At 39.9% G+C, this 144179-nt stretch overlaps 1 protein-coding gene across 2 annotated transcripts; it reads right to left on the reverse strand.

The window, feature by feature from the left end:
* Positions 1 to 9467: 9467 nt before the first annotated feature.
* Positions 9468 to 86620, reverse strand: LOC127661460 (semaphorin-3D). Of its 2 annotated transcripts, none has more exons than XM_052152196.1 (18): positions 86399 to 86620; positions 68654 to 68874; positions 52397 to 52557; positions 49937 to 49999; positions 49604 to 49723; positions 49322 to 49415; positions 43016 to 43144; positions 38162 to 38304; positions 35406 to 35520; positions 35220 to 35289; positions 34828 to 34972; positions 34266 to 34488; positions 33841 to 33929; positions 33699 to 33740; positions 30966 to 31120; positions 25863 to 25927; positions 25489 to 25619; positions 9468 to 15344 (listed from the first exon to the last, which is right to left on the reverse strand). In XM_052152196.1, exons 2-18 carry the CDS (start codon positions 68841 to 68843, stop codon positions 14952 to 14954), a joined length of 2328 nt encoding a protein of 775 aa, XP_052008156.1. In that variant the 5' UTR covers positions 68844 to 68874; positions 86399 to 86620; the 3' UTR covers positions 9468 to 14951. The 2 variants fall into 2 exon arrangements, with proteins under 2 accessions (XP_052008156.1, XP_052008155.1); XM_052152195.1 differs by having other exon boundaries at positions 30966 to 31123.
* Positions 86621 to 144179: the final 57559 nt, after the last annotated feature.

The raw sequence follows: 144179 nt of genomic DNA on the forward strand, positions 1-144179 counted from the left end.
AAATCTTCAGTTTTGTGGCAATTTCAAGCATTGTATCGCCTTCATTCCTCAAAACAATGATTGACTGATGAGTTTCTAGAGAAAGTTTCTTTTTTTGCCATTTGTGACCTAATATTGACCTTAAGACATGCCTGTCTATTGCACAATGCACTCAAAAAAATATTTTAGCCTATTTTCAAGAGGTATCCATTTCAATTAAATAACACAATTTCCATCTAATTGAATTGCCTAATCTTTAACTAAATAAAATGTACAAATCTTAAAAAATGCAAGTTTTATTTATTCAATTTTCTTCGACTATTCAATTCAATTTGATGGAAATTTGTTTTGGATACATCTTGAAAATAGGCTAAAATATTTTTTGGAGTGTGTGGCCAATTAAAAACAAACTCAAAGACAATGTTAAGCTTCATTTAACAAACCAAATAGCTTTCAGCAGTGTTTGATATAATGGCAAGTGATTTTCTAGTACCAAATTAGCAATTTAGCATGATTACTCAAGGATAAGGTGTTGGAGTGATGCTGCTGTCTACTTTTTTCAAATAGTGATGGTGCTGTTTTACATCAGTGATGTCCTGACTATATATTGTGATCAGTTGAATGCCACTTTGGTGAATAAAAATACCAATTTCTTTCCATTAGAGCAAAATCTGTACATTATTCAAAACTTTTGGCCGCCAGTGTGTATATATATATATATATGTATTCTGAGACTCTAATCTTAAGAAACTGCTTTTCCCCATTAGTTTTCTCATTGGGTGTAAATAAGGTGTATCAAAAAACTGCTTTTGTTTTGTTCCCAATCATGTCGACTGTATCAGAGAAAAGCTTGTGTTGATACGACAAAGCAATCAAATGTTATAACATTACAAATATAATTTATCATAGTGTCCAAAAGACTCTCCAAACAAATAAAAGATAATAATTGTACATAAGAACTAATTACACATGCAAACACAACAATGACTAAAGGTTTGCACAGCATGCAGACATGATTTTAGTCATGAGATTTCACAGAATGAGTTTCATTCTGTGTCATTTGAGTCATCATTGAGTCTGTATCATGTATTTGGCGCCATCTCCTGGTGGCCAAATGTAACATTGTGCTTCATGTGGATTATCTAATGATCTATACATCTGATTATCTTGTGTGTGGACTCGATTGAAAGATAATCACAGACTCTAAATAGTGATATATGATAGTTTATTTTCTATTTATATTTTAAAGTTATAAGCAAAAATGCAGCATATAAGCAACATCAATATAATAGTCAAACACATATACTTACCTGTTACTCGCAATAATTTTGTCTGTTAGTAAAACTAATATTCTGCACTTTAAGAGCTTTCCAACGAAAAATGACACATGACTATTTGATGAGTTTCATGTTTTTACTGATTGTGAAATTTTTGTTTGATAAATTATGAAAACTTAACATTTCTGATTTTGTCTGCAGATTTCAAAGCACTTGTTGTTAACTGGAGTGGTGGTGGCGTAGTGGCTAAAGCACAGGGCTGTTAATCAGAAGGTCACAGGTTCTAACCCCATGGCCACCACCATTGTGTCCTTGAGCAAGGCACTTAACTCCAGGTTGCTCCAGGGGGATTGTCCCTGTAATAAGTGCACTGTAAGTCGCTTTGGATAAAAGCGTCTGCCAAATGCATAAATGTAAATGTTGTTCAGTTTTGGTCATAATGTCCACATGCATTATAAAGTAGAGCTTCTAAACTTTCAGACGAAACCTATTTTGTGTTGGTCAAGACTGTAGTTGTTAATATATTGACGGTAATTATTTTCCCTCATGTGTCTGTCTGAGCTTAAAGGGTTAATATTGAAAGTCTGGGTCTGGGATGACAGTCAGATATGCAAATAAAAATGCATTTTAAAAGTACCAAAAATAAAAATGCATTTTTTAATGAGACCTTCATATAATAAAAAGAACAAAAGTAGAAATCTGTTTATTTATCTAAAAATCAACCGCTTGGACATGAAAGCGCCCCAAGCTGGAGAAAGACCCTTAAATGCTTGAAAGTATCTTTTAAAACAAATGTACATTTTCAATACATGGATTTCCTACAAAGCACCATTTAACAGTAAATACATGTCCACATACATGTGAACTCCTTCAATACTGTTTAAGAAGCATCTCAAAATGCACCTCGTGAAGCTGCTTTAGAGAGTGCAGAGATGAAATCTACACAAAGTGTGGCGACTGATGAATGACAATCGTAATACTCAAGTAATGCTAAAGAGCGTGCATGTGTATGTTTCGACTGGTAGTGTGCAGGTCTGTAACGTCCTTATCGCAAGCCAGTCACAACCTGCAGTGTCTCTAAAGGTGAGATGTTGGTATGACGAAAATGAGGATGCTGCCTAAACACAGACGCACAAATGTTTCCTGTGAATGAAGCCATCACTCTACATGTGTGTGTGTTATCAGCGTGTTGTGGCAGCGCTCGGGTGAAGAGATACCGGGCATAAATCAGGTGTGAGCCGCACAGGTAGTTATTAACCCCTCAGAGGTAACAACTGTTTCTCCCTCTGTCATACATTCCTCCGGCCCTCTTTCCCCTCGGGACACAATCAATACTCTCACCCTGTCACTGATTTAAAGAAAGCTGCTCCATTCTCTCTCTTTCAGTCTGTCTTCTCTGTCTGTCAACACTGCGGTCCACATCTGGAGAAGCGTAATTGCCCTGTAATATTCTGCCAAACACACCTTGTACCTCCTTGATATCTCAATCCTGTGTTTTTTTTCAGTGACGTGTTTTGATAAGCCAATTCTGCTGCTCTTGAGTTCAAACACATGAACATGCCTGTATGTAGTCTTCAGCTATCTCATTTAAAACACCAACACGTTGACAACAAACAACTATTATAAAGGTTCTCTGTGGAAATTCCCAGCAAACACATTCGGAAAACTCAAAAATGCACATGGAATTCCTAAAAAGTAACTAGAGTACTTATTTATGGAATTACTTTTCCCCTGACAGAAGTGATTTGACAATAAAGGTCACTTTCTTGACGTTATGAATGGCTATATTTAGGTTTGATTTATTTTTTAACCATAAACGAATGTTCCCGGAACATTCAGGGAACTAAAAATTGTCCGGTGGGATCAAGCTTTTCTAATCTGAAAGCTAAGCATAGGCCTACTCTATGCATGCATGGACGTAAATGCTTGTAAGCTTGATTTTAAGTGTCACTGCGTTCAGAAAACGGTGACAGAACGTTGCTGCATGGGACGCTTTTTCACTGTCAGCATTGCAAGAAGATGAGTAAAGAGTTTAATTGTGTTTATGGTATGACAGGAGGCTTAATTTAATTTTGAAGGGGCCTAAATGTACTATAACAACTGGCCTCGTTTTCTGTTGATTTCCTGCATTCCTGTTTAAGATACGGTCATGCTGGTGATTTGTTCTGTGTAATAAATAAACTATAAGGATTTAAAAGCTCTCAAACACATGGTCTGAAATATTCATCAGCTTTGTTAACAAAGAGAGGGAGAGAAAAGCTCTTAGAAACTCACCAAAAAACAGCAATAAAGAGAAGACACTGACAGAATATTTCATTGCTCATTTCTCCTTTTTCAACATCAAGTAAGCAAAAGCTTGCACACGATGTCCATATAAAGATCTTCAGTGAATAATACAAAGAACAACCTGATGAATCAAAACAAGGTCAAACCGTTCGGGTAACTCTACCATTCCTTTTTAATAATTATACAGCTATTATTCAGGCATTTATGTGGCATTTTTGAGAAACTTTTGGTTGCTTTTAAATGTGTTTTTACATATTTTATGTGTGATGTATTTTCTGCATTAATTCAAGTGTTGCTACGCAGAAAATAAAATAAAAATCAACTTCAGACTTGTTTAATGGTTTTGAATCATGCATGTTTTTTCTTGCGGGAACGCGTGCCACCAAAATGACTTCAATTCTGTGTCGTTTTTTCGGCAAACCCATCATATGCCTTCATAAGTCTTGGAATATGATGCATAAGTCACATGGACTACTTTTATAATGCTTTTGGTTCTTTTTTTTAAGCTTTCAAATGAGTCGCTTTCAACTGCCATTGCATTGAAAAGAAGGAAAACTAAAGCGAAACTAAACCGAATTATATTTTGAAGACTAACTAAAACAAAACTAGCTTCTGATACACCGTTGTGGAAGTGTAGGTGTGCGTTTGGCGTTTATACGGTTTATAACGGGAGCTGACTGAACATACGGCCAGTGTAAATGGTTCTGTGCTACATCACTAGCTGTGGAGAGGTTCATTTAGGACATTCTGCAAAATAATGTGTTGACGTCATAATGTCTGAAACGGGCAGTAACAGCTGCTGATCAAAAATGAAAGATTAATAGGTGTGTAATGCAAACATCTGGCTTTATCGCAGAGAGTGAGTTAGCGGTTTGTTCTTAAATATCGATTTTCTAGGCCAAACCTGATACACCTGGTGGGTGGGCGAAAACATACAGACTCTCATAACTTACAAGCTTGCAAGGTCAAATATGCCAAAACCACAGCTCAGTTCACGTCCAATTGACCAAAAGTGATATCAATGACTGAGACAACCATGTGACTAACAGTCTGACCAATAAGACCCAGACCTTGCCATTAGGTCAGCTGACTCGCACTGTTGCTGCATTTTAATCATTTTGGAATTATCGCATTTGGGTGTTTCTTCAACTTTGGGAAATTTCATGTCTCGAGGGTTGATTTTTATTAAAACACAGACTGTCAATAATAAACTACTGCATAAAGTCTGCATATATACGTATATATATATATATATATGTAACGGGAGCCAGCTGGTAGATAGCTGTGCAGACGCTAGAGGCTGTAGCATTTAGCCTCCTTGTTAGCGCACCCGCCTCCCACGCCAGAGACACCGGTTCGAGTCCCGTTCGGAGCAGGGCGAGCAGGGCTGGTTACAATGGTGCCGTGACCCAGATGGGAGTGAGGTTTTGGGGGGTGAGTGTAACGGTGGGCAGCTGATAGATAGTTAGTTGTGCAATGTGTATAAATCTCACTCTCCTGACCTCAAGAGGTGCACTAGCGACTGATGCTAGGGGCTGTATCCTTTAGCCTCCTTGTTAGCGCACCCGCCTCCCACGCCAGAGACGCCGATTCGAGTCCCGTTCGGAGCAGGGCTGGTTACATATATATATATTCCTTTTTCTCCCCAATTTGTAACACCCCATTCCCAATGCGCTCTAAGTCCTCGTGGTGGCGTAGTGACTCAACTCAATCCAGGTGGCGGAGGATGAATCTCAGTTGCCTCCGTGTCCAAGACCGTCAATAAGCACATCTTATCACGTAGCGCGTGTGGAGGCTTCACGCTATTCTCCGCGGCATATACGCACAACTCACCACACGCCCCACCGAGAGCGAGAACCACATTATAGCGACCACAAGGAGGTTACCCCATGTGACTCTACTCTCCCTAGCAACCGGGCCAATTTGGTTGCTAGGGAGACCTGGCTGGATTCACTCAGAACGCCCTGGATTCAAACTCACGACTCCAGGTGTGATAGTCAGCGTCAAAACTCGCTGAGATACCCAGACCCCTGAAATTATTATTTAATATTTTGTAATTAGGATACATAAAATGCAAGCTATAAAATTAGCCTTAGCAAGACAAAGGAGTCGATCATTTTATTTCAGAAACATGACAAAAATGTAATTTCCATCAGCGTCATTTCCAGCACAGAATTCTATTAAACACAACACAGAATTTGAGATGTGCTTGAAATGACACAAGATGAAATAAGTCTGCTGTGATGCACGTACACACACTGTTGCACATTGTTAGTAGACTAACTAAATCAACTCACGGGGTGAAAACTCTTTTAACAAGAGAAATCGAGAAATCCACAGAGCAAAAAAACAACCTGAAGTTGAACAAACACCAATTAACAAGATAAACACAATGTTGTTTTTACCAGTGGGGAAACTCATGATTGTATTTGTCAATTAATTTACTTTTTTTCAATTAAGGAATCATGGCACATGCAAATTGGTACAGGTTATAGTTAGGTTTTAATTGTGAATTTTGGCTCACACATTTTGTGTACCGTTGATGAAGAATAGCTGTAAAACTGTAAAACAGAAAATCTCATTTAGGCAGTTTATGAGGCGACAGGCTCTCATCGTGCTCCATGACAGCATGAAAACGATCACATATGCATGCTTTGCTCTTAATTGTGTTGCACTGGCACTGAAAGAGCTTGTCTTTGCTGGAAAGTGAAAATGATGTTGACCAATGTGTCAATTCCCTTCAATGCACATTGAAATTATGATTTCCAAACTCATGAGCAGGAACTCACTAAGGAGTGCTTGATGACACGTTTTAAAAGAATATAGTTCACCCATCATTAAGATTCTGTTATTTACTCACCCTCATGTTGTTCCAAACCCACATGTTTCTTTCTTCCATGGAACACAAAATGAAATGTTTGATTGCATCTCTTCTGCATTCAATGAAAGTGAATGGGGACTGAAGCAGACATGCTGCCCAACATTTATATTTGTGTTCTATATTAGACAGAAAGTCATAAAGGTTTGGTGCAGTTTCACTGCAGATTGTAAAAACGTCTTAAAGGGACAGTTCCCCCAAAACATTCTCTCATCATTTACTCACTCTCATACCATCCCAGATGTGTTTGACTATCTTTCATCAGCAGAATTGTAACATCTGTAAAGCAATAAAATGATCTCTAATAGTTAAGGAATATGGGTAAAAACAAAACAAAACAATGGCTGAAACTGAACTGCATCACACACACAGTTTTGGAGGGGATCAAAGCAAAATATGCACAAAAATCATAATATTTATAACCAGTGGCATCCTAAAACACTTTCAAGGAGTGGCTCTCATCAATATCAATGCACAAGTCTCTTCAAAGACATTCATTGGCATGGACAACACCCAGCTGATCCCAATCAATCCAATTTAAATCTCTCTCTAGTGCTTCTTCTGTCTGTCTCTCTCTCTCTCTGTCCGTCTTCTGCCCGCACCACCTTTGACCCGTGTCAGCTCAAAGTTGAACATGTCTTTAAATAGAAGCTCTTATAGCTTCAGCGATCACCACTACAGGAGGCATTCTGAAGAGAAAAGATCACTTTCTGCTTGTCTTGGCCATAGTGGGAGGTACATGAAGAGAAAGCGTTATTACTCAAGATTTTAGCACTGATAAATGAGTTTTCCCATCAGCCCAGAAAGACTCATTTCCCCTTCATTGCACTCCACATGTGGTTGTCACTGTCATTCCCGGACGTGCCCCGAATCAGACAGAAAAGCCTTGTTGTCGAACTTTGAGCTTAGACGGATCCAGTGTTATATTTGCAGCACCGATGCTAAAAGTGATTATTAATTAGGGTTTATAAAAGATTACATTTTGCAACATTTGTTTGCATTTGTGTGTGTGTGCATGTCTGACCTATTGACCTCGACGTCCTCAGCAGGGCACTGCTTGCATTATTTACCAAATGTGATGAGATGAGAACTCCTGATGGGAGAGGCGACCTGACCTTGCACACACACACACACACACACACACACACACACACACACACACACACACACACACACACACACTGCTTCAGGCTGTGAGGTTATCTGAGGTCGTGCTCTATTATAACGTATGCGTGAGGAGTTCACACCCTTTCTAATCTGATCTGAGGCCGGTTGACCTCTGAGAAATGGCTGCCTTGCAATAATATCCTTTCTCAGATCAGTCATAACAGCGGCACTCCATGACTCTTGTTTAGGAGTGGAGTCATGGGATATTTGATACGACTGTGCCTGCTTATACGATTTGGGGGCCAGATTGTTTGTCGTTTATTCTTTATTAAATTAAAAAAAAACTATTGTATATTAAATGCAATAACTGACTCGTATTATTACATTACAACATTTTTAGTCATAAACTGCAATTATTGGGGTCCAAGCAGTTTGGAAAAGGGCAGAAAATTATCAAAATTGAAAAAGCCAACTTACTGTTCTACTAAAAGTACCAACATTTTGGACACTAACTCATCCAAGAGCTTTCAACTACAGCCACCAAACTTTGCACAAACCTTTGCAATGCCTAGCTACATGCTAAAACATGCTAACAATGCCTAGTAACACCTAGCTTCATGCTTAACATGCTAGCAAAGACTAGATCCATGCTACAACATGTCTGTCTGTCTATCTGTCTGTCTGTCTATCTATCTATCTGTCTGTCTATCTATCATCTGCCTGTCTGTCTATCTATCTGTCTGTGTCTGTCTGTCTATCATCTGCCTGTCTATCTATCATCTGCCTGTCTGTCTGTCTATCATCTGCCTGTCTGTCTATCTATCTGTCTGTGTCTGTCTGTCTATCATCTGCCTGTCTATATATCATCTGCCTGTCTGTCTGTCTATCATCTGCCTGTCTATCTATCATCTGCCTGCCTGTCTGTCTGTCATCTATCTGTCTGTCTGTCAATCATCTGTCTGTCCGTCTATCTGTCACCTGTCTGTCTGTCTATCTATCATCTGTCTATCTGTCACCTGTCTGCCTATCTATCTATCATCTGCCTGTCTGTCTATCTATCTATCTGTCTGTCAATCATCTGTCTGTCTATCTATCATCTGCCTGTCTATCTATCATCTGCCTGCCTGCCTGTCTATCTATCTATCTGTCTGTCTGTCTGTCAATTAGCTGTCTGTATGTCTATCTATCTATCAGTCACCTGTCTGTCTGTCTGTCTATCTATCTATCATCTGTCTGTCTATCTATCATCTGCCTGCCTGCCTGCCTATCTATCTATCTGTCTCTGTCAATTAGCTGTCTGTATGTCTATCTATCTATCAGTCACCTGTCTGTCTGTCTGTCTATCTATCTATCATCTGTCTGTCTATCTATCTATCCATCTATCATCTGTCTGTCTATCTATCTATCTATCATCTGTCTGTCTGTCTATCCATCTATCATCTATCTATCTATCATCTGTCTGTCTGTCTATTTATCTATCATCTGTCTATCTATCTATCATCTATCTGTCTATCTATCTATCTATCCATCCATCCACTATCATCTGTCTGTCTGTCTATCTATCTATTATCTGTCTGTCTGTCTGTCTATCTATCCACTAACATCTGTCTGTCTGTCTATCTATCTATCTATCTATCTATCTATCTATCTATCTATCTATCTATCTATCTATCTATCTATCTATCTATCCACTATCATCTGTCTGTCTGTCTGTCTGTCTATCTATCTATTATCTGTCTGTCTGTCTGTCTGTCTGTCTGTCTACCTATCTATCTATCTATCTATCTATCTATCTATCTATCTATCTATCTATCTATCTATCTATCTATCATCTGTCTGTCTGTCTAACATCATGTACTTCACTGGAACCCTGCTCTAAATGTCATGTTTATGCTTAGATCAAATGCAAGCTTTCTTTTTGATATTTTATTTTGTGCGCTTTATTATCATGTAGTAATACACTGACGTAATGATTAATGTATGCCGTCCTTAAATCAGAGACCTTCCCAAGTGGTCAAAAGAGACACACATTACGACCAGGTGTAAACAGTGGCTTGCCCGTTCACGGGTGATCGATCGCCCAAAACGCATCTTAATACCAGATAACGGGGCTTTTGATTCAATTGAATTCTTCAATTTGAGCTACAGAACATTTACTAAAATATTAAAGTTAATCTGTTGCACATCTCTTCACTGCACTGTTAAGTAGAAATAAAAAAGTTTATTTTGACACCATTACCATTTTAAATAATGTCATATACCATGAAGAATCTACCTACAGTATGACACATTGCAAGCATAAACAATAATGCACTTTACTCTGAACTGGAATGCTTGGCTATAATCATAGTCTCAAACAAACAAGAGCAAAACAGCCTCTATGTATCATATCTAATGTACAAACAATGTAAATATTTACATATATTCAACATGAATGCATTTTCATTCTTGGCAATGAAGTGGTGCAATATTGCTTTTGTTTCCAGAGTGAAAATAAACACATCGTTTTTCTGAACTTGTGTATTAGATTATATTTTAGGGCTAAACAATTTGGACAAAAAATTGACAGTTTTGGAAAAAAAAATTATTTACAATTGTTATTTGAACTGCAATTTGATTATTAAAACAAACAAACAAACAACAAGTAAGTGTTTCCCAAAATTAAGTCGTGGGCAAACACACTCTACTGCCAATACAAATACTGTTCAAAGCAGGATTCACACTTTCATCCTCTTAAAAACAACCAGACTAAATGAAAAACAAAAATATACAGTGAAACATAGAAACACACATTCACATCTCCTTTATGTGTTCACTCTGTACCTGTTTCTGTTGACTTTGTGAAAGGGTCTCAGCCCACTTCATCATTATTTTTCAGAACCCATTAAAGTTATTGGTAACACTTTCTATGAACCCCATATATTTAATGCATTATAAAGGCATTATAAATACATTATACTGCATTCATAATGTCTCATAATATGCATTATAATAAGTTATAACTTCTCATAAATAATTATAACTACAGTTATAAGTACATTATAAGACTTCCTCTATTCATAGTTATACTTTAGAGTATAATGTGTTATAACACAAGCAACATCCAGTTATAACACATCAGAAGTTAATAAAGTTAATGTTATAAATGCTTTATAGTGTAAACAGTTAAAAGACTTTATGACGTGATATTATAAATGTTCTTTATCTGCTTTAAATAAAGTTACAAAATCAATATCGTCTTATAAACAGTTATAACAAACTTATAACATATAAAACATTACAAGTCAAACTTATATAATGGAAGTTATTAATAAAATAAGATGCACAAACATTAAAGTTTATTGAATAGAGTTCAGTATAGAGTCAGTTTGATTATATATATATATATATATATATATATATATATACTTGGGTGTGTTTAAATCCAAGAAGTTCGGCAACATGTGATCAACATAAATATTTCGAATTTCTGATATATTTTAAATTTGTAGCTTTACACGTGTTTTTCGTAATATCTAAAAATTAAAAACTTAATGTGTTTTATTTTGTATTTTGTGCATGTGTAATGTTTATAACTTCCTGCATGACTTATAATGTCTTATTACCACTTAAACATATCTTATTGATGTTTTAAATAATGTACTTTTATTTTATTGACAAGATTACAAATATATACATGTAGAGCGGAGGGGGGCGCGGCCGGGCTGGAACGATGCACGACCGGTCCCCAATCAGCCTGATGGAGTGCTCGAGGGATAACGGCGGCCGGTGACGACAGTTCGAGAGAGAGAGAGAGAATTACAGGCAGCTGCTCTTTATGTGTGTCTTATTTAATTAAATTTTATTTATATTGTTAAGCCGGTTCTCGCCTCCTCCTTGCCCATCATTATCCCCCCTTACAATACATTATAATACATTATAACATCTGCAGATCAAATTAAATGCTGTTGTGTTATGATGCATTATACTCTAAAGTATAACTATGAATAGATAAGTATTATAATGTATTATAATTGTAGTTACAATAATTTATGAGAAGTTATAACATATTATAAGGTGTTTTATGAGACATTAATAATGCATAATAGAATAGAAATTGAATAGAAATGCAAAATAGAAAATTAACAACAACAACAACTATTATTATTATTATTATTGTTGTCAAACAGTACGATATGTATGTTATATTCTCTTAACCTGCATGCAGGCCTTTATTTTGGCGGAAGCTTTTATTTTGGCGAACACTGAAGGAAGACATTTCTGTTTGTCTTTGAGTTTTGACAATTACCTTTTAATGCATCCACTCTTCTGTCCGTGTGTTTAGAGGTTACTTTAGAATTGGATTGTAACTTTTAGCGGTCAAACATATTTGGGAATAATCTAGAGTGCTGTAAATAACTGCTTTGAGTATGTGTAACATTACAGAGGACCGTGCTGCACAAGCGCAGAGAGCAGAGTGTGCACACTATTTATGTAATGAATTAAATCGCAGCCTTTGCGGCTATCACAAATTCTATTTAATTTTGATGAATCGTTCAGCCCCATTATGTGTTATAGAGTTTGAAGAGGTATGTGCTTTTAATAGGGGAGACCGGGGCAAGTTGTCACATAAGGACGTTGCCATAAGGGCTACATCTCTGTAAGGATACATTTTGGAGTTAACCGTACAATTACACAAATGTGTGTTTTCTCTAGAAGAGGTTTGGTATGTTGACTTCAAACACCTCATTCCAAACCCTCTTAAATTTGAACACTTTTTGTAAATGCGCACACACACTAAACCACACTTGCATACATTCAGTAAGAGGCAGACCTTTAATGAAAGTCTAAAATGTGTTATTTGGAGAAAGGTATATTTTATGACAGTCAGGGTGTTTTAAATGTCCCAAATGCATTATTTAAAATATTTTTGGGCTAAAACAATTGTTTGATATTTTTGTGTGTTACCTTTTTTTGGTGTTGTTGTTGTGTCATAAATTGTTTGGTGCTTCATAATTGTTTAACTATTTAAATTTAGCTGAAAAAGTTGAATGCATGTGTAGATTTAAAGAAAGCCGGTGGTGGTGACGAGTGGATGTGTACCCCCCGTAATGTTCACATGAAACCTACACCACTGTACACCAATGTGTGTGTCACATTGGGGCAAGTTTTCACAAAAGGTCCATTTGTGTTCAACTATATCTTGGGTAATAACGATGAAAATGTTCAGTGGCTTTTTTGTAGCCAAGACTTCGAGTTACGTGTCTATACAGAAACTGACTCTCAATTATAAACATACATTGAGAAATATTCACAGAAATAAAAAGTGTGTCAACTAGCCCCGATCTTCCCTATTCCATACGCTTATATTAAAGAGCAGTCAAGATGACTGGTGGTCACAAGGGTTATTTTAGGCTACAATAGTGGCATAATGTTGATTACCACAAAACAATATTTAGACTAGTCTCTCACAAATCTGTGTTACAGTGAGACACTTACAATGGAAGTCAATGGGACAATCCGTACACTGTTTCAAAGGTATAGCCACAAGACGTAAACAATATGCATGTAAACATGACTTTAGTGTGATAAATTCACTTACTAACCTTTCCAGTGTTCCAATTTAGAACTACATTTGTAAACCCTAAAATGACTTTAAAAATGACAGTTTAAACAATTTAAATACCACCTCAGGTGTGCATTATTTTTAAACAATTCCACGGGCCGGAGTCAATCATTCCGCGGTTACCACGGTTACCACACCTTAAAACATCATTTAGAGTTTTATCTCAAAACATTTTCTGATTTTCATCCCTAAAACGCTCTAGTGAGTGTAACTACTTTCTTCCGCCACATATTCAGCGTCTTGTTTTAATACAGTCGGAGCCTTCGTTGCTACGTCACGTAAGAACTAGCAACGGATGCTTGCGTTGCTTTACTTGAGGACTCACTGGAGGAACAAGTTAGTGTGTTTGTGCGTGTGTGTGAGAGTTCACACTTGATGGATCGAAGAGAGAAACGCAGAAAATGAGAGAGATTACTTCTGGGATTTCTGGGAGCATTTTGTGTCAGAAGTAACATCGCTTCAAAATCGGCAAGATGCGTGCCACCATATTGCGCTTTTAGAAATCTTAACAAATCCCCACTGATATGCAAAACATTACGACATGTTTTTCACTCACGAGTCTGGGCCTTAAATGTGTGCGTTACACGTTTAATGTGTGTGTGTGAGAGGGAGACAGAGAGAGAGAGAGAGAGGGGGGGGGGCGTGAGGGTTTTACACACAGATATTTCAGGTAATATAGAAACTGTTGTATTGATCAAGTGTATCTTGATTTAATACAGCTCAAGTGGTGGTGGTGTAGTGGGCTAAAGCACATAACTGGTAATCAGGAGGTTGCTGGTTCGATCCCCACGGCCACCACCATTGTGTCCTTGAGTAAGGCACTTAACTCCAGGTTGCTCCGGGGGGATTGTCCCTGTAATAAGTGCACTGTAAGTCACTTTGGATAAAAGCTTAAATGTAAGTCTTCATTGCTATTTCAAAAACGTCATGTTAGAACCAGCAACAGAGGCTTGTGCTGCTTTTCTCTCTCTCTCTCTGTGTGTGTGTGTGTGTGAGAGCGAAACGGGGGGGGGGCGGGAGGGGTAGCATGGTGTTTAACTGTACAGCTATGCGAGGCTGATTAGGGCGAAATATATTGAAACATTATAAGTTATTTTGGATAATAGAAATTATTTATTGATCAAGTCGCGGTTGTGTAGCTCTATTTTTCGGTTGCGACTTGAGTCTCAGTATGCTGTGTGTGTGTGTGTGTGTGTGTGTGTGTAAGTGCAGGGGAGACAAGGGAGCATCAGGGCATCTTTTTAAACGAAATTGAAATATATGTTGGATATTTTAGACATTGTTTTGACGTTCTTAACCAATGTCTTATTTTGTTATTTTGTTGTGGTCGGCTGTCGGGCTCTTTGAAATAACTGAAATAATTTGGTGAAGTGATGTGGAACTGTTATGCGGTCACACTGGAACTACTTTATAGCCGTGCGTTTACTTGAAAAATGATTGCACACCTTAAAACGTCCATCAGCCAATCAGAATCAAGCATTCAACAGACTCATGTTATAAAGCTCAAATAATGCACAAGTTTTAACTGAACAATTAATGTACATGCTTTCAGAAAATGATAAAGGAGCAACAAGTCTAAATATGTTTTGTGTTAATCAACATTATGCCACAAATGCTGTTGATTGAGCTTAACTTGAACCTGAAATATTCCTTTTAACATTGGTAAAGAATCAGTGGATCGCTTTAGGTGCACTGAAGGAGAAGATGAATGTCTCTTCTTGCATTTGGTTTACAATTGAGCTAATCCTCTGCCAGTGCTAACGAGGGCATTGGTACTTTTTAACTTCACGACCAAATCCAACAGTCATCATTGGCACCCCTAATGGTGACGTCGATTCCTACTTTTGCGGAACTCTTGGACGTGTTTCCATTTGCCCTTCTGTTTTTGCTTCTTCTCTCTGTGCCAGAGCGTTTCACAGTACTCGTCCAGAGAGCGCGCAGGACCGCTCAGCAAGCGCAAGTAATCCTTGTAGCGTTGGCGAGGTTCCGCCGCCGTAATCTCCGTCGCGATGGGGTTTTCTGACAATGCTTGTGAAACAGTTGGGTGTCCGTGGATTTGTCCTCTTTCCAAGACATGAAGAGAGAGGTGTAGGAGGGTACGGGTGAAGCTGTGTTCCTGAGAGGTGCAGAAATACGAACCGGCGTCACTACGCTGGAGCCAACGAATCAGCAAACCCCGCTCTGTTACGACCACACGGTCATCTGGTTTGATCTGTAACAACCAGCCACACATACAATTACGATTTAATCTCCATAACAACTATTTCTACAAATGTTTTATGTGAAACACACCAAATTAACTTAATCACCAAAAGGAGAATTCATATGTCACTTGTTGGGTTTATCCTCATGAATCATTATGTGCAATAGCGCTGCAGAGCCCAGGAGGCCACAGCGAGACTCCCACAAGGTCAAGAGATCAGTCTTTAACCTCTGCGCTCCGCTTCCTGCTGACCTCACATTACACCATTTGATTGGTCATTAGAGTCTTATTAGAGCAATTAGACAAGCTGACCACATGTTAATGCTAAAGAGAGAGGCAGAAGAAGGTGGAGGTGACAAGCGCTTGGTCTTGAGTGATTACATGGCCTAATTTCAACAAGGTGTGTAATGATCAAGCCTGATCTATATCCAGGGCTCGAGTTGATGGGGGATGCGATGTGATGTCATCCCTCTTGTTGAAAGAAACTGCAAAAAGCATCCTTGTAAAACCACCATCCCCCTTAGATCAATTCTGCAATCATGCAAGTACAATATTTTAATTACCTATGTTTGATAACATTAAATATTGGCGATCGGCCGATCAGAATTAGATTTCGACATGTTTGGGGTTGCCAGAAATCAAGCGGTGAAATCCCCCAATCAGATATATACACTTGCACATTTTGGAAATCAATACCAATAGCGTGCAAGCTCTCTTTCCACTGCGAAAAAGGTGACGGTGCACTTTAAAAAATGGCCAAAAGAGCAGTTCAAATAAATCTTTTGACTTTCTTAAAAAAGGTAGAGAACAGAAGGTAACATGTTGCTATAGTTCACGGTTACAACGTGTACATGTTTTTTACTTTTCAGGTATTTTTTTTTTATTATAAAAACAATTTTCAGGTTTTCATCTCTAATAAGCTTTTTTGAAACAGCCCAAACTTCCATTGGTTATTGGAGTAAAAAAGATGTGCGACTGTGAGCGAGCGATCAAGAGAAATCCGTTTTCATAATCTTCATTTACAACATTCATCATAAAATATCATAACAGAGGGTAAAAAATCATGGACAGAAATAAATGGGGTATTTGGAGCAAAACTGCTACTGAAAATGACAAAAATGCCCTCAAAATTCAAAATGCACCCATTATGAATTCACTCTTATTTTTATTTTATGACTTCATATAGTTAGAAAACGCCAATAAAAATCAATGTCCCACTATCAAAAATGATACAACAGTCAAGGTTATTACGGAGTGGTGGTGGTGTAGTGGTCTAAAGCACATAACTTGTAATCTGGTAATCAGAAGGTCGCTGGTTCGGTCCCCACAGCCACCACCATTGTGTCCTTGAGTAAGTCACTTAACTCCAGGTTGCTCCAGGGGATTGTCCCTGTAATAAGGGCTCTGTAAGTCACTTTGGATAAAAGTGTCTGCCAAATGCATAAATGTAAACTGTAAATGTATTACAATATTACTATAGAAAAACCATGTTTCTGCCAAAAAAAACAAAAAATGCAACTGTCATGGTTACATATAGTTGATAGGCCGATAACGATTTTGTCATGTTTAGATGTGTCTTTTATTTTGAAATGTGTTCACTTCCTTGTCTGGTCATGTGATTATCCTGTTCCCGCCATGTTTCATGTGTTCTGTTCTCATTGGTTCCTTTGTTTATTAGTCTTGTCTTGTTATTGGTTCATGTTTCATTGTCTTATCAGTTCTAGTTTGTCATTGGTTTAGTTTAATAGTCTTGTTATCTTGTTTATAGTTCTGTCTGGATGTCTTGTTATCCATGTCATGTATTTAAGCCCTCATGTTTACCATTGTCCTTTGTCTAGTGTTGATGTAATGTTGTTGTTTCACATTTGGATTTATGGTTATTAGATTTCACTCATCTTGTAAATAATCTGCACTTGGGTTTGTACATCATCGTCTTCTCCTGTGTCATTGCCTGCCAACTTCATTACCAATATTTTACTTAGGAATGCTTAAAATATTTATAAAGAGGTACAAAAAGGGTACAAAAGCTTTTAACTGTTCAAACAATAAATAATTTCCAATATAAATAAGTTACAGTACCTCAGAAGTAAAACAGAGTACTTTTTACTTAAGTGGTATATTGGTGCAGTATCTGTACTTTTACTCGAGTACTTTTTCCAACACTTCTCAATAGTGGTTACATTTACATTTATGCATTTGGCAGATGCTTTCATCCAAAGCGACTTACAGAGCACTTATTACAGGGACAATCCCCCCGGACCAACCTGGAGTTAAGTGCCTTACTCAAGGACACAATGGTGGTGACTGTGGGGATCGAACCAGTGACCTTCTGATTACCAGTTTACCAGTTATGTGGTTTAGACCACTACACCACCACCACTCCTTAGTGCTATTTTCTCTCAGTTTTCTCTGTCTTGCATCCAATTATTCCCAAATATCAGCTTCTCTATCTCTTTGTCTTCCCTCCTTCCGTCCTTCTCTTGTTTCTCTCTTTATATATATTTTTTCTGCTTTGTGTTTTTGTGCCTGCTGATTTCTCCTGCTAGTCATGCTGTTGTCGTGGACTAAATCAATACAGCTGTTCAGAGTCGATAGAAGAAGATGCTTCAAAGCATACCTAACCCCTGTAAAACACACACATCCATGGAGAATTACCGCTGCATTGACTTACAGTCATCCATCTGCCATCTAAAGAGTGCATAAAGGAAATGCAAAAGTCATGATAGCAGAAAACAGCTATTTAAATTTTAACTTCTAAGGGGGCCCTGGGTAACTCAGTGGTAAAGACGATGACTACCACCTCTGGAGTCACGAGTTCGAATCCAGGGCATGCTGAGTGACTCCAGCCAGGTCTCCAAAGCAACCAAATTGGCCCAGTTGCTAGGGAGGGTAGAGTCACATGGGGTAACCTCCTTGTGGTCACTATAATGTGGTTTGCTCTCAGTGGGGCACGTGGTGAGTTGTGCGTGGATGTCGTGGAGAATAGCGTGAAGCCTCCACACATGCTATGTCTCTGCAGTAATGCGCTAAACGAGCCACGTGATAAGTCATTACGCACCCACGAGGACTTAGAGCGCATTGGGAATTCCAAATTGGGGAGAAAAAAAAAACTTAAATTCTAAATAAGAATGCAAGATTTTTGCCATAGTAGTGTGTCAGGAAAAGAAGTGTGTGAGGAAATGGGTCCGTTTAACACTGTCTAAAGCACCTGTGACAGCTGGAACTAAAACATAAAGGCCAAGGGCACATTAGGGTCAAGATGAAACGTGTGTGTATGTCATGGAGATGTTATGGTGTGTGGGTGTGTTTGAGTCTGTGCTTTGTATTTCAGCAGTATATCGCGGCGTGTGACTCCTGCTGAAGGTTTTACTGGAGGGTGAGAGGAAACTGGCCTCTGATCATAGACCCAGGTTTAAGCAAAACATCTGTCTGTTAAAGCAGTGCTGGGTCAAAGGCATTAAAAGCGTGATACGAGACCTCTGTCTGTCTGCGGCCCCTCTGCATGGTGCGGGGTCTCTCTTTAGGTTCTGAGAGAGAAATGGAAGCGCAGCGGAATTACGGCATTGATTCAATTTAGGCGTTTCATCCAATCATAATTCAGCATCTGCTTTATAAGTTCTGCAAGTGTTGTTCATCATTTGTCATGCGCACTGGTTTCACTCACACGCATATGAGCAAAACACAATCTTTTTTTCATGCTGCTTCGCTTTTCAAGCAAACAATCGCTTCATATTTGTATAATACATCGCTGGTTTACTCGCCTATACATTCACATTCATCTATGCAGCTGGTCTCAACTCTTCTCTTCGGGGAACAATTTGTCAACTCGTCTAACTCGTGGTCATTGGGGTTTAGGTTTTGCTATCAATGATATCAATTCCCTCTTCATCATATATTCATATGGTCTGGTAAATGGTCTGCACTTATATACCTTAGCAGGTTATATAACTTAGAGGTTACCAAAGCACTTTACACTGTGTCTCATTCACCCATTCACACTCACATTCACACACCAATGATGGCAGAAGGCATGCAAGGTGCTAGCCTGCCATTGGGAGCAACTTGAGGTTCGGTGTCTTGCCCAAGGACACTTCAGCATGTGGAGTCATGTGGGCCGGGAATCAAACCACCAACCCAGCGATTAGCAGCCGACCCGCTCTACCACCTGAACCACAGCCGCCCCATATGAGTATGGCTTTTCACGCGGCAAGTACAGCTGTTCTCTTAAAGAGCAACATGCAGGTTGAATTTATAACTGAATTAATACTTTATATTGTCTGCAGAGGTCTTTTAAAAACACATATGTAGAAATTACTAATGAAATCTCATTTGATGTAGAGATTTTGATGAAAATGTGCTAGGCTCTGGAATACGCCTTTCCCGCTATCAACGCGTCATATGATGTAGGGCTGAGGCAAACAAAAGAGCTCATGGTCAGCTCTCATTGTGGGTGTTGATGTAGTTAGAGCAGTAGTGAGAGACAGAAAGTTTTAGAGAAGCCATAATGGTAAATTATTGTGTTTGTGCTGGTTGCACGAATTCCAGCCTGTCAGGACATCGTGTCCATCATTTTCCTTCTAGAAAAACAAGGCTTTTCGGTCTTGAGTGCGTTTTGTGCAGGTGAAGAGAGCAGACTTCACTGCCGCGTCTGTTACCACACACTCGGTCGCTTGTGGCGCACATTTCACTCGAGAATTATCGACCTGGAGATTTGTTGGAGTCTCGGATGGGATTTCGGAGTAAGGACCACGTGAGGCTGATTACTGATGCTGTTCCCTCGGTGCACTCGATGGAATCAAGTCCACCGTCAAAGTGTACACCGGATTTTGGCGCTGGCTGGACTGGAGGACAAATTGCTAACGTTAGCAGACATTCTGTGCAACTAAAACGAGGACTTAGCAGAGTAAGTCTTACTTTTAATAATTTTAACTCTTAATTTGCTCATAATTATAGGCCTGTGGGCCATCATAGGCATGTTCGGCCCACACCGAGAACTCGGTTTCTTCATTCAGCATCCATTGTAACCTGAGCTTGAACTTGACCAGACTCCTCGCCCATCGTCACTTCGGTTAGTGCTTTATAGACGCTGAAGTTATTTTATCACAATTTATCTCAAAATATCGTTAATGGCTAAATATATATTACTCCAGTTCAGAAAATCTAGTTGTTTTATCATCAACATACACTATGCTATATAGGGGTGTCCAACCTGCATGTTGCTCTTTAAAGGGAAATGCTCATATGCCTTATGTGCCTTCTGCCACCTAGTGGTAGGATTTACTGAATTACACTAAAGTAACAGAGCAGTATGTCCCGGTCATTCCAAATATGGTGACAAATATGTCCCTTGACTTTAAGCCATAATAAATATTCAAATAGTTTGAAGTAGTCAAAGTTTTACCCTCAGCTTCTATGGGTGTACACTGAATTGTAATTGTAAAAGTTGGTCAGTCATATATTTTGAGTGTACCAGGCTAATTTGGCTTAGTTCATCTAGTAACATTTGTCAGGGGTGTATTTCATGTATTTATTGATACTGGAATTGTTCTCTAAGCTTCTCTACTTGGTTCTATTCTGACAGCATGATAAACGTTTCTATTAAATGGTTCTCAACGCATACTTTGTCAACATCTTACAATTAGGTAAGTGATGGTATTTTCGCTCAGGGTAAGATTTCACTGTTCTGGGACAGTGCTCTTTTGAAGCAGATACCTAATTCGATTAAGCTTCTCATGTCATTAATCAATGTGTGTTGGCTTTTGACACAGACTTCGACAAAGCTTAGGTATCTACATCTCATCATTACTGGCATTTACATATTTGCCCTCTTGATCTGCTTCTTGTGGCATTCATCATTTCTTTGACCTTTCAGTCCTATACATATTCAAGTTATCTATAAAGCATATTAAAAACTACAGTATAGACCAAAGTGCTGTACATTTAAGATCGAACAGAACAAAACAGTGTTATTAAAACACAATAAAAATAAACAGGTAAGTGAAAAGCATTTGTGTTATTTGTGTTCATGTATACATAAATAAATGGTAAAGCATAGTTGTCTTGCAGGGTATTGCAAAAGCAATGCTAACCCGTCCGCAGGTTAAGAAGTTTAGCAATCCTTCGCAATCCAAGTTTAGAAATCCAAATTCCAATGGTATTTTCAAGAGTATTACACAACCAATGTCTGCCCTATTCAGGGCTCAGACGCATTATTGGCTTTGCTATCCTATTCAAGGGTATTTCACTAACAATGCTCACCCTATCAGGGCTTGAACACATAGCTAAGAATTGGTTATCCTTTCCAAGGGTATTGCACAACCAATGCTTGCCCAATTCAGGGCTCAGTCAAGTCAAATGCTTTGGTTATCCAAAGGGAATGGCCCTGTAATAAGTGCACTGTAAGTCTGCCAAATGCATAAATGTAAATGTATGCAGGACTCAGGGATATCCTAAGCATTGTTTATCCTTTTCAAGGGTATTACACGATCAAAGCTTGCCCTACGCAGGACTCAGTTACATCCAAAGCATTGTTTATCCTTTTCAAGGGTATTGTACGATTAAAGCTTGCCCTACGCAGGACTCAGTTACATCCTAAGCATTGTTTATCCTTTTCAAGGGTATTACACGATCAAAGCTTGCCCTACGCAGGACTCAGTTACATCCTAAGCATTGTTTATCCTTTTCAAGGGTATTACACGATCAAAGCTTGCCCTACGCAGGACTCAGTTACATCCTAAGCATTGTTTATCCTTTTCAAGGGTATTACATGATCAAAGCTTGCCCTACGCAGGACTCAGAGACATCCTAAGCATTATTTATCCTTTTCAAGTGTCCCCCTTGCCCCACCGCCTTTGCTCTATGCTTCTGTAGAATGTTACACTACACACACTTCTTAGTTTAATGTGTATTTAATCATATCCTGTGTTTTTTTTCATACAATTATTTTGTATTTTTTATTTCCACCTTCTGAAGACACGGTTTGTCGTTTATATTTGTATTAATTTTGGGGTTTAATTTTATTAGGCCTAAATTCTTTTTGGGGTAAGTTCCTCTCCCCTGCAATCATTGTCTTCCGGCAGGATCTGATGGTTCGAGCAAAAATTCGGAACTCTGAACATTAGGATCGGGTTTACGTCAAAGGAAAACATTCTAACCCATATCATGGTTATTCTCGTTTATTCCGTGTCTTTCTGGTAGAAATGGAAGCTCAGCGGTAATTCTATAAGGAAGACTCTGTAGGATTACACCATTCATTCAATTAAGGCATCTCATAAAATCATAATTCAGCATCTGCTTCATAAGTTAAGCAGGTGTCCTTCATTGTTTGTCATGCACACTGGTTTTACCCCACCCACCCCTTCACCACCAGATTAGGTCCCGTCCTGTTGTAGGGGTATGTAAAAATTCTGAACTCTGAACCGTAGGATGTTGCTTACACCAAAGGTAAATTTTCTACCCCATATCATGATTATTCTCATTTATTTCTATTCTTTCTGGTAGAAAGGCTGGAACCGTACACCCAGGAACTCTCACCATCTCAAATATGAGCTGGCCTGCCAGTGGCCCAGAAGCCTCTGGGAAATTATATTTGGTTGTAAAATGAAGGGAGTGTAGAGGGTGTAAAATAAATGGAACGGGATGAGGGAACGAGAGAGACAGAAGGCATGAGAGTGAGTGAGGTTAGTCGTATTTAGGGTTAGAAATTTAGACGTTAAGTTCTGTTAATGGTTTAGCCCAACCTCAATTTTCCAACATTACGACTGTCGTACAGTTGTGACGTCATTTCCACAACACCAAACACTTTTAATTTTAATTATTATAAATATTATTAAAAATACTTGTTAACAAATTGGACAATGAAGAGCATGTTTGAGATGAAATATGGAGACAAAAAAAAGAAAGATCTAATAATCTTTTTTTATTGGGCGTCATTTCCAATCAAGCTATAATTTTAGCAAATTATGCAAAAGGTTTGACTGTAATATTTAATTGTGTGCATTTAGAAATCAGCAGTTATTAGCTCTGAAATTAGCATTAGCAAATTAAAGGACTTCGAAAACCGTTACAAATGTAATTTCCATCAGCGTCATTTCCAGCACAGAAAAAACCTTCAAGGAACCAAAGCGAACCTAAAACTGCTAAGAGGAGACTTAATTTAAACCAAAATCATTCAATTCCTTACAATTCTCACCCCTGGTCCAACTGCTGTGTTTTTAGTACTGTAAGACACACAGTGTCTGTTTCTGTCTTCGCAAACAGATATCAGTGCACACCTTGTTTTGATAAACATTCCCACAAACAGGCACAAAGAAAGCATTGTTTTCTCTTCTATCATGTATTGTTGTTTTTTTAAGAGGTGAAGTATGGGGTGATATTGTCAGATTGCACCACAGGTGTGAGATTGTGTGTTTGTGTGTATTGCAGGTGCTTTAAGCAGCTGTGCTGTTGGGAGTCTTTCATTTGTGTCTGATTTTGTGGGAAGGACAGATAGAAGAAAAGCAGGAAGGGAAGCTAAAATAAAACAAATGCATAGCAGGACTGATGTTTACATGAGATGTGGGACTGCAGGATATTTCTGCAAGCAGGAAACTGCACATTTCTTCGTAATTGCACCACTAATGACGTTTGTGCTCTGATTTGACCTTCTGCAGAATTTTTCTGTCATGCCTACACAAAACTCTAACACACGCACATACAGTACAGACTCCTGTTGGGATTAATTGTTGGGAAGATGGATCAATACAAGGATATGCTGATCTACCACTCCAGAGTCAGGTCTTGGCCTCTGTCTATTCATCACAGCCAACAAGGCAGGACACACACACACACACACACACACACACACACACACACACACACACACACACACACACCTATGGCAGAAGGTTAGAATGACCTCTGAATCTGCACTGTGAACTCCATCATTACACACACACACACACACACACACACACACACAAGTTGGGTTTCCATGTTTTATGGGGACTTTCCTTAGACATAATGATTTTTATACTGTACAAACTTTATATTCTATCCCCTAAACCTAACCCTACCCCTAAACCTAACCCTCACAGAAAACTTTCTGCATTTTTACATTTTCAAAAAACATAATTTAGCATGATTTATAAGATGTTTTCCTCATGGGACAAACAAATAGTCACCACAACGTCAAACATTTCGATTTTACTATCCTTATGGGGACATTTGGTCCCCACAAAGTGATAAATACATGCTCACACACACACAAGCACACACACACACACACACACACACACACACACACTCTTATACACACACATACACAAACACTCGCACATACACACTCTTATACACACAGGCATACACACACACTTACACACTCTTACACACACTCTTATACACACACACACACATATAAACACACATACACACTCTTACACACACTCTTATACACACACACACATATAAACACACATACACACTCTTACACACACTCTTATGCACACACACACACACACACACACACACACACACATCCACACTCTTGCACAAACTCTTATACACACTCTTATACACACACACACATATAAACACACATACACACTCTTACACACACTCTTATACACACACACACACACACACACACACACACACACACACACACATCCACACTCTTGCACAAACTCTTATACACACTCTTATACACACACACACATATAAACACACATACACACTCTTACACACACACACACACACTCTTATACACACAAACACACACACACACACACACACACACACACACACGTACATACATGTTTTGAACATATTCTTTATTGATATAAGGATTCCTTGAACGGAGCTCATACCGGGCTAATGGGGGGGCACCAAAAATCTATAATAATAACATAATAAATTATGAACCTCTTCTGAAAGCAAATCATAAACATATGTGATGGCATGAAAGTAAATAATGAGAGAAATTTCATTTTTGGGTAAACTATTCCTTTAACCTGTTATTGTACATAATACTGAATGATGGTTAATGTATAAAACACTGGACATAAATGAGTGCAAAGTATCAGGAGGCCACCATTGTTTTTTTCGACATGTCATTGGAAGTGTAAGTTTAATATCATGGTATATGAATATGGGGGCAGATATGTGTGAGTGGTACCTCTTGCCGGTGGTCAGCTCCTGGCTTAAGGATGAACCATCGGATCTGGGCCTGCTGGGATTTAGAGACACACTCAAGAAAAGACGAGTTACTCTCCACTCCGTACAACACCTTCTCTTCGATATTCCTCACTGAGAGAGAGAGAGAGAGAGAGGCATCAATCAGTGTTTTTAAAAGAGAGTAAAGGTATTTTTTGGGTTTGTGTTTTGTCCATTAGGTGAACCCCACAGGACAATGTAACATCTTAGAACCAAACAGAGCTTTAAGTGCTTTTACTGTATGCTTCATACACTCATTCATGCACACACACACACACACACACACACACACACACACACACACACACACACACACACACACACACACTTCCTCACCATCATCTGTATCCCAACAATGGCTGGACGGGTCTCCATGTTTGATGTCCTGCCTTCTGGCCCTCCTGTAAGACAGACGGACACATATTAACAGCATCCGCTGTATCTTCACAATTGGTAGAAACCCTCTGATGTTAGAATAATGAATTTGGACCTTAAAGGGACAGTTCACCCAACAATGAAAACTCCTTCATCATTTACTCACCCTCATGCATCCCAGATGTGTTTGACTTGCTTTCTTCTGCAGAAAACAAATGAAGATATTTAGAAGAACATCTCAGCTCTGTAGGTCCATACAATGCAAGTGAATGGTGACCAGCACTTTAAAGCTCCAATAAGCATATATAGTCAACATAAAAGTAATCCATACGACTCTGATGGTTAAAATAATATCTTCTTAAGCTAAACGATCACTTTGGCTAAATGCAAATCAATATTTAAGTCATTTTCACAATAACTGTTTACTTCCGGTCGCTCTCCAAAGTGTAACATTTCTGGTCACCATTCACTTGCATTATATGGACCTACAGAACTGAAATATACTTCTAAAAAACCTTATTTATGATCTGCTGAAGAAAGAAAGTCACACACATCTGGGATGGCATGAGGGTGAGTAAATGATGAGAGAGTTTTCTTTGTTGTGTGAACTGTCCCTTTAACTAAGCCAAACTGCCTCGTTCTTCCAGGTGCAATTTCACTATGGATTTAGACATTTTTGCTAACTTTTGGACAACATAACAGTCGGTGGTTCCAGTACTGCCTGCATGTTAAGAACACGGGCAACCCATCCAATTTAAAAACAAAGATAAAGGTGCTGTAAGCGATTTTATTCATGGAAAATATGCAAAATATTTTCCAACTCCCTTAAAGATATTAATAAAATAAGTGTCCTGAGATATCTCACCGGTCTGCGACAGCTGTAGACTTTGAAAACAGCAAACAAAAATGTTGACGCTTTTCACCTGTCAATCATTTTGCTTGTTCTCAAAGTGTCGTATTTGAAGCGGATCATTGAGACTATGATTCATAATGTTTGTCAGATGAGGGCGCTATTGTGCCATTGTTGGATTTGACAGCAACAGGAACAAACGATGCTGCTCTTGTACTCTCAAAATTATCTTTGGAGGGCGGGGTTTTGGAATGAGGGGGCGTGGCTAACTCAACAGCTCAGTCACGTGAAAGCTTCAGAACGTTAAAATCACTTACAGCACCTTTTAATCAATAAAGAAAGCTCAGCAACAGCTAAGAATGGCCACTCTAGCAGCAGTTCATTGCTTTAATTATATGCATGTTATAATATTACTAGTGCTGTCAGTCATTAAATGTTTTAGTCGCGATTAATCGCAGAATTTGAAAGTACTGAAATTTGTCGCTATATATACAGTAATTCTTTTCTTATCAAAATGCATTTATTTCTATCATAGAAAAGAAAACAATATGTAACAATATGATGTTTTATTACAACTTTTCAAACAAAGCCTTCCACAGTATAAAGATAGAAATGCTCTAAAATAGCACCAATTCAAGTAACATTAAACGTAAATGTCTAAGTGGGAGTTTGACTCATTGAAAGAACTAGTTTCCCCACATAGGTTGCATATTCATAGCAATGGGCATTAAACCTCTTAAACTCTCATCCTCCACAATCTGCAGGTAGACTGTGACCGTCAATGCCAGCATCAATCGGCGCTTTTAACTCCTCATGAAAAGCTCTTGCAGACAAAAACATCTCATTCTGTGTTTTCGTGATAGTAAAGACTTGAGGTGATTCTGTGGTAATTAAAATGTGCCTGAAAAAACTTGTTTTGTACATCCAATAGCATTAAGACGTCCTTTCGCAATCGTTTTATCACAGAAGCGGTGTTGGCAGAGATTATGTTATTTACTGAGATAACAACCTCCTCTGTCATAGGAGAGAGAGTAACGGTCAACTGACACGAACGTACCGCCCATAGACTGTCTATGGGACCGCTGTGCTATGCTATTTTATGCTAATCGTGTAGGCTCCCCTTGGTAGAAGGGCTCTGTTAATTCTGACAGCACTAAATATAACAGTAATAACTAAATATAAGACATTTTTGTTTCATTGGGTTTCGTGATGCAGGAATCCAGAGCGTAAGACCTTCCGTACCAGTATCTAGACAAAATCCACTCCCAATCCCAATCAGAGATCCCAGTCACTTCAAAATCAGTACATGAAATCAAAGATGTCCCATTAAAAATATACGTTCTTGTCTTGTTTTAGATTTGAAATAATCTAAAAATCCTTAAAACAAGACACATTTACTTGAGAGGCAACATATAAGATATTTAGACTTGCTTTCAAGGAATGTATCTTGAATATAAGTGTATATCTTATACATGATCAGGCTAATCAAGCCTCAGAGCGGGATAAAGGCCGACTGGAAGTTGCAGTGGGACAGAGAGAGAGATTTACGGGCAGCTGTCCCGACACCGACAAGTTCCTTATTAAAATATTATTTATATTGGCACTGCTGCCAGGGGGGCAGGGGAGACCCCTTCTGTTTCCCGAGAACGTGGCGGGGCATTCCGTCCGCCAGGGGCCGGAAGACTGCTTCCGATCCGGCCGAGGACCAATCTACGGCGTATCGGAGAACCGGCGAGTAAGTGTTTTTTTTTCTCTCTATCCCACTGCCGATCCGTGTTGGCCTTTCCCTCTCTTTTTAAAATGTTTTGTTAATTTGGCACGATCACCGTTACGGCGTGTAGGTGCCACTTTTTTTTTTGTTTCCCTCCCCTTGTCCCCTCCCTCATCCAGGTAGACGGGGATGACCTGCCGGCAGATGGGGTGGGTGGGGCGTAAGTCATGCCAGAGGCTCCTCGGCCTGAGAGAACGAGGGAGGAATGTGACAGGGCGGATGGCCGGGTCGTGATGCTACACACCGGGCACCTAATCAGGCTAATCAAGCCTCTGAGAGGGATAAAGGCAGACTGGAAGCTGCAGTGGGACAGAGAGAGAGATTTACGGGCAGCTGTCTGACACCTTTGTGTGTTTGTCTTTTTGATTAAGTTCCTTATAAAAATATTATTTATACTGTCAAGCCCGTTCTCGCCTCCTCCTTTCCATTAATCCCTTTACAGTGACTTATAGAATCGCCGCTGACCGCACAGAGAAATGACAGTTTCTGAGTTTATTTACATGATCCGCTTATTATTTGAACTTTAATGAAGTATGCATTAAAGATATAACGCTGGGGTTTCCTTTTAAGATGCTCTGACATGTAAGTTTTGCTTAAGCAGAATGTCAGATCCAGCTCTGCTTTATTTCATGAGGACACTGCTTCTGTATTTATTGCATTATAATTCCCTCTTTGAGATCTACATCACCTTATAGGCCGTTTGGAAGTTTGGAGTGCGTCTGGACCGTAAGCTGTGTTTTCTTCCTCTCCTCAATCAGACACGAGCTGCAGTGCTGCTCTCATGCGCCATCATTAGAGTTTCATATTACGTTAAATGAGATCAAAGGATATTTTTAGCGATAATGTCGACAAATCGTTTCACCCCTATTCCATTTAAATAGTATTATTGACGTGACCTGATGCATTGTGTTGTGAAGATTTTCAGTGAATAACTATTTAAGTTTCATATGCCTTCGGGAAACTTGGAATATAGTGCATGAGTCAAATAAACTATTTTTGGTGTTTATTTGTGAACTTTTTGGAGCATGAAGATTCTTCAGATTTTCTCACATAAGAAAGATAAACATTTGGGGTTGGAACAACATGAGAGTGAGTAAAATATTGACAGAATTGTCATTTTCCAGGTGAACTTTCACTTTAATGAAGTTTTGAAGTGCATTTCAAACAGAGCACTCTGGGCCATCTGACAGTCAAAGACATTCTCCAACTATTCTCTCTCTCTCTCCCTCTTTCTCTGTGTCTCTCTATCTCTCTCTCTCCACTGGACTGACCTGGCCTCTTTGCGTCAGTGGCGGACCAGAGAGCCACGGAGAGAAAGGGCAAGAAAACTTCTCTGGCAGCTCACATACATCATCTCAACAACAAAGCAACTTTAATCAATTTGCCTGTCCAGTCCATTCCCACAACGCCCTATGGCACAGCAAAATCAAATATTTATTATTTTCTTCAGTGTGCTGAACTCCAGGAAACAACTCACCCTGGAAAAGTAGGTCAGAAAGAGGGCACCACAAAGCCCCCTCTCTCTCTTTCTCTTTTAACTTTCTCCCACCTCAAACACCTCGGAGCATCAAACTGCATGCTGTGCACATCCCAGACACATCACAGGGCATGCGTGGGTTTGTGTTTGTGTTCGAAAGGAAATAATCGAGAAAAACACTGCTGAACAGAAGTGCTGACTCTGTGAACTGATGTCATGGCTTTGTATTGATTCGTCTTTGGGACAATGGCTTTATCAGTTCATGTGTGTGTGTGTGTGTGCATATGTGTGCATGTGTGAGTGCAAGTGTGTGTGTGTTCATGTGTGTGTGTGTGTGCATGTGTGTTTGTGCATGTGTGTGTGAGTGAGTGCATGTGTGTGTGTGTGTGTGAGTGAGTGCATGTGTGTGTAAGTGTGTGAGTGCCTGTGTAGATGTGTGGTGTGTGTGTGTGTGTGTGTGTGTGTGTGTGTATGTGTGCATGTGTGTGAGTGAGTTGTTGTGTGTTTGTGTGTGTATGTGTGTGTGTGTTTTAGAGTGTGTGTGTGAGTGCATATGTGTGTTTGTGTGTGAGTGCATGTGTGTTTGTGTGTGTGTGTGTGTGAGTGCGTGTGTGTGAGTGCATGTGTGTTTGTGTGCGTGTGTGCATGTGTGTGTGTGTGTGTGTGTGCATGTGTGCATATGTGTGAGTGCATGTGTGTTTGTGTGTGATAGTGCATGTGTGTGTATGTGTGTGTGTGTGTGTGAATGCATGTGTGTTTGTGTGTGTGTGTTTGTGTATGTGTGTTAGTGCATGTGTGTTTGTGTGTGTGTGCGTGTGTGCTCATGTGTGTATGCATGTGTGTTTGTGTGTGTGTGTGTGTGTGTGTGTATGCATGTGAGTGTGTGTGTGTGTGTGTATGCATGTGTGTTTGTGTGTGTGCATGTATGTTTGTGTGTGTGTGTGTGTGAGTGTGTGTGTTTCTTACCTCTTAGAGGCTGGTATGTATCTGGAACACTGGGTGCCGTCCCAGGCGCAATACGGGTCCCTCGCCAGACAGCATTCTGCACAGCCCTGCCCATAAATATGGCACCTGTGCAGGGCCACCTGCACCAACCCGTCGCTTCCTCCAACAAACAGCTGCTGCTGCACAAACACACACACAAAATACTAAACCAGTGACAAACAAAGTGCTTACTAGAGCAATCTCTCATATAGAGTTATCAGTAAATGTCATTGGTTTGCAGATTCATTATAAGTTATATTTGTATAATAAAAAAAAACATACATATAGAGGAGAGGGCGGGGCTAGCTGTCACATGGGAAAGTTGTCACAAGGGTTATATCTTAGTAACAATACGTCAAAAGCCAAAAGTCCAATAAAACAAATGTGTGGATTCTCTGGCAGAGCTTTTGTATGCTGGCTTCAAACACTTCATTAAAAACCCTCTTAAATTAAAATTATTTGTTTGGCTATGCAGAAATTGACGTTCAAAAATAAATCTACCTTGGCCCCAGTCTCCTCTATTTAAAAAAGCAAGAGTTTGTGAGACTATACAATTCACAGATAAATAAACAATACAAAAACAAAATAACAATAAACACCATAAAAGTTGGGGAACACCTGCCTTTCTCTCAGTGTGAGTCTGAGATAATAAACAGGACGTCACAGCAAAACTTTGCGTAAACAAACTCGTAAATGCAACAAATGCTGATTTAAACCCATTTAATTGGCAACAGAAAGCGGCAGAAAAAGGGTAGAAATGAATAACTTTGGTTTGTTATCTGATTGGATGGGCTTTTTCATAGTTGTTTTGCAACAGCTGATATACGGACGCCTGTGACGACATTTAAGTTTAAATTAATTCATCATAAACAGACACTTTACAGAGGTAAAAATCAGCATTCAGATATGAAAATCAAGATATTTTCATATCGTTTGCTTTGTCTACTCTACTATTCTATAGGGATGCAAACTCATGAGGGGCGAAACATATTTCGTTTTATTTTAATTTACTGATTACTTCAGTGACCACTTATAGAGATGCCACTAAGTGGTGACAAATGAGCGTCTTATGTGCGATGAGTGAGTCATTGAATCATTCTGAAATCTACCAAGGGACTTAAAAGTGCAAAACAGATCAATTATTTTCTTTAAGTCTGGCTGATCATGAATTTTCATCCAAAAACACAACAATAATAGTCTAATAATAACAACGAGTTTCAATAACGTCCTTCTCCTTTATTAAAATTTGTATGTTGGACTTTAGATGAATGTTTAATCTTTATAAGAACAAAGCAAATCTATCATTTTCCCACAGTATTTAAATGGCTGAGCATGACTTGTATCAGAAATGACAATGATAATAGCCTAATAATAATTATTATGAGTTTCAATAATTTCCTTTTGTCATTGTAAAGCGCATTTCAGTCCCGTCAACGGCAGCGTCAAGTGCCGCTTTGCTCTCTAAAAGTAATATAAAAATAAATTATGACACATTCAATATCCCTTCATACCTTTTGACAGCTTTTAAATATTTCTTGTTGATTTGAACTCACAATGACATCAATTGTGAGGCAAAAACATGTGTGAAAAACACATGTACAGTTGGAGCAGGGATTGCACTGACGCGCCACTCCATCGACAATGTATTTGACATCTTGCCCCTTCAGTTTGTTTTTAAAATGAGAGGTTTCACGAGTAACGCTTCCGAACCCTTCACGCTCCATTCCTGTCAGACCAGAATCACTGTACAAGCCCTGGTGTAGCTAAGCACACAGTTGGCTGTAGTTGTAATCATTGACGCGATCTGCCTCGGTAGGACTGAGCTTGCCAAGCACGCGATTGGCCGCTGCTGTAATCAATAACATGGGAGACACGGGAGCCCCCAATTTTGGTTTCAAAACAAAAGCAAACTTTTCATCCCTGATTCGATTCCATAAAATGTAAACACCACTGTGCACAGGTCTGTTAATCAGCAAGGTCGCTGGTTCGAACCCCACGGCCACCACCATTGTGTCCTTAAGCAAGGCACTTACATTTACATTTATGCATTTGGAAGACGCTTTTATCCAAAGTGACTTACAGAGCCCTTATTACAGAGACAATCCCCCCAGAGCAACCTGGAGTTAAGTGCCTTGCTCAAGGACACAATGGTGGTGGCGGTGGGGCTCGAACCAGCGTCCTTCTGATTACCAGATTACCAGTTATGTGCTTAGACCACTACTCCACCACCACTCCAGGTTGCTCCAGGGGGATAAAAGCGTCTGCCAAATGCATAAATGTAAATGTAACTAGCTAGCAAACTAATTTAATATATATAAATAAACACTTGTCCATACAAGACAGAGTGAGAAAAGCATCCAAACAAAATGATCCATTGAATTGACCAGGAACTGCTCGAAATGGCCCACGGGCGCAAAGAGTGAAGCTTTCGGGTTAGTTGCAAACCTAGCCAGAACTCTAAGAGATAATCAGACAAATGGGAGTATAAAGGAAAATGAAAGAAATGGCACAAGAACTGAAGAAACAGACTTATCAGAAAGACTCTAATATAAAACAAAACAATGGAACCACTAACACGTCAATTATGAGACAGACCTTTGAGAACTCCCATATTTGCACTTGCTAAAACATGACAAATGGCCTTTTGAAAACCTCTTAAGTGTTACTTTGTGTTTCCATGCTGATGACTTAAAGTCAAGCTTCTTCTGCTCTTACCTGCTTTGAGGAGATTTTCATGTTAAGAATGGGAGAGGGGTTCTGAAAAGGAGAAATGAATGCATGATTAACAGATTTTGTTTATTGCTGTTTTTTCACTCATCTGAGAATACATTGTAAAGTGCATATTTGTGACATTTACCTTGAACACCTGAAGCTCCTCTAAGATGATCTCTTCTGTGGACCAGTTTTCCTGAGTAATGCTGACAACCTTCAAAACGTAACCCGTATCTGTACAGACACATGCATACATTTGAGCTCTACTGCCATCTGCTGGCTGATTAAAACTACTTGTTAGCTTATTATGTACATGACACTTTGCAGATAGACTCCGTATGCTTTCTTGGACGTCACAGTATTTTTAAGGATGTGTCTCAAACTTAGTGAGCTGCCAACCTTGACTGCATTTTTGGGCATCATAGGCAAGTGGAACCAAAATGATGAATATGCTTTGAGACACATCCAAAGTTCACCTGATCAACATAGATACTCCAGCATACTCCCCTTGCTTGGCAGAACATTTAGTTTCTTTCTGAGCACACCCTCAAGTGTGGTGAGTTGTCTTACCTGTGCCCAAAAACATAACAGCATACTGTCCGTCCTCAGCTGCCACACGGTCCACCACAATCTGAGTGAGCCGGTACTCTGTGTTGATACGAGTAAAAATGGGTCGTCCCGTCATTGGGTACACGGAGCGGTACATGAGCGGATGCACTCGTATAAAACTGATGACTTCGTCTGGAAAGTCTTTAGTCGTTTTAATATGAGGATCATACGTCCGACTTGGGCACTGCAAAAGATTAACAGTTATGTATTTAGAATATATATATAGCATATGTGATTGTTATTGCATACTGAAGTGATGTAACTGCCTTTGACAGTATTATGAATGTTATTTTGGCATGAACTTTATATATTAAGTGTATTTACATTGTGTTAAGTCTCCCTCTAGTGGCTGTTTTTGAAACTATTCATAGAGTCAATGGGGCCTTTAGGTGACGCTACATGCTTTTATTAATCTCAATGGGACTAGGAGGTCCCATTGAGATTCAGAATCTCTTTTTCATGGGACAGAGGCATAATAGCAAGCAAAAGAGAGAAAGAATGAGCATGAATGAGAGTTACTAACAGTGCCCGGTCGTGGGTAGGGGATTCTGTCTTCATACTCCACCCAGCGATGATCTGGTCCTTCTTTGTGAGCATATGGCCCATTAAACGCTGCACGGATGTCGTCCATGTCGTAGACACACACGGCCGATCCTTTAAAAATAGAGCTGAGTCCAAACACACACACACACACACACACACACACACACACACACACACACACACACACACACACAGTGAGACAACAAAACTGGCATGATTAATTGGCAAATTCTATCAAATCACATGCTTTATCAAATGACATATTGTCAGCAGTTGGCAAAAGGCTCATAATGGATTTAAAGCAACAGTACCCAGACACAAAACACTTAAATATTAAATATTCATAACCAATCCTCCGGAGCCTGGATTTACCTTGTGGTGGTGAACACGCCGTACACTACTGGATTTCTCTCATCTCTACTAGGAAGCAGAAAGATGTCCTCTGTAACACACACATACACAAATACACAATATAAACATCTTTTTAGAACGTGCTTGTGAGAAGGAACAGGAGGGCTTGATGAGTTACGACGTGAGACCGCATCACATATCACTCACGTAGCTCATCAAAGTGCGTGTCTACTCCGTCCGGTCCAGGAATGGAACACACAAGTCTTGCTTTGAGGAACGTCGTCCACTTGTTGGTGAGACTTCTCAAACCCCCTACATCATTCTGCACACAAATGCACACGTGGTCTTCTAATGAATCCAGAAGCAAGTGTATCATATTTAATATATCATTTATTTTATAGATTTTATATTAAACAAAAAACACATTGAAGTGAGGTGGGCACATCTGCCCTTGATTAGCACGACTTATTTAATTAAGAAAAAACATATCAGTTCCAAACTGACCTAAGAGGAACACAAACAGAGATAAAAGCAGAAGAACAGAGAAAGACAGAAACAGAGAGGAAAGAGGGCGGTTGTTTGGGTTGCTGGGATTATAATGAGAATACAACGAGCGACCCTCTCTGTTTATTCTCCAAGACCAGGTTAACATATGTTTCGATGAACAGCAGGAGCAATGTCTTAAAACATGGAGACATTCTGAGAACACTTTAATTATTCTCCAGAAGGGTTTAATGAAAGGACTCCCCTGTTTTTACCTACACCCACTTAAAGCAGCAAACATATTCAGTCTCTGCCATTATCCCTGTTGAATAACACACACACACTTGAGAAGAAGAAGAAAAAAAGACTGAAAAGAGGTTTAGGAGTGATGTTTTCTAAATGCTTTAATCTTCAAAGATGCCCTCTCCTGTGTTTGGCCAGTCATCCAGTGAGGAATCTGGCCTCGGCTAGCTTTACAGCTTACTCCTAAAGCTATAAAATATGCCTTCTTCAGACCAAGAATTTTGCAATAGAGCTTGGAATTTTTATAGCATTCAGTGTGGTGGGATGAGTCTACAACATCAATTAAACTGCTCTGAATGACTTACAGGTTTTAATAATTGCAGGTAGACAGGTTAAATGATTGAATTAAAAGTTAAAGACAGACAGATAGACAGACAGATAGATAGTACAGACAGACAGATAGATAGTACAGACAGCCAGACAGATAGTACAGGACAGACAGACAGACAGATATATATAGTACAGGCAGACAGACAGGGAGACAGACAGACAGATAGATAGTACAGACAGACAGACAGACAGATAGATAGTACAGGCAGGCAGACAGACAGGCAGACAGTACAGGCAGGCAGGCAGACAGATAGTACAGACAGACAGACAGTACATGCAGACAGACAGACAGATAGTACAGGCAGACAGACAGACAGGCAGACTGACTGACTGAGACAGACATACAGACAGATAGATAGTACAGGCAGACAGACAGATAGCACAGGCAGAGAGACAGACAGATAGTCCAGACAGACAGACAGGCAGAGAGATAGATAGTACAGACAGACAGATAGATAGACAGACAGACAGTACAGGCAGACAGACAGACAGACAGACAGATAGTACAGGCAGACAGACAGACAGGCAGACTGACTGAGAGACAGACATACAGACAGATAGATAGTACAGGCAGGCAGGTAGGCACAGGCAGACGGACAGACAGATAGTACAGACAGACAGATAGATAGTACAGGCAGACAGACAGATAGTACAGGCAGAGAGACAGACAGATAGATTTACTGAACAGACAGAGAGATAGATAGTACAGGCAGACAGACAGACAGATAGTACAGACAGACAGACAGACAGTACAGGCAGACAGACAGACAGACAGATAGTACAGGCAGACAGACAGACAGGCAGACTGACTGAGAGACAGACATACAGACAGATAGATATTACAGGCAGGCAGGCAGGTAGGCACAGGCAGACAGACAGATAGATAGTACAGACAGACAGATAGATAGTACAGGCAGGCAGACAGATAGATAGATAGATAGTACAGGCAGATCAGACAGATAGTACAGGCAGAGAGACAGACAGATATTACAGACAGACAGACAGACAGAGATAGATAGTACAGACAGACAGATAGATAGACAGACAGACAGTACAGGCAGACAGATAGTACAGGCAGACAGACAGACAGGCAGACTGACTGAGAGACAGACATACAGACAGATAGATAGTACAGGCAGGCAGGCAGGTAGGCACAGGCAGACAGACAGATAGATAGTACAGACAGACAGATAGATAGATAGTACAGGCAGGCAGACAGATAGTACAGGCAGAGAGACAGACAGAGAGATAGATAGTACAGACAGACAGATAGATAGACAGATAGATTTACTGAACAGACAGACAGACAGACAGACAGACAGAAGGAAGATGGATGGCTAGAAAACTATGAAAAAATGAAAGATAAACGGACACACAAAGACAGACAGGCAGACTTAAGTGAATTGAATAATTAAAGATAGATAGATAGATATGTAGATAAACAGACAGACAGACAGACAGACAGTCAGATCCATCCATCCTTATTTATGGAGAGCATTATTGTAATACCTCCAGCCTTTCTAGTGATGTCCTGTTATGGAATAGGAGGAACACAATGTGTTAACACAATGGAATCACTTAGCGCAGTTATATTCCCACACAAGGGGTTTCCACTGTCAACATGAACAATGACTTGGGCAGCAACTACATAGCCAGATCTCTGCTATGATTTACCCTGCCTGACAAGAGTCATTTCATCTGCTTTCAGCACATCACATCAAGAGGAATGTACCAGGAAGCCTCCCCTCCCAGAGGGAGCACATTTACTCTTATTCACCGGGGAAGATACAGATCATAGAGATGAGTTGAGTTCCTCTCTGATGTAGTGGTGTGAGGACAGGCCTTACCTTGCAGATCCGGGCGACACGAGACAGCACGCTCTTATCCGTAGTGGTCCCATCACGGGATGCCTCGTGGAAGAAGAAGTAAATCTTGTCATCATCAGGGTTGTAGGTGTCCGCGATGGGATGGGCGGAAATAAACTTGGCCTCTGTGGGGACAAAAGAGAGAAAAGCTGGTCAGCTTTAATGTATAACATCTACTAATACACTTATCCCTTTATACGAATTACAAATAATTTTAGAAGCCTATTAAAGGCAGCTAAAACTCTTATTTCTAACCACTGTGTGAGACTGTATTTACCTTACCTACAGAACTGTATTGAACTGTTTAGGGGAAATCGTAGGCATTTTCTTTTGGCTCAGAGCACACATTTAATGGATGTTTAATGTAGGGAAACTTACTTTATGGGTTTAAACTCCATTAAATTGCATCAGCCACTGGAAGAGGTCTAGAACTCAAGAGGAAGCCAATCATGGACCAAACACATTCAATGACTCAATGAGAAGATACAGAGTGCATTATATTGGGCTCTCTGTACACGATGGAGGAGAGGATAAAAGACGAGTGCCAGCAGCTGTGTTGTAACTCAAGTGATTTAAAGTATGTCTATAAAGCATGTTGGAATATGGAGAATATGGAGTATTTTTTTTGTTTAACCCTCCTGTACTCTTTGGTCATTTTTGACCAATTTCAGTTTAGTTTATTTTTTCTTATAAATATGGTTTCCTCAATCTGAATGGTACAAGATTTTGTGACTTTTTTGGTTGAGTAAAATCAATAAATCAGCCATAATGCCAAGCATAAACAGGCATACACCTAATTTATCCATCAACTCACAATTAGGCTGCTTTAGTTAGGTCTGCCGGAACCAGAAACATCTATCATGATCTTTAACTCTGCATAAAACTGAATGGCATCTACACTAATATTATTTCATTTGATTCATATCCCGAGGTCACCAGAACAGCCAGATCCAGCTCCGTTCCTGCTTGGTATCGGACTCCACTGCTACATGTCACTGAGTGATGATGACTAAATACAACCGGTGCCAGCCAGACATCACTTCAGTCTATTGCGATGGACTTCAGAGGATGAACTGATGCCAACTCCAACCATAAGATATGGGATACTTCATATAACATTGCCTGAACCTTGGGCTAGACTTCACCAAAATGACCTGCCGGTTGAACTGCGATGCACCTCACTGATATCTGCATCACCTTAGTCTAGTGATAGACTACATTCTTAAAATTGAATACATTGACTATCAATTCATTGCAAACAAAAGCCTTCATCAGCCAATTATCATTGCATTCACACACACACACACAAACACACATACACACATGCACTCTCACACACACACACAAACACACATGCACTCACACACATGCACACACACACACTCACGCACACAAACACACATACACACACACATACACACACACACACACACACACACACACAAACACACATGCACTCACACACACACACACAAACATGCACACTCACACAATAAAGGGCATTGCATCTATGTGAACTTCTGCAGTTAATCCAGGATGGACTTCAAAGACATTAGTCATTAATCTTACATATAAAATAAAAATAAAAATCTTTGTTTAAACACTGACAGGGGTGGGGTTCTGTCACGAGCTCACCGTCAGTCACCCGCACTCACTCGCCTGAGTGTTTATCATGCACACCTGCAGCTCATAATCTCGTTTGGACCTGCACACATTCACACTCACTCAGTGCCTGACCTTGGACTTCCCTTTTGCTCTGCCACAGTGTAATACTGCTTATCTGTTTATTTACCTGATTGTCAACAATCTGTTGTGATATACAGTACAAGGTAAGTGACTTTGTGAAACCTGAGTTAACTCTCCTGTTCGAAACTTGCCGAACATCTCTGAATGTGCTGGAAACGTGTCTTTGAGAACTCTGAATGTACTTTATGTCTTGTTATACAAACCTGCTCCTCCGTTTATGTAAGTGACTCACTTGTCTGAAGTTTAAATTACCAGTTTGAGCACATGTTGGTTTGGAATTAACCATTGGTGGATCTGAGCCTATTGCCTTAGTTCACTGTATGACCAAAGACTGTGTTCAAAGACGTTGTACCTAACCTGAATACTCACCTCACATTGCTTATCTCTTTCCCTGTGTTCAGTACATTAAACTCCCACATCTGGGTTCATCTCAGCTCCCGAGTTGTGTCATTACACACACAGACATAGAATACGTTATTGGTAAAAAAAAAAAAAGTCTCCTACTTGTAACACCATGGTCAGGTTTGAGAGTAAACGTAGTAATATCACATTATTGCAAAAACTGACACTTCAAATGCTAAAATTTGACAAATGTTGTATAAATATATATACCTCCATGTATAACTAATCTATATCTAAATTTAATTTTACAGGCAATCGGGCCACACAGTCTCTGCAGCCACCTACTTGTTATTTTCAAGTTATGTAAATGCATGACACATTCTTATATTTTCTTCACGTTTCATCTTATAGAAGTGTAGGTTTAAACTGAACTTAAGCTAAACATTTGCATTTTGCAAATTAATTGTATAATTTAGAAATGTGCAGGTAAATATCTAAACAAAATTACCAAAGTACATAATTGTATTATTATAGGATTATTAACAATAGGACTGTTATCAATCCTTAAAACATAATTACAATTGCTCTGCTTCTGGTCAAATTATAGCAAACAGCCAAGGAGTCGACCTTTATTGAACAGCCTAGGGGGGTTATGAGGTGAAAGTCCAAAAATAATATATACTTTATTCTGACTAGTTGACACTTTTTATGGCTATATCTCAAAGCTTTGAGTTGAGTTAATGACAGTAAATGCACTTCTGTACACATTGGCAGCTTATTTGACCAACTAAGTGATTTGTCTCTCAGTAGAGAGAAATAAAAACGAGTCATCAGAAATATGTCTCTGGGATCATTTCTGTTAATATAAGGGTTTATATATCAGACACATGGGTAACATACCTCAAAGGTGGCACCCTTTAGTGCTGTAATAAATTTACAACACTCATGTGTGGCATCACTATATTAATGACCGTGTCTTTACCAAGGAAACATTTTGCTGTGGTTTTCCCTATTCTGTGGCAACAGCTCATGCTTCTGTTTGCATGTGTCAGTATGAGTTGTGTGTGGCCAAAAAGCTTTGTTTCAATTGGCACTGAAAGTTGAAACTATGGCAAATGAGGGAGTAGGGAGGCGAGGACTCAAATGCAGAATTTCAGTGATGGGAATATATATATATATATAACCCGTAGGAGAGAAACAATGTACCACAAACAAAAAGGAAATAGGATGGCCTGGCTTAAGGGAAGCCTCACAGACTGGTCTCAGCACAGACAGACAGACCGAACACCTACACAGGGCTAACATGGCCTCCATGTGGTCAGCTGTAGGAATGAGGCAGGACCGTTCTTCCTCCGTTTCTGTGTATGGGACATTGGAGAGCTGGGGATCTGACTAACCGAGGTTGGGATAGTCCACGTGGGGGAAATCTTCTTGGAACGGAAGTTCGGGCTCCCCATGGTGGAAAATGGGGTACACGAAATCCCTCTGCTGACTGAGAGGTAGATTGAGGCTGGTGTTAAAGATCTTTTTCAAGTCTACCTCATTATAGTCCAGCTGGTCCACTGCAATGAGAAACTCACAGGGAAAGTCCCTCACGTCAGCCTCCCTATGATGGACATTGCAGAGGTGGATGAGCTGGACCATAAGCTGACGGATAGAATAAGTGGTGGTGGAAGATGGAAAAAGGAAGATACCCATTTTTTACTGACTCCTCTGTTGGCCAGTTTGTTCTGTCAGGTGAGGTAGTCGAGAGGCAAGGATTTAAGTGTAGAATTTCAGTGATGGGCATAAAAAATTTAATAAAAACTACCCAGAAGGAGAGAAACAATGTTCCAAAAACAGAAGGGAAGGGTGGCCATGCTGAAGAAGGGGAGGCTCACAGACTGGTCTCAGTAGAGGATTCTCCAGATACCAGCAGCACAGACAGACCAAACACCTATGCAGAGATAACATCCAGGGCTGGAATGGTAATCTGGGATACCAGGCATTTTCTCAGTGGGCCGATGCACTTTGGGGGTGATCAGGGGCGGACTGGCCATCAGGAGAATCGAGTGGGCCGGTGGGTTGTCCGCGAAATGGGCCTAATGGGCCGCAATAAGCTAAAATGAGCCCTCGCATTATGCAGAACGAACCCCAAAATGGCACCGCAATATGCGAATATAAAGACAGCGAACACCCCCCACTCAACTTTTGGGCCAGTTGCTATGTAAAATCCCGGGCTGATTTCTCATCCACAACGAACTGGCACAGGACAGACAACAAAGGGAGGTTAAATAGGGAAGGAAATGAGGAGGGTAATGAGGGAAGGCAGGGGGCGGGGTATCACTCAAGACTGAACTGTCAGGAGAGCACATGGCAATGAGAAAACATAAAACATTTCGTAACTTCACTGCATTTTTTCTGAATATCCTGGTAGGTGGAGAATTTTTCATGCAAAACAATCAAAAACAAAAAGATATTTACATGCAAATATTTTACTATATCATAGAACTTTTATCTGTAAATAAATTACAATAAATAACCAAATATTCTGGCTCGGCCCCCATGTCCCAAATAATTTTTCCATTTGGCCCAGTTGTTAAGCTTGAAAAGCCCTGGTGTAAAATATGCCCTGTTCAACTCGCTAAGAGAGATAATCAAACTACTTTAAACAGTGTAGTACAGGTAGGATGCCCATCATTGTTGTGCAACAGTCGTTAGCATGTGTTTGCATGAGTCTACTGGACTGAAATGGTAGAAAACACTGACTGTTGATCCAGTAGTCCTCAGAGATGTCCGTTCGGATGTACTGCTGGTCAGGGGGCGGGCCGAGAGAGCGGCTAAACATGCTGTCCTTCCCCAGGAAATCAGACGCCGTGCCAGCGTACAGATACTGATCTGAAAACAGAGAAAGGGAGCGTCTCAACGTAAACACAGAGATGCGGCAAATCAGAATGCAATAAACACGCTGGGCTGCACACAGGCACGTTTACAACAGATGATCACAACAGTGGTAACAGACACAAATAAACTCTCTTCTCTCTTGTTCACTATCCACCACACATTGGATACACAAGCCCTACTGGGATCTGATGCTCCATAAACAGATAAGACCCTGTCTTTGAAGTATCCATGACAAACAAGAGGGGCTAATTGATCATGTTTTTGGAATAACGCAGTCATTTCAGTCTTACAGTAGTTATCATTTTCAGTTTGGACCTCCAACCCACACACCTCTGTTTGAAATAGCAAACCTTTGGTTCTTCTTGAATGATTAAATGCTCCTTTCTGCCGTCATTATTGCTTAGTGATTTTTGCATAGCATACCATCCGTAGATGTTGCATAAAGTCCCTATTATTTTGTTTCTATTCCACATCTGTTAACTCCTTTAAGGACTACTCCCATCCACTGTCTTTACTTCGTACTCGCATCCAGAGACGCCAGCGGTTATATAGGAGGAGGAATGGGCATGAGGAGAATACATGGTAAAGTCAGACAGGGTATTAGATGCTGCTTCTAATTCTTCATTTGCAGAGTAGAGTGGGTTACATAAGAGGACATTTGTTTCTGGCATATTTATTTAGATATCTCAACAAATCCGAAATGACAATTACAGACTTTGATGCCATTCTCACTTTCTCAGCCTTTCACCACTTCTTCAGAACGCAACGACTGACGCTCGTTGCATGCGCATTAGTTCTGAATACATGTAATGCACATGTAAATGAATATTTGTATGGGATTGCAGAGTTTAGGGGGCATATGAACAGTACATTCGGAATCAGCAATAGCAATTAATTTATTCGGATTGACGAAAATGAGTGCATGTAAACATAGCCATTACGGTATGGAAGGGAATTTGCATTCTCTGCCAATTACAGTATGTCTGTACACAAACAGTGACATATCAGTGCACAAAACAATATGTTTCACCCAAGTGTTAAAGGAATAGTTTAGAGATAAATTAAAATTATATCACTCTACTTTAGATTTGAGTGCTACAGCAGAAGGCAAGATTTTAAGTGAATAATGACTTAAATATCAGTCAGCTTCTCAAACAATGCAATCATATGGCATTAGATGACTTGGAGTATAGTGCATTAAGTTTGTGTACGGATTATTTGTGTGCTACATTTATGTTGCTATACGCTCCATTTTGTTATCTTGTGCCCCTGGACACAATACACTTTTGTTGTATGGATAAAAGTGGTGTGAAACTTAAGTCTTGTTTTCTGTTAAAAATATCTTAGATTATTTAAAAAGCAGAATGAACTAATGTATCAAATCTTGTTTCCTGAAAAATAGAATACAATGTAGTAGGGTTTGCTTAAAAAAACCCAATAATAATAATAATTTGTCCGTCAAGTAAGAAAAATAAAAAAAAATTTGCAATTAGTATTTTTTTTTTCTTGTTAAACGCATAAAAATGACTACATTTTGTTAGATGCAAAATAGGCTAGGACCAATATGGATATTTTTGGCCGATACGATACTGATTTTAACCAGAACAACTATTGGCTGATACTGATATTATGCTGCTTACCTTATTTTGTCATCAGATAAGTTTAGATATTATGTTTAAAAATGTGCAAAAAGGTACACAAGCTTTTTATTGTTCTAAAAATACATCATTTCCATTGAACATGGATCTGTTGAACACATGACAGGCCAACATGCTGAAGAGAGCCACAATGAAAGAAAAATATAACATAAAATGATAAAAAAAATATAAAAAATATTTTTACTAAATATCAAAACACATTGTTGTGAAAAAAAGGTTATTTTTTGTAATTCTAAAACAGTTTTGCACTACTGTTTTTGCAGTTCAAAACAAAAGAACTCACATTTTACACATTTGTGCTCTATATAATACTGTATATAATAGAACATCACAAATTCATATCATGCATATGTTGGGCAATTCCACGGAAATATCTACCACATCATGGAAAAATATAAAAGTTACTAAAGGAACAAAACAGCCTCTAATGTGGATAATGTATAATACCATACAGACCACTAGAGGGCACCGCTTGCTTACACAGCACTGACTGAATCGCTAAATAAACCTTATTCATGGTAGCGCCATCTTTGATCCTCAACGAGGCTGTGAGGGATAGACTTACCATCTCTTCAATGGAACGAATGGTATAAAGCTGTAAAAAGCTCCTAGATCACATCTGAAATTCCACAAATCTTGATGTCTGGAGTTTTTTGTCTGCTGAATGTTCTTGGAATTATGTTTTATATTTTAATGTTTTGATCGTAGAACATTCCAAAAACACTTTAAACTGCCGTAACAGCCATTCAAGAGACTGTCCGTCTATCCCTCACAGCCTCGTTGTCATTCCCGTCAAAAATCAAAGATGGCGTTGCTGTGAATTAGGTCTATGCAGTCTATTTTTAAGCTTTAAAGGTTTAGCACTTGCTCAAATCAAACGTGTAGCATTAATGGATACCATACCAATGTCTAAGAAGTAAAAGTTTGATGGTTTCAAAGCGTTTTGGATGGGTAGTGCTGCTTTCACAACTGTCTTGTCTTTTAACAACGATTTTCCTCATGAGATCGAGAATGATACAAATTGAAATGTTATTAGGATCGCCAACCCTTCTACATACTGTGGCATCATTATTTTTGGATTTGAATTCATAGAGTTTTTACAAAGTGTGGTGATAATTACACATTTGGTCAATAACTGGCCCATAAATATTGCCGGTCGATTCATCCCTACTAATAACAAATACTAAATATATCCACAAGCGGCAATCATTGGAGTCCAAGCACGTATGGCCAGGACATGGCAAAAGTAATTTTAAATTGGACATAATTGATCATATGGATGCTGTGGACACACCTGTTTTTGTTTAAAATAACAAAACAAATTTAATTCAAGATTTTTATCACAGTTGCAAAATTTTAATTTCATTGGAATTACAAATGAATGACAATAGAAGATGAAGAGGAAAAAGAAGCAGGACATGTGACCAAATTGAATTCCACATGACCAAATTATTTGGGCACACTGATGGATTCAGAAGAAACAGAATTTTTTATTCTAGCCCTAGACTAGAGGTTTGGAATTATGATGCAGATTACAAAAATCACTACAAAAATGCAAATTAGCTCATTAAAGCGACATACTACGGCTGATTCTCACCAAGTTTGGTATACAGCCTTATTTTTGGGACCAGTAGGTGCATTGTAAATTTCATAACGATCGGCCATTCACAAAGCAAGTTATTCGCTGCTGAAATATTAAGGGCTGCTTGCGGCCATTTTTTGTTGATTTGTCGAATATTTTTTGTTAGGATATGTTAGCACGTTACCCAAAGATGATGCATGCCAAATTTCAACGTACTCACTAAAACGGTTGCAGAGTTATAATGCATTTGTAGCTGTAGCGCCCCCTATTGGAAAAATCTGATGGAAAATTGCATCCTCAAAATATTGTGATATCAAGTACTCCAAGTTTCGTAAAGTTTGAACTTTGCGTTCAGAAGATATAGGCCATTGAGTAAATTAGGGCCAGGCCCCAAAAATGAAATAGCTAATATCTTCAAAACAATTTAACAAAAAGGACAGTCCCTAGATGATACGTCCAAAATTTCGAGCAAATGGTTAAAACTGCCTAGGAGGAGTTTGAAAAGTAGGTTTTTCAGAAAATTCAAGATGGCGAAAAATTGTTCTAAACAGAAATAAAATCAGAGATGTGTTTTGTTCATTTTGACCCAAGGAATCAGAGGAAAAAAGCAATAAATCCTAGAGTCGGATGGGGGTGTTTTGCACCTGAGTAGTGGCGTGGGGATTTGAGACCATGCCATGTTTGTGTGTCTAGGACTTACGGTTTTTGCTGCCCATACACTTTTAGGGCAGAATAATAATAATAATAATAATAAAAACCCCAAGAAAATCAGTACAAACTATGGCGCTTGGACCCCTAAATGTCTTATGCCATGTTGTTTCTCAAGAAAATTTAGCTTGTTTTATGAATGTTAAGATATTTTTACTGGAAAACAAGACAAAAGTACTCTTGTGTGTACTTTTGTGTTTCATCTAAAAAATAAAAAGTAATATGGAATGACATGCGGGCGAGTTAAAGTCTAGGGAGGAAGTCTAATGACTAATAGCTATAATTAATCAAACTGCTTAGCTGGAGAAATGTGGGCCAAATGCCTTAATACAAGCCACAAAATAATGGAACAAAATGAAAAATGGAAAACTTTGGAAAGTTTACAGCTGGTACTCTAGACAGGGTGTGACATTTCTGTAAAGGCATCACTGGAAACATCAGGGTCAGTTTAACTTGAAGCTAAAACAATTGTCTCAGACAGAAGAGAGCAACCTGATTTTTACATAGGAGAGCGGCCATCACGTATGAAGGGTATATAAGGCTTTACAGAGGTTCTGTTTAACCCTTAAACGCATACTTTGGGTCTTTAGAGACCCGGTACCTCATTCCACCCCCTGTACCTCATCCATTTTTTGAAGTTGTAGCCCACACCTCTTTAGTATTCCTCAATCTATCTCTTATAAATAATGTAACAACAAAAAAATCTAAAGAAATACCAAAAGTGCATGGGTCTTTAGAGACCCGAGGTATGTAAGAGTCTCATTTTTTGGTTGTTTTTTCACACTTCCATACAATATATTTTTATTATTATTTAATATCTATTTAAGATTACAGGATATCTATTTATTTGTTTAGCTCAATATGTGTTGGACAGTGTGGAGCGGAGGGGGGTGGGGCCGGGCTGGAATGTCGCACGCCCGGTCCACAATCGGCCTGATGGGGCGCACGAGGGATAAAGGCGGCCGGTGACGACGGTTCAAGGGAGAGAGAATTTTGGGCATGTCCGTCATGTGTGTGTTTATGTTTTTGGTTTAAGTTTTCATAAAATTATTATTTATATTGACAAGCCGGTTCTCGCCTCCTTGCCCATCTCAACCCCCTTACATTGGTGCCGAAACCCGGGAAAGAGGAGGGATGCCCGTCGCAGAGTCCTCTACACTGCCGTCCACCCGGCGGAGCGTCGCTGCCATCTGCCGGGTGACGGAGTAGCCAGACCACTCTGACGCGGGGAACGGCCGGGACAAGTGGGGACTGGATTCCACGACCGCCCGGAGCGAGGGAGCCGCTGCCGGGCGGAGGAGTGCCCTGCCATCCCCAGAGACGTGGAGGGGTCGAGAGAAGACCGACTGCCTGGAGTGGTAGGGCCGCTGCCAGGGGCGGAGGAGTGTCCCCACGTGCCGCCAGAAAAGCGGAGGGGCGTTCTGTCCGCTGGGGGTCGGAGGTTTGACTCCGGTTCGCCCGGAGAGGACCTGCTGTCATCCGCCGGAGAGTGTGGCGTAGTGTCCGAGGACCACGCGACGGTACATCAGAGAACTGGTGAGTGAGCTTTTTCTCTCTCTCCTCTCTCTCTCTCTCTTTCGCACTGTGTTGGCCTTTTCCCTCGCCTAGTTTGCTTTTTTTGTTGCCGTTTTCCCCTCCTGTCTCCTCCCAGGTCGAGGAAGGCGGGGATGACCTGACTGGGCGCAAAGCACGCCCCTCCCCAGGGAAAGAGGGTGTATGGCACCCCGGCCTGAGGTAACCCCGGGAGGAGTGTGGAACGGAGGGGGCGGGCCGGGCTGGAATGTCGCACGCCCGGTCCCCAATCGGCCTGATGGGGCGCGCAAGGGATAAAGGCGGCCGTTGACGACGGTTCGAGGGAGAGAGAATTACGGGCATGTCCGTCATGTGTGTGTTTATGTTTGTGTGTTTTGGTTTAAGTTTTCATTAAATTATTATTTATATTGACAAGCCGGTTCTAGCCTCCTCCTTGCCCATCTCAACCCCCTTACAGACAGCCAGTTGCATCTCGTGAAATTTCAGCGTGAAAATAATACATCTCGTTCTAGAGTTGTCCAGATTTGTTGCATCATCTCTTTGATTTATGAAAAATAAAACATCAAAATGTATTTTATTTTATTATTTTCTAATTGTTTTGAAAATATTTGGAAAAGTTTGGGGACTGTTTGGGCAAATGATCATGTATTTAAGGGTTAAAGAAGCAAGATATATTTGATTCAGTCTCACCTGTCAGAACCGAGGCGAAAGGTTGCCGTGGATCAAAAGGACATTTCAGTCTGCCAGATTCAACACTGTTACTGTGGAGGTGCAGCCAGCTGTCCTGCAATCATATCGTACACAAAACACTCATCATTAATATGTTTAACATACACAAGGAACTATAAAAAAAACCCACTACGGCCTCTTAAACAAGGATACAAGTCAACTAAACTCTTAAAAATCCAACTGAATACCTTCCAACGCTCAATATGTATTGTACAAACACATAGTTGATAACATAACCCTTGCCTCTTTGTGACCTTTGACCTCCAAAAAAGCACAGATGGGATGGAAGGCTCCAGTGCCACAGGCGTAGACATGGGTCCGATTATAGTTGTGTAAAACTCGAATGAAATTGGCACACTCGGTCTGAGGTAGAGAGAAAAAGAGAATGAATGCGGGTGTGTAGAGGAGGATAGAGCGTTCCAATACATTATACAAGCCTGACGGAAAATAGTTTACAACTTTGTAACTTCACGTATATAAATATCACTCTTTTAAACAAGACAGGGTTGAGTTAGTGCGGACAGTCAAGATGTTGAAATGTTCGGTTAACAGACATATATTTTGATGGATCCTTACATGAGGGTTTTTGCCAGCCAGTATACACATATCCACCCTGTCTCTCGAAGCTGGCCAGTTTAGCTGAAAGAGAGAAACACACACACACACACACACACGTACATTATAAGAAAGCACACAGAGAGAAGCCGACTGTCAGTCAGTCAAACAGAGTGCAGGAATACCCAAATTAAGACTCTTTAAAGAGCTCAGCCAGTGGTTATCTTGCGATCCGTATAGTGTAAATCTTACAAAAACCTTTTTGATTTAGATTGAGATCATCCCGAGACTCAAAGTAACACTTTAAACAAAGTGTAATCCATTGTGTGTTTAACAGAAGAAAAGCTGTACACATAAAATACTGTACAAACATGGGTTCTGCGTTAAGCTCAGGAGGGGGAGGATGACGTTGAGATAAAGAGTGATGAAGGGGGTGCTGGCCCTGTCTGTGCACACATGTTATAAAAAGCTTAAACGCTTAGAATGCACAGGGCTGACCCTTGACCTTGACCACCACGAGCCGTCTCTACATGTAACACACAATCCAACAATTCCCCCTGATTATATACGATTACACATGCTCGTGAGACGACTTTACACAACGGCACTTTGAAGATTGACGTACCTGCCACATTTTGAAAAGGGGGGTACCATACAGACCCCTACAACATACAGATGAAAACATCTTAACATTGTGAGTACTACTGGTGAAACTAGCAATTATTAGTGTGATCATGTAAGCAATCATATTACTATTTTATGGTGTTTCTTCAACTTCGGGCACTGTGGACTTCAGTAAAGTCTCGTTAAAACAGTATTTACACTCTCACTAGTAGATTTAATTAGTCTACTCACAATGTCCATCAGTGTGAGTACATGCATCATAGGAGATTTATGTCATTCGAGTCATTTCCAGCACATCTCAAATCTGTTTTTTGTTTAATAGAATTCGTGCTGGAAATGAAAGCGAAGTAGTTCTAGCGGGAAGACTAGCAGCTGTACATCATCACACCATTAGCTGGGTAACTCCTAGCCAATCACATGTAAGCCATTCCAAGTCTGCTCACAATCACATTGCTGTTTCTGTGTGCTAACGCGGCAACCTCCACCACCCCATCACCACCAGTTGAGTCCCGTCCTGCACAGGGTTAGGCTCCTCGCCCCTGCCTCCTATCTCGGGCAAGATATGACGGTTCTGAGTACAAGTACGGAGGGTGGGGCCGGGTCATGATTCCACACATCCGGCCCCTAATTAGGCTGTTTTATCCCCCCTGAGAGGGATAAGGCCGAACGGAGATGGTGGTGCAACAGAGAGTGAGTTATGGACAGCTGTCCGCCTCCTCCTTTCCATTGAACTATGTTACACTGGTGTCGAAACCCGGGAAGGAGGAGGGATGCGCCATAGAAAAGTCTTCGCAACTACCATCCACCCCAGCATTGCTGCCGCGGCCGTCCACCGGGGGACGGAGAAGCCCGGCCACCTGAGAGTAGAGGAACAGCAGGCGACTGCGAGGGGAGGAGGGGCTCCTAACCACTCTGAGCGGAGGAGACCCCTACCAGCTGCTGAAACATGGTGGGGTCTGAGACCACCGACCGCGAGCGGGGAGGGGCTCCAGGCTGATCACCTGGAGTGGGACAACCACTGCCAGGGGAGGGGGAGACCCCTTCCATCCACCGAAAAAGCGGCGGGCATTTTGTCCGCCAGGGGCCGGAGAACTGTCTCCGATCCGCCCGGGTTGGCACGGCTGTCATCCGCTAGAGGGTGGGGGAGTGGCCGAGGACTAGGCTACGGCATATCGGAGAGCCGACAAGTTTTTTTTTTCTCTCTCTCTCTCCCGCTGCCGGGGATAGTTCCAGGAAAGGTAGGGATGACCTGCCGGCAGACAGGTCCGGAAGGGTACGGCTCCACCCAGGGAAAGGGCGGGGGGATGTACGCCATGCCAGGGGATTTTTGGCCTATATGTGAACAATCCAAACGATCTCAGACCTCTTTAAAATGAACCGACCGAACCGTGACCTATTTTTTTTGCAGTTCACTTTTTGGTCCACTTAAAGGGGTCTGAGTGTTAAAGAGGACCCAAGTGTGAAAACACCCTTAGCTATAGTAGAACACACACAAAGACACCATAAAACTTACCACCATAAAATGTATTAATAGGCTAAACAGATCCAGAGACGCATACCATGCTTTTGGACATTTTTTTTGTGAGATTAGAGAGGTATAAACAGTTTTGATTTGTACTATTTGTACTTTGTTAACCCAGATTATGCTGTCCAAGAACAAACTACAGGAGTGATACCAGTGATACCAGTTTCCACAGAACAAACACATGAGTCTGGGAGCGAACGAATGCCCATTTTTGCCCTGGACCACACATGCCACATATCAGTTTCTTACGTGTCTTTCATGCAGACCTGATTCTGCACTTCTGCAGGTGTGTGTTTAAGGTCTGTTTAAGGTGTGTGAGTGAGTGTGTTTACCTTTTTGGGGTGTTTATTGATGTTGTCAGGGTCCAGTAAGTAGATGTGGTCTTTGGCTCCAAGTAGTAATCTGCTTCTTTCCTGATCCAACAGAACTGTGAGAAACTGCTGTCCTTCACTGGAACCCACAAACGGCACCACGCTTCGAGACTGGATCAGCTCTGGAGAAGTTAAATGGCAGTCAGCATTCAACGGTCAACAACAAGTAAATGCACACTTCAATTATGCATATCTCTTTCACTCAACATGACGGGTTTAAAATGAAGATTGAAAACTGTAATGCATGTAACCGTAGGAAAAAACAGTATCTCTCTTTAATATTTATATTGTTTCATCTATACAATCATTACTGTAAATTAATTGGAGAGCAAATGGAGACCTTTGCCTAAAGCCCAAATGTACTTCGTTCAGACGTGAATGAATACAGGACTTGTACTTTGAATGCACAGAATGTGCATGGCCCTGGATTTATTTGCACTAATAAGTGGGTCCACAGGGTCAAAACCGAAGTATACTTTGGGCATAAAGGAATAGTTCACCCAAAAACATCTCAGATGTGTATGACTGTCTTTCTTCTGCAGAACACACATTTTTAGAAAAATATCTGAGCTCAATAGGTCCATTAAATGGAATGGGTGCCAATTTGTTTTAAGATCCAAAAAGCACACACAGCCATCATAATAAGGATTAATGAATGTCTTCTGGAGCGAAATGCTAGGTGTGTGTAAGGAATAGATTCATATTTAAAACCTCTTACTAAAAATGTTCGCTTCCGGCCAGCTCGTTGTGGAGGGTGGATTTCAAACTGCCTCTTGTGTGACATAAGCGCATAAGCCTCCTCTGCATATATATTTATATCCTCCATTCACTTGCATTCAAACCAATTCAAACAGCTTTAATTGTTGACCACTCCAAGATGGCGCTGCAGTTTATGAATACAAACCAGCTAAATGAGGCATCTATTTATGAATATCTATGCTTCTCTGCTGCATGACCTCAACCGTGCATTTTTAGTAAAAAAAAAGTTTTAAATATTGACCTTGTGAGGCGCTTCAGAAGACACTAATCCACTGGAGTCATCTGGATTAATTTTATGATGACTATATGAGCATTTTGGAACATTCACTTGCATTTTATGGCTCTACAGAGCTGAAATGTTCTTCCAAAAATCTTTGTTTGTGTTCTGCTGAAGAATGACAGTCATACAAGGTGAGCAAATGATGATAGAATTGTAATTTTTGGGTGAACTACTCCTTTAAGTCTCCAGATTCTCAGATGTTTCTCCTCAGAAAAGGAGGCCAGTAATCTGAAATGTGTTTCTTCTAGTTTTAGAAAATTTCACAACATTGTCTCACACTGTACTCAGATCTGCAAACTTCCCTAAATCTGCAATCAAAAGTCAGAAATGTCGATGTAAGCTTAAACATTTCTCATGCGTTTAAAGACGCTGACTACCACCCCAAGTTTGCGAGTTTGAATCCAGGTCGTGCTGAGTGACTCCAGTCAGGTCTCCTAAGCAACCAAATTGGCCCGGTTTCTAGGGAGGGTAGAGTCACATGGGGTAACCTCCTCGTGGTTGCTATAATCTGGTTCGCTCTCGGTGGGGGTGCGTGGGGAGTTGTGCGGGGATGGTGTGAGGCCTCCACATGCGCTAGGTCTCCGTGGTAAAGCGCTCAACAAGCCATGTGATAAGATGCGCGGGTTGATTGTCTCAGACTCGGAGGCAACTCCACATAACTGATATTCGTCCTTCACCACCCAGATTGAGGCGAGTCACTACGCCACCACGAGAGTGCATTGGGAATTGGGCATTCCAAATTGGGGACAAAATTTTACAAAATAAATAAATAATTCTCATGATATTATTTTAAGACAAAATTATCTGACCCATGCTATCCATGTTACTGTATAGCGCAACAGTCTGGTTCTGGAAGTAAAAGTCCCATCATTTTTCCCCATAGTGTAATTGGTTATTAACGATAGCTTATAAACACAGGCTTTCTGAGCCATAAAAAGAGCATCTTCTGACACATTCTTAATCAATGGTATTTGCTTCTATTGATGCCATAGGTCAATGTTAATTCAAGTTAATTCAAAGAAAAAACTGTGTTCAATAGTAGAAGTTTTGGTGAAGAACTACACTACCCATGATCCTATTATCCACCAATCAGAGAATCGCAGTGAACAAAGTGCGACAAAAGAGCTCTGCAGTGACTGCCCAATCCCATGAAGTACTGAGCATGATGCAATTGAGTCACCCTAGACTCTCACACTGCATATATATTTGTATATATGTACATTTTTTACAATACAATTAAAATATAGTGTTTATACACTTATAATGGTAAATGGTCTGCACTTATATAGCGCCTTTTTAACCTTAGTGGTATTCAAAGCGCTTTACACTGCGTCTCATTCAACCATTCACACACACACTCATACACCAATGACGGCGAGCTGCATGCAAGGTGCTAGCCTGCCATTGGGAGCAACTTGGGGTTCAGTGTCTTGCCCAAGGACACTTCGGCACGTGGAGTTGTGTGGGCCGGGAATCAAACCAACAAGCAAGCGATTAGTGGATAACCCGCTCTACCACCTGAGCCACAGCCGCCCCTAATAATCAACAGCTTTAAATCAATTGTTTTACCTTTTGCCATCATTTTTAATTCGATTGGGTCATTCGCACTGCTTCATGGTATTGTAGTTCATTCCCTCATTAAAGAAGTTAAGTACAAGTTCTTGTAACTTTGTCTTTTTGTCAGATATTGTGCTTCAAATCAAAGTTTGCAATGTTCTGATTCACCTGGAAACTCTTTTATGGAGACTTCCCAATGGAAATGAAATATGGGAAAAACAATTCCAGAACCAAGACAGCTGAAAAAGTGGGAGGGCACTGTTGTGCTCTATTTTGCTAGTTGAATCTATTTTTATTTCCCTTAAGGAATGTTGAAGGAAACATATGAAACGAAGTTAATACTTAAATGGAACATAACTGAGAACTCAAGTAAGCTTTTTGAGCCATAAAAAAAGCATCTTCTGACATTTTCGTCTTGGTAACAAATGCATCAGAATTCATATTAACTTTAAATTAACTTAAGAGCATGCACATGTGTACAGTATGAGTATGTGTATTTGTGTATTGCACTGTGGCAATTACCTACAATTTTATCATGTCACCCCTATTGCCATCTCTGTCCAATCTCTCACTGCTCTCTTTCTCTCACTCCTCTAATGTACTGAGAGCCACCATTATCTCTTTATTCTATATGGTTTACCGTAACATCTGGGCTATTTATCATCTGTGTGTTCAGATTCCAGCCTGATAAAATTTCATCCCCTCTTTAACGTCAACAAAACCCAAGAATCCTCCTTCCTCTGGCCCTCACATCTCCTTATGGACATAAACCAAGAGGCTCTGAGAATTCAACTGGACCTAATCTGTTCACCCATCGATTCTCACACTTCAGCACAGTCACAGATTAGTCGGACGGTTCATTTACAGTACGCGTTTCATGTTTCAACTCTTCTGCCCTCTAAGGGAGTAATGACACATTCTGTTATTCTTTCTGGAGAACGCTGGTTAGCAGCTCAGACAGCGGAGATGCAGTTCAGATTTGCATTTGTGCATTCAATGAATTAAAGCCATAAAGTTGTCATGATAACTTGAATAAGCTTATAAGTTGCAAGCTATCAACAACGAGTTGGTGGAAAATGGGTGGACAATCTAAAAGGCCTTCTTAGGCCTTGTTCCTGTGTTCTTCGGTCCATTCAAACTGAACTCTCTGGATCCATAATTCTCATCATATTTTCGAAAACCCGTCATGACGTTTGACTCAAGCATGCAGACTTTGTAGACTTGGACCAAGTCCAGACAGTTTTCCACCCCATGCTTTCCATGCACATAACCATCTGCCAGCAGCCTTGGAGCAAAGAAAATCTGTCAGTGTGCACCCAAAACACCCTTGAAAGAAGGTTGGCAGACTCATTTATGCTTTGATTCGTTCTGTTCATTCTTCTTTCTTGTATTAGTCATTATTTCCCTCTTTCGATGTTCAGCTACCTCTCTTCATCTGTTCTCTGGCGTAGGCACACATCTTCAACATCTGTTTCATGGTCAGGTCATGGGGCGTCAGGGTTAAGGCCCAGATATACGGCCAACAAAATCGATGAATGAATGGGTATGACGTCATTTAGAACTAAATCTGGTCAAAACGAAGGTGTTTTGGCATTTGTTTGGGTGTTTCGTAACAGCTCGCTAGGGCAAACTTTCAGGATATATTATTACAGGCTTCTAAACACCTTCTTACTTGAGCTCCACCTACTTGGAGAACGACGGCTGATTTGTTTGTTTTTTTATTCAGTCAAAATCAGTCAATGTAAACACACCGGGATGTAGAGATATTAGTAACTTTACCTATATCTATACGATCGTTCGCATAGAGACATTTTCTTGCGAATTTTGTTTGGTATTATAATTTTTCAAAAGGAATCAAATCTACTTAAATACTCTTAAGTGCGCAGTTACTCTTTATATACACTCACCTAAAGGATTATTAGGAACACCATACTAATACTGTGTTTGACCCCCTTTCGCCTTCAGAACTGCCTTAATTGTACGTGGCATTGATTCAACAAGGTGCTGAAAGCATTCTTTAGAAATGTTGGCCCATATTGATAGGATAGCATCTTGCAGTTGATGGAGATTTGTGGGATGCACATCCAGGGCACGAAGCTCCCGTTCCACCACATCCCAAAGATGCTCTATTGGGTTGAGATCTGGTGACTGTGGGGGCCATTTTAGTACAGTGAACTCATTGTCATGTTCAAGAAACCAATTTGAAATGATTCGAGCTTTGTGACATGGTGCATTATCCTGCTGGAAGTAGCCATCAGAGGATGGGTACATGGTGGCCATAAAAGGATGGACATGGTCAGAAACAATGCTCAGGTAGGCCGTGGCATTTAAACGATGCCCAATTGGCACTAAGGGGCCTAAAGTGTGCCAAGAAATCATCCCCCACACCATTCCACCACCACCACCAGCCTGCACAGTGGTAACAAGGCATGATGGATCCATGTTCTCATTCTGTTTACGCCAAATTCTGACTCTACCATCTGAATGTCTCAACAGAAATCGAGACTCATCAGACCAGGCAACATTTTTCCAGTCTTCAACTGTCCAATTTTGGTGAGCTCTTGCAAATTGTAGCCTCTTTTTCCTATTTGTAGTGGAGATGAGTGGTACCCGGTGGGGTCTTCTGCTGTTGTAGCCCATCCGCCTCAAGGTTGTGCGTGTTGTGGCTTCACAAATGCTTTGCTGCATACCTCGGTTGTAACGAGTGGTTATTTCAGGCAAAGTTGCTCTTCTGTCAGCTTGAATCAGTCGGCCCATTCTCCTCTGACCTCTAGCATCAACAAGGCATTTTCAGCCCACAGGACTGCCGCATACTGGATGTTTTTCCCTTTTCACACCATTCTTTGTAAACCCTAGAAATGGTTGTGCGTGAAAATCCCAGTAACTGAGCAGATTGTGAAATACTCAGACCGGCCCGTCTGGCACCAACAACCATGCCACGCTCAAAATTGCTTAAATCACCTTTCTTTCCCATTCTGACATTCAGTTTGGAGTTCAGGAGATTGTCTTGACCAGGACCACACCCCTAAATGCATTGAAGCAACTGCCATGTGATTGGTTGATTAGATAATTGCATTAATGAGAAATTGAACAGGTGTTCCTAATAATCCTTTAGGTGAGTGTGTGTATGTGTGTATATATACCGTAATTTCCGGACTATTGAGCGCACCTGAATATAAGCCGCACCCACTGATTTTTAAATAAAATATTATTTTGAACATAAATAAGCCGCACCTGTCTATAAGCCGCAGGTGCCTACCGGTACATTGAAACAAATGAACTTTACTCAGGCTTTAACGAAACACGGTGTGGCATGGGGTCGTGGTCAAGCGCCCGTCCAGGAGAGAAAAGCGGTAAGGGCGCTTACACCTGAGCTAAATTATGTCTAACACCGGTGTCTAATTTCAGTAGGCTAAGCATGGGGAGAGCGGCATAAAAAGGCAGCAGCCACAGAGCTGAGAGAGTGACACACGTCAGTCTAGTGTTGGTGCATAGAAGAATTGAGAAACTTTATAAAATTGATTGTAAACATTGCTGTGGCCATTAAAAGCCTTACCTGGAACGTCAAGTGCCCTGCTGAAAACTGTCACACTGGTGCCCGTGTGACAGTTTTCCCAAGAAGGACACGTGAAGCAGGGCACTTGAAATTAGACACTTAATTAGAAATTAGTGTTAGACATAATTTAGCGCAGGTGTAAGCGCCCTTACAGCTTTTCTCTCCCGGGCACTTGACCACGCCCCCGCTGCCACACACGGCTTGTAATAAAACATTTGAAGTAAACAGTAGCCTACCAAGAAAGTAATTGGTCACTATCTTCCTCGTCCTGTGCACTGAAACCACTGAAGTCATCCCCTTCGGTGTCGGAGTTGAATAGCCTCAGATTTAGTTGTCTATTTGCACTGATTCAATTCCTCAAGCTGCTGTTTCCAACGTCTTATCATCGACTCATTAAGACCAAGCTCCCGTGCAGCAGATCTATTTCCTTTTCAACAGCCAGATCAATCGCCTTCAACTTGAAAGCAGCATCATATGCGTTTCTCCATGTCTTTGCCATGGTGAGGGTGCCAAAATTACTACCGTAATCAGAATGATGGGAAGTTTGAGCGCGCTCGATTTAATCTAAACAGTAAACAAAAAAAGTTGTTTTGACCTTAACCCGTTCGGCAATTTCATTGGTCTAATGAAAGCTTCACGCCGGCAAAAAACTGAGCACGTCACAGAATGTTTTTTTTTTTTTTTAATAAAATTTGAAAGCGGGAAAAATCCATATATTAGCCGCGTCATTGTATAAGCCGCGAGGTTCAAAGCGTGGGAAAAAAGTTGCGGCTTATAGTCCGGAAATTACGGTATATATATATGCTGCTTCATGCATGTGCCATCTGCAGCAAAAGCCATTCATTCATACATCACTTCACACTTGCACATTAACACTTTTATACGCTCATTTTGCAGTAGTATCACGAACTACGTTTCCATTTAAGGATTTTTTGCATCAAATGTTTTTTAGTGCATCAAAATAAAGCTGATGGAAACGCACATTATCACTAAAATATCACAAGTGTCAACATAATATTTTGACGTTTATCTCAAGCGCATGTCGATGCATCAAATTTGATGAAAAACTGGTTTGGAAATACTTTTTGACAATAAAATTGGCATTAACGCAAAATTTTGTGTCACATGACAGAGTTTGCGCCGATCGTTAACCTGTTACCATGACGACAGTATTGAAAGCAAATTTATTTTACGTGATTATGGATTGATCTTTACAGCATATAGAGCCGATCTGCAAACGTGAAACTTCAACACACGTGCCAACACAAATATCTCGTATCATGCACCGGTTATCAACAAGTGCAAGGAGAACAAATGAATGGCCGCTGTTTGTATCCATCCGTTTGTTTATTAAAGTTTATTTTCCACACCATTCAAAATAATAGACGGTTTTCACGGAATTAGCCCACAAAACATAAAACAACATTTCTGTGCACAAAGATGTTTTAAATTAAAAATAAATACACAATACTAGAAGGAAAGCTTGTGATTTTTTTTGTGCTTTTTGGGGGACACTTACAGCCCAATTCTATTAAATTATTGTTTAGTTTTACTTTTGAAAAAATGCCGGCAAATTTCTTTGTATTACATAAAATACATTTTTAGACCTATATGTGCCTTTTCCTTTCTCAAACTTAAATTAGCTTTACCCTGTTCTGTAGATGAATAAAGTCGGCCGAATAACGTTCTCAGAATGTTCTAGATTTTTTTCAAATCTAAAGAACTATTTGTCCAATGCTGACTTTCAGAAAATGAGCTTTTGAACATTTAAAAATGTTTAAATACTTTAAATCTAACCGGATCACATACAGAAATTTTAAGTCACTACTTTTGCCGGCAGGTTGCCAGCTTGAACAGTGCCATGACGATCTGCTTTTGGGTCGGGACCGGTGCCAACCTGCAATATGTGCAACATCAGGACCAATATTACACTCCTATCAGAAGGTCAACTGCAATGGAAACGGGCAGAAGGCGGCAAATGACGCAATTTTATTTTTCGCATTTTCACTTTGTCGATAACAAAATAGCGTGAAAGGTGGATGGAAACTAGGCTACTGTCATCATAATCAGCGCATATTATGGCCGTGTATAGCATGTTAGTGCATGAATTACCAAACGTGCATGAACGGCAAAAGTATACCGTTGCTCGGCTGCTTCGAACTTATTTTTAAAGTTCACACTTCTGTATTTTGATTTTAAACGAGCAATTAATCACCTTCCCAGGAAAAGGCATTTAGAAAAATATATGTAGGCTACAATACTTGTTAAACCATCATAACTAAACCATACACTAAACGAGTCGCCACATACTAAAGCCGTTCCACCAGCACGTTGAGAGCGATCAATCGCATCCATATTCGAGCACGGTTAGCTAACCATGCCAAAAACTGTTTATAATCATACCGTGCCGAACCGTACTCAAGTGGAAATGCTACTTTAACCGTTCCTTACTGTGCTCAGAACCGTTTGGCCCAATGGTGGAAAGGCGGCTAAAGAAGAACTTCTCCGGAAGTACTATAATGGGGCCTTTATGAGCCTAGAGCATCAAAAGGCTGAATAAATCTTAACACAGAAGTGTTGCATGGTGTAGGGTCACGGATGATGCATAAAATAAATCCTATCCAAAATAAAACCCTATTCGTTCTAAATTCTGATTAGTTGACGCAAATCTACTGTGCAAACAGTACTGAGTCAGAGCCCTGTTGAAATAGCCCTACAGAGGACCACAGAGCTTTATCTGGATCCCTCAGGGGAATTGACCCCCTCTTCCACTCAACAGATGCTTATGAGCACTAGTGCAGGAGCTAATCTCTGAAAGGAGATAGCACTGCATTCTGCTGTCAATGTTAAATACCTAAGCAATGTTTTAATTTATTTTTAAACTTCTTTAAAACTACAATGGACCAGCGTTCTTTATGGAGCGCAACAGTACGAGCTCACCTTTTCAAGTATTTTCCCTTATTGATTTCTTCCATAGACTTTTAATAAAATCCTTCATAAAAGAGTTGTGAGCCACGAGCAGCTCTGAGGAGAATCACGGTGTCACAAACTTTCTTTTGAGGCAAAAAAAGTATTTGAAAATTGGACATAAAGACAAAGGTGCAACACAGTGTACTTACCGTGTTTCATGAGGGCACAAACTACAATCCCATGAAGCATTGCCAATGATATAGAAGCAATGCAATATTCTGATATGTAGAAATATATAACTAGTTTAAGGGTGCAGGGAGACCAACTCGATTACGTCATTCGCAATGCATCATGAGTAATGGGTGGTCGCTCCAAGGCACATTTCGGAGGCTTAGTTGGCTGCGGTTCTCTGATTGGTGGATCTTTCTCTGATGTACCATGGGTAATGTAGTTGTTTACCATGAATCCTGCTATCAAACACGATACATAAACAATAAAGTTGAGATAAAACAGACGGATGTCTTCAATGGAAGCATGTACCATCGATGAACAACCTCTTAGCTCACGCTAGGTCTGTCTTTAAAGGTTTATAATTTATCATTGAAAATCAATTCACCTATGGGATAAATAAATTGGATTTTTACTTCCGACACAAGACTGTTGCCCATATTAAGTCAGTTCACAGTCATACAGTGAGGCCAAAAAAATGAGGCCACTATGTTTGATTGCTCATATCTTAAAAAATGCATAAAGGCGTTTGCACAATTTTTGGCATACTTCTATGACTTCTTGTAAACAACAAATCATTTTCTCAGGGCCACCCTGTATGACTCTGTATACACTACATGAGGAGGAGATGGGCCGCTTGTAGAAAAATAAACAGGAGAAACTGCAACCCTTCATATAGCAGATGTAGTAAAAGAAGGCCTGCCTTTAAATAAATCTTGTCAGTTTCTGGAAGCAAAAATCCCATTTATGTTCATTTCCTTCAGCTGATATTAATGATAAATTATAAATCTAGTGTGTTTAATAATAGTTTTCACTTCCATTCGCACTGTGAATGACAAACTCGAGCAGGTCTCCGTACTCCAACTATTAATACAGTATGTTTGCATATATATATATATATATATATATATATATATATATATATATATATATATATATATATATACACACACATTGCAATTCAAGTAACATATTCTTTACTTCTAATTGTCATCTTTAAATCAACAGATTTATATTTTCCATAATGTTTTATTTTTTGCCTAAATTACAATACGTCGATGATTCTTGGGATTGAAGTATATTCCCCCATTACAGACGTTAATGTCTTTTTTTAGGATTTTCAAATACTTTTTTGCTTCAGATCAAAGTTTGTAAATGTTGTGATTCACTTCGGAACTGGTTGGTTTGGTTCATGGCTTCGAACACTTTTACATTTACATTTATGCATTTGGCAGAGGCTTTTATCCAAAGTGACTTACAGTGCACTTATTACAGGGACAATCCCCCCGGAACAACCTGGAGTTAAGTGCCTTGCTCAAGGACACAATGGTGGTGGCTGTGGGGATAGAGGCAAGGCAAGGCAAGGCAAGTTTATTTATATAGCACATTTCATACACAATGGTAATTCAAAGTGCTTTACATAGAAGAGATTAAAATAAGAACCAGCGACCCTCTGATTACCAGTTCTGCGCTTTAGCCCACTACACCACCACCACTCCTTTTATACAATCCCTATGGGAAAATGAATGGGGAAAATAAATTTGGGAAACCAAGTCGGCTGGAAAAGTGGACGGGCACTGTTGCACTCTATTGGCATAAATACTGTCTGGTCAGCCAGTTTTGCTTTTATTTGAGATAATGGTGCAAAATGTATAATATCATTGTTGTCAGATTTTATTGGTGATTTGAAGTTATTGAAACATAAAACTGCCGGATAGATTTAGAGATTTTGGTTAATCTCAATTCAAGTAGAAAGGAGCTGTGCTTGTATGATGAGAAAATAGTTGCCCAAGTGAACTGACTTTGATATGACTTTGATCATATCCAGGTGTGGAGTGTGTGTGTGTGTGTGTGTGTGTGTGTGTGTGTGTGTGTGTGTGTGTGTGTGTGTGTGTGTGTGTGTGTGTGTGTGTGTGTGTGTGTGTGTGTGTGTGTGTGTGTGTGTGTGTGAGATTGCTGTCATCAGCTGGGAAAACAACAGATGACTTGTGATGTCAACAATGACCAAACAATGGCTGTAGAGCTCCACTTATTGATGCCCTGGTTCTGTGTGTGCGCGCGCACGTGTGTGTGTGTGTGTGTGTGTGTGTTCTGCATTGTGAGTGTGTTATCGTCTCACTCCTTCATTTCTGAGGGTGTGTTTAGCATTGTGACTGATTTACTGGCTTTATTTTGACAAAGGTTGTGTTAAAGTCTCACCAATTTATTTTTGTGTGTGATTGGGTGTGTATGTTTTGCACTGAGGATGTTTTAGAGTCTCATCCTATAATTTCTGCATTGTGGCTGATTTATTGATTGTATTTGACACCTCAAAACAAACAAATTGCTCTGTTTTTTGGTCTTTCACATTCATTTTCAATGGTTGGTCAGTTTTGACCGTGAATACCTAATGTGTCGCTTTTTTTTACAACCACTTTGACTTATCGAATCAACCCTAATCAAACCCTTTTTTTTGGTTTGTTCAGATGGCAAATGGAGGAAAAGTCACCAAGTCTACTGCTCAGATAAAGGAAGCCATTTTTATTAAACTTTAAATATGTATTTCTGAATACCATAGGAGCAGTGTTTCCCCTATATGCATTTTTGCATATATTGGGCGCTACGCTCATTTCTGAAACCTAGGATGGCAGGGGATTGTAAATTTTCACTTTAGTGCTTTTTTCCTGAATAATAATGAGCCTTCCCCTGTCATCTGTATGTTTTGAGTGCATTTTGCTTGATTCAAAAGCAGAATGAAACAGCACAAAACGGATCAATTATCAACACGAGAGCAGAATAGGTGCGTTAGGACTCACGGGCCACGCAAATCACTATCAAACAGCGCTACACAGGTCAATTATCAACACATGGACAGAACAGTGCAAGCTCAGTGCAGGTGCGGTATTTCGCGGACCGGTCTTAACCGAACAGACTATTTTAAATGCGAGATGCGCATTTGCGTATTCATGCGTATTGCGTAACCCGTTAAAACGCAGTACAGAACCGTCTGTTGCAAAAGGTCTCGGCGATGAAACTAGTTAAAAACAATTGCTCCTGATTGCAGGAAAATGTCCAAAAAGATCCCATATGGACTTTGTAATATCTAACCTTATAAGCCTGTGTAACGTGACACTTTGGAGTTTGCTGACTGTAATGGCTTAATAGTTATAAGAATAAGAACTACAGACTCCCTGTAGGCAAAGAAAGAAGCTATTGTCCATTCAGTTCAATATTTACGTTGTGCTGTACAGTTCAACCTTAACAATGAAACCACTTTCAGCCCTGTAGGTACATCATTTATCTTACAGTAAAGCTTAGAAGTTGGTGACTCTGAAATACAAACCTATGAAGTAATGCATAACTTGAGGGGTTGACAAATTAAAGTTCCTCCCAGCAATTCACCAGAAACAGAGCCACGCATCGCAGCTAATATCACAACGTGAGACTTCTTTTAACATTTCTCAAACAGTAAGAGATCATGCACTTAGGTGTAATCAATATACTTGCTAAGGTTTTGGGAGAGTGCCAAACTAGTGGAACAATTTTGTAACTCTGTGAGCAGTACATTAGGAAGACACATGACCATATTTATGACCATATCCTGCTTGTTTTATATCTGTTTAGAGAACTGAAGCCAACTGGGAGCCTGTTTACTGTTTTGTGAGCTCTTTAAATGGCTGCTTTCTTATTGCAAAATTAGTCTTTGTGTTTGTGTGTGTGTGTGTTTGCACAACACTTTTTATTCTTGACTGACATGTATGTCTATAACCAGCTAGGAGACAGCATGTGATGTTGTGACAGAAAGGAAATACTCTCTATTGCAAATCACATGGTCCACTTTTAGCTTTCTTTTGGGAGGAAAAATATGGCAATTTTATTGCATGGATGAGAGCAACCTTGGCGAATTAGCCTTGAGGTGTACACATCAGTGATTCAGATGTTCACAGTGAGTCCTGCATTCTTCAGGCTGTTTTTAAGTAATGCACTGAAACAGAAAAGGTGTCTTTTTATATGAAAGCATCTGCTAATATGATGGATTGTCCATGACTTCTCCAAGCACTCTGCATCCTCTCCAACAGGACCAAACATGGAGTGGAACGGCAAGGATAAAGATGTACGTGAAACTGACCCGCTCACTGTGGCTAAATGGATTAAGGCCTATTCACACCCACCAAGACTGAATATTTGACAATGTTACGCAAAGCATAGCCTAGAAACGAAGTCAGTAGAGAATGAAAGTGAGAGAGAGAGAGAAAGAGAGATAGAGAGAGATAGAAAGAGAGAGAGAGAGAGAGACAGACAGACAGATGATGATAGATAGATAGATAGATAGACAGAAACAGATAGATAGATAGATAGATAGATAGATAGATAGATAGATAGATAGATAGATAGATAGAGAGCTAGAGAGATAGACAGACAGACAGACAGACAGACAGATGATGATAGATAGATAGATAGACAGACAGACAGACAGACAGACAGACAGACAGACAGATGATGATAGATAGATAAACAGACACATAGATAGATAGATAGATAGATAGATAGATAGATAGATAGACAGACACATAGATAGATAGAGAGATAGATAGACAGACAGACAGATGATGATAGATAGATGACAGACAGACAGACAGACAGATGATAGATAGATAGATAGATAGATAGATAGATAGATAGATAGATAGATAGATAGATGACAGACAGACAGACAGACAGACAGATGATGATAGATAGATAGATAGATAGATAGATAGATAGATAGATAGATAGATAGATAGATAGATAGATAGATAGATAGATAGAGAGCTAGAGAGCTAGAGAGATAGATAGACAGACAGACAGATGATGATAGATAGATGACAGACAGACAGACAGATGATAGATAGATAGATAGATAGATAGATAGATAGATAGATAGATAGATAGATAGATAGATAGATAGATAGAGAGCTAGAGAGATAGATAGACAGACAGACAGATGATGATAGATAGATGACAGACAGACAGACAGATGATGATAGATAGATAGATAGATAGATAGATAGATAGATAGATAGATAGATAGATAGATAGATAGATAGACAGACACATAGATAGATAGAGAGCTAGAGAGATAGATAGACAGACAGACAGATGATGATGATAGATAGATAGATAGACAGACAGACAGATGATGATAGATAGATGACACAGACAGACAGATGATAGATAGATAGATAGATAGATAGATAGATAGATAGATAGATAGATAGATAGATAGATAGATAGATAGATAGATGACAGACAGATGATGATAGATAGATAAACAGACACATAGATAGATAGATAGATAAGCAACAAATCGAGAAAATATAAGTTGCTTCTTGTTGGTTAGAAAAACAATATTAAAGGTTATAGAGATACATAGTATCTATTTAATGGTGCTACCGGTTTTTAGTGCGGATTTAAAATGTGTCTATGATTTTGGGAAACGTACACATGACATTTAACGACCCGTAGCCAACATGTGTCAGTGCACTTAAATGATTAAGGACACATTGTTAATTTTCACAGTTATTTCTTTTACGCCTCACTAGTTTTATAGCATCACACATGTTTATCTGCCCCTTAACTCTCACCCATAATACACTGTGCTAGTATGTGTTTGAGTGTGTGGCACTGGTCTGGTTTTGTCAGCGAAACTTAAGTTATAAGCTGAAACGCCCAGTGCTTGTTGGATCACTGTCGAGATCAGAGCGTTAACGCTGCAGTTGAGCTATCAAACACAACAACAAGTACAAGGCGACACATCGTCACAGCATTTAACAGAGGTTAGCAAATACCACAGGATATGTAACCAGATATGTAACCAGTTAAAAACCTGGTTCACGTGAAGTCTCCATTCTCCGTAGAGTAAATCAGCTCCTGTGATTATAAGGCCCGGGACATGCGTCGCGTGTAATGAAACGTGCATTGCTCCACACAATTTGTTTCTGTGCTAGGATGTAAAGTCGTGTCGAGCGTGTACCTCCTGAAAATGTATATATGCCAATTAGCCAAAGACATTAGTGAAGTTCAGCCTATTGTACAAAGATGCCTGGGTTCCTGGCAGGCAGCAGATACCCTAAGGCTAAAAAGCCTGCCAGGAACTATTTGAGACAGCTTTATCCCATCTTGCGAAGTCTCAGGTTATAAAAAAAAAATAAAAATAAACGGATACTACACTAATTGCATTTATGTTTATAATCAAGTTAAACAAAAAATATTAATTGCAGAAATCAACGCGTTCAATTTCCCAGCCATAATTTTAATGGATGCGCTAAATCCCGGAAAAGTGCACAAACGCCGTGACCTATAAGGGGACAGTTTGCTCACATGTGACTTTTATTGGTTTGTTTTCAAATGTGGCCGAACCGAGAAGGAAATGCAACAATGTAACAATTTTAGCCCGTTTCGGAACAAATCAAATGAGCTAAAGGTCTGAAAACGCCCTTAGTATGAGCAATTATAATACTGATGTTTGCCTTAGCACAACTAATTAGAAACAAACTGGATTTCATTAAAGCTAGAGATTACGTGTGCGTGAATGTTTGTGTGTGTGTGTGCTCCCAGTAAATAAAGCATACACAGCTTGTCTGCCATTGTGATAAGTAGCACATCCCTTATGTACACTCAATCAGTGCATGTGCAGTCTAAATATTGACCTTACACAAATACAAGTGAGTTATAATCCTCCCATCGCACTGCTAAATGTACTTTAAAATGTACCTTGATGACAAACGTTCAAGCAGATGTTTGAAATAAATGTAAGTTTAGCACTAATAACGCTAAATCATTCACATCTTAAACTAAAGTTTTAATGCAGAGATTGAATATAGCAAATGTTTACATTGAGCAAATAAATCTTTTAAACTCTTTATGGAATAAACAGAAGGTTAAATAAAGTATAAAAGTCAGACTTCACCTTTGTAGTTGAGTTTAACTCTTGGCACACTCTCCTTCCTGCAGTTCACCTTCGGCAAAGAGACGAAGAGCACCACCAGCACACAGACGAACCGCTTCATCGTGACCCTCTTGGCCCAGCACGGCATCCCGTCCTGGGGAAGATTCTGGCGCCTGCTCCTTTGGTTGTCTGGCTCTCCTGCAGTCTTCATGATGGGAGACGAAAGCTCTGCTGCTGTGGATCTGTGATGAATGAACAGTTAGGAGTCATCTAAGGGAGTGTCTGGGCATCTTTGTGGGAGATGTGTGTGTGTGTGTGTGTGTGTGTGTGTGTGTGTGTGTGTGTGCATTTGAGAACTTGTTAAATCCCAAGCGAATGCTCAGCTGCTTTTCTTCGGTCTCTTTCAGGCATCTCGCTGCGTTTGAGCAGCCCTGCATCAGCTGCTGCCCTATTCAAATCCTTCCTTTTGTCCACCAACGCGCATACTTTCCCATCTCTCTCTCTTTCTCCCTATATAAATCTGTTTGTCTCTAAACAAAAGGTCAGCTTGATGAGGACAGCCACTTTCAGCCTTCTTTCAAATGCCTTTCTTTTATTTGCTCACACCCTTCTCTCATCTGCTCCGTCCCCGTCTCCCTGTCTCTCATGTACAACAAACACACGGAGCGGTCGAGGCGGTGATCGTGTCTGAACCTCTGCTTCGTTTGTCCTCAGAGTGGCATGAAATTGTGGGAGAATGGTAGGAGTTGGTCGTCATTAGTAGATTTCCTTCAGCGGAGAATCATTAAGGAGGATTCACACACTTAAATACCTCCCCACCCTCCAGAGCACAGGCTCTCAAAACAATCCATTATTTTGGATGAAGGAACAAACCAACGAATGAATGAATGAATACATGAATGAATGAAAGGGGGATTGAGGGAAAGCATGAAAGTTTTATACACTCAAAGACCAATCAGAGCCTGTTTTTAACTGATAGTTGATAGTTGACCATTTGAAGAACAACTGACAAGTTGGTTAGTGAGGCCAACTAGTGAGTTGATCACGGTTATTTGATCTAACCGCGTATTTTTGAGATAACCGTGATTATTGTGCACTTCAATTTCTGTTAAACATGTTAAAGCCTAAATAAGGGAATTTTAAGCAGATATATAAATGGTATGAACGGCGCGTTTCTGTGTCATTCAGTTGAACTCCAAGCATCACTGAGCCGCAACATGAATGTCGACCAGATACGCTCCTGTCCGGAAGAACGTGTGACGCGGCATCAGCAGAGGCTTGTGTCAAACTCCTGAGAAAAAATATACAAACAAATATAAACTTTGATAGTGAACGCAAAGCGCTCTCAAAGATCTCAAAAATGTTGCTTCATGAGAAATAAGGTCTTATGGGTTTTTATCAAATAACATGTGAAAGTGAAAAAAATCAGGACAGAAATATTGTATTATAGATTAACATAATATTATATAACATCAATGTAATAAAAATATGAATATATATATATATATATATATATATATATATATATATATATATATATATATATATATATATAATTTTTTATTACATTTATTTTTATATATATATATATTTAATTAAATGTATTCTAATTTTTATATATTTAATTTATATATATATATATATATATATATATATAAATAAAATATGAGTTCCAAAACAACCGTTTAAATGACCAAAAATAAAGCTGACCAAAGAGACAGACATATTTTATTATTTAGAAATATTTTAATATTTAAAACATAATTTTTTTAAAGCCTTAAAAGAAAATTATATTTCCCTGTTTTATTATTTGATTTATATATTTAAAGTTAAATATGTAAAAACAACTTCTTAAGGTATATGAAGCACACATGCACCTTTAGAAATATGACAATATATATGAAAATCTGTTGTAAAAGCCCTAAAAGATACAATTAATCGTCATAATCGCAATTATTTGTTTTACAATTAATCGTCAGGCAAATTACATAATTGTGACAGCCGTAATTGTTTACCCTTAAAAAATAAATTTGCTAAATTTAGGGGAATGAGTTTATAATCGAAAGTATTGGTAGATTACTTCTGAAATGTAATCGAGTAATGGTTACAAATTACAACTAAAATTGTAATACGTTACTTTTTTTAGTTTACACATTTTAGGTAATTTTAGGTAATCTGATATTATTACTTTTTGATTACTTTTGATGGATGGGGGATAGTTTGGATGTTTGACCAGTCGTGTAATTGATTAGTGAGGTCAACTAGTGTAGTTTATTAACTTTAACATCTTTAGTTGCTGAGTTTATGAGAATTAGTTTAGAATCAGTGTTGGGTAGATCACTTCTGAAATGTAATCTGGTACTGATTACAAATTACATAACTACAATTTTAATCTTTAGACTAAATTTACAATTTTTAAGTCGTTTAATCTGGCTACTTTTGGATTACTTATGAACAGTGTTGGGTGGTAACGCATTACAAAGTAACATGTTACTGTAATCAGATTACATTTTGTGGTAACACATTACTTAACAAAATTAAGTAATCTGATTACAGTAACAGACATGAATAAAATTAAGTTACTTGGACTACACATTCACTGCTATAAAAATAATATGAATTAAGTAGAATCCATTTTTAATGTTTTATGATCCTATGTTGATACTTTTATGTGTGTTGCTGTGTCAGCATGTGCTCTAACAAACCACCATGGCATAGAGGACATGTATTGAGGCGACAGCAGATGAGAGAGTGGCGTTAGTATGGATGCAGCGGGTGTAGTTGTTTATTCAAATTGAAGACGTAAGTGAAGCGTTTCAAGATGTCATGCGCTCACAATCAATCTCAGCGAGCTCTGTGTCAGCGTGCTCCCAGCCCTGGCTGAGGCATGCAAGGCTGGGCCGCCGACAAATCCTCCTTAAATATCCACACTCTACCTCATCCTCGCATGCCTCCCTTGGGTGTCCCAAACAACAAGCATTCAAATACACAATGGTTTTACTACCAAAGATGTCTGCAAATGGGGGCACTGTGGGGGCAATGCCATCTGTTGCAGGGCTCCCTGTTCTTCTCTTCTAATCTTTTCTATTTGCAAAAGGAATGTTTGGGAGTCTAACATTTATATTTCCTATTGACACACTAAAGCTGAAGATATAAATAACCATCTTAAGACAAATGCTTTTGTAAAGCATCTTAAGTGCCCAGTACTGTACATGCCACACACAGCTTAGAAGGTTGTAGATAGTGGACACACACACACACACATACCTGAAGATACTACTACAGCATATTTGAGATAAGAAAGTTAACTTGCATTTTTAGAAATGCATTGGATCTCTTTAGCCATGTTGCTGTCTTTGTCATATTTGGTTCATTTTTTAGACAATATTAAAGTATTAAAAGTTCTATTAGTGTCACATTTGGGTTTATTTTCACAGGTTTGATTGGTTTTAGAGAGTTAACTTCAAAGTAAAGTCATTAGTAACCTAATTACTTTCCATTTTAAGGAATTAGTAAAGTAATCTAGTTATAATTTCCAAAGGTAATCAGTAGTGGATTACTTTTTGCAAGTCACTTGCCCAACACTGCTTATGAAGGATGGTTCAGAATGGCATAGTTGACCAATCTTCAAACAACAGACTAGTTGGTTAGTGAATTCAACTAGTGAGAATGAATTTAGAGACTACCAGTCTAAAAGTAACTGCCAGCACAGTAAAAACCCTCTCGCAAAAGTAACTAAGTAACCGATGTAGTCTCTAAATCAGTGTTTCCCAAACTGGGGAATGGATACCCCCGGGGGTACGTGAGTTGTCAATGGGGGTACGCGAATACAATTCTGGGATTTACCGTTCTTTCAATTTCATCACAGTCTAAAATAACATTCAAACCCAGTTCATGTATTTCTCAATGGCAAAAATAATTAAACCAAATGTTTTTCATAAAGGATAGATAAATATGCAATGAAATAACATTTTGCGTTTAAAAAAAATTCATCTACTCTTGCGTCACACAAGTATCTTTTTCACTAGCCCAGCCCAGTGCTAGGTGACGTAGGTAATTGATAGCAAGTAAAATACTTCACTGTTTTACCAGACACTAACATGTTAATCGTCCACGATTTTAGTTTAGTTTAGTTTTTTTAATTTATTTTTGCAGTTTAAACGTAATTTGTATTTAAGGTTAGATGCATAGGGAGTTTTGATTCTGATGGTATAAGTTCAAAAGCTTTGATGACAGGTGTCAGACAATCAGCGCCACCAAATTATTTTCCACATTCACACGCAGTAATTTTCACATGCTAGAGACCTGTTTTTACATTGTTGCATGATGTTTTGTTTCAGCAAATGAGCTCAACCTTGCTAACAGTGTCAAATGTGACATAAAAAAGCACCTTGAGCTGACCGAGCAATTGCAGATACTTGCACAAATATTGCACAGATACTTGCACAGATATTGCACAGATACATGCACAGATACTGCACAGATACTGCACAGATACTTGCACAGATACTTGCACAGATATTGCACAGATACTTGCACAGATATTGCACAGATACATGCACAGATACTGCACAGATACTTGCACAGATATTGCACAGATACTTGCACAGATATTGCACAGATACATGCACAGATACTGCACAGATACTTGCACAGATATTGCACAGATACTTGCACAGATACTGCACAGATACTTGCACAGATACTGCACAGATACTTGCACAGATACTTGCACAGATATTGCACAGATACATGCACAGATACTGCACAGATACTTGCACAGATACTGCACAGATACTTGCACAGATATTGCACAGATACTTGCACAGATACTGCACAGATACTTGCACAGATACTGCACAGATACTGCTCAGATATTGCACAGATATTGCACAGATACTGCACAGATACTGCACAGATACTGCACAGATACTGCACAGATATTGCACAGATACTGCTCAGATACTGCTCAGATACTGCACAGATATTGCACAGATACTGCTCAGATACTGCACAGATACTGCTCAGATACTGCACAGATACTTGCACAGATACTTGCACAGATACTGCACAGATACTTGCACAGATACTGCTCAGATACTGCACAGATACATGCACAGATACTGCACAGATACTTGCACAGATACTGCACAGATACTTGCACAGATATTGCACAGATACTTGCACAGATACTGCACAGATACTTGCACAGATACTGCACAGATACTGCTCAGATACTGCACAGATATTGCACAGATACTGCACAGATACTGCACAGATACTGCACAGATACTGCACAGATACTGCACAGATACTGCACAGATACTGCACAGATACTGCTCAGATACTGCTCAGATACTGCACAGATACTGCTCAGATACTGCACAGATACTGCTCAGATACTGCACAGGCACGGATACTGCTCGGATACTGCTCGGATACTGCACGGATACTGCACGGATACTGCACGGATACTGCTCGGATACTGCTCGGATACTGCACGGATACTGCACGGATACTGCTCGGATACTGCACGGATACTGCACGGATACTGCACGGATACTGCTCGGATATTGCACAGATACTGCTCAGATACTGCACAGATACTTCACAGATACTGCACGGATACTTGCACGGATACTTGCACGGATACTTGCCCGCAATGCTCGAATTTGGCCAGCAATGCTGTATGTGCAATAATGCGCAATTCCTGGCACAGAACCGAACGCTATTCTTGCATACCATGACGGGATGAGGGGGGAAGTTTTCAAGTTATGCAGTTATATAACATGTTTAATATAAAGGACTTGTTTTACAAAGATAATTGTGTTAAACAGACATATTTTCAAATGACCTTGTGTGAATGTTATCTATGCGCTAGAGAGGGGGTACGCCACTATAAAAAGTTTGGGAACCACGGCTCTAAATCAATTACCTTTGAAGAACCGCCTCTACAGCCTTAAAAATATCAAAGGCTTTTGTAACCGATTCAATGCCATGGTCGGATTTCGCCTGCTGTGAGCAATATTCCAGTTATTATGTGTAGCCTAATATTCCGTATAATACTTACGTCTCCATGATATTTAGCTATTTATTCAACATGGTCTCATGACAAATGGTAATGATTTGTACTAGATGGCGAAATCGTAAGATATCGTAGGACTTGGCTCAATGTTTGGCTTGAATACGACTTTTATTCTCATAGCGATCAACCAATCAACAAATCGAATTTCAAATCGATACTCTAGTCATTTACATAACCCACCATCCATTTGATCTCCTTTTCTAACCTCCAACATGAAAAGACGTACTGCTACCAAAACAAAACCAAGGTAACTGCTTGACATTAAAGAGACACATTAATCTATTGTAGAGACATGGCTGATAAATGTGTTGTCATTGGTTATCGTTTGAGGAATTCTGCAGCAAGGAATGTTTCTATTGCTGCACATTTACACACAGACATCAGACAGACGTATCTCTAACTCTAACATATAGATAAGTCAGATTTGTTTGTTTATTTAAGGTGGTATCATTGATAGCTTTAATTATGATGGATCATACTGCATTCAAGATATGTATACTGGATTTAAAGGGGCTGAGGGAAATCTCAAAGAGCAAGTTCCACAAGAATATCATCAATAGGGGCTTTTGGGATAAGCTTGAGTCTTGAAGTTTAAACATCAAACAAAAGCAGCTTCTTTCTACTCCATATCCTCCTCTTAAAATGTTTTACCCTCTTCTGACATCAGGGCTATTGTGTCATGCAAACATCTCCCCACCAGCTTCCTACACCTACCACAAACATAGTCCAAACCTTATTTTTCTGTTCAGCTTCACAAAAGGTCAGCCCAAGTTCATTATTAGGAGTTCAGGTTACATATTTGTGTTATTCTTGGGCAGGGGTCAATCATATTGCTGTGGTTGCAGTCGGGTGTAAGGGTAACCCCCTGTGCTGAGAAAATAATATTCATATCAACATAAGCACACACAAGCACCAAGGCCATGTTATGTTTTCATAACATGCTTATGACAACATATATGAAAATTTGTCTTTGTTACATCATCAGAAATATATATATATATCATGCTCAAGGTGGTGGTTGGACTCTGTAGATGTGGCATATCTTATTACTTTGATATATTGCTGTATATGGATATATGTATTTTTCTGGCATTACTTTAACCAAGAGCAGGCAAGCGTTACTCATTTTGGAAGCTGAAAATCCCACCCAAGTGACAATTTCAATTTTGGCAATTACGAGAGTTAATCATGCCTCTGTAACCGATCCTATGCAACCCACTCTGAGCGGGATTCGAACGGGCATCACTGGCATGGGAGACGAGTGTGCTAATGAGGAGGCTAAAGGCTACAGACCTTAGCATCAGTCGCTAGTGTGCCTCATGAGGCTAGGGGAGTGAGGTTAACACATACAGTACAGCAACCTACCAGTTGGCTACACCTCCACAGACAAATCGCCACCGAAGCGAGATCCAGTTCACGGCCCAAAAACAAAAAAAAAACTGAGATTGGGCCATACAACCAATAATTTATTTTTCCTGTAATGTATGGAAGAAAGTTTACAAAATAATGGTATGCTGGTTACGACTGGCTTGAATATAGTCCCACCATTGATCAGGCTTTTTGTTTCACCTGTCACACATTTTGTGGTCACAAGTCCAAAACGAACACATTCCAGGTGACAGGATTGACAGATGAACTGGATAAAATCCACTGAAAAATTCTTTGAACATCAAAAAAGCTGTGTACTGAACGATTCCAGCCAGGTCTCCTAAGCAACCAAATTGGCCCGGTTGCTAGGTGGAGTAGAGTAACATGGGGTAACTTCCTCGTGGTCGCTATAATGCGGTTCGCTCTCAGTGGGGTGCGTGGATGCCGCGAACAATAGCATGAAGACTCCACACACGCTCCGTGGTAATGCGCTCAACAAGCCACATGATAAGCTGCACGGATTGACTGTCTCAGACACGGAGGCAAATTAGACTCATCCTCCGCCACCCGGATTTAGGCGAGTCACTACGCCACCATGAGGATTTAGAGCGCATTGGGAATTGGGCATTCCAAATTGGGGAGAAACAAAATAAATCAGCTCTCCGTAGTCACGATGACACTGAAATCAGGGAACTTTCCAACAACTGATGGAGTTAAGGACCACTGATGAGTTGATCAATATAATGGCCGTAAGGTTAAAAGTGACATCATTCAGGGAGCGCGTAAACCAGGCATTTTTTCCTTTATTGCAGATGAAATGCAAGACATAAGTAGACACGAGCAAGTTGCAGTTGTTTTAAGATATGTTGGCGGAGACCTTGCAGTGCATGAATCATTCATTCGATTTTATCGGACTGACAAAATGGATGGTGAACACTTGGCCCTTCTCAAAGAATTTCCTGACGAGCCTTGATCTTTATAATGGCAACATGAGGGCACAATGTTACAATGGTGTGGCGAACATGCGAAGAACCTTCAGTGGTGTAGCTACATGCATTTTAAGCAAAAATCCACTGCCCACTGTCACTTGCATATCCTCAATCTCTGCATTGTGGATGTCTGTTGTAGCACTATAGCTGTGAGACACGTGCTGGCCAATGTTCAAACCCTCTAATGGGACGGCTGTGGCTCAGTTGGTAGAACAGGTCGGCCACTAATCGCAGGGTTGGTGATTCGAATCCCGGCCCACACGACTCCACATGCTGGAGTGTCCTTGGGCAAGACACTGAACCCCAAGTTGCTCCAATGGCAGGCTAGCACCTTGCATGGCAGTATGAATGGGTGTGTGAATGAGTCACAGAGTAAAGCGCTTTGAATACCGTTAAGGTTAAAAAGGTGCTATATAAGTGCAGTCTAATTTCATTGAGGGGTCAGCAAATTTACATGCTGTTTTTGAGTCTTTGCGAGAACACAGCAGCAACTTTGCCGGTAAAGCTACCACATTGAAATCTTTTAGCGACACAAGATGTAGCTTCCGCGCACCTAGACTGGAAACACCCTTGGCCCAGGACTACTACAAGGAATTGTATTTTGGTCTTGACTGGGCTTTTCGGAAAGGAGGGCTTTAAAGAGACAGGAGCTACAACAGAGTGTTTTAGACAGAGGGTGAAAAGAGGTGATATGAGGTAAATATGAGAAAAATTATGTTTTATTTATCCCCTTTTCTCCCAAATTGGAATGCCCAATTCCCACTACTTAGTAGGTCCTCGTGGTGGCACGGTTACTCACCTCAATCCGGTTGGCGAAGGATAAGTCTCAGTTGCCTCCACTTCTGAGACGGTCAATCCGCGCATCTTAACACGTGACTCGTTGTGCATGACACCGCGGAGACTCACAGCATGTGGAGGCTCATGCTACTCTCCACGATCCACACACAACTCACCACACACCCCATTGAGAGCGAGAACCACTAATCAGGACCACAAGGAGGTTACCCCATGTGACTCTACCCTCCCTAGAAACCGGGCCAATTTGGTTGCTTAGGAGACCTGGCTGTTTATACTTGTTCCTTTATATTTTCACGGGAGTTTGGCGCAGATCTTAGCGCATGCATCAGATCGCTTCACACACTCTTTCAGGACAGGAGCTGGTTGATGACCGCGGTGTGGCCCAGTGACCCTCGGACTCGGAGTTTAAAATGTGATTGGAATTAGAATGCCCAATTATCGCGGTTGTCTCAAATAACCGCAGTTAGATTAAATAATCGCAACAGGCCTAATAATCGTGTTTATTTGTCGTTACTGTGGATTTCCAGAAGAGGAGACGAATTAAGAACTATCTTTTTTCAACACTATGGCATCAGGAGTATCAAGTTATGATCAACGATTGGCACTGTTCAAAGAGTCCAAGCTAGACCACTGTCTAGTAAACGTTGGCAACGTCTTTAAGATATTCTTGAGAGTTCAAATGAACAGCGCATCATCAGAAAGGATTTTTTTCTTGATTGCGTCGATAAAAAACCTATATGATAAACACTATAAAGCAGGAAAGACTCTCAGACATTGTTGTGCTGATCTTTGAACGGGCCATGCAAGTGGATCTGGATAAAAGTGTTGATTGCTTTGATGCCGTACCCGGTGGATGCTGTTTAGCTCTTCACCAAGGTGGAACATTGTTCTTAGACATGGCTTGAAACTTAAGTGAGTTATTTACTGATGCAGGTTCAAAGAAGCTTCAGGTTAGCTGCTCGTGACCGTTGAGGGAAGGTTGTGCTGCCCCCCTGGATTAAGAATGATAAGTGGCCCATGATAAGAGTCATTTACTCTACAATTGAACTACACTGGTCACGCTGTAGATTTAAAAGAACCGACTCGTAACAGTCATTTGTTCGGGAACCGTACTACACTGGTCACTCTATATGTTTTGCACATTAGATTTAAAACAACTCTGGAAAAAAAATGGTTTGTTTCCTACAACACAACATATTCCAGTCTCCAATTGTGCTAGCAAAATATGTGTAAATGATCTTCTGTGACCCAGTAATGTGTATACAACCTAACCTAATATCAATAATGCAAACATGTAAAATCATATTTCCCTTATTTGTTTTGAGTACAAATTACATTAGGCCTATATTTGCCTCAGGACATGCTGAATGACAGCGAAAGGAGACCTTTACTTGAACTGATTGAATAGTATTAATATGAGATTTTGGAAAGTCCTTTCCACCCAATCACACGCCATGGAAGTGCACGCATAGACAATGTCATACAGTAATACTTCTCGAATTTCATTTCTAAACCTCAACAACAGTTTCCTTCCATCTGTAAACCTGACTTTAGGCAATTCTTCTATTTCCACAGTTGTTCATGAGGGTCATCATCATCCATGGATCATTACATTCTGCTTGTTATGAAAAGGGCAACTAAAAAATATCAAGTAAAGCCAACATATTTGAGAAAAGCTTTCCAATGTATTCTGCAAACATTAACAAGGGGGAAACTTTGGTTGTGTTTGTTTGAGCCAAGTCTGTGTTTAATCATACATTTTTAATCCCCCCTCTCATGTTTAAAGGAGGAACAGTTTCAGCTCTCATACCTGCACTTAGCTCGGAGAGAGCCAGGTGCATATCTAATGACACAGAGCAGAGGTAGAGAAGAAATTCCTCCCAGCCAACATTCCAAAACCTCATTACGTGCCCGGATTACCTGACACTCAGTCTGTCTGTCTGTGAGTGACAGGTTTAGGGAATTATAGGTAATTTAATACATGCTGAGAGGAACCTCCATAGCCATAATGGAGAGCGGACAAATAGCTCTTCTCGATTAGCTGTGTTTGGAGTGAGCGGATTGAAAACTGTACTGTTACCCTCACACAGGTGAAAAAGGGGCATAAAGTGCAAGGTTTAGGGCAGGCCTATTCAACTGGCGGCCCGCAGGCCAAATCCGGTCCGTTTCAAATTTTCAGTGGCCCAGCGGGAGGTTGTCAGTTGTCTAAGGCAACTGTTTCCCAACCACTCTGAAAGATTGTCTGGTGTGCCATTGAAAATGATCAAATTCCACAAAATAAATAAATGCATGAAAAATAAATGAAACCATAATCGGTCAATTTTGTGATTGTGAAGAACAATGATTAATGTGAAAAAGTGAGTGTTATTTATACGTGTAAAGGGTCATCACATGACTCGCGTCAGCACTGCAGAATACATTGAAGTCTATGAAGTGAGTGATATTTATACACGTAAAGGGTCATCACATGACTCGTGTCAGCACTGCAGAATACATTGAAGTATATGAAGTGAGTGATATTTATACACGTAAAGGGTCATCACATGACTCGCGTCAGTACTGCAGAATGCATTGAAGTATATGAAGTGAGTGATATTTATACACGTAAAGGGTCATCACATGACTCGCGTCAGTACTGCAGAATGCATTGAAGTATATGAAGTGAGTGATATTTATACACGTAAAGGGTCATCACACGACTCGCGTCAGTGCTGCAGAATACATTGAAGTCTATGAAGCGACTGATATTTATACACGTAAAGGGTCATCACATGACTCGCGTCAGTGCTGCAGAATACATTGAAGTCTATGAAGTGAGTGATATTTATACACGTAAAGGGTCATCACATGACTCGTGTCAGTGCTGCAGAATACATTGAAGTCTATGAACTGAGTGATATTTATACACGTAAAGGGTCATCACATGACTCGCGTCAGTGCTGCAGAATACATTGTAGTCTATGAAGCGACTGATATTTATACACGTAAAGGGTCATCACATGACTCGCGTCAGTGCTGCAGAATACATTGAAGTCTATGAAGTGACTGATATTTATACACGTAAAGGGTCATCACATGACTCGTGTCAGTGCTGCAGAATACATTGAAGTCTATGAAGCGACTGATATTTATACACGTAAAGGGTCATCACATGACTCGCGTCAGCGCTGCAGAATACACTGAAGTCTATGAAGTGAGTGATATTTATTATATTCCAGCTATTGGTTGTACTTTACTATGAACCAAGTTGTAAAAGCCCCTCCTCCTGTCCTTTTCCGGAAGAGAAGGGGGAATACTCACGGGTTTGCATTACTCACGCGAACTCAAGTTTAAACACACATTTATAATCCAGCTGTCAAACTCAAGTGAGCAATCCAAGGCGAAACATTTCTTCGTGTAGTAGTTCTTGAAAAGGAAAAATGTTGAAAATGGTTAGCCTATCTAGGATAGTGGTGTGCCGTAGAATTTTTTAGTAGTAAAACGTGTGCCGCGAAACACTGGTCTAAGGGGCTGTTTACATCAAACACGTTTTGTGTCTGTTCACGCCATTGTTTCAAAAGTGTTCCTACTCAAACTTGCACTAAACAGACGCACCTGTCTTGTTGTTTTTAGTGTCTCATGCATGTGAGCCGTGTTTTTAGACTCTTCTAGAGGATGCGCTACAAATAATCATAACGGAAGGGGAAGATTAAAGACGTAAAATCATGGACGACTGACAAAATTGAGTTCGGAGCAACAGAAAAGTTCTATTCATTAATTTGGTCAAGAAATTGGAAAAGTCAAAAGTTTTTAGCATCAGTCTGATTTACTGTTTCTGTAATGGACCAATAATTTTTTTTTGTCTGAAGTTACCTGTATTTTGTTCTCAGCTAGGTGGAAATATTTGATAAAATTATAATAAAAAAAATTATAAATAAAGCTATTAAACTGATGTATTATTTATATAGTAAACTAAAATTATAGTCCTGCTGTAACACAATATCTTTAGATAGAAGCTTTTCAACAACAAAATATCCTGGCTTGGCCCACGTTCCCCGAATGAATTTTGTTCCACCAGGCCCATTTGTCGATGATGTTGAGTAGCCCTTGTTTAGGGCTCGTGAAGGAAGGATAAAGAGGTGTTTGACACTGTTCTGTGTTTTATCATGTGTGTTCAGGTGTGTAATGAAGCAAGAAATCTGGGAACTGAAGCAACTGAGGGTAATCTGTCTTCCTGGCTCATGTAATGTTGATGTAGTGAAGAGAGACGGTGGGGGGTGGGGGGTGGGGGCAGACAGAGAGCAAATGTATAGGAGAGAGACAGAAGTCTAAGAGACTGGTGTCACTTCTGTGCTAGAACCTCTTAACTCCCAGGTGGCACTTTGCTTTAAAAATGTACAGTAAACATACTTGCACACACTGAGCAGAATCCATCACTCTGCCACTTATTGCCCTCCTTTATCTCTTCCCAAATATACACAGAGGAAATCCAACCTGTTCTCAAAGAATCACGTTACTATACCTGCATTTATGCGAAATGATCTATACGTGGCTCATTGCACGATTCATGTCTGGGTAAAATGAACACTAGAGGCGCTACAATATCAATGGCTTTTATTCACTTGCAAATGATGCAAATCACGAGTAAGACGTCATTTTCGTCCTGTTCAAGGATTGCTCTGAAACCAAAGTTTGAGCTTCGGTACGATACCAGCCCTGGTACCTGAGTATCGATACTAAATCGTTACTTCGGCAGCAGGGCTGGACTGGTAATCTGGCATACCGGGCATTTTCGCGGTGGGCTGACGCACTTTTGGGCCGATCATGGGCGGACTGGCCATCGGCAGAACAGAGCGGGCCGGTGGTTCGGCCGCGAAACGTGCAGAATGGGCCGCGATAAACAACATTGAGGGTCGCGTTATGCAGAACGGACCACAAAACAGCGCCGCGATATGACTGATAGCAGAGCGGCACCTCTCGTTCATTCTGAAGCGTGCAGCACATGCAGACTGCATATTATTAATTGCATGACATCCTTCCGCTGTTTAATGATTACACTTGGCCATATCAAAATTTTGATTTGATTACTTGTCAAATTGTCATTGATTTCATCTTAAAATGTCACATCCCGTAAAATGTTGCTAATAGCACCACGCTCTAGTATGGTACCCAAATTAGCAACAAGATAATATCGAACTTTTAACATTTTTGGGTATTGTGATATTTCGTTAGTACCGGTATAACGTGCAACCCTACCCTGTTCCTCACACAATGTTATCTTATGACAGTGCATGACTTATTTGAACATTTGCATTACATAATTAACTACATTTACAAGCTTGTTCAAGTGTGATCAAATTGCGCAATAGCTGAACTGATAGAGCATTGCACTTGTGATGTAAATGAGCGGGGTATGAGTCATGAAGAGCACACGAGTCCACATGTGAACCCAAACTGTCATAGAAGCAGCACAAAATATGTGATTGTGTTTTTTCTCTCACATTTGCTTTTTGTACGGTTTGACTTAGGTTTAAGGTTTAGCGTAGGGAGGTTGGTTTGTTTAATATAACATTTGATAGAGCATTAACTTAAAAAACCCCTTTAAGCTCAGATGGAAAAAATTATAATTGTCAAAATACGAATAACTACAGTCTTGACCAACACAAAATAGGTTTCGTTTGAAAGTTTAGAAGCTCTACTTTACAATGCATGGGGACATTATGACCAAAATTGAACAAGTGCTTTGAAATTTGCAGACAAATCAGAAATATTCCGTTTTGATAATTTATAATAGTTGCACTGCACAAGTTATTGCAATCAGTAAAGACATCAAACTGATCAAATATTCATGTGTCATATGTTGTTGGAAAGCTCTCAAAGAGTAGGTATATTTGTTTTACTCACAAAGTATATGTATTTGACAGTTATGTTGGTGTTGCTTATAACTTAATGAAAATATAATATCACAGAACATTACTTATCTTACGATTATCTTTCAATCGAGTCCACACACAAGATAATCAGATGTATCGATCATTAGATAATCCACATAAAGCACAATGTTACATATGACCACCAGGAGATGGCGCCAAACACATGACACAGAATCAATGATGACTCAAATGACACAGAATGAAACTCATTCTGTGAAATCTCGTGACTAAAATCATGTCCGCATGCTATGCAAACCTTTAGTCATTGTTGTGTTTGTATGTACAATAATTATGTTTTATTTGTTTGGACACTATGATAAATTATATTTGTAATGTTATAACTTTTGATTGCTTTGTCGCATCTACACACAATATTTCTCAGATACAGTTGACATGATTGGGAACAAAACAAAAGCAGTTTTTCTGAGCCAGCAAATTTACACCCAGAGATATACAGTTTAATGTCAAATAAAAAAAATAACATTTTTGGCAAATTTTTATTTATTTTTTCCAGCAGTTTCTTAGGCTGAAAGTCTCAGAATGTTTCATAATCTGTATAACTAAAAATGTTGAAAAGTTTTCTTTACAATGATACCAAATTCTTGTCCGTCCTGGTTTTGTTGAGTTATAAGACTTTATTTTTAGGTATGCCACTGAAACCGGAAATCTTTAAAAACACAATCAGCGCTTAAAGGGTTAAAAACCTCATCAATTTGAGAGAACATTTAACTCGCTTTTAGCGCCACACAGTGGACATTTCACTTCAGAACTGCCACGATATGTGCAATGAACCACATAACATCATTTAGCAAAAATGTTGCCACAGTCACGTAATTTTTTATGAGCTCAGGCTCGGAAATTCAGCACCCCACCCTCTGTGGTATCATGTTATTCGAGATTATGTCAGCCATCCAAAAAGCAAAACATTATTTTCTGGACACATATGAGTGTGCTATGACTGTACATGCAAATGAAAAGAAAATAGTAAAAATCGAGACGATATTAGTATGTTAGAGAATATAAGAGTGGTGTTAAAGTACTGCTAATATTTATTTTAATCATTAAATACTGAAGAAACGTTGGACAACCTCTCACAAACACAAGCAGAGCAGACTAGCCTGTGCAGTGTGTACACTACAGATGTGGCCTATGACTAAAGCTTTCTTTAGGACTCACCCCATAAAACCACGGGGTGTGTGAGTGAGAGTTTCCATAAAGTCTGCGTGCATCACAGAAAGGTATTATCCGGCCCGTTAACACAGAGCAAACGCAGAGGAAAGGGGAAAGAGCCCACTCTCAGCCATTCAAGTGCTTGGTCTATGCTCTGCATCTCTTCTGGTGAACCACAGAGTCAACAGTCAATGCCAATCCCAGCTCCATGCTTCTGGCACGGAAGTGTGAAGCGTACCAGGGACAGACGGAGCATCTCCCATCTTTCATTCCCTTGACAGATACCACAGAGACACTTTACTCCCGTTAAACATTCCTCAACCCCTCTGAAACGTAACATTATCTGCTTTTATAACCTTGTTAATCTTTCATTAATTGAATTGTTCACTGTTATCAGTGCTGACACAAAGACTGCAAAGTGACAGGTGACTTTGAGCAGAATGAAAGGAATATTCCAGGTTCGATACAAGTTAAGCTGTATAAACAGACTTTGGGGCATAATATTGATTATTACCATAAAAATGTATTTCGACTTCCAGTTCCTGTGAGACACTTACACTGGAAGTCAATGGGGTCAATCTGTAAACATTAAGAAACTCACTGTTTCAAATGTATAGACACAAGTCATTAACAATATGTGTGTTAAATCGATTACTTACCTTTACTGTGTAAAATTACAGCCAATATTACAACTTCGTTACCATGATGATGTTACGCTCTAATACGACTTAATAAGATTTAAACAGCTTTACAGTGCAAATAATACACAAGTTTTAACAGAAGGATCAAATTAAGTGCATTTATAAAATAAGAAGCTTCACATTTCTGCCTTCAAACCCTCCAAAAATGGGCCCCATTGACTTCCATTGCAAGTGCCTCATTGTAACCTCCATTTTCGCTTTTTATAAAGAAAAATAATGACAAGAAATATGGACGAGTATGTTTCTTTTTTGTGGTATAAGTGCATATATTTATCCTCCAGAGAGTTAGCAATTTACAGATTCACTGTGCTGGACATCTTTGTTATGAGAACATTCATACCACTGTTTAAATCTGCTGCTTTCTCATTTCATGAGCTTTGCCATCATACCTAATGATTGGGGGCGTGGCTAACACGATCATATGATAATGAGGCACCCCTAAAGCAGTTAACAATTAAAATAAAAATGAATAATATCAAAATGTGATATATGGAGGGAATGTGACAGAAACTAGGCTATATAAAATAACTAATACAATATAATATGCATCAGTGACATTCGTTGGGGCTCATTAATATTAATATTGAGCCACAAAACTGTTATTAATCTTCAGAGATGCACCTTAAAACGTCACCAAACTGTTGAGATAATGCTGACTAATTTACATTTTGATTATGTGTTAAACATATCTACCTCAGGTGTATCGATACAATAAAATAAAACTATAGAATATTAAAAAGTACCTTGTCAGTCGGTGTTTTCTGAAGGTCTGAGGCGCAGTTTGACACTTCAAGAATCGTTATTATCCAAAGCCATGCTTGAAGTTGAATAAAACCCTGTCCGCTGTTGCCTGAATACGTTCTCTTTAACTTAAGCGGTTAAAACTAATAAAAGGAGAAATTAACTGCTCTTTGCGTGTGACTGGACTGTGATTTTGGCTGAGGTATCTGCGTCTCTCTCCAGCGCTCGTGTCTGCTACTGGCTCGAGCTGAGAGCGACAATTAACGCGCGTGCAGGGAGGGGAAGGTAGGGCGGGTATGGGGTTATGTTTGTGCCTCAATTCTGCAAAAAATGTTCTGCGTGCAAGATTATATTTTGAGCAGGCAAAAAAAGTATTTTGCATGCAGAGTGGGTAGGAGAAAGCAAAATTCACATTTGAATACAATTTATCCAAGCGCAAAATTGATTTTCGTTTGCTCAAAATGAATTTATCTTTGCAAGATACACTGCTTTACAAAACTGAGTTCAAGCGCATGAAACATTTTTGTGTGCTCAAATTATCATCTTGCTCATGCAAAATTAATTTTTGTGCTCAAATTATCATCTTGCGCATGCAAAATATATGTTAGTGCGCTCAAAATATCCTATTGCAAGTGCAGACATTTTTTTGTATGCTCAAAATAGCATCTTGCTGTGCAGAACATTTATTGTGTGCTCAAATTATCATCTTGCTCATACAAAATAAATGTTTGTGTGCTCAAAATATATTGCACGTGCAGAACATTTATTCTGTGCTCAAAATATCATCTTGCGTGTGCAAAATAAATGTTTGTGTGCTCAAAATATCATATCGCAAGTGCAGAAAATTTTATGTGTGCTCAAATTGTCATCTTGCGTGTGCAAAATAAATGTTTGTGCGCTCAAAATATCATATCGCAAGTGCAGAAAATGTTATGTGTGCTCACATTATCATCTTGCGTGTGCAAAATAAATTTTTGTGCACTCAAAATATAGCCTATTGCATGTGCATAAAATATTTTTTGCACTCAGAATATAAGTTTGCGTGTATAAAATAATTTTCTTGTGCGCTCAAAATTTCATCTTGCACATGCAGAACATTTTAGTGCGCTCAAAATAATTTTGTGCATACAGAATTGTGGCACAAATATAACTCCATAGTGCGCACGCTTGAGGGGCAAATCCCACCTAACACGCTTCTGCATCCATTCTGCATTAAAAACATAAATAATCAGATTTAAATGTAAGGCTGACTAACCGTGATACCTAGCTATTAATATTCGTAAATTGTATTTATTTTCACCATGGTAACCTCAGGTTCTGCCAAAATACCATAGTTATTACTACTGTTATTGCTAGCCTACTACTGTACAATCATAATAAATTAAGATGTATTACTTTCCGTGTAAAGGCAATTCGATGATCTTTCAGTTTGTTTAATTCCTTTGGATTTGTTCCTTGTCTTTGGGTGTTTTGTTTTTGGCTAAACTATACCACCCTAAATTTTGTAAGGGGATTCCAAAGAAACCACCCTAAGTTAAAACAACAATGATGATGATTACAGTTACAATGCTGATGATAATGAGGATGCTGGAGATGTTGCTGATGATGTCATCAGTGTCAGTGCTCTTGAGTAATCTAATATTCAAGGTTTGGTGGAGGTCTCAATACGAGTCATTTCTCCCATTCATCCCAATCATTAACTACACCCTAATGCCATTAGCCTGCGCAGTGTGAGTTACGCAGTCTTTTATGAAGACTGACACATACAATAAATCCAGAAGCCCGTTATTGTACAGAAAGTGGGGCACAATTCAGTCATTGTGTGAGGCTTTGGCACGCAGGACTGCCAGTGAGGGAGGGAGAGCACAGAGGAATGACATCGCCCGCAGAGTTTATATGATTATTCTGTTCTGCATTCGGAGCCCATTATATCCAAGAGGTCGCAGTTGGGTTGTGGTGTCACACTCCACTGTACGTTCCCATATATTACATATTAACCACAACATTTTGCAAAAGAATGACGGAAAAACCATTTATAATCAGTTCCACCCTTCATAATAGCGTCTTGGATCTAAAGCCTTTTTTGTTGTGGATTATAATCTATATAGTCAGGTTAAATGTAGCTGTATGAAAGTAATATTTCACCAGAAATTCTCAATTATGTCACCTTAATTTCAACCCCATATGATTTTGTTTCATCCTGGATGAAGAATGTTCTAGTGGCTCATTTGCATTGATGCAAGTGAATGGGGACGTTTCTTCTAGAGATGTGTGACACCCTGATGTTGCATTTTTGAATGTCTGTGATTAAGATGGAAATTTGACATCTATGGCAGAAGAATTTAAGCTCTGCTCCTCTAAGCTATTGCATTGCTTGAGAAGACTCTGAATATAGTTTACTTGTCATATGGGTTACTTTATTAGTACTTTTAAGGTTGCTTATTTTTTTTTAGCATGATCACTTTTTCTTCCATTTCAGTGCATGCAAAAGAGCTTCCAGACCATTTTCCACAACATGACAATTCATGTTCCACAAAACAAATGGTTTAATATGTTTGTAATGACACGAGGGAGAGTCAGGGGCGTAAATTCTGGGGGGATCAAAACAAGCAAGTTCAACCCCCCACCCCCATTATTTATACCATCAGTGGAAACATGATCATGGTATAAATCATAGACTGTAAAAAAAGATGGACGACTCCCCTTCACTCTTTTAAATTGGTGAGACCTGAAGCCGCCAGGGTCCCGATATGGCGCTGACATCTTGGGACTTGAGTCTGCGCAGTTGCGATTTCGGGACCAGACCTGCGCAGTAGTGAGCAGGAAGTAAAGCCGCGAAATCAAGGCCCCGCCCTCACTCTCGCTGAGTCAATCGCAAGCACACGCCCCTGCACGTTTGACTTTAAATTATGACGGTGTGAAATAATTAATTATAGAAATTTAGATAATACATTTAAAGCTCCAATCTCCTCAGTCCTCCGAAGATCCTGAAAAATAGTCAGTTGGTGCTTCAGTGACTACTTCGCTCAGAGAACCTGTCAATCATGATGTCACAGCAGCGTTTTTATAGCATCAAATAACTAAAAACAAACACTTGAAATGACATCAACGTGATAGAAACGACAGTAAATGACAGAAACTATCTTTGGAAAAAAGATATGTGAAGTGTAATTTAATTGTTTAGTTGGTCTCACGTCCTGTTGAATAACATGGGGAGGCAGGGCTTATGACCTATACTAGGACCAGACACCGGGGGGCGATCGAGACGTTTTGGCTTCGCTTTTGAGGGCTTGTGCGGCACACTTGGTATAAATGTTCAAGCCAAATCTGCACCCTTGGGGAGAGTAAATGTTTGACAGAATTAACATTTGTGAACTAAATATTCCTTTATCTTTCACAACCAGAAAACAACATAAATATTTCTGATTAAATAGGTGAGGAATACTCATAAAAGCTCTTGATGGGCTGTTTAAAAATATTGCTTATCCAATGAATCGCAATCTTCACTTGAAAGACAAAAGTATCGATTCTTAAAAGCCCATGATTGATCTTTTTTTTCTTACGTTTGTTCAAAGTCGTTCTAGCAAGTCAGTCCACTGTTGGTCATCTTTGGGACGCTCTCGGGAGGATATTTCCAGTCATGCCATTGCGGATCCCATCTACTTGAATGGAGAAAGACCGAAATCTCCAAAACGATTGGTCAAGATTACGATCAAAGAACATATTTCAAATCAGCAATAAAATCTGACAACACAGGTCTCATAAATTGTGCTTCTTTACCTCATATTACGCTAAAAAAGAGCAATTTTCAAGGCTTGTATAGCTAATGTGCATGTGCATTCTAGAGTTGATTGACAGGCGATATCTGTATCTAAAAGGTGATTGGCTCTTCAACTGTAAGGCGGGACTTCCTTTCTAAATCCGTTGACTGTTGGGCGTTACAAATTCTCCCATTCATTTTAATAGAATTGGCCCGTCTCTGTAAATAGTCTCTGGTTTACTTCAGTTTTGGATGAGTTGATTATCATATCTGTTAAATACATACCAACACCGTCAAAAATAAAAAGTTGAGTAAACATAAGAAAATTAAGTAAAGCAACTAGCTGCAAAGCATTGTTGAGTTCACTCAAATTCAGGAAAATTAGTTGTACCAACTTAATAATTCAAGTTGGATTATAAGTTCCATGAACTCAATAAAACAAGTTCAGCAAACTCAAAAATATTAATGATTTTTACAAGTAGATCTAAGTTCAATAAACTCGCATTTTTGAGTACAGCTGACTATAATATTCAATATTCTTGATATAGAAATATATTATTTATTAAGCATTTCTACATAAGCTCATGTGCCCCACCAAGATACCAAGTAGTTGGCCCAACTTAAAAAGTTGTGTAGGTAACAATTACTTAAAACGTTTAGAAGTTAAGTTAACTTAATAACTGCAGAAAGGTCATCAAAGCAAACACAAATTCTTCTTTCACCACCAAACTTGACATTGTATGTGCTCACTGTTTAAATTATTAAGTTGCTCTGACTTAAATGACATGAACGTTGGCTACTTCTTCTACATTAGATCAATCAACTTTTAAAAATTGAGTTTATCTGACAAAATTGAAGTATTATTTTTACAATGAATGGCATAATTTGGGCCCGGTTGTTCATTTTTTAAATGATTATTTTCTTTATATATCAAGTTATTGGGAAAGTTCTCTAATTGACAGCTTTAGAGAGAGTTTCTTTCATTTGAAAACTACATGGACATTAACGGACAACTGAAACATACTGAAATTAATCAGAATCGAATTAAATCAGTGAATCTGTATCGATATCCAGCCCTCAACACTTGTAGAAAGAGGGAGCACCATATGCTCACTGACGGGACAGTCTGTGTGTAAACAAGTGTGTCTCGAACTGGGTGTTGCTGTGAAAAGTGAGTGGCTGTCCCACCATGCTGCCAAGAATTTAGGAATGGAACATTCCCCTGGAAAGAACCTTTTGTGTGTGCCTGTTTCTGTGTGAGTTTGAACGTGTAATCTAGAAAGTGTGGTGACAAATTTTGGGAAAAAAATATCCCAATGTCCCCAATACCGGTCAAATGCAAACTTCATTAACCAACAGCAAGTCAATCCATCTTCCATCTACCTCCATCTATCAGGTTCTGTCTAAACTCTAGACCGGAATACTGAGAGAAATCTGTGAGTAATTTCTGCTGCAATCTAAAGTAGAGATCTACAGCGCCAGGAGCCCAGAGCCAACATACTACACCAAGAGACCTTTTAGTATCCCATTCCCCACACAGAGCAACTTATTAGTGTTAAGAGAGACGAGTGATTAGCCAATCATGTTATTAGTGCAGTCTGTGAGCCAGACCTCTGACTGAGCACTACCACAATAACTGTTATCCATGTTATCCGGGACTTAACAATGATTAGGATAAGGATCCATAATGAAATCGCACCCAGTCAACTACTTATGGAATTGTGAGGTTTTTATCTACCATGAAGGCCCACTGGGGGTTTGGGAATGGGTGACGAAACATGCCACACATGGATATTCTTCCTTAGGGTGGGAGATACAATTACAGTTTTGGTCGTTAACAATATATTTCACAGTATACTTTATATAGTTTTTATAGGTTTTTATCCCCTTTTCTCGCAATTTGGAATGCCCAATTCTCATTACTTAGTAGGTCCTCATGGTGGCGCGGTTACTCGCCTCAATCCGGGTGGCGGAGGACGAGTCTCAGTTGCCTCGGCTTCTGAGACCATCAATCAGCGCATCTTAACACATGGCTCGTTGTGCACGACACCACAGAGACTGACAGCATGTGGAGGCTCATGCTACTCTCCACAATCCTCACACAACTCAGCACACGCCCCATTGAGAGCGAGAACCACTAATCATCACCACCACGAGGAGGTTACCCCATGTGACTCTACCCTCCCTAGCAACCGGGCCAATTTGGTTGCTTAGGAGACCTGGCTGGAGTCCCTCAGCACGCCCTGGATTCAAACTCGTGACTCCAGGTGTGATAGTCAGCTTCAATACTCGCTGAGATACACAGACCCCCATTGTTGAGAAGAGTGCAGCTAATGGTTAGGTCGAGTTTGGGGACATTACTAGTAAAAAATAAGTGTGCATTGTTTTTCTCATGAAGCAAATATAGAGGTATCATAAGTATAATGACTCTATCTAGCAACAAACTGCAATTTTCAATAGTTATACAGACAGAAACAATTTAAGTTTAAATTTACTTAATTCATTTAGGTTTTCATTACACAAAGTATTTGAGTAGAGCCTACATTTCAATTTCATACCACAAATTTTCAATGGGTGGAACCAATGTCCACAATTGAATTAAACCAATTATTTTTTTTTATTTTGTTAATCTACCAGTTTAAGAGACCTCCAATATTGAGCTGTGGCTCAGCTGGTAGAGCGGGTTGGCCACTAATCGCAGGGTTGGCGGTTCGATTCCCGGCCCACATGACTCCACATGCCGAAGTGTCCTTGGGCAAGACACTGAACCCCAAGTTGCTCCCAATGGCAGGCTAGTGCCTTGCATGGCAGCTCTGCCGCCATTGGTGTGTGAGTGTGGATGGGTGATTGGGACGCTTTGGTAACCTCTAAGGTTAAAAAAAGCATTATATAAGTGCTTACCATTTACCAAAGTTCTTCAATTGTTCCTAAAACAACCATACATCTTTCTTAATGTATATATGAGCGAGTTTTGTGTTTACGTGCTTGTGCATGTGTGCACATGTAACTGTATACATGTCGACTGAGGAAAGGTTCATCACAAAGTGTACACAAAGACATTTCGGTTTCAAACTGAGTTTAGCATCAGCGTTAAACCCTCTCATTCCATATATTCAATTAAATGTGCAGCCACATGTTAGTCCACTCTCCTTGCCATACTTCCCATGACATTGAAAGAAAACATAATAATTACACATTTCTGCATTCTTCACGTCTGTACCGTTAAAAGCTCTCCATCCATCCTCAAAGCAGAATGAACGCTCTGCACTAATTCTCACTGAAACCCATCAGAACAATTTCACATCTTGATCAAGACATTAAAGTTACTTTGTTTAATTTTGCTGGTTCACATCCCTAACAAGCCGTCCCCTCAACTGCGGCGTTGCACTTAAAACAATGTTTTGGCATTAAGCAGGCAGAAAGATGACTTGATTTCCACTGTACAAACAAAGTGTTTGTGTTTTTCAGACATTTGCAACAGAACACAGGTCGTTCTCCGAAAAAGCCTTGAGTGAATGAACTGCAAATAAACAATGAGGCCGTCTACTTAGTCTCATTCTGCCATAGGTAAACACTTACAGGGAAAATCCATTTAGCCACAATTACACTGAAAACATCTAATCAGGCAAGCAGAGTTTACCCTCATTCCATAGTGTTTATTTGCCACTCACTTTTTCACAATTGGCAAGATCTTGTGCATTTGTCTGCAAGACCAGACCAACGTTGGTGCTGTCCTGAGTGGAATCAGATAAGAAATGAACAAGCATGAACACAAACAGACTGTCCACGAGGAGTGAAGTGGAAGTGGCATGTGTCATAATGTTGTTGACACAATGTTAAAGAAATAAACAATTAAATATGTTTGTATTAATGAGGACAGACAAAAGAAGCATAATGCATATCTGTTTTGTAAGGGGTCTGGCTGTAATGCAAATGTGAAATCCAAATACAGACCGTATCTATTTGTTTACCATGTTTTATACAGTAGCATCCACATACAGTAACACGGCAATGACAGATGACATGTTCATATTTGTCAGGAAACATGTTTGCATTGGGATGCCGTTGTTCATGTAAACACTAGTTTGTTTACCAGTGTGTGGTTTGTATGTTGTTGGGATCGCGCATACGCTTTTAATATGCTCAGGGTTGCCAGATAATAGATGCAACACCCCAATGTGAGATTTATATGTGCACAAATCGGAAATATTTTGCCTTGTGTCATACTTCATTAATGCAACCATGCGTGCGAGTGTGCATGCTCTCTCTCTCCGCTTCGTAAAAAACCTTAAGGTGCCCAATAGTGCCATATTATGCTCAAAGAAAAGTGTGATGCAGCCACTCCGTGTCCATTCGTGATGTTGCGTGTGCGGTTTAGTGCCAAGTCTGCGAGCAAACCTTTAGTTAAATCCTAATAGATCTTCACATCAATCACACCTGGAGGGGACACACACCTAAATCCAAGTGAGAGAGCAAAAATAAACTATTAAAAACTATACTTTATAGTGTGCTTTATTCATTAAGTGCATGAGTGCACTATACTTCTGGGCAGGGCTGGAGGGGTAATCTGGCATACTGGGCATTTTCCCAGTGGGCCGACGCACTTTAGGGCCGATCAGGGGCGGACTGGCCATCGGAAGGACTGAGCGGGTGGGTCAGCCGTGAAATGGACCAAAAGGACCGCGATAAGCTAAAATGAGTTGCTATGTAAAATTCCGAGCCGGGCCGATTTCTCTTCCCAGTCCAGCCCCGCTTATGGGATTAAAAGATACAATTAAGCAGAACTTTTTATCTTCTCTCTTCCATGTTCTGCTTAACGACTGATGTGGCCCCTGTACCAAAATAATTGCACACCCCTGCTCAATTAAATATGCAAGGCTAATACTGTAAATTGGCAAAGCAGATTTCCTGTTTGTGAACACACAAGTGCTGCATCAAAACGTATAAACGTATCTGCACGCGCAGCATTTTCAGCGACAGATCATGCGAAGAAAACAAAGCGATAAATGTTTTGCACATAAACTGTTATTTACGTTGTTTTAGTAGCATTTAAACATGATTTATACAGAGCACTCACACTATTTTCAGACGCACCGTCAGTGATTTTGATCTGGAACCTGCTTCAAAACATCATGAGCGTCACTCAATCACAAAGTCTCATTTGTGCCTATTTGTGAAGAATTTTTTGGAAAAACATTGGAGACAAAGTTGATATTTCAACGAAACATGTCCGAGAACTCAATTAAGTCTCCTGAGCCATGAAAGAGAAATCTCTGAGCAATAAAATGCTTTTCTGGGTCCTTTAAAAATGTCAAATGTAACTTCAGCTGAATGAACCCAACACTTCAGTGAGCATAACGTTGGGAGTCATTTTCCTTAAAAGCAAGCCGCTACAGTTGAGTTTACTTACACCCCTGTGTGAGATGTTTGGGTGCCTGAGGAGCGAAAAATGTTGAGGAAATTGTGGACTGTGAGGGGAGAATTGAGGAGGACGGAAAGGAACCAGCAGGGCCTACAGAAGGCAGATTATATGCCTCTGACCTGCAGGGGATGTTTGGGAAACAGTTTAGGAGAAAATGCTTGAAGTGTAATGTCAGCCAGCTGGTGGACACTCTCGCTTGTGCCTTAGTGATGGAGAAAGCATGTGAATGTGTGCGCGTGAATGTGTTAGACACTAAAAGATGTGCGAGAAAGCTGTAAGGTGTTTGGTGCAGGTGTTAAAAATGTGTTTAGCTTCACATCACTATAACCTACATCTCCATACCTTAGAACAAAACAAGCGTACTTTAGCTTTGAAGTAGACTCGTGTTATCAAGCACAAAATGAAAGTTCACATGAAAGTTCACATGAATGCATGCTTTAAGGGAGGCAGGCTACATTTAATATCTTTTATACAGCATATAAACCATTTGATATTGCACATGGAAAGTATTAAGGCATATAAGAACGATTTTGGGTTTGATACTTTAAAGATGTGTTCTGGGTGTTTAGAAAGACCACAATAAGAGCTGACAGGCGCCGTTCCATACGTTCCTTCTTTTGTATTACATCCTGCTTTATTTAAAAGTGTCTATTCTGTATCAGATGTTCTCACCCAGACAAACACCCCTAATGAATGCCTGCCCCGAGAGTCTGGGTCTGTCTAGCGATCCAAAAGTATGAGCACACTGAAGTACACACAAACATGTTTTACTGTCTGGAATTTCACTCTTTTGAAATTCAGTTGAGCTGAAGCGAAATGGAAGTTTAATTAATTCATTTGAGTTCGGACTACATGGAAACATTATTTTGGTGTTAATGTAGCATTGGTGAAACTGGGCGAGGGATTTCGAGTGTGTTATTTTACAAAGACTGCATAGTCATTTTAAGTTAAACAAATGATGTCTACTATTGATCCACTGTCCAAAGATCTATTTAAGTTAAGTGCAATATTGCAACTTTGTTGTGGTGACAGTGAAACCCTATAATCCTCTTATTCGATATAACTTTACACAGAAATAATATACTTTATATTTTAGTGCTTGTGGACTTTCCCCATTCACTTGTTTTGTAAGTGCTTCACTGTAACCTTGTTTTTTAATAAACAAGGGACGAGGAGGCCGGGGTAGCTCAGCATGTAAAGACGCTGAATTCAGGGCGTGCTAAGAGACTCCAGTCAGGTCTCCTAAGCAACCAAATTGGCCCTGTTGCTAGGGAGGGTAGAGTCATATGGGGTAACCTCCTCGTGGTCGCTATAATGTGGTTCGCTCTCAGTGGGGCACGTGGTGAGTTGTGCGTGGATGCCGCGGAGAATAGCGTGAAGCCTCCGCATGCGCTATGCTTCCATGGTAACGCACTCAACAAGTCACATGATAAGATGCACAGATTGACGGTTTCAGATGCAGAGGCAACTGAGATTCGTCCACCACCACCCGGATTGAGGCGAGTCACTACGCCAGCACGAGGACTTGGAGCACACTGGAAATTGGGCGTTCCAAATTGGGGATTCTTGTATTGAACACGGGACCATCCTTTTAAGACATACCTTAAGATTTCTTAAGATCCTGGGCGTGCTGAGTGACTCCAGTCAGGTCTCCTAAGCAACCACATTGGCCCGGTTGCTAGGGAGGGTAGATTCACATGGGGTAACCTCCTCGTGGTCACTATAAAGTAAACGCTATAACAATATCAAAACAAGTTGAATCTGAACTGCAATCCTACTTAAGATTCCCGAGATTATTTTTAGTGGATGTATGACGTCAGTTCGCATCAAGATCACACATGTCTTAGCAGGGCAACAACAGGTGGAGTTCAGCACATTACTTCAATATCAACATGTTCCACTCATTGTTGACAACCAGACAGTGTCCAAAAACATATTCTTCATTTTGATTCATTTTAATCGATTGCTTTTAACTTAAAACCTAACAAACATTGTTGTGTGAAATGTTTGGCTTGGAAAGTGTACTTGTGCTGTTCTTAAAATAAATGCTACTTGTTTATTTGTGTTTGTAATGTAATGCATACATTTTGAAGTGTATGCCCTTTGAATAAACCACAAATGTGGCAGTTTCACTTAGGGCTAATGTTCTCTGGACGTCAGTCTGTAGTAGTTCAGGATGTTCACCTTTTCTTCCCATCCTTCCTTCCGTCTGAATCCCTGATTCCACCTATGCCTCGGGCGTTGAACACTGATCTTTGGTTTTTCCATGAAGCCCAGTGGATAGTTTTGCTCGTGAATCATATTAAAAGCAATCTGTGCACTGATTTGATTATTCAGTCAACTCAGAGTATTAATTTTCATTTGCACATAACCTGAGATGATCTGCCAGCAGTGGTATTTGACTGTAAATAAAACACTTAACCTTCTCTGTTTTTCCCTGGATGAGTTTGGACTACATGGAAACTTTTTTTTGGTGTTAATGTAGCATTGATGAAACTGGGCGGGGAATTTCCATTACTCAGCATCTTGTGTGTAATTTTAGAAAGATTACATAGAAATTAAAAAAATTATGTGGAACCACTGTCAAACCAAAGAGCTATTTAAGTTATGTGCAATATTGCAACTTTGTTGTGGTGACAGTGAAACCCTATAATCCTCTTATTCAATATAACTTTTACACAGAAATAATATACTGTATATTTTAGTGTTTATGGACTGGCCACTTTCACTTGTATTGTGAGTGCCTCACTGTAACCTCGTTTTTTAATAAATAAGGGACGAGGAGGCCTGAGACCACCCCTGAATCCCGGGCATGCTGAGTGACTCCAGTCAGGTCTCCTAAGCAACCAAATTGGCCTGGTTGCTAGGGAGGGTAGAGTCACATGGGGTAACCTCCTCGTGGTTGCTATAACGTGGTTCTCGCTCTCTGTGGGGCGCGTGGTGAGTTGGGCATGGATGCAGCGGTAATGCGCTCAACAAGCCACGTGATAAGATGCGCAGATTGGCAGTCTCAGATGTGGAGGCAACCCGGATTGAGGCGAGTCACTACGCCACCACGAGGACTTAGAGCACATTGGGAATTGGGCGTTCTAAATTGGGGAGAAAAAAGGGGAAAAAATACAAATAAAGAAATACTATAAAGGAAAATAAATAAATAAGGGACGAGTCCAAATGCTGTTAATTGAGATCAACTTGTATTGAACCTGGAACAATCCTTTTAAGCCATACCTTAAATTCTACTAAATTGTTTTTGTCAAGTTTGCCATTCTGTTACAATAAGTTTTACATTCCCTCACAATAAGTTTTGAGTTCCCTCACTAAGTTTAAGTTCCCTTATGCGTTTCACTCCCTCTCAATAAGTTTTACGTTCCTCTCAATAACCTTTGAGTTCCTTGCAATATGTTTCGTTCCTGCAATAAGTTTTCGTTCCTCTCAATAAGTTTTGCTTTCCTTTGCAATAAGTTTTGCATTCCTCAATCGTTTCGTTCCCTCTCAATAAGTTTTGCGTTCCTCACAATACGTTTTACGTTCCCTCTCAATAAGTTTTGCGTTCCCTCTCAATAACCTTTGAGTTCCCTCACAATATGTTTTGCGTTCCCTCACAATAAGTTTTCGTTCCTCTAATAAGTTTTGCGTTCCTCTCAATAAGTTTTGCGTTCCCTCTCAATAAGTTTTGCATTCCTCTCAATAAGTTTTGCGTTCCTCGCAATAAGTTTTGCATTCCTCACAATAAGTTTTGTTCCTCTAATAAGTTTCGTTCCCTCTCAATAAGTTTTGCGTTCCCTCTCGATTAGTTTTGAGTTCCTTCGCAATAAGTTTTACGTTCCCTCTCAATAAGTTTTGCGTTCCTTTGCAATAAGTTTTGCGTTCCCTTGCAATAAGTTTTACGTTCCCTCTCAATAAGTTTTGCGTTCCTTTGCAATAAGTTTTGCGTTCCCTCTCAATAAGTTTTGCGTTCCTTTGCAATAAGTTTTGCGTTCCCTCACAATAAGTTTTGCGTTCCTTTGCAATAAGTTTTGCTTTCCTTTGCATTAAGTTTTGCATTCCCTCGCAATAAGTTTTGCGTTCCTTTGCAATAATTTTTGCGTTCCCTCTCAATAAGTTTTGCGTTCCCTCGCAATAAGTTTTATGTTCCCTCTCAATAAGTTTTGCGTTCCCTCTCAATAACCTTTGAGTTCCTTCGCAATATGTTTTGCGTTCCCTCGCAATAAGTTTTGCGTTCCTTCGCAATAAGTTTTGCGTTCCCTCTCAATAAGTTTTGCGTTCCCTCTCAATAAGTTTTGCATTCCCTCTCAATAAGTTTTGCGTTCCCTCGCAATAAGTTTTGCATTCCCTCGCAATAAGTTTTGCGTTCCTTCGCAATAAGTTTTGCGTTCCCTCTCAATAAGTTTTGCGTTCCCTCTCAATAAGTTTTGCGTTCCCTCTCGATTAGTTTTGAGTTCCTTCGCAATAAGTTTTGCGTTCCCTCTCAATAAGTTTTGCGTTCCTTTGCAATAAGTTTTCGTTCCCTTGCAATAAGTTTCGTTCCCTCTCAATAAGTTTTGCGTTCCTTTGCAATAAGTTTTGCGTTCCCTCTCAATAAGTTTTGCGTTCCTTTGCAATAAGTTTTGCGTTCCTCTCAATAAGTTTTGCGTTCCTTTGCAATAAGTTTTGCTTTCCTTTGCATTAAGTTTTGCGTTCCTCGCAATAAGTTTTCGTTCCTTTGCAATAATTTTGCGTTCCCTCTCAATAAGTTTGCGTTCCTGCAATAAGTTTTATGTTCCCTCTCAATAAGTTTTGCGTTCCCTCTCAATAACCTTTGAGTTCCTTCGCAATATGTTTTCGTTCCTCTAATAAGTTTTGCGTTCCCTCACAATAAGTTTTGCGTTCCCTCTCAATAAGTTTTGCGTTCCCTCTCAATAAGTTTTGCATTCCCTCTCAATAAGTTTTGCGTTCCCTCGCAATAAGTTTTGCATTCCCTCGCAATAAGTTTTGCGTTCCTTCGCAATAAGTTTTGCGTTCCCTCTCAATAAGTTTTGCGTTCCCTCTCAATAAGTTTTGCGTTCCCTCTCGATTAGTTTTGAGTTCCTTCGCAATAAGTTTTGCGTTCCCTCTCAATAAGTTTTGCGTTCCTTTGCAATAAGTTTTGCGTTCCCTTGCAATAAGTTTTACGTTCCCTCTCAATAAGTTTTGCGTTCCTTTGCAATAAGTTTTGCGTTCCCTCTCAATAAGTTTTGCGTTCCTTTGCAATAAGTTTTGCGTTCCCTCACAATAAGTTTTGCGTTCCTTTGCAATAAGTTTTGCTTTCCTTTGCATTAAGTTTTGCGTTCCCTCGCAATAAGTTTTGCGTTCCTTTGCAATAATTTTTGCGTTCCCTCTCAATAAGTTTTGTTCCTTTGCAATAAGTTTTGTGTTCCTCCAATAAGTTTTGTGTTCCTCCAATAAGTTTTACGTTCCCTCTCAAAAAGTTTGGCGTTCCTTTGCAATAAGTTTACATTCCCTCCAAACACAGTTGCGTTCCCACACAGTACGTTTTGAAGTGTAAGTTAAGTAATCATGTTTTTTATGTGTATATATATATATATATAAATAATAGTAATATAGTAACGATGGTTTTACAAAATATTAACTAATGTTAATCTTGTTGTTACTATAGTTTTGGTATTTGTAGAAAAATCTAAATGATCACAAAATTATAATTTCTATTACCATATTTTTTGTTTTCTGTATTAGTATTATGGATTTACTATTCAAATATCAAGGTTAAAATATGTATATTTTAGTAAAACCATGGTAAATTGATTGTGAGGACATGCAAATGCACTATTTCAGAAAAAAATACCCACCCTATCCTCTAAGGGGCTCTGTTCAAGTGACAGTTATGAAAAATAAAATCCATCATATGCAATCACTTTTTCAATATACTTGTATGTCTTTAAACCTTTTTAATTAGTTTGAATATCTCCAGCCTCTTAAAATCAGACGAACAAGACAACTTCTCTTTCCTGTTCTCCTCTCTCATGTCTGTTCACTTGCCATACTGGCAGCTGTGCAGATGCAATAGATCAGTGTCCCACAACATGTGACAGAGAGGAAACGAGGGTGAGAAACATGGGAATGGCACTTCCTGCTTCTCTAGTGACTGACAGACACCACTGGGGTTTGACCTCTTCCCATTGGTACTTACTGTTTGCTGCCCCTTCTGTAACCTGGGCGTTGGTATGATGGACAGATAGCCATTTAAAGTCACAGAGTCACAGAGAGAGAGAGGCTGAAAATACTGACTAGTCTATCATGATGTGTCAAAAACCTAAATATTTTGCAGTAAATGTCCTATATTGGGGTTGCTTTGAAATAATGTAGATGATGCCTGAGGAAAAGTCTGCCATTACTTTTCTAACAAATCAGACTTAGGCAGGTATTAAAATCTCACGTGTAAATTGAGGTAGGGACCCGAGCCATATCTAGAGACTAGAATAGAGCGTAACAGTGTGGTTTTGGAAGTATAAATCCCATAGATTGTTTCTTTTATTTCCATAAGGGAACTGATTATTAATGATATTATTACTTATTATACTTTAAAGACAGACCTACCGTGAGCTCTGAGGTTGTTCATCGAAGGTATATGCTTCTGTTAGTGCCATCAGCCCACTTACTTTCTAACTTTATTTTGAAAATAATATAGCATTTAACAGCAGCATTCATCCACCAATAAGTGAATCGCAGAGAACAAAGTGCGGCAAAAGAGCTCTGCAGCGACTGCACACTCCCATATGACGCAATCTATTCGTTTAACCTACAATCTCAATCAACTTAGATATTTATAAACATGTATGTGAATATTTTGCAATATATTATATATTGTTTATATACTTATAATAATCAAAATCTTTAAATCAATAGTTCTATACAGTATCTATAGCAGGGGTCGGCAACCAATGGCAAGCGTGCCCAATTCTGGGAGGGGTAAATGTTTTTGGTTTTTATCCAACGATTCTGATTGGAAATTTAAAAGAAGCCCAAATCTTCAATAATCTGTAGTGTTTTAAACCCACAAACAACTTTATGTGAGATAGCGTTGTGTGAGAAACAAGGCGCAAAAGTTAGTGTTTATGAATTGATAATCTGCCGTTTTTCTCGTGATTTGTGTGAAAGTGAATAAAAGTCATTGTTGTTCTAGCGCCAGGAAACCAGGAAACTGCCGCGATATGTACAAAGATCTGTGTAAAAATCGTTTTGCAAAAATAGTAACGTGCTTCTATGAGATCATGTTGCAAATATGTCTTTAAATCAAGACAACAATGGCTTTATGGTCATGTTCTGCTGCCTGCATAGGAGACCTACACCGTACACTTGAAGTCTACAGGTCTCTCTGAGGCCAAATGGTTCTGCACTGACAAGGGTTTGAATACACATTACATTATGTACATTTATTCATTGCAAATGCTGTTTGCCTGTCATTGGCCAGGATATTGCATTGAGACTTGTTTAAAGAGTCAACTCTACTAATAACTCAGCAAGATAAGAGCATTCAGGCTCTCTCTCTCTCTCTCTCCTTGGAATATGAGTCTTTATTACTGTATTCTTCCGTCCACAGAGATTGGCATCAATGTGAAAGAGCCAGAGAGAGCGCTGCATATTCAGGGTTTGTTCGCAATGCCTGTGGTCCATTCTAACTGCTGCATGCTTCTCTCTTATCGGCCATCTGTACTCGAGGGAAACTGTTCAACACAGGGCCCCACAGGCCATCCGTACTGCTGCCTGCCAGTAAAACGCATTCAAATACCTATCAGGCCTCAACGCTGTAACCTGATCTGAAAGAAGATCGTCTGATAACCCACTATGTGTGTTTTACCTTCTTGAAATAATAATATCGAACATGGGTAAATATGAAGCGCTTACTTATGTAAGACATGACACTGTGGTTTCTAGGTGAAGCTGGTCTGTTTGGCTGGATTTAGAGTGGCTTAAACCAGCTAAGACCAGCAAACTTAAAACCTGGTTTTAGCTAATTTTATTTCATGGCACGCAATATTCGGTTTCATTTCACGCTTGTTGATAATGCATATGATTTATGTGAACACAAAATACTGTGCCTTGCATATGTGAGTTTGTGCATGTATTGTGTGGTTCGGCACAGTGTGTGTGTGTGTGTGTGTGTGTGTTCCACATTCCTCACATGAATCAGTTTGACTCATAACTATATCCTGAGAGAGGCTCTAATGACGGTAGTTTGTAATTGTGCTCAGTGGAGTGGGGAGAACTGTTCAGCGATAAACTGTCTGTCCCTGGTTAAATAAACTCAACATGTCAAGGGGGAATTGTTCTAGAGATGACCCTTTCTATTCTGTCTGACCAGAAAATACCATTAAAGTTTGAAAATCTCAGTATGTTTGTGTCTGGCTCTGTTTTGGCAAGAATACTCATTTACTACTTATTTATTACTGCACGGTACAACAGCAAGTGAAACAGTAGGCATTATTATTCCAGGCTGAACATTTCTCACAGTATAATGCTCAATTGTTGTCATGTCTTTATCAGATTGCATGATTAACTCAGCAAGTGGTATAACCGTTATCATCTTGGAAATAAATAAAGCTGAAATATGCTATTTTTTTCAATGTTAAAATACTCTCTTATCTCAGTTAAATAATGCAAAGACAACTAGAAGAAAGCCAGGTTAATTTCTCCAGAAAATGCAAACATTGTGCTGCTTGAGGATCATGGCTAAGTAATGCTGACCAATCAATTGAAGACCGAGGGTTTGGGAAACCAGTCTGAAAACAGTCATTATAGCATTTCTCTTTGGTGGCACTAGTGGTGCAGGAATTACTCGCTTCTTCGACTTCCCTTTCATGTCCCAGGACAATTTGTTTTAAAACATACAGATTATAAATGGTATTTTTGTTGTATGAAGGTCACATTAAAACTAACTGTAATAAGGTATCTGGGAAAGGAGGAGGTGAGAACTGGCTTGACAATATAATTAATGTTTAATGATAAACTGAACCAAAAAACACACAAATATAAACACACAGAGCAGCTGCCTGTAATTCTCTCTCTCTCGAACCGTCCTCTCCAGCCATCCTTATCCCTCACACACCCCATCAGGCTGATTGGGGACAGGGCGTGCATCGTTCCAGCCCGGCCCCGCCCTACTCCGCTCTACACTAAATTTTTAAGAACTATTTACCAGGCCTTTATCATTTATTTTATGTACTTTTCAAATGTCTTTTATGTTTAGATTTTACTGTTTTAGACATTAGAACCAGAATTTTAATGAAAATCAAGTATTGCATGATTAAACACATGGGTGTGTAACGGGGGCTCTGTAGCAACCCCCTTTTCACCTACAGTCACCAAACTATGTACATATATTGTTCTCATAAAGATGGACAACTTTCAAAATTACAGTCATTAGCTTCACCCAACAGGACGTTGATCATTTTGGATTTTTTGAAAATTGCAGGCTCTGAACTTTTAAATACTCCTCCTAGGGGATTCATGTGACTGTATTAAAACTATGATAATCAAAGCAAAAAGTGAAATAAACAAACCGTTTCAATATTCATTGTGTGAAAATGATTTCTCTACATTTGTCCAAAATTACAACGGTCCCACAGTTGTGGCGTCATTTCCACCACACCAAACAATTTTGCCCCAAATACAACTTTTCCACAAGTTAGTGTACTTGTTAACCAAGTGGACAAAAGTGTCAGTGCAGAAGAGCACGCTTGAGATCAAATATTAGATGAATCAAAGCAAAATCAAGGGAAATATAACTTTTTTATGTTGACCGTAATTTCCAATAAAGTTGTAATTTTGCCAAATTCTACAAAATGTGTGAAAATATTATTGAATTGCTTGTTTTTAGGATACACAAAATGTTAGTTATTAAATTATCTGCAGCATGACAAAGGATTCTGCCATTTTCTTTGACATTAAAAAAATTAAAATTTCCAGCACAGAATTCTATTAATCACAAAACAGAATTTAAAATGTGCTGGAAATGACACTATGGAGGGAATTTAAATGACTTTCCGGAAAAATAAAATGACAAAAATGACAAAAATTACAACATTTCGGTAATGGATGCACTTACACAAAAAAAGAGTTCTGGCAAACAAGCCACACATTTGCCACTCATTATTTTCACATGCAAATGAGCTTGTGATTTGCCGCAAATGTTTGCCAGTAGTTTGCAGCTCTTCGCCGGTAGTGGTCATCCTCTGGCAAACCTTTGGCAAAAGTGGACAATTTGCTACAAACTCATTTGCATATGAAAATGATCAGTGGTGTTGCAAATTTGCCATGACATCTCGATTTTTGTAAGGGTGTACATACTCTGTTGGACATTGTTAATATAAAAATGTATATATATATATGTATACAGTACTGTGCAAAATTTTCGGCACTTGTGAAAAATGTTGCATAGTGAGGATGTCTTCAAAATATAAGTTTTGAAAGAGTGTGAAGCTGTGGCTTCACTGGCTCATTTCCCAAATAGTATTTTCACAACCCCAGTTCAGCCAAATTCAAAAGAATGACGGACAGTTAGCAAAGTGACTTGTGTTGAGCTTTAGAACTTCAGGTTGTCATTCAGCAGAATCATTAATTAAATTTGTCTACATTTACTCCACATTGCACAGTAAAAATTATGTCATTTAACACTACATACACTGATTATTACCTCATAAATATGCTGTGTCTACTACATCTCGCCTAATCCTCTGTTTTTGTGATTTTGGCCTGTTGACACTTCATTTAATGATGGTAATTTAAATTGTAGTACCAGGCACATGTTGTATGCCACACTCCTGCTTTGCAAAGCTTTAGTGCCCACAAGGTTCTTAAGAAGGCTTGGCCATGTTCTCAGAGATGTCGTCAGTTGTTTTTACACAGTCCAGCGGTGTACAACAGGAGAAATCATGTCGACTGGCAAAATTGTGTCAGTAAGGATTTTAGTACCTGATCTGATTTCCACTAATGGTACTGATCCTGCACAGTCCTGACTAAAACTAATCTGCTCTGGTGTGCTGTGGTATGACCAAACTAAATCCAGCGTGGTAAATAAAGTGTATAATCTCTTAGTCATTGAGGTGCAGGGTCGTCGATAAAATTCATGGGGCCCGTTCTTATGATTGGTCCCCCTCCAATATTTACTGTAGTAGTTTTAAGCTTGTGTTGTTATTTATGGAATTATTTCTATACAGGTGTAAAACAGTCTTTCAGAAAAATACACCGGTCAAGATTATACACTTACATTTTAAAATAACAATGAATGATAGAATGCAGATTTGATTGAACAAGCGATATAATGAATGAATGAATGATAGAATGAATGAATGATAGAACGAACAATAGAATGGATTAATAAATTATTGAATGAACGATAGAATTTACAATAGATTGAATGAACAATAAAATGAATAAACAAATGATAGAACGTATGATAGATTGAATGAACAATGGAACAAACGATAGAACAAACAATAGAATGAATGAACGAATGATAGAATAAATGATAGAATGATTGAATGAATGATAGAACTAACAATACAATGAATGAATTAATGAATGATAGAATGAATGAACAATAGAATGAATGAATGACAGAACATATGATAGATTTAATGAAAGAGAACTAATGAATGAATGATAGAATAAATGAACAATATAATGAATAAACAAATGATAGAATGAACGATAGAACAAACAATAGAACGAACAATACAATGAATGAATTAATGAATGATAGTATGAATGATAGATTAAATGAATGAACGATAGAACGAACGATATAATGAATGAACGAATTATATAATGAATGATAGAATGAATGACAGAATGTATGAATGAATGATATAATAAATGATAGAATGAATGATAGAGAATGAATCATAAAATGAAAGAACAATAGATAAACAAACATTAAATCAAACTTTAGATAGATAGAATGAACGACAGATCTGCTTGTTGCTGCTGTTCTGAAGAAATATAATAGTGGTAATCGTTATCAGAACAAAATACAGACATTTATAAACTGTATTCCATAAAGTTTCTGAACTGCCACAATCTGAGCCATAAAAATCATTCCATTAATCATTTAACCACTTCACAAAGGAACCATACACAGAAAAACAATAGGACACAATTTAAAGTCAGTTGTAGCGTGGGAGCAGACGATGAGTGTGAGTGAGTGTGTGTGTGTGTTTGTGTGTGTGTGTGTGTGTGTGTGTGTGTGTCTCCAGAGAGGTCATTACGGCAGGTTTACTAAAGGTGTGTGTTAACACTCTCAGTGCGGTAAGGTTTGAGAACGGGCTGATTACAGCTGTTAAAGGCACAGAGGGTGTGTTTGCTGTATGGCCAGTGAATCCATAAAACACTTTTCACCTTTGATTAGGGAATAACTGATGTACTGTGATGTGGGCAGCACATTTAAAGCAACATCCTTGAGAACTGCAGTGCCTGGAAATGTCATTATTGAGACTTTTTTACAAAGTGAACAATCAATGGGAATGTTTTACCACTGTGTAGCGTATGTGTGTGTAAAGTGTAGACACTCAGACTTAAATTGGTGCCATGTCTGTCTCGTTAAAGTCACAGTGAAGGTATTGCCAGTGCTCGGGTACAAATGCCGCCTTGTGATCAGCCTCATTACAGAAAGATATTGCCACCGTTAAAGTTTCCTCTACACGTGCACGTCTCTAATCACCATAGATACAACATTACAGCTCACTTATTTCATGCTATGCTTCTGAGTTTACTGCATGTGTTCTGCTGAGTGAGTGATTGGCAGAGCCTCATGACAGCTCGTAATAACATGTACAGGATGACAAAATCATAAGATAATGTGCGAGTTGGCTCTATATGCCCATTTTATTGGTTAGTTGTAGATCGTAATAACATTGTAATAACATGGTAATAACATTGTTCTTGTATCATAGGACTTTGTTTGCATGTCATACAAGTAGGAATTTCTATTGTGTAACACAATGAATTCAAAGCGACGTGTTTTCATTTTGCTGGAATATTTTATATATTTTTTGTTTTGTGATATATTATTTATTAAAACCAGAAAGGTCACATTTTGAGTGTGATATCACATCATGTCCATTACAGTGTCCAAAATGATTCTGCATGCTCAAAATCTAATGTAACCGCCCCTTAAGGCAGAATGTTAGCCTCAGTCACCATTCGCTTACATTGCATCTTTTTCAATACAATGAAAAGTGGAATGGTGACTGAGACTGAAGATGGCAAAAGAGGGTTTATATGCTCCCTCAAGTGAATTTATTAAAAGCAGAATATAAATTAAACATACAGAGTCACGTTAATTGACGGAAATACGTCAATTTATTTGCCAAATTTACATTTCCGTGATATTGCATAGCGTTGTTCTGAAAAGAGTGGCTCATAATGGCATAAAATCTGTGAAACCCGATCGCCAATTATCATTAATGGCCTGTTTTTTTCTCTTTTAACTTTGCTCTTTTTCATAGCCAAGTTTCTACCCTCTGCACTGGGCTGTGACCTCTCTGACCCGCTGGTATTGATGCCACAGCTGGCAGGAAAACATAAAAATCGTTTAAGTGAATGTGTATGTGTGTGTCACACACTAGAGGAAAGTATATGAGATATCCAAAAACAGCCCTTGTGTTTCTGGCCTCGTTAGTAAAAGAGAACTTAATTAACACTGCAAACACAGAAGCAGCATGGGAAGACGGGCCATCCGATCAAATGACATATAGACACCAATAACAGCGGCAGAGTAAATCCACACAAACCAATCAGACCAGTTCTCTTAATTAACCCAGATTCAATGTCTGTGTGTCTGTGTGTGTGTGTGTGTGTGTGTGTGTGTGTGGCAACAGTCATGTGATGAATTACTGCACTGATTTTGTTTTATTAAAAGCCATTAATAGGACATTCACCCAAAAATTAAAACTGTGTCATCATTCTCTAAACCACATGTTGTTCCAAACTGCATTACTTTTTTTCTTCTAATATATATATATTAGGGCTGTCGATTTAACTTGTTAATTCAGTGTGATTAATTTGACAAAAAAATAACGTGTTAAAAAAATTAATCATGTTGCCGTACGGCCCCCGGACCATAATAAGGAAGAGTCCTGAGAAATGCTTGTAGTACCACCTGTTTCCTCCAGAGGGCAGTAAGTGAAACTTCAGCTGTGTGAGCAACACACAGTTTATACAGTGAAGAAACACTTCAGCAGAACAACACAAACATGAGTTACATTCTTGTGTTCAAACACTTGATGGAGTGCAAATCTGAACTAAGAGATCTCAAGATGTGTTTAAAGATTGAGTATTAAACTATATTTAATGACACAGTGACCTAAAAATGTATGTTTATGACGCAACACACCCGAGACGCAACACAAGCACGTCTGACGCAGGTGTCCTTAAACAAGCCCTCATAATAAATCTCTGATAAATTCACTTGTGTAATGGATTACTGTGAACTGTGTTCAAAGTTTGACAGGCAGTTGCGTCTCAGTGAAAGTAATAAATCCTCTTATAGATTTGTCCTGATTTGTTGAATTGTGTAATTTATATGTGAACAAAAACACATAAAAATATATTTTATTTGATTATTTTCAAATATTCACAAATATTTTGAAAATCTGACATTATCTGGGCACATTGTACATCTATTATGATAGATATACATGCCGCGCCTCTAAAGACTGGAATATGTAACAGGGTTTGGGAAATGTGCATGCATTTAAGGGTTAAATAGGGACATACATAACACTTAATTTAGGAAATAAGCTATTTAAGTATGATTACCATGCATTGTGCAAATATAAACATTAAAATAATAATAATAATATGCTAAGTTGTTGTCAAATAACCTCGTCACATTACATGATTTATTCAAATCACAGCAACAATCAGATGTTAATATTTCATTCCAAAGTTTTTAGGACATGATAGTAATTTAGTAACTAAATAATTAACTAAATAAAGTCCCTTTAAGGCTTTGAGGGTTTGAGTGAATCAGTGAATCATTTACGCAAACTAGTTCATTTACAGAAACGGTCCTAAAAACGGACTCATTAAAACACTGCAGTGAATTAGTGATATCTTACAAAAGTGTCTTTGCAACAGTTCTGTGATGCATCAAATATTCAGCATTGTCAACATACTTTCTTTACATCAACCTTGTAAAAAGGAGACTTGATGGAAAATGTGCTGTTTAATTGATGTAAATGAGGTCGGTGGATCGCAACCAGAAGTTCAAGCAGTTCTTTGAATTTCCATCCATTCCTGGAACGTCTCTTTGGTCAGGCTACACACACTTCCTATCCTGCTGCTTTTAAGCACTTGTATCCCCAAGGCTCTTCATGCTAATGTCCACTGTGTGTGTATGTGTGTGTGGAGAGAGAGCGAGGTTAAAGAGGGAGGTCAGGGGTCACAGGAAGCCCCAGAGTGCTTCATTAAGAGGGGTCAGAGTGGGTTAGGCTCAATGCACCTGTGAAGAGTGAACCCAGAGGACAGAGAGCTCACACACTGCTCAAACACACACTCGTGAATCTCGAGGCAGTTCCCTTGAAAGCAATTACACTGACAATATGACTCTCAGCTTTGATTATAACTTATGTGTACTGCATGTGTTTAAAGCACGATTCTACAATGTGAACTCACTATGCTCGTTTTCACATCAAAGAGTCTGCATGTCAAAAAAGAAGTAAATACTTCCTAAGCTATTGGAACCGTAAGGAATATTCCAGGTTCAACACAAGTTAGGCTCAATCGACAGCACCTGTGTCATAATTACCCCCCAAAATAATTGACTCGTGGTCAAATCGTGGTTCCAGTGAGCCACTTGCAATGGAAGTGAATGGGGCCAACATGTAAACATTAAAATACTTATTGTTTTAAAAGTATAGACACAAGACAATATGCTTGTTATCATGATTTTAGTATGATTAAATCACTTACTAACCTTTTCCATGTAGTCATGTACAATTTTACAACTAGTTTGCAATGACGATGTAACACCGTAAACTCTAAAACAAAGATTTACTTAACTTTACAGCTTAAGTAATACACTAGTTTTTACAGAATGATCAATAGCCGCTTTTCCACTATCGGGCCAGTCAAGCTAGGGCTATCAACTGGCCAGCTGGGGTCAATGGCCTTGCACCTTGAGCCACGAGACCAATAGGGCAAATAGCCCAACAGCGTTGCCCTAGAACCTGCCTTTAACATGCCACCCTAGGTGCCAATGTCTCACACACCCCACCCATTTCACAAGCAAGAGGGAAGTTCAACACTGTATCATGTTATCTAGTTATCTAGAATATCGAGTTTATATAATTTGTAATCATTGGCTAGCTAGCAAGACAAGTTAGCATTGACGAGTCACTGACTGTAACTGCCATGGTGTCTCGAGTGGTCTCTCCACTAACAGCGGGACGATGCCCAAGTACACCGTCCATGACCTCAAACCACGGAAAGTCCTTTCTATAAGCACCGCTTTGTCCATTGTGCAATTTTACGAATTTACGTGCAATCATGGCACAACATAGCAAGTTCGATGAAACTCTGTCTTTGACATTGACCCTGCCTCACACCCCAGATGGCCTTGTTTGGCCCAAGGGTAATCGGCGGGTGAAAGGCCATTGGCTGCTGGCCCCGAGAAAGCCCTGAGCCGGCACGATGAAGCCCCAGAAGCGACAGTGGGAACACAACTGGCCCTGACAGGCACTAGCACGCCATCATTTGGCCCGACAGTAGAAACGCGGCTTATGTAAGTGCTTCTATGAAATTATAAGCTTCACATTTCTGCCTTTAAACCCTCAAATAATGTTTGCTTTTTTTTTTTTTTTTAATAAAAGGATGGACGATTGAGCTTCACTTGTATTGAACATGGAATATTCCTTTAATGTTTGAGAGGATAACAGCCTAAATCCATATGATAGTTTAAGTTCCTATGATGACATATAGGAAAATCTTCCCATTCTTGGTTTATTAGAAAACCACATATGTGCTGGTGATTTAAAGAACCAAAAAAACGAATACACTGATCTGAAGCGTTATTAAGAATGTCATAGGTGAAGCGCACTAAATCATAGAAGGCCTAGCCGGCTTCAAATGCAACACAAAGGCTAATCATCAATGGCATTTTTTATTAAAATGTTAGATGTGCAAAGAAGTTCATACTGTTGGTAGCGCAATACAAGTTTGTCTACAAAACTAATTTCAAGAATTTAAGCATAGGCTTTCAGATCAAAGCGTTTAAGACCATGAGAAATATCGGATCAGTGAAGCATGCCAAAACTTTTGACTGTTCGTGTATGTCTTAATTGCTCTGTATGTTCAACCAAACAGACGTTCATGAAAACCATCAGGGCAGGACATGAGATCCAGTGGCCCAGAGTGACATTAATGCAGTAATCCGTTAAGAGAGCCTCTTTGTTGGCTGACCTCTCATTGCTGCGGGTTACCCGAGAGCATTCACCAATTACCTTCCAGGCAAGATCTGACAGGTCAACATCCTAATTGGTCAATATTTCTTCCATGCTGAGTTAAAAACCGGCATCGGCTGTCTGGAGTAGCACAGAGAAAGCTGATTTGTTTAGAAATGTTAAACATGCAAGTTTATTCCCTAATTGGATTAAAAGCAGTTGGGTTATTCCATGTCAAATCAAACTAATTTAAGAAATATTCACCAGCTAAAATTTTAGATTTTCTTAATACTTTTTCTGATGAAAGATAAACATAAATGAAGACTAAATATAAACTGTTAAATGCTATTGATCGATATTTAGTAATCCATTATTTTGTTGATGGGGGTCAAAATGACAATTTCCACCAATGAATCTGGAGCAAAACTACAGGTCAAACAAATAACTTTAGAAAGCTGTCAGTGTGATTATTTTATTTTTACACAGAGATTGGTAGATCTATTACTAAAATCAGTTGACTTCAGCACTTCTTGTTGTATTATTTGTCTACGGTGTGAGTCCAAAATGGAAAAATAGCACTTTTTTGTGATGTTTTTCCAAAGTTTGAGTGTCTATAACTCCAGAAATATTAAAGATATTTTAATATCCTTTTAGATTCTGGTTCAGAACAAACTTTCCTTTTTGTATCTAAAGGTTTAAGGTCCCATATGGTTAGATCCAAGAGTTATGGGGCTCTCAATGTGGCTCTGTCCATCAATTGTTACATTTTCAATGGTCAAAAACCAAATATGGGTCACATGGTTTAAAACAAGCTCTGAAAGGTCTGAAGTACAAATCATTTTGAAACTAGAAATGTACCTTAATTTATTCACATAAAAACAATATCTTGATTTTTCAATAGTCCAAAAACACACTATTACAAAGAATATGCGACATGTGACTTTTGGTCATAATGCCGAGCCTTATCCACTACCAGGGCTGGACTGGTAATCTGGCATACCGGGCATTTTACAGGTGGGATGATGCACTTTGGGGCCGATCAGGTGTAACGGTGCCATTTTGTGGTCCATTCTGCATAACGCGGTGGCTCATTTTAGCTTATCTCGGCCGATTCGGCCCGTTTCGCGGCCGACCCACCAGACCCCTCAGTTCTCCCGATGGACATTTTTTAATCAATTATGCTAATTTATTCACTGATATGTATATAATTATTTAAAAAAAAAAATTAAATGAACTTTTTTAATGCACTAAAATGAACCCTAACCCTAAACCCATTAAATTTAGGACCAGAAATGGTCCATCACATGGTCAAATAAATTCATAAAAATAAATAAATAAAACATTTAATCTACGTAGTGATTGTGTAATATATTTTATGATGCTTCTAGAAATACACCATATGTAGTGTGATTGAAACCATATTGAATTTTATGCGGAAACATTTAAATGTACTACTAAAAAATAAACTTTCATAAAACTAAAATTCCATTCAGAGTTGAATTGGTATTCTTCAGCTTATGAGACGGCGTGTGACAGCTGTGTGCAATTTACATTCCCCTTTTTATTTGTAACTAGTAGCCCATAAAAAACATATAAAAGTCAAATCGGGGCATCTGTGGCTCAGGTGGTAGAGCGGGTCGGCCACTAATCACAGGGTTGGTGGTTTGACTCCCGGCCCACATGACTCCACATGCCGAAGTGTCCTTGGGCAAGACAGTGAACACCAAATTGCTACCAATGGCAGGCTAGCACCTTGCATGCCTTCTGCCGTCATTGGTGTGTGAGTGTGTGTGTGTGTGTGAGTGTGTGTGTGTGTGTGTGTGTGTGTGTGTGTGTGTGTGTGTGTGTGTGTGTGTGTGTGTGTGTGTGTGTGTGTGTGTGTGTGTGTGTGAATGAGACTCATTGTAAAGCGCTATGAATACCGCTAAGCTTAAAAATGCGCTATATAAGTGCAGACCGTTTACAAATAGTGACTAATGACTAAAAATGTAAAAAGTCTGATTTTTTTTTTATCAGTTTATCATGTTTTCAGGAGTGTTGATTATTCATGTTTTTGAGATGTTACAGACATTACATCTTAAATTAGCATAATTAATTCAGATTCAAAGTAATGTCAAGCATCATCCAATCACAGCCAACCATGTTCAAATTAAATGATCCATTATAAATGGTGAATCTATGCACTGATGATCATCGTCCCATGTGTGTCAAACATGTTGTGTGATCCAAACATCATCTGCAGCCTGAAACTGAACTTTTGATCAGATTTTAGGGGTGAACGCACTTAACTGCATAGAGAGATATAGGATGCACCCTTGCTCCCTATTTAGTGCATGACTTAACCTCCAGTGTGCTGTCTGTCTGCACTGGTCTCAGAACAGTTATAGAGAGCTATAGGATGCTCCCTTGCTCCCTATTTAGTGCATGACTTAACCTCCATTGTGCTGTCTGTCTGCACTGGTCTCAGAACAGTTATAGAGAGCTATAGGATGCTCCCTTGCTCCCTATTTAGTGCATGACTTAACCTCCAGTGTGCTGTCTGTCTGCACTGGTCTCAGAACAGTTATAGAGAGCTATAGGATGCTCCCTTGCTCCCTATTTAGTGCATGACTTAACCTCCATTGTGCTGTCTGTCTGCACTGGTCTCAGAACAGTTATAGAGAGCTATAGGATGCTCCCTTGCTCCCTATTTAGTGCATGACTTAACCTCCATTGTGCTGTCTGTCTGCACTGGTCTCAGAACAGTTATAGAGAGCTATAGGATGCTCCCTTGCTCCCTATTTAGTGCATGACTTAACCTCCATTGTGCTGTCTGTTTGCACCAGTGGCGGCTGCTGGTCTTTCAAAGAGAGGAAGCTCATTTTCGGCCTACATTATAAACTTATTTACCCTATTTTTTGCACTAAATCAATCTTAGGTGTTGATCTGCCCTGCTGTTTAATTCTAATTTTTTCCTCGTAAGGAAGACTTTCAAATGGCTTCGCCAAAATCAGGTCGACAATATTAGCACCGTCTGCCATCATCGCGCAGTTTCACCCGTACTGACGCTAGCCTAGCCTACTGTATGAATGAACGAACGAACGAACGAAGCGGCTCTAAAACAAAATATATTAAACTTGGTAAAACTGAAACAAGGAATGTGGTGTATAATTGTGTGAAATGTATTATGCAAATTGACTAGCAATTTCAGCCAAACAAATATAAAGAAATAGGTTGCAGCAGTTTGTCTTTCGACTACACTTGAGAAATCCGTGATGGGACTGGCTTGAAATAGCTTCAGTGACTTCTTATAGGACAGATTAAGCTGTCAATCAAAAGGAGATGCAGTCTTTCGACAGATCCTCCAATCATCACGCGAAGCCGGCGTCGGGCCAGCCCACTCCTCATTCACCCCCAGAGGCGCTGGCGTCCGTGGGCGAGACATAATCGCAGCATTTATCCAATGACCGTCTATTTTCAGAGCACTGAAAAAAACTGTTCAGAGCAGCCCCATTGAAGTCAATGGGCGCTCGGCTTCAACAGGGAAATGCACTGGCGCTTCTGGGAATGTATGAGAAGTAAATCGAGTCAGCCGACCTGCTATATGTAATGTAGCTGATTCTGAACGAACTCGTCTTCGAGATGAACGTGTTCTAATGCATTTTTAGTCAATAAATTGTTTACACAATAGTACATATTTGACCATTATTTTTTTGACATTATAGGGGAAGCTGAGCTTCCCTTGCAGTCTTAAAGAAATCCCCACTGGTCTGCACTGGTCTCAGAACAGTTATAGGAGAGCTATAGGATGCTCCCTTGCTCCCTATTTAGTGCATGACTTAACCTCCAGTGTGCTGTCTGTCTGCACTGGTCTCAGAACAGTTATAGGAGAGATATAGGATGTTCCCTTGCTCCCTATTTAGTGCATGACTTAACCTCCAGTGTGCTGTCTGTCTGCACTGGTCTCAGAACAGTTATAGGAGAGATATAGGATGCTCCCTTGCTCCCTATTTAGTGCATGACTTAACCTCCAGTGTGCTGTCTGTCTGCACTGGTCTCAGAACAGTTATAGGAGAGCTATAGGATGCTCCCTTGCTCCCTATTTAGTGAATGACTTAACTGCCAGTGTGCTGTCTGTCTGCACTGGTCTCAGAACAGTTTTGAAATGCACCTTATTTTCATCATGACTCCATATAAAGCCTCTGAAAGACACATTTATCAGTTTTTAGATGCATCTATGCACTAACAATGTGATAATGATCAGTGAATATCAGATGTTTTCACTTAAACTGAGCATACAGTCCACATATGTGGTCTTTGTGTTTGACAGCGTGCCGTTTCTCGATAAATCGATCAAATTTAAAACAAAATAGAATATCGTATGAAACTAGAGACTCTAATATTTTGACTGCAGCCAAAGACAAACTCCGCTGTGAGCTTCACCATGTTGTTTGGTCACATGACTCCATGCGTCAAAAGTCGAACCCTTTACTGACAGCACAGAGTCTCCTGAACTGAGATCAGTCAGTTTAAATGAAATAAAATGATGTGTTGCATGTACCGAAGCCAAATGTCATGTTTTGAAGAATGCTGATTCTGCTCTTTGTCAATATAATGAAAGTGAATGGTGACTGAGGCTAACATTCTGCTTAACATCTCCTTTTGTGTTCTTGGAGGTATGAAAGTCATACGGGTGGAACGACTTGTGGGTGAACTGTTCCTTTAACTCCTGTCCACATCATGTCTGCAATACCTATGGATTGAACATGTGTTCAATAAAAGGTTGTCGGAGCGTTAGATATGGCAAAACTTGTCTCCTCCAGCAGTTCATCACCGCAGGGTTCAGAGCGAACAGCTCAGACTGTATGACCTAACGTCTGTGCCTCTGTTTGCAATGGCTGGCCAGCATATTTCACTTGACCGCATGGATACCTGACACCCCAACATCCATCTTCCTCAGGGAAACCCTTCTGCTCCCATCCCATCAGACATAAGAGCGAAATCTACTGTCAGGTCCTAACAGGACAAATGTTTCCATTTCTACCACATCCTGTAGGCCAATTAAATTCCCCTTTGTGTCACTAGAGAGCTGCTTTACTGACCATAAATGTTCTATAATCAATCATATTCAGATGATCTTTCCTTTTTCATCTGATTAGCTTCCTGTGAGTGTTGTAGTGCTCTCTGGAACTGATTAAAATAATTATGCATATGCAGAGGAGCGTGATACATCACACCTGTCTGCAGGACAACTCAATGGCTTTGATTAAAAAAAATGTGATGGATGTGCAGGTGTTTGGTATTTTCATGAGTAAATAAAAGCAGTCTGTGGTATAACCCTCTATAAAACCCTTTTTTAAAGACTATAAAGGACTTCAGTTGTTACCAGTGTGTTGTATAGATAAGTGTGTTAATCCCAAAATGCGTGTCAAGAACATGTCATTTGGGGTCCTGTTTCACCCTTAAAATCAGAAAATGTTTTAAATAAAAATGTGCATTAATAAAATTACACCATTACAATTTTCTTCTTCTTGTAATATGTTTTCATCATGATTAAGCACCTTAGAGGACAGGAAAGGATTTATTTTTTTTCTCGAAAAAATACTTTTGCCTTCTCTTGTAATAGTTTACGTCACCTCGCAATTCATTTGCAATAAGTTTTGCGTTCCGTCGCAATGAGATTTGTGTTCATTTGCAATACATTTCCAAGTTCCCTCACTGTAAGGTTTGCATTCTCTTGCAAATGTTTGCATGCCCTTGAAATAATTGTTGTGTTCCCTTGAAGCAAGTTCTACGTTCATTTCTCAATAAGTTTTGTTCCGTCGTAATACTTTTTGCGTTCCGTCGCAATACAGATTGTGTTTCCTCGCAATACGTTTGCTGTTCTCTCCGCCAAGCTTGCCATACTGCCACAAACATTTTTTGGTTCCCTTGAAACAAGTTTAGCCTTCCGTGTCAATACATTTTGCATTCCGAGGCAATTTGTTTTGCGTTCCGTCACAATAAGTTTTGCGTTCCGTCGCGATACAGTTTGTGTTTCCTCACTATACATTTGCTGTTCTCTTGCAATAAGTTTTGCGTTCCGTCACGATACAGTTTGTGTTTCCTCACAATAAGTTTACTGTTCTCGCTGTCAAGTTTGCCATACTGCCACAAAAATGTTTTGGTTCCCTTGAAATAAGTTTTGCGTTCCGTGGCAATATGTTTTGCGTTCTCTTTGACGTTTGCCATTCTGTCACAAAAACTACAGAATTTCCCTTGAAACAAGTTTTGTGTTCCCACGCAATAAGTTTGGCATTTCCTCACAATAAGTTTTGCATTCTCTTTGTCAAGTTTGCCGTTCTGTTACAATAAGTTTTGTTTCCTCACAATAAGTTTTGTTTTCTCTTCGACAAGTTTTGTGGTCCGTCATGAAAAGTTTTGCGTTCCCTTGAAACAAGTTTTGTTTCCTCGCAATAAGTTTTGTGTTTCTTCGCAAAATCTAATTGTGGCTATATTTTTTAGTTGATAGTAGGCTGATATAGTTATTGCTTTGATGTGACTACTGAAACTACGGTCTGACTCCAACATGACACCAAGATTTCTGTCTTCATTTTTTGTTTTTAGGCCCTTGGTGTCAAGGTATGTATTAACCTTTGGAAATCCGCCTTTGTTGCCAAATACAATGACCTCTGTCTTGTCATTGTTTAACTGAAGGAAGTGTTGGCACATCCAGCTGTTCATTTCATCAATGCACTGCCACAGACAGTCTATGGGGCTGTAATCATTTGGCGATAGGGCGAGATAGATCTGGGCATCGTCTGCATAGCTATGGTATGCAATTAGTTCTTTTTCATAATTTGGCCTAGTGGGTGCACATACATGTTGAACAGGAGCGGTGCAAGAACCGAGCCTTGTGGGACTCCACATGTCATGGATGTCCACTCAGATTCATAGTTGCCTATGTTCACATAGTAACCCCTCCCTTCTAGATATGACCTGAACCAGCTGAGGACCGTCCCAGAGAGCCCTAGACAGTTTTCCAATCTGTCTAGGAAAATGTTGTGATCAACAGTGTCAAAAGCAGCACTGAGATCTAGTAATACCAGCACTGAATCAGTATTTAGCCCATTCATCAGTATCATTTAGGATCATTATGAGAGCCATTTCTGTGCTATGATGCGGACGGAAACCAGACTGTAAATTGTTCAAGTAGCCATTCGAGATTAAGAATTTGTTCAGCTGATTGAAAAAACCTTTTCAATGATTTTGGCTACGAAAGGAAGATTTGAAATTGTTCTGTAGTTGTGCAATACGGAGTTGTCTAGATTGTTCTTTTTAAGAAGGGGCTTGACAACTGCAGATTTCAGGGACTTCGAAAATGTGCCTGAAAGAACTGACGTGTTTACTATTTCTAACAGATCTTTTTCCAGACAGTGAAGCACATTTTTGTTGTGGGGAGTGTGTCAAGACAGCAGGTTGAAGTATTAAGATGCTGTACTATTTCTTCCAGGGTTTTGCCATCAATTTCCTCAAATTCAGAAATAGTGACTAATTTCGGAAGTTTTTGTGGTGGTTGCTGTCTGACCTCAGTGCAACATGAGGACGAGCTGATCGCCATTCTAATATCATTGATCTTCTTCATGAAAAAAGATGCAAACTCATTGCATTTGCTGTCAGAGAGCATTTCACAGGCAACCCGGTTTGTTAGTCTCTCTGCAGTAGCAAAAAGAGTGTGAAATGTTTGATTAGAAATTCTGCCTATCTGTGCATGAAGGCTGTCTTTATAGCTGTTATAATGGACTTCAAGTTGTGCTTTCCTGCATTTGCTTTTCATGTTTTCACTGCTGATGTGTTTCTCCAAGGTCCTTTACGCCTACCAGTGATCGTCCAGAGCAATGCCATCAATAGCATTTTTAACTTCTAAGTTGAAGTTATCGAGGAGATCATCAACACAGTCTGCGGATGTACTCTGCTTCAAATATATAACCTTGATACATTTCACTCTAGTGTCCTCATTTATGTACCTCTTTTGACAGAGACAGATCTACCTTCAGTGGCAGGAGAAATCAATATTTCAAAGAAAATACAGAAGTGATCAGATAGCTCGTCATCCTTAATAATAGTGGATGAAATGTTCAGACCCTTGCTAATGGGAGAATCAAGAGTGTGTCCGTGATTGTGTGTGGGTCTATCTACATGTGGAGTCAGATCAAAGGTGTTTAAATCTGTTCCGAGTTCTTTGGCAGTGTTGTATACAGGATTATCTTTATGAATGTTGAAATCCCCAGCAATAACCAAAACAGTCAAATTCAGAGGAAGTTGTTGATAACGGTTCAGTAAAATCTTCAACAAAGACAGAAGAGTATTTTGGAGGCCTGTAAATAATTATAAATAGAATGTGTGGAGCCGCTTTTAGTACAATACTTAGATATTCAAAGGTCAAGTAACCACCAAGTGAGACTTGCTTGCATTGAAAGACATCTTTAAATATTGCAGCTAATCCTCCAGCTCTGCAGACACTCATGAAAGTAAAGTTTGGAGGGGCTGTTTCTTTGAGGACCGTTGCACCGCAGCTGCACCAAGTCTCATTTAGAAACATAAAGTCCTGATTGTTTGTGGTGATGAGGTCATTGAATAGAAATGACTTGTTCTTTAGTTAGTAGATGATTAAAAGTGGTCACTTGACAGTATCTGTTTTTGGCCCCACAGTAATGTTGGATTTACGTCTAATATGCAACAGATTAGATTGGTTTGCCGTAAGTATTGAGAAAGCTTTAGTCTTCCTATAACTTAACATAACTGATTTTGAAAAAGCTACTGGCACAGCGGGTTCCCACTTGTTCTGTAAACATTTTTGAGTGTTGCTGCTATCACAGCGGGGGACCCGATACACATCAATTAAAGCTATCAGTTGTTTGTTATTCATTGAGAGCAAATATACCTTGAAGGACGAGATGTACCCTTGCGTTGTGGCAGTGGCTGGAAAGTTCTCTCAGAGGGAGGGTGAGCTGGGTCTGCAGGCTTTGGTGGTAGAGGGGCCCGCCAATTTTTGGTTGGTATCTGGGGGCTCGCAGCAATGGAGTGGGAGAGCTTTCTACCACCATACAATAGTTCCTCAACTCAGAAGTGGGGAAGTTGACGAGAGGGAGAAGGTGTGTGGTGACAGAGACTGTGGCTCTGGTATTTCTGGAGGCTGATGTACACTGGCGGCCAAAAGTTTGGAAAAATGTACAATTTTTGCTGTTTCGGAAGGAAATTGGTACTTTAATTCACCAAAGTGGCATTCAGCTGATCACAGTGTATAGTCAGGACATTACAGATGTATAAAACAGCACCATCACTATATGAAAAAAGTCCTTTTTGATCAAATCTAGACAGGCACCATTTCCAGCAGCATCACTCCAACACCTTATCCTTGAGTAATCATGCTAAATTGCTAATTTGGTGCTATAAAATCACTTGTAAATTATATCAAACACTGCTGAAAGCTATTTGGTTTGCTAAATTAAGCTTAACATTATCTGTGTTTGATTTGCCACAGCATGCAATGGACTGGCATGTCTTAAGGTCAATATTAGGTCAAAAATGGCAAAAAAAATAAACAGCTTTCTCTAGAAACTCATCAGTCAATCATTGTTTGGAGGAATGAAGGCGATACAATGCTTGAAATTGCCAAAAAACTGCAGATTTGATACAATGTTATAAACTACAGTCTTCAAAGATGAAGAACAACTGTCTCTAACAAGGACAGAAAGAGATGTGGAAGACCAGATGTGCAACTAAACAAGAGGATAAGTACATCAGAGACTCTAGTTTGAGAAATAGATGCCTCACATGTCCTCCGCTGACAGCTTCATTGAATTCTACCCGCTCAACACCAGTTTCACGTACAACAGTAAAGAGGAGACTCAGGAGGACTTATGGGAAGAACTGACTTTTTAAAAAGACACTTTTGAAACAGGAAAAACAAAAATAAAAGGTTTGAGTGGGCAAAGAAACACAGACATTGGACAACAGATAATTGGAAAAGAGTGTTACGGATCTTAACCCCATTGAGCTTTTGTGGGATCAGCTAGACTGTGAGGTGCATGAGAAGTGTCTGACAAGACAGTCACATCTATGGCAAGTGCTACAGGAAGTGTGGGGTGAAAGGTCAATGCTACAGGAAGTGAGGGGTGAAAGGTCACCTGAGTATCTGGATAAACTGACAGCTAGCATAACAAGGATCTGCAAAGCTGTCATTGCTGCACGTGGAGGATTTTTTGATGAGAACTCTTTGAAGTAGTTTAAGAAGAAACTTTTTTCAAATTGTAATAGTAATTTTTCATGTTATTAATGTCCTGATTATACATTGTGATCAATTGAATACCACTTTAGTGAATAGAAGTACCAATTCCTTTCCATAAGAACAAAATCTGTACATTATTCCAAACTTTTGGCCACCAGAGTATGTTGTTGTTATCTTGGCTCCCTTGGCTTTTTTCCTGGAAATTGTCCTTGGGCCCTGTATCTTGGAGCGGTTTTAAGTCATCACAGTCTGACTGTAGTGAGCTCTGTGCATGAGACTCAGCCCCATGTTGTTGTGTCTTCACTGTGTTATTGAGGGATTTGACGATGAAATATCTATCCAGGTGCTGAAGCGAGATCCTGCACACACTGTGGTGGTGTTTGTGTCATCCAGGTTGAGTGGATTTGTGCACGTTGCAGATGGATGAAGGAGGGACAAGTAGATATTTACATTTATGCATTTGGCAGACGCTTTTATCCAAAGTGACTTACAGTGCAATTATTACAGGGACAATCCCCCCGGAGCAACCTGGAGTTAAGTGCCTTGCTCAAGGACACAATGATGGTGGATCGGACCAGCAACCTTCTGATTACAAGTTCTGTGCTTTAGCCCACTACGCCACCACCATTACTTATTGGTGTCCTTTAGCACAAAAGATTGAAATGATCAATGTATTTCAGTCCTCTCATGTTTCAGGTTAACCGAGAAAACATATTTGTTCCTCGGGCTGGGGGTGGTACACTGATGAATGACTGAACTTTCAAAGAGTTCCCTCTTAAGAAGTTTTGACCGCTTTTTCTGAATATAATTTTTCCCCCACATATATAATACTCGGTTCACAGCCTTATGGTTCATCAGAATGTTTATAAGTTCCTTATTTACCTCAGAAACCATTTCTGGAGGAATGCAACAAGAGGTTTAGCCCTGCTACTAATGTTTCTGATAATGGGTCCCCCACTATTAGAGTGTCTCGGCTGTGGTCTCAGCTGAATGCCGCTGCCTACTCGACCTTGAGTGTCTGCCAGCTGTAGTGTTAGCTGCTGGCTGTTGTGATCGAAGCCTGATCACGTTTGGGGTTTCTTCCTTCACATTCATTAATGCTTCAAATCTATTTTCAAGACATATCTGGGGTGGAGGATTACCAGTATTGGTTAGTCGAGTCATAACTGGAGTGGAAGGTGCCAGTGCTGCAATATGTGATGATGATTGTGACTGTCTGATATGTCGAGTACCTTTGGGTCTAGCTCCCTGTTTATGACATTGTTTTTTGCTCTCACTTTCATCAGTCACTTTTGCCATCTGTTTTGCTGGGTTTTCTGTGCTCAGTATAGCCTGTTGAGGAACGTTTGATTCACAGGCTCACCGGCTGTAGGATGAGGGAGTTCACGGTGACACTCTCAGGAGTATTCCGTCCAGGTTGGCAATACTGCAAGTAGTTTAGTTTAAGCAACTGTGATTTTATTTATGTAGAAGTCTATGGCTTTTTGTGCAGCACGTGGTGTTTGATCGGAAAGGAGGCACTTTCTTTCTCTTCTGTCTGTGTGAAGGAAGCAGTGTTGTCCCTTTTCAGGAATGTAAACTGCCAGTTGTAGGAGGCTGGTAGACAGCTTTCACAGAAAAACTCCCTTTTTGTAGTAAAATATCAGTCCCAAAAGTCTCTGGTTGTAGAGTGGGTGCCAAAATATTTTGTTCTGAGCACTGTGCTGAACTTCTGATATGAAAATTAGAGATTAAAATGGAAAAGCACGGAGCGGAAGGCAGATGTGTCCGAACAGTAGCGAGTAAGTTTTGTGTTCACTCACAATATGTTTGCATTCTCTTTTACAAGGTCTGTCACAAACGGTTTTGAGTTTGAAACAATACGTTTTGCATTTCCTTGCAATAAGTTTAGCATTTTCTTTGACAAGTTTGCCGTTCTGTCACAAAAGGTTTTGCGTTCCCTCCCAATAAGTTTTGCGTTCCCTCCCAATACGTTTTGCGTTCCCTCCCAATAAGTTTGGAGTTCCTTCACAATAAGTTTTGCGTTCCCTCTCAATAATTTGGAGTTCCTTCACAATATGTTTTGCGTTCTCTCACAATAAAGTTTTGCGTTCCCTCCCAATACGTTTTGCGTTCCCTCCCAATATGTTTCGAGTTCCTTCACAATAAGTTTTGCGTTCCCTCCCAATAAGTTTTACGTTCCCTCTCAATAAGTTTTGAGTTCCTTCACAATACGTTTTGCGTTCCAATACAATAACTTTTGCATTTACTAACAATATATATTCCCTCAAAATAGCTTTATCACTTACAAAATGATCCATGCTTTTGCTACAGTAACAATAGTTGAACACGTTTCCATGTTATTTTAAAAATAACTATGGTGTTTCTTTGTTTTGTTTTTTTGCATAATAATTATGTTATTTTATTCCCAAAGTTTTGTTTTTCCATTTATAATTTGGTTTTAAAATAAATATCATGGTTAAAATATGGTTACTATAGTAAAACCATGGTAAATTTTCATACAGGAAGAGTAAATTTAGTTACTTATTGTGAGGAAGTGCAAAACTTTATACGAGATTTCACAAAACTATTGCAAGGGACACAAAAGTATTTCTGAAAATAAATTCCCTCGCTGTCCTCCAAGGAGTTCTGTATTTTTTCCTATCAGTTTTTACCCCTGTAAAGCAAAATGAATATATATTATATTATAAATGTGCTTAATTCTATATGAGTAATGATGTCTGAATGGAAAACATTATTTTTCTCATGAATTTGGGACCTGGATGTATTCTCGTGCGATTTGTCCAATCGTGTATCGCCGAGAAACAGGGACTAAAGTTTAATGTTCGGAAACCTTATTGCCATTCCTTCCTCCTTCAAATAAATACAATCATTATTACGACAAACATTCATACCAAGACTTGTCATCCCAGGCATCATCACTAATCCTGAAATATTCACATATGAAACACACCTCCAGCTCTCTGTCTTCCTCTCACTCACACAGTGAAGTAATTGAAAGCATGTGTGTGTGTGTGTGTGTGTGTGTGTGTGTGTGTGTGTGTTAAACTATACCATTACCATCTGTGATACTGTTTAACCTGAGGCCTTTGTTTAAAACCTAGAAAAGAAGACAAAAGCCAACAAGTGAGAAACCGGTGGAAAGAGACTTAGCGTTTGAAGTGTTGATGTAGTTGGTGGTCTTCTTCAGATGGTTAGACAGAGAAACACACATTTACATTTACATTTTTGCATTTGGCAGATGCTTTTATCCAAAGCGACTTACAGTGCACTTATTACAGGGACAATCCCCCGGAGCAACCTGGAGTTAAGTGCCTTGATCAAGGACACAATGGTGGTGGCTGTGGGGTTTGAACCAGTGACCTTCTGATTACTAGGTATGCTCTTAGCCCACTAGGGTGCAACACACCTTTCAAGATCTCAGGATGTAACCGAGGACTTTCCAATGACGAATCAGGCCTCGTCCATTCTTTTATATGTGATCTACTGTACATTTTGTCCAGGTGGCAAGTTTGTAGCAACATACTCAGTGACTAAATACAATTAATAGCATGTCTTGTGAAACACATTAAAAAAACAAATGGAAGAAAATGACAAACACTCAATATTTCAGCTATAGGAAAGTCACGACTTTTACTTAAAACTACTGAAAAACTACTATCAACTACTAAAAAAATGGCAGAACAGGACGAATAACAGTTTGGATGATTTCAGTCTTTCATCATTCAGATAGAGAGGAGCTGTAATAGTCATTTATGTGCTTCCAATATACAATGCCATTTGAAACTGATTTGTGGGACAGTATGAACACATACATGACTAATGTAAATATGTTCACGTATAGCCTTGAGGTCAAATAAAAACATCTTTGCATAATACGAACAGTGAAACCTTTAAAAGGTGCAAACCAGGTAAGCAGAGCAAAAAGTTAAGAAAACATTTACACGATAATAATGGAACATGCCTTGAAATTGCAGCCTTGACAATATGGACATCCCATAAAAGGGATTTTGACTATACTCCAGGAAACAGCCTTTAAAGGCCATACAGGAAAAGTAGCTCTCTTCAAATGAGAATTTATGAACTACAGAACGAATCCCCTGTGATTAGAGGAAACGGTGATGAAATGGAGATCTTCAGTTTGCAGCTAGCTAATGCTTTTGTGACACAGCAGTGGTGCATCATGACTGTTTGCATCACAGAGATACAGATAACACCAGTGATATGTAAACAGATGATACGGGTTCATGCTCACAAGGTCACCGAGTCATTGTCAATCTGTTTCCTGTCTGATGGGTAACCATGCTGTGCTCTTATACATGTTGTCCAACACACACACATCTGTTGGGCATCATCTTTCTTTTCTTTCAGTTGGATGGCATGGTTCATTTGGATGACACATTGAAGCAGCAGAGGCCATGCTGATTGGACGTAAACCTTCGCCAGACTAAACAAGGTCCAAACAAGGTTTTCTTTTCTCTGCCTCTATCTTTACAAACACGCTGACGACAGTATTATTACTGTTAACGAAAAACAAAACTGATTTTAAACCTTTTCATAAACTAAATTAAAGATAAAACATGACACTATAAACTGAAAATAAACTTTACTAAAAACTACACTAAAATACATTTTCATGACTCATAAATTAAACTATGCAAACTATGAAAACTAAACTAAATAAACTACAAAAACTATATAAACTAAACTACATAAAATATGTAAACTATGAAAACTAAACTTATGTAAACTAAACTACGTAAACTAAACTAAACTACGTAAATTAAACTAAACTACGTAAATTAACTAAACTATGAAAACTAAACTAAACTACGTAAATTAACTAAACTACGTAAATTAACTAAACTATGAAAACTAAACTAAACTACGTAAATTAAACTAAACTACGTAAACTAAACTAAACTACGTAAATTAACTAAACTATGAAAACTAAACTAAACTACGTAAATTAACTAAACTATGAAAACTAAACTAAACTATGTAAACTACAAAAACGATTTAAACTAAACTACATAAAATATGTAAACTACAAAAACTAAACTTAACTACATAAACTAAACTAAACTACGTAAACTACGAAAACTAAACTAAACAACATAAACTAAACTAAACTACGTAAACTAAACTTAACTACATAAACTAAACTAAACTACGTAAACTACGAAAACTAAACTTAACTACGTAAACTAAACTACGTAAACTACGAAAACTAAACTTAACTACGTAAACTAAACTAAACTACGTAAACTACGAAAACTAAACTTAACTACGTAAACTAAACTAAACTACGTAAACTACGAAAACTAAACTTAACTACATAAACTAAACTAAACTACGTAAACTACGAAAACTAAACTTAACTACGTAAACTAAACTAAACTACGTAAACTACGAAAACTAAACTTAACTACGTAAACTAAACTACGTAAACTACGAAAACTAAACTTAACTACGTAAACTAAACTAAACTACGTAAACTACGAAAACTAAACTTAACTACATAAACTAAACTAAACTACGTAAACTACGAAAACTAAACTTAACTACGTAAACTAAACTAACGTAAACTACTTAAAACTAAACTTAACTACGTGAACTAAACTAAACTACGTAAACTACGAAAACTAAACTTAACTACGTAAACTAAACTACGTAAACTACGTAAACTAAACTAAACTACGTAAACTACGAAAACTATGAAAACTAAACTAAACTACATAAACTAAACTACGTAAATTAAACTAAACTACCTAAATTAAACTAAATTATGAAAACTAAACGTAACTACGTAAAATAAACTAAACTATGTAAAATAAAATAAACTACATAAAATAAAATAAACTACGAAAATACAAAAATGATATAAACTAAACTACATGAAAAAACTAACTACGAAAACTACTAGAATAAACACTACAATAAAATAAATAAATACAAAATAAATAAATTAAATCTGTTCATGACTCAAACTAAATTAAACTATACTAAACTAAAAATAAGTTTAAGTAAACACTAAACCAAAATAAACAACACAAATAAAATGAAAACTAAACTAAACTAAGCACTACACTACACTAAACTAAATTAAACTAATCTAAGCTAAATAAAAATAAATTTAAGTAAAAAATAAAAAATAAATAACAAAAATAAATTAAACACTAAACAAAACACTAAACTAAAATAAAAAAAATAAATAACAAAAATAAAAAATAAACTAAATGACACTGCACTAAACTAAAACTAAACTAAACTAAATTTATGTAAAAACTCAAATAAAAACTCAATTGAACAAATTAACACTGAACTAAATTATGCTAAAATCAACTAAAATGAAAATAAGAAAATGTATTTTCGTTTTTAATACACAGTATATTAAAACATTTAAACCTGTACAACCGGCTTTCTTTAAACATATAAATGCCACAATATAGCATAAACGCAAGAGAAATGTAACTGTGTTAAATATATTTAAATTATATTAGTGATCACTTTTGGTAGTCCAAAAATACTAAAACTAAAAAATCATTATACTGAAAAACTATAACTAAACTGAAATAAGAAAAACATTGAATAAACTTTAACAGAAACCAACAATCAGGGAAACATAATGGAGGAAGTTGAAAATACAATAAAGAAACTAAATGAATCCTGACTGTCGGTGTGCCGTGTTTTCAGTTCGTCTGTGTTTTCATACCCAAGCGCTGACATGATGATAACACACGGAGAGAAGAAATCAAACACGGACACGTCTTTCATAAATAACAAAAGTTGGATGTGACTGAAATGGGAACAGCCACACTTTGTGTCCCTGCCAGTTTCTGGACGGTTCGGGATAAAGACACAGGAGTGGACCTTCTGCGTCTGATGTACGACAGTCTCAGCTTTCTTCACACTTTAACTGCAGCCAAACTAAAGACGACATGCAGCCAAAAAACAGCTCACGCACTCCTGCACAACTTCAGACGAATATTTATAAGTTCGGTGTGATTGTTTGAAGTAACCTCTCCAATACGTCATTAATTGCATGAAATACAACTAGATTTTTACCTTTTAAGTGAAGCTATCCTGTGCAAAAACTGCAGTCGCAATTCCAGGGTGTTGCTATGTGGTTACATGGGTGCTCAGTGTGGTTACATGGGTGCTCAGTGTGGTTACATGGATGCTCAGTGTGGTTACATGGGTGCTCAGTGTGGTTACATGGATGCTCAGTGTGGTTACATGGATGCTCAGTGTGGTTACATGGATGCTCAGTGTGGTTACATGGATGCTCAGTGTGGTTACATGGGTGCTCAGTGTGGTTACATGGATGCTCAGTGTGGTTACATGGATGCTCAGTGTGGTTACATGGATGCTCAGTGTGGTTACATGGGTGCTCAGTGTGGTTACATGGATGCTCAGTGTGGTTACATGGGTGCTCAGTGTGGTTACATGGATGCTCAGTGTGGTTACATGGGTGCTCAGTGTGGTTACATGGATGCTCAGTGTGGTTACATGGGTGCTCAGTGTGGTTACATGGGTGCTCAGTGTGGTTACATGGGTGCTCAGTGTGGTTACATGGATGCTCAGTGTGGTTACATGGGTGCTCAGTGTGGTTACATGGATGCTCAGTGTGGTTACATGGATGCTCAGTGTGGTTACATGGATGCTCAGTGTGGTTACATGGATGCTCAGTGTGGTTACATGGATGCTCAGTGTGGTTACATGGGTGCTCAGTGTGGTTACATGGGTGCTCAGTGTGGTTACATGGATGCTCAGTGTGGTTACATGGGTGCTCAGTGTGGTTACATGGATGCTCAGTGTGGTTACATGGGTGCTCAGTGTGGTTACATGGGTGCTCAGTGTGGTTACATGGATGCTCAGTGTGGTTACATGGATGATCAGTGTGGTTACATGGATGCTCAGTGTGGTTACATGGATGCTCAGTGTGGTTACATGGGTGCTCAGTGTGGTTACATGGGTGCTCAGTGTGGTTACATGGATGCTCAGTTACATGGATGATCAGTGTGGTTACATGGATGCTCAGTGTGGTTACATGGGTGCTCAGTGTGGTTACATGGATGCTCAGTGTGGTTACATGGATGCTCAGTGTGGTTACATGGGTGCTCAGTGTGGTTACATGGGTGCTCAGTGTGGTTACATGGATGCTCAGTGTGGTTACATGGGTGCTCAGTGTGGTTACATGGGTGCTCAGTGTGGTTACATGGGTGCTCAGTGTGGTTACATGGATGCTCAGTGTGGTTACATGGATGCTCAGTGTGGTTACATGGATGCTCAGTGTGGTTACATGGATGCTCAGTGTGGTTACATGGATGCTCAGTGTGGTTACATGGATGCTCAGTGTGGTTACATGGGTGCTCAGTGTGGTTACATGGGTGCTCAGTGTGGTTACATGGGTGCTCAGTGTGGTTACATGGGTGCTCAGTGTGGTTACATGGGTGCTCAGTGTGGTTACATGGGTGCTCAGTGTGGTTACATGGATGCTCAGTGTGGTTACATGGGTGCTCAGTGTGGTTACATGGGTGCTCAGTGTGGTTACATGGATGCTCAGTGTGGTTACATGGGTGCTCAGTGTGGTTACATGGGTGCTCAGTGTGGTTACATGGGTGCTCAGTGTGGTTACATGGGTGCTCAGTGTGGTTACATGGGTGCTCAGTGTGGTTACATGGATGCTCAGTGTGGTTACATGGGTGCTCAGTGTGGTTACATGGGTGCTCAGTGTGGTTACATGGATGCTCAGTGTGGTTACATGGGTGCTCAGTGTGGTTACATGGATGCTCAGTGTGGTTACATGGGTGCTCAGTGTGGTTACATGGATGCTCAGTGTGGTTACATGGATGCTCAGTGTGGTTACATGGGTGCTCAGTGTGGTTACATGGGTGCTCAGTGTGGTTACATGGATGCTCAGTGTGGTTACATGGGTGCTCAGTGTGGTTACATGGGTGCTCAGTGTGGTTACATGGATGCTCAGTGTGGTTACATGGGTGCTCAGTGTGGTTACATGGGTGCTCAGTGTGGTTACATGGATGCTCAGTGTGGTTACATGGGTGCTCAGTGTGGTTACATGGGTGCTCAGTGTGGTTACATGGATGCTCAGTGTGGTTACATGGATGCTCAGTGTGGTTACATGGGTGCTCAGTGTGGTTACATGGATGCTCAGTGTGGTAACATGGATGCTCAGTGTGGTTACATGGGTGCTCAGTGTGGTTACATGGATGCTCAGTGTGGTTACATGGATGCTCAGTGTGGTAACATGGATGCTCAGTGTGGTTACATGGGTGCTCAGTGTGGTTACATGGGTGCTCAGTGTGGTTACATGGATGCTCAGTGTGGTTACATGGGTGCTCACAGGCCTAAGTAAAAGAAAAGACCCAGTAGAGTCCAGTATAGACAGAACTTCTCTGATTATAAAAACGAACATTGACATTGATTTTCACACTGAACAAGCTTTTAAAATAGCATTTCACCTGGAAAGAGCACAACCTGTTCGAAAAAAATATAGGATCATGTTTGTTTTTTTTACAGTTTTATTTCAGGATATAAACGTCCCACACATACTGGATCTATTTGGAGATGGTCTATCATGCAGCCCAAAGGAGAATTCTACATGGTCTGCCGGTAAGCGCCCTCTTCAGGAAAAACACCTTAAAATATGAACAATTGTATCAGAGGTACAGGATTTTAAGATGCCAGTGTAACTCCCAATAAATGTTGTATTTTTCACATTAGAGAAGAACATCGGGATAGATTGAAAAATTATATTTTGTCAATAAAATAAGACATTTGTGATTTTTGTCATTAGTTATATGCCAAGCCTAAAACCTAATTTGTTCAGGGGCATAATAGTTAAGATAAAAATGAAAGTACATGTATAAATAAACAATATGCTAAAATATTAAGTGGGAGTGAAAGGAGTTAGAAAGGAGAAAGTGTGGGAAAAGGTCAATGTTCCAAATTTCCGATGTTCCATTTACCTTGTGATGTCACTCTGCAAATATACATTTACGTTTATGCATTTGGCGACTTACAGTGCCCTTATTACTGGGACAATCCCCCCGAAGCAACCTGGAAGAAGTGCCTTGCTCAAGAACACATTGATGGTGGCTGTGGGAATCAAACCAGCAAACTACCGATTACCAGTTCTGCGCTTTGAGCCAGAATTCTGCACGCACAAAATTATATTTCATGTGAATACTAAATTCACATTCAAATAAAATATATTCAAGCGCAAAATTGATTTTCGTTTGCTTAAATGAATCTTTATGGCTTTACAAAACTGAGTTCAAGTGCATGCAAAATAACTTTGTGTGCTCAAAATATCATCTTGCAAGCGCAGAAAATTTGCGCGCGCTAAAAATATAATTGTGCACGTGCAGACTTGTGCCACAAATATAACTCATAAGCTCATAGCTGAACTCGCCAACCAACCTCGCCCTCCGGCCGACGAAGGTCACGGCACAAGCACTCGGGCAGCCGATGTCCATCTTGGCGGTCCAGGAGCGCCACCTACAGTATGGGTGAATCTGGTCGAGATGAGGGACGCCGACAAGGTTTGCTTTTATTTAATAAATTTATTTAATGTAATGAATTGACAGACCTAGTAACATTGTTATTTTGCCTATATTACCAGACTGACTTTCATGCATTTTCTTAATACCAACATTTTTGAATATTACCTTTACTCTCCCTACCAACTTTCAAACCAAACCTTCGCCCTTGCTAGCAAGCATTTAGCAATGGCCTAGCATCGGCCAAGCAACACCCTAGTAAAAACCCAAAAAATAATGACATGTTAAAAATATATGTAAACCAGCATCATAAAATAATGTCATATTAGCCAATTTTCTGAAACTTCCCCAGCTGAAATTAAAATGTTGTTAATACTTTTTCTGAAGAAAGAGAAACATAAATGCTAATAAAGTCCCAAAATATTAAATGTGATGTATCCATATTTAATGAGTTATCCATTCTTTTGTAAAGAGGGGTCAAAATGGCCATTTTCGCCTATGATTTTGGAGCAAAACTACAGGTCAAATAAATGACCTTGGAAAGGTGTCAGCATTATGATTTTATGTTTACACAGAGATTGGTAGATCAATTACTAAAATCAGTTGACTTCTTCACATCTTGTTGCATTATATGCCAATGGTGAGAGTCCAAAAATGGGAAAATAATGTTTTTTGTGTTGTTTTTCCAAAATTGTAGTGCCTATAACTCCAGAAGTATTAAAGATATCTTAATATCCTTTCAGATTCTGATTCAAAACAAACTCTACTTTTTGTATGTTAATTTTTAAGGTCCTATATGGTTAAACCCCAGAGATATGGGGCTCTCGATGTGGCTACATGCAAAGAGTTTTATCTGTGGCTTCATTTTATCCGTTTTCAATGGTTGAAAACCAAATTTAGGTCACATGGTATGAAGCTAGTTTTTCTTGTCCAACAAAACAAAGGTCTGAAGTACAAATAATGTTGAAACTAGAAATGTAATTTATAAGTACAGGTTAAAAAAGTAGCACCCCTCTCCTCAACATCCACATTACACGTTTTCCTTTCAATATTGTAATTCACAAGCCGGAGGCTCTCGTTAAGCCTCGGCCAATCTAATTTAAGCTCTATTTAACGAGTAACTGAATATGGCTTTTAAAAAGTAAGTGTCTAACGGCTCGCTGTACCTGCCGAAGCCACAAAAGCCCAACTGGACTATTTAAAGTTTATCGCCGCACTCCGCTCATCATGATGAAAGACAAAAGATTTTGTTTTAGGGCCCGATAAAAACCACAGCTGAGGTGTGTGTGCATGTGTAAAACTGACTGTTTTTGGCATTAAGCCTATGATAAGGAAAATCTCTTTGACAGTAAAGCAGCAGGGTTTCGACCAGTAACGCAGCACCGTCCTGATTACTCAAACACACTCTCGCCAAATCTTTTCCACAGCTCAAAACACTGACATTAGATCACCATTAGAGAGTAAATATTCCTTGACCGTATCATCAGCGTCCAAAGATTTCACTTGCTATTTAATCAAGGAATGATCAACTATCAACTAAACATATTGGATAACAAAACAACAAGGTTTATGTTGTCGTACCTACACAGTCTACAGTATATTCCTCATCGGGAAGGTTTTTGCATTGAGATCTTTGCTGATAATTTGCCCTTGCGCCAATATAAACTCCAAGATTCTTCAAAGGATAAAGGGTCATTTTAGGGGCCGTTAACCCATTGAAGCAACAACATAAACTGGACCGTGTTGGCTTGGGATTTCTCATCATTAACCAGAAACAGGTGTCCTTGGCAAGAACGGGAGGCAATAATTACTATAAATATGTTATTGTTTTAATACAAGCATTGCCTGAAAATAATTTGGCCAGCGTATAGAGATAGTCTGCACCGTTTCAACTTCTCTTGCATTTCTAAACGGCATTCTCCATTTATGGAAGAGCAGTTTGTAGGATACACCTCGTTAATTATTTAGCATTTGTTGAAAACGTTGCCAGTTTATGCTCGTATAGATTTATTGCCCCTATAGCCCATGTGTGAATTGGAACAATCTTAAGGCCTACTAAGTGTGTGTGATATTAAAGTAGGTTTAGCGTAACGTTTATAAAGCGATGAATTTGGTGATGCAAGAATAACCCTTAATGCAATCCAGCTGGACAGGTGTAAACAAAGAATGTCATTGAGTTATGTGCTAAAATGTCATTATATTATACACATAACAGTGTGTGCATTGTATACCAAAAGCCATGAGGATTTTATTATTATTATTATTAATAATATTATTATTTAATACAAATTGCATTATATGTGCATAACAATTTACACTAAATGTATTTACAAAATTTGAATTAAAAAATGCATTCCTGATAACAACAATTAAATTAAACCTAGTAAAAGTGCTTATTTAATATCTGTCATTTGGTTTTCACTAGTGCAATGTTCATTTCAGATATCCAAAATGTGATTGTAACTAATAAGACAATTAAGATATCTTTAAATACTCTTTAATTAATAATAGCCAAATATGTAAAATGAACATGTATTTTAACACTAGAAAATGCATTTATTGACTGTATTATTGACTATCGATAAACAATATATTTTTAACACCACCAAGAACCAAGATTAATAAATGCTGTAAAAGTATAGTTTATTTTTTACAATATCAATAATGTATGTTTTTATACTAGTGCAAATTTACTTGCTGATATAAAATCGTCTCGGTTACTGCCGTAACCTCCGTTCCCTGATGGAGAGAACGAGACGTTGTGTCAATGAAGTGACACTAGGGGTCGCTCTTGAGAGCCCGAGACAACTTCAGATCTTTGAGGAAAGGCCAATGAGAAGTAGGCGACTTGGCGAGTTGAATTTGCATGCCACTCCCCCGACATACGGGTATAAAGGAGCCCTTGGTAGCGTAATTAGTCAGGTTTTTGCACTGAGGAGACGAGACAAGGTCTCGGCATTACAGCGGTCAAGTTCAGCCTGTGGGAAGAGGGACACACATCTCGTTCCCTCCATTAGGGAACGGAGGTTACGACAGTAACTGAGACGTTCCCCTTCTGTCACTCACTCGACGTGGTGTCGATGAAGTAACACGAGAGGTCCCATATACGAAACGCCAGGTTAGCTGATCTGCGTTACGTGACTGCCGGCGCAGGTGTAGGCTAGCTACTGTGAGCGTAGTAACATATGGACTCGGACTGCACGTGGCCTCTCCAGGCACCCCAAAACATTGTGTGCTTCCCCAAAACGTTGTGTACTAAATACACTGCCAAGGGCTCGCTTTATACCCATATGTCGGGGGAGTGGCATGCAAACTTGGATCGCCATTTCACCTACTTCTCATTGGCCTTTTCTCAAAGATCTGAAGGTGTCTCGGGCTCTCAAGAGCGACCCCTAGTGTCACTTCATCGACACAATGTCAAGTTAGTGACAGAAGGGGAATGAGCATTTTCACTAGTGATCAATCCATCGCTGACATCAAGAAATACCCAGCACATGATTAAGTGTCTGTGGCAGCGGGGGCGTGGTCAAGCGCCCGTCCGGGAGAGAGAAGCGGTAAGGGCGCTCACACCTGGGCCAAATTATGACTAACACCTGTCTCTAATTGCAGTAGAGCGAGGAGAGCGGTTAAAAAGCCAGCAGCCTCAGAGCAGAGGGAAGACGACCGTGCAAGCCAACCCAGTGCGCTTGTGTCTTTGTGTGAACTCGTGTGTAAATTATTGTGAGACATCACGGCAATTAAAGCCTTACCTTTTTGTTGAAACCTTAGTTTCCTGTCCTGCTTCCGTGAGAGTTTCACACTGGTGCGAAACCGGGAGAATTAATAATGGAACAGAGTAAGCCCCATAGAGTCCTCCCAGCTGGCTGAAGTCCTCCAGTCCCTCGCGACACTCCACCAGAGCCACCAACAATCCCTGCTTGAGCTCCGGCAAGACCAGGATCGCCGTTTTTTGAAATCATGCGGGCTCAAGCAGAGGACCGGCACGCCATCCGGAGCCTCCTCAGCCAGGAGGCAGCTCCAGCCGCAGCAGCGACCACGGACACCAGCGCCACATTGCCCCCACCAGCGTTACAGAAGATGGGGCGGCGGGACGACCAGAGGCCTTCATCGACCTCTTCGAGGGGCGGCGGAGATTTGGGGGTGGCCCCAAGACCAGTGGGCAGCCGGTTAGTCCCTCTCCTGTCGGGGAAGCACAACTTCGCGGCCCAACAACTGCCGGCAACCAGCCTCCTGGCTTACAGCGACCTCGCGAAAGCCATCCTGCAGCGGGTTGGTGGGTCCCCAGAAGAAAGTCGCCAACTCTTCCGGGCCTTAAAACTTGAGGAATCCGACCGCCCGTTTGCGTTAAGCCAGCGGCTCCGTGATGCGTGTCGGAGGTGGCTGCTTGCGCGGGACAGCGGCGTCGAGAGCTTCGTCGACCAGGTGGTACTGGAGCAGTTTGTCCAGCGTTTGCCCGGAAGGCGGCCGAGTGGGTCCAGTGCCACCGCCCGGCGTCGCTGGAGGAAGCCGATCCGGCTCGCGGAGGACCACATGGCGGCGATTCCTAGGGCGGATGAGCCCTCTCTGTCTGTCTCCCCTTCCCTGTGTCTTCCCTGTTTTTTCCCTCCCCTCTTCCCTCTCGCTCTGCTCTCTCCCCAGGGTCCGTTCCTGCCCCCGCAGGCGTGGAGCGTTCAGCGCCCAGCTCCCGGTCTTGGGAACACCCACCAAGCCCTTCTCCATCCTTCAGCCGCTCTCCTCCTCAGGTGGGAGCCCGCCAGCTGCAGGTCGCGGCGCAGCGTCTGGGCGGTCTGCTGGAGGTCGCGGGGACCCGGACCACTTCGGGATCAGTGTCCGCTGATGGAAATAGAGGCGGTGAGTGCAGGTCTCCGATGTTCCACAGACTGCCCCGATCGAGCTGGAGCGTGTCAGTTCGGTAAGAATCCAGGGGGTACATACCAAGCTTTGTTGGATACCGGCTGTAACCAGACCACCATCCACCAGCGCTTGGTTCAACCGAGACTTTGGGCTCAGCTAAACTGGTGAGGGTAAGGTGTGTACAGGGGATATTCACAAATATCCGTGGTGACTCTGGCGATCAAATTCAGGGGAGAAAAACATAGTGTAGAGGCAGCGGTTAGTCCCGCCTCACCCATCCGCTAATTTTGGAGTGCGGATTGGCGAATTTTAGAAAGTTATTGGAGGGAGTTTGTGCGGATGGGTCCTCGCTGAAAGTGAAGGGGTGTGTGATGTCGCGATGCTTTGGCGGGGGCGGAGCCAGGGCCGTCCTCGACTGCTCAGTGGCGTGGGAAGGGCGAGGTGGGCGCCCCTCCTCTCCGGGAATTCCGGGAGGACTTCCCCTTGGAGCAGTCGCGGGATGATACCCTTAAGCACGCCTTTGACCAAGTGAGAGTAGTCGATGGTCAACAACTCCGGCGGGTGTCGCCGTCTCATATCCGTATTTTTAAGCTGATCAAGGATAAGCTTATACAGGGTGGCGCAGGGCGCCCAAACAAAGAGAAGTAACACAATTATTGATTCCGCGGGCCGTCGGAAATGGTTTTCCAGGCGGCTCACTATATCTATGGCGGTCACCTAGGGGAGCGAAAAACACTTCTCCGTCTAATAGCCCGTTTCTATTGGCGGGCATTGGCGGTGGCGTCCGCAGGTGGTGTCGCGGCGTGCGCGAATGTCAGCTGGTAAACCCACCGGCCACCCCAAAAGCGCCTTTGCGCCCTCTACCGATAGTCGAGGTCCCCTTGAAAGAATTGGGATGGACCTCGTCGGGCCATTAGAGCGGTCAGCACGCGGACGTAAGCCGTGTTAGTCCTAGTGGATTGCGGCGGCGATATCCGGAAGCAGTGCCTCTGAGCAACATCTCCGCGCGTAGTGTTGCAGGGGCACTCTTCAAGATAATCTCCGGGTGGGGATTCGAAAGAAATCCTCACCGATCAAGGCACAACTTATATGTCACGGACGCTCGCGAACTTCACGAGCTCTTGGGCATTAAATCGATTACGCACTAGCGTTTACCATCCTCAGACAGATGGCCTAGTGGAGCGGTTTAATAAAGCAGCTCAAGAACATGATTAAGTAAATTAGTGCGCGATGACGCTAGAAATTGGGATAAGTGGCTAGACCCCTGTTGTTTGTGATGCGAGAGGTCCGCAAGCCTCCACCGGGTTCTCCCGTTTGAGCTGCTGTGCAGGCGGCGCCCAGCGGTGTCCTCGATGTCATCCATGAAGCATGGGAGGAGGACCTTCTAACAGTAAAAATGAAATTCAATTAGTTCTTGATCTTAGAGCAAAACTCCACACACTGGGGCTGACTAACACAGGAGAATTTGCTCCAAGCTCAAGAGCATGCATCCGACTGTATGACAGGGGTGCTCGACTCACGAGAATTTGCACCGGAGACAAAGTACTCGTATTACTCCCAACATCGAGCTCTAAATTACTAAGCTAAGTGGCAAGGACCCTTTGAGGTCACCACGGCGAGTGGGGATCTCGATTATGAGGTTATCACGTACCGATAGAGGCGTAGCGTCAAATTTATCACCTCAACCTCCTGAAATTATGGAGGGAGGCGGCCTCTGTGGCGTTGGCCCACGGTAGTTCGGACAGAGCGGAGCTCGGACGGAGATAAACAAAGACTACAATCTCAACACTCCGGTCACTTGTGGAGACCAACTCTCACCGCGGCAGCTCGCAGAGGTTTCTGAGTTACAAAAAGAGTTTGCGGGCGTGTTTTCCCTCTCCGGGCAGTACAAACCTCATACAGCACCACATCGAGACCGAGCGGGCGCGGTGGTGCGTTGCCGCCTATCAGCTTACCCGAACATAGAAAGAAAATGGTTAGGAAGAATTAGATGCAATGCTTGATATGAGCGTAATAGAGGAATCCCACAGTGATTGGTCCAGCCGGTTGTTCTTGTTCCCAAGAGTGATGGGTCGGTTCGGTTCTGTGTGGATTACAGAAAAGTCAACGCGGTGTCTAAATTTGGCGCGTACCCAATGCCCGTGTTGATGAACTGCTTTCGATCGGTTAGGTACTGCTTCGATTTTACTCGACCCTGGATTTAACAAAGGGTTATTGGCAGATCCCCTTGACACCAATGTCCGCGAGAAAACAGCCTTCACCGCGCCGTTTGGATTACACCAATTTGTGGCGCTTCCTTTCGGTTTGTTTGGGGCACCAGCCACGTTCCAGCGACTCATGGATCGGATCCTCAGACCGCATACAGCGTGCGCCGCTGCCTATTTAGATGACATTATCATCTATAGCAATGATTGGCAGCGGCACATGCAACATCTGAGGGCCGTCCTGAGATCGCTGCGTGCGGCGGGGCTCACAGCAAACCCTAAGAAGTCTTGTGGTTGAGCGTGTGGAGTGCGGTATCTGGGGTTCCACTTGGGTCATGGCCAGGTCGTCCCCAAATTGAAAAGACTGCGGCGATTGCGACTTGCCCTAGACCTAAGACCAAAAAGGGGGTGAGGCAGTTCCTGGGGCTGGCTGGCTATTACAGAAGATTTGTGCCTAATTATTCGGACGTCACCAGCCCGCTGACTGACCTCACTAAAAAGGGGCTCAGATCCGGTCCAATGGTCGGAGCAGTGCCAACAGGCGTTCACGCAGATTAAAGCTGCACTTTGTGGGGGCAGCTTTTGCATGCACCTGACTTTTCTCTCCCTTTTCTATTGCAGGCGGGCGCTTCAGACAGAGGGCTGGGGGCGTACTCTCGCAGGTGGTGGAGGGAGGCGCCGGTGCTGTACATTAGCGGAAGCTCTCCTTAAGGGAGACTAAGTACAGCACCGTGGAAAAGGAGTGTCTGGCCATCAAGTGGGCGGTCCTCACCCTCCGATACTACCTGCTGGGGCGGGCCTTCACCCTCTGTTCGGATCATGCCCCACTCCAGTGGCTCCACCGCATGAAGGATACTAGCGCCCGGATCACCCGTTGGTATCTGGCTCTCCAGCCTTTTAAGTTCAAGGTGGTCCACAGACCGGCGGTGCAGATGGCTGCCGCCGACTTCCTCTCCAGAAATGGGGGAGTGGTAGGCAGGCGGATGACGCCCGGCCTGAGTCGGGCGGTGGGGGTATGTGGCAGCGGGGCGTGGTCAAGCGCCCGTCCGGGAGAGAAGCGGTAAGGCGCTCACACCTGGGCCAAATTATGACTAACACCTGTCTCTAATTGCAGTAGAGCGAGGAGAGCGGTTAAAAAGCCAGCAGCCTCAGAGCAGAGGGAAGACGACCGTGCAAGCCAACCCAGTGCGCTTGTGTCTTTGTGTGAACTCGTGTGTAAATTATTGTGAGACATACGGCAATTAAAGCCTTACCTTTTTTGTTGAAACCTTCGTTTCCTGTCCTGCTTCCCGTGAGAGTTTCACAGTGTCGAAAAGACTTTTGATGCAATCTGACCTTTTGTATGATGGAGTTAACATGATCAATGTCACACATATGCTTATATTTGAGAAGTGACCTAGAAATAGCACAGAATCGTGAAGGTGCACAGGGTCATTCTTTGGCTAATTGCTCAACTTTTAAACAGCAAAAATGGTATTTTAAATTTTTTTAAATATGCACTCTTAGTAAACCCTTTTAATTGAACACTTTCACTCATGGATTATATTAATCATGGCTGAGTGCAATTTATTATATATGTATCATTATATATATATATATACACACACAGTATATATATATATATATATATATATATATATATATATATATATATATATATATATATATATATATATATATATATATATATATATATATATCTCTCTCTCTATATATATATATATATATATATATAGAGAGAGAGAGAGAGAGAGAGAGAGAGAGAGAGAGAGAGAGAGAGAGAGAGAGAGAGAGAGAGAGACTAATATCCAAAGCAATGGGAAGGTATCCAGATGAATATGAATCTTCTGCCCGTGTTTGTAATTAAACTGCAGGATGAATTACAGGTGGTGTAGCACCTTTAAATTCCCACCCTTCTCTGTATTACAGTACGCTATACAATACAGCATGCATTAAAGTACAGTACGCCATAGGCAGCCTCAAGAGGACAGATAATGCATCAGCCATGAATCTGACACCCTTTTAACTTTATCAGCGATCTCATCACTGTTTTACAGCATCCGCACATGAGGGCAGGCACCCGGGCATCTATAAAGTGCGTAAGGGAAGTGCAGACTTGCCAAGTGCGGTTTTAATGACGGTAGCAGACCTAAATGTCAAGGCGAAGGTTAAAATGTCAGAAGCTATACGGTGGATTTATAGAAGGTAGCACATCGGCACTCCTGCCGTTTCTCAACGATGACACCAGACATGCTGCAGTCGCCATTCAACGGGGATTTATCTAGTATAGCACAGGACTATCCTAATCTCACTATTCTTATATACAGTCAAAGTATGCAAATATGGCCCCACATTTGACAAATGTGCAGAATCAGAGCACACTGCTCAAAATGAAGCCTACGTATATTGTTGCACTAATTTTACCCCCAATTGTCATTACCGCAATGCATAAAAAGATAATGAATATGATGTTCTCATTAGCACAATGTGAAGAAAAAAACTGTTGTGTTTATAAAAGTGTAAAGTCTTTACACATCATACTGGTTGTCCTCCCTTGGTAATGCCTTAACAGCATATTGTTTACTGTAATAGAGCAAAACATGTGTTACGGTAAGAATCATGTTAACGTTTGGGCACATAATGAAAATGAGAATTGTGTTTAAGAGTCCTGAAAATAACGTCTTATAGGTACTTCCGTAGAAGTCGCAGATACTGCCCCGCGAGCACGTGGTCTTGCTTTCCTGCCCGGACGCGGAGGCACACCTCTCTCTGCGTCTGCTCTGTACAGTGAGACTGACAGAGACAGAGAAAGAGAGAGAGAAAGAGACAGAGAGAGACAGAGAGAGACAGAGAGAGAGAGCGTGCGAGAGGTGAGCAGGCGAGAAGGCGGAGCAGCACAATCAGTTAACCGTACGGCAGCTGACATAGACGTGAATGAGATGCGCATGTGCAAACAGTGTTGTTAAGGACCAATCACGAATCTGTATTGTTTGTGTAAATATGCACAGTGGTTTGTTATGGCTGAACGCTGTGTGAGAGAAAAGATAAGAAAGTTTCCGTCGCTTCTAACTTTCTCTGTATGTACGGTAAGCACAGAGAAGCAAACACATGTAAAGGGTGGACACTATGCAAAATGCAAATGAGACGTGGTGACGTTACGAATATTTAATTAGACGTCAACTAGCGAGATTTAGCTACTTTGAGCATAATATGCCGACATTCGCGATTATGATGATTAAATGTTGCAACAAATTATTGCGATTATGCAAATTAATTTTCTGTTATGGTGTATTCGCGATTATGATGATTAAATGTCAAAACAAATAAACTAGTTGGCAACATTGTCAGGAG

The sequence above is a fragment of the Xyrauchen texanus genome, chromosome 21 (assembly GCF_025860055.1).
Source record: "Xyrauchen texanus isolate HMW12.3.18 chromosome 21, RBS_HiC_50CHRs, whole genome shotgun sequence".
In the NCBI taxonomy this organism is placed as follows: Eukaryota; Metazoa; Chordata; class Actinopteri; order Cypriniformes; family Catostomidae; genus Xyrauchen; species Xyrauchen texanus.

Bases quoted from the DNA above. Each gene is read 5' to 3' on its own strand.
- LOC127661460 (XM_052152195.1), bottom strand. From the start codon at position 68,843: ATGAAGACTGCAGGAGAGCCAGACAACCAAAGGAGCAGGCGCCAGAAT. The intron at 43,145-49,321 runs GTGAGACTGAAT...CTCTGTTTTCAG, and splicing joins TTTCGCCTCGGTTCTGACAG to ATCAGTATCTGTACGCTGGC. The intron at 35,290-35,405 runs GTGAGTGATATG...TGTGTGTTACAG, and splicing joins CACGCACTTTGATGAGCTAC to AGGACATCTTTCTGCTTCCT.